This window comes from Pseudophryne corroboree (assembly GCF_028390025.1).
Source record: "Pseudophryne corroboree isolate aPseCor3 chromosome 3 unlocalized genomic scaffold, aPseCor3.hap2 SUPER_3_unloc_4, whole genome shotgun sequence".
In the NCBI taxonomy this organism is placed as follows: domain Eukaryota; kingdom Metazoa; phylum Chordata; class Amphibia; order Anura; family Myobatrachidae; genus Pseudophryne; species Pseudophryne corroboree.
In genome coordinates, this window is record NW_026967530.1 from 792,380 (window position 1) to 936,558 (window position 144,179).

The 144,179-nt window shown below is 45.1% G+C and overlaps 3 protein-coding genes across 4 annotated transcripts in view; 2 read left to right on the forward strand and 1 right to left on the reverse strand.

Annotated features, from left to right (window-relative positions):
- Positions 1-4,443: 4,443 nt before the first annotated feature.
- Positions 4,444-48,256, reverse strand: LOC134984207 (oocyte zinc finger protein XlCOF7.1-like). 2 transcript variants are annotated; one of them, XM_063949843.1, is made up of 7 exons: positions 48,113-48,256; positions 32,779-32,895; positions 29,999-30,190; positions 26,830-26,908; positions 26,614-26,711; positions 6,414-6,750; positions 4,444-5,699 (listed from the first exon to the last, which is right to left on the reverse strand). In XM_063949843.1, the coding sequence occupies exons 2-7, from the start codon at positions 32,860-32,862 to the stop codon at positions 4,822-4,824; spliced, it is 1,668 nt and encodes a 555-aa protein (XP_063805913.1). In that variant the 5' UTR covers positions 32,863-32,895; positions 48,113-48,256; the 3' UTR covers positions 4,444-4,821. The 2 variants fall into 2 exon arrangements, with proteins under 2 accessions (XP_063805913.1, XP_063805912.1); XM_063949842.1 differs by having other exon boundaries at positions 4,444-5,702; positions 48,113-48,255.
- LOC134984205 (zinc finger protein 665-like) lies at positions 48,208-81,773 on the forward strand. Its single transcript, XM_063949839.1, has 5 exons — positions 48,208-48,276; positions 61,648-61,726; positions 61,845-61,942; positions 71,714-72,689; positions 79,978-81,773. The coding sequence occupies exons 1-5, from the start codon at positions 48,208-48,210 to the stop codon at positions 81,465-81,467; spliced, it is 2,712 nt and encodes a 903-aa protein (XP_063805909.1). The 3' UTR covers positions 81,468-81,773.
- Positions 81,774-101,075: 19,302 nt separating this feature from the next.
- The window catches only part of LOC134984197 (gastrula zinc finger protein XlCGF26.1-like), a 69,853-nt gene continuing 26,749 nt past the window's right edge, over positions 101,076-144,179 (forward strand). The window contains exons 1-4 of the mRNA XM_063949830.1: positions 101,076-101,205; positions 139,056-139,134; positions 139,253-139,350; positions 139,541-139,652. Coding sequence (XP_063805900.1) covers positions 139,098-139,134; positions 139,253-139,350; positions 139,541-139,652 — 247 coding nt within the window. The 5' untranslated portion in view covers positions 101,076-101,205; positions 139,056-139,097. The remainder of the gene's footprint in view (positions 101,206-139,055; positions 139,135-139,252; positions 139,351-139,540; positions 139,653-144,179) is intronic.

A 144,179-nucleotide genomic window follows, 5' to 3' on the forward strand; every position in this document is an offset into this window, starting at 1 on the left:
TGATTTTAGGAACCCCAAAACTACATTGAGATCCCAAGGTGCCACTGGAGACACAAAAGGAGGCTGTATATGCAGCACCCCCTTGACAAACGTCTGAACTTCAGGAAGTGAAGCCAGTTCTTTCTGGAAGAAAACCGACAGGGCCAAAATTTGAACCTTAATGGACCCCAATTTTAGGCCCATAGACACTCCTGTTTGCAGGAAATGCAGGAATCGACCCAGTTGAAATTCCTCTGTAGGGGCCTTCCTGGCCTCGCACCACGCAACATATTTACGCCAAATACGGTGATAATGCCTTGCGGTTACATCCTTCCTGGCTTTGATCAGGGTAGGGATGACTTCATCCGGAATGCCTTTTTCCTTCAGGATCCGGCGTTCAACCGCCATGCCGTCAAACGCAGCCGCGGTAAGTCTTGGAACAGACAGGGTCCTTGCTGGAGCAGGTCCCTTCTTAGAGGTAGAGGCCACGGGTCCTCTGTGAGCATCTCTTGAAGTTCCGGGTACCAAGTCCTTCTTGGCCAATCCGGAGCCACGAGTATAGTTCTTACTCCTCTCCGTCTTATAATTCTCAGTACCTTGGGTATGAGAGGCAGAGGAGGGAACACATACAATGACTGGTACACCCACGGTGTTACCAGAGCGTCCACAGCTATTGCCTGAGGGTCCCTTGACCTGGCGCAATACCTGTCTAGTTTTTTGTTGAGGCGGGACGCCATCATGTCCACCTTTGGTTTTTCCCAACGGTTCACAATCATGTGGAAGACTTCTGGATGAAGTCCCCACTCTCCCGGGTGGAGGTCGTGCCTGCTGAGGAAGTCTGCTTCCCAGTTGTCTACTCCCGGAATGAACACTGCTGACAGTGCTATCACATGATTTTCCGCCCAGCGAAGAATCCTTGCAGCTTCTGCCATTGCCCTTCTGCTTCTTGTGCCGCCCTGTTTACGTGGGCGACTGCCGTGATGTTGTCTGACTGGATCAGCACCGGCTGACCTTGAAGCAGAGGTCTTGCTAGGCTTAGAGCATTGGAAATGGCCCTTAGCTCCAGGATATTTATGTGAAGTGATGTCTCCAGGCTTGACCACAAGCCCGGGAAATTCCTTCCCTGTGTGACTGCTCCCCAGCCTCGCAGGCTGGCATCCGTGGTCACCAGGACCCAGTCCTGAATGCCGAATCTGCGGCCCTCTAGAAGAGGAGCACTCTGTAACCACCACAGGAGAGACACCCTTGTCTTTGGTGACAGGGTTATCCGCTGATGCATCTGAAGATGCGATCCGGACCATTTGTCCAGCAGGTCCCACTGAAAAGTTCTTGCGTGGAATCTGCCGAATGGGATTGCTTCGTAGGAAGCCACCATTTTTCCCAGGACCCTTGTGCATTGATGCACTGAGACTTGGCCTGGTTTTAGGAGGTTTCTGACTAGCTCGGATAACTCCCTGGCTTTCTCCTCCGGGAGAAACACCTTTTTCTGGACTGTGTCCAGGATCATCCCTAGGAATAGAAGACGTGTCGTCGGGATCAGCTGCGATTTTGGAATATTGAGAATCCAACCGTGCTGCCGCAACACTACTTGAGATAGTGCTACCCCGACTACCAACTGTTCCCTGGATCTTGCCCTTATCAGGAGATCGTCCAAGTAAGGGATAACTAAAACTCCCTTCCTTCGAAGGAGTATCATCATTTCGGCCATTACTTTGGTAAATTTCCGGGGTGCCGTGGACAATCCAAACGGCAGCGTCTGAAACTGATAGTGACAGTTCTGTACCACAAACCTGAGGTACCCTTGGTGAGAAGGGTAAATTGGGACATGGAGGTAAGCATCCTTGATGTCCAGAGACACCATATAATCCCCTTCTTCCAGGTTCGCAATCACCGCTCTGAGTGACTCCATCTTGAACTTGAACCTCTGTATGTAAGTGTTCAAGGATTTTAGATTTAAAATAGGTCTCACCGAGCCGTCCAGCTTCGGTACCACAAACAGCGTGGAATAATACCCCGTTCCCTGTTGCAGGAGGGGTACCTTGATTATCACCTGCTGGGAATACAGCTTGTGAATGGCTTCCAATATCGCCTCCCTGTCGGAGGGAGACGTCGGTAAAGCAGACTTTAGGAAACGGCGAGGGGTAGACGTCTCGAATTCCAATTTGTACCCCTGAGATACCACCTGAAGGATCCAGGGGTTCACTTGTGAGTGAGCCCACTGCGCGCTGAAATTCTTGAGACGGGCCCCCACCGTGCCTGAGTCCGCTTGTAAAGCCCCAGCGTCATGCTGAGGACTTGGCAGAGGCGGGAGAGGGCTTCTGTTCCTGGGAACTGGCTGTTTGCTGCAGCCTTTTCCCTCTCCCTCTGCCACGGGGCAGAAAAGAGGAGCCCTTTGCCCGCTTGCCCTTATGGGGCCGAAAGGACTGCGCCTGATAATATGGCGTCTTCTTATGTTGAGAGGCTACCTGGGGTAAAAATGTGGATTTCCCAGCAGTTGCCGTGGCTACCAGGTCTGATAGACCTACCCCAAATAACTCCTCCCCTTTATAAGGCAATACTTCCATATGCCTTTTGGAATCCGCATCACCTGACCACTGCCGCGTCCATAACCCTCTTCTGGCAGAAATGGACAGCGCACTTACTCTTGATGCCAGTCGGCAGATATCCCTCTGTGCATTACGCATATATAGAAATGCATCTTTTAAATGCTCTATAGTCAGTAATATACTGTCCCTGTCTAGGGTATCAATATTGTACATCAGGGAATCTGACCAAGCCACCCCAGCACTGCACATCCAGGCGGAGGCGATTGCTGGTCGCAGTATAACTCCCGTATGAGTGTATATACATTTTAGGATATTCTCCAGCTTTCTGTCAGCAGGTTCCTTAAGGGCGGCCGTATCAGGAGACGGCAGTGCCACCTGTTTAGACAAGCGTGTGAGCGCTTTATCCACCCTAGGGGGTGTTTCCCAACGTGCCCTATCCTCTGGCGGGAAAGGGTATGATGCCAATAACCTTTTAGGAATTATCAGTTTTTTATCGGGGGAAACCCACGCTTCATCACACACTTCATTTAATTCCTCAGATGCAGAAAAACTACAGGCAGTTTTTTCTCACCAAACATAATACCCTTTTTAGTGGTACTTGTATTATCAGAAATATGTCAAACATTTTTCATTGCCTCAATCATGTAACGTGTGGCCCTACTGGAAGTCACATTCGTCTCTTCATCGTCGACACTGGAGTCAGTATCCGTGTCGGCGTCTGTGTCTGCCATCTGAGGTAACGGGCGTTTTAGAGCCCCTGATGGCCTTTGAGACGCCTGGACAGGCACAAGCTGAGTAGCCGGCTGCCTCATGTCATCAACCGTCTTTTGTAAAGAGCTGACACTGTCACGTAATTCCTTCCATAAGCCCATCCACTCAGGTGTCGACTCCCTAGGGGGTGACATCTACATTACAGGCAATTGTTCCGCCTCCACATCATTTTCCTCCTCAAACATGTCGACACAATCGTACCGACACACAGCACACACACAGGGAATGCTCTGATAGAGGACCCCACTAGCCCTTTGGGGAGACAGAGGGAGAGTATGCCAGCACACACCAGAGCGCTATATATAAACAGGGATAACCTTATAGAAGTGTTTTCCCCTTATAGCTGTTATGTTAATACTGCGCCTAATTAGTGCCCCCCTCTCTTGTTTTACCCTTTTCTGTAGTGCAGGACTGCAGGGGAGAGTCAGGGAGACGTCCTTCCAGCGGAGCTGTGAGGGAAAATGGCGCCCGTGTGCTGAGGAGATAGGCTCCGCCCCCTCTCGGCGGACTTTTCTCCCGCTTTTTGCTATATTCTGGCAGGGGTTAAAATACATCCATATAGCCCTGGGGGTTATATGTGATGTATTTTCGCCAGCCAAGGTGCTTTTATTGCTGCTCAGGGCGCCCCCCCCCCCAGCGCCCTGCACCTCAGTGACCGGAGTGTGAAGTGTGCCCGAGGAGCAATGGCGCACAGCTATAGTGCTGTGCGCTACCTTGGTGAAGACTGGATGTCTTCTGCCGCCGATTTTCCGGACCTCTTCTTGCTTCTGGCTCTGTAAGGGGGCCGGCGGCGCGGCTCTGGGACCGGACTCCGAGGCTGGGCCTGTGTTCGGTCCCTCTGGAGCTAATGGTGTCCAGTAGCCAAGAAGCCCAAGCTGGCTGCAAGCAGGCAGGTTCGCTTCTTCTCCCCTTAGTCCCTCGATGCAGTGAGCCTGTTGCCAGCAGGTCTCACTGAAAATAAAAAAAATAAAACTAAACTTTTTCTAAGAAACTCAGGAGAGCCTCCTCGAATGCACCCATCTTGGCCGGGCACAAAAATCTAACTGAGGCTTGGAGGAGGGTCATAGGGGGAGGAGCCAGTGCACACCAGGTAGTCCTAAAGCTTTACTTTTGTGCCCAGTCTCCTGCGGAGCCGCTATTCCCCATGGTCCTTACAGAGTTCCCAGCATCCACTAGGACGTCAGAGAAATTATGAATTTAACATAATACTTTGACATGACAGCCATCCGTCTTCTGTGCCTCTTGTCACCTTACCACCAATCTAATTTGGACAATATATAAATGGGAAGATCCATCAAGATGTCAATTACAGAAATGTCCTTAATGTTCTTCATCAAGTCCAAAGAGAAGGTGTGTGAAGTTCTCACTAACTCCGTAGGAGGCGGGAAAGACAGATACCCAACCAGAGAACGTGTAGCAAATCATTTCGCCACCCAGATCATGAATATGGCAACCTTTGTGGGTTCTCTGATGCTGAACAAGATACCTTTTAACTTTGAAACATTTCAGAACATGGAAATAGTTTCTAATTTGTGTGAGTTACCTGATGTTTAACCAGCACTGAATTATTTGTGAAGCATTTCCCGCACTCGGAACATGGAAATGGTTTCTGACCTGTGTGACTTCTTTGATGTGAAGCAAGATGATATTTAAATTTAAAACATTTCCCACACTCTTGACATAGAAATGGTTTCTCTCCTGTGTGAATTATATGATGTTTCACAAGATCTGATTTGTTTGCAAAACTTTTCCCACACTCAGAGCACGTAAATGGTTTCTCACCCGTGTGCGTTCTCTGATGTCTAATAAGATGTGATTTGTTTGTAAAACATTTTCCACACTCAGAGCACGGAAATGGTTTCTCACCTGTGTGACTTCTCTCGTGTCTGACTAGATCTGACTTGTTAACAAACCATTTCTCACACTCAGAACATGGAAATGGCTTCTCACCTGTGTGATTGCCTTGATGTTTAACAAGTACTGATTTGTTGGTAAAACAATTCCCACACTCAGAGCATGAAAATGGTTTCTCACCTGTGTGACTTCTCTGATGTTTAATAAGATGTGCTTTTTGTGTAAAACATTTCCCACACTCAGAACATGAAAATGGTTTCTCACCTGTATGAATTCTCTGATGTATAACAAAGACTGAGTGATGTGTAAAACATTTCCCACATTGTGAACAGAAAAAGATTTTACCACCGCTCTGAGCTGGGCTATGCGTAGTAATATCTGAATTATCAAGAGCGGATTCTGTATGATTAGAGGGAGCAGATGATATAGATCCATCACCCCACGGTGATATATTTAGAGTAATGTGGTTGTCTTCATGAGAGTCTTGTGTGATGTTATCTGGAGGCAAAGTGAGATAACCATCTGAGGTGTTCCTGCTTTTGCATTCATCTGCTGGAAATAAAATAAAATGTATGGATATAGACAATTCTTTTACATTGAAGGGTTAATTTTCATATTGAATTCACACAGTTCATCGATTCATTTCAATTTCCAAGTTGTGAAGATTTGACAACAATTATAAATCTGTGGGGAGGAGACTGGTCAGATCTCTGGGCTGGTAACACACAGTGACATGATGTGAGGGGAGAGCAGGAGTATAATAGGGGCTGATGGCTCCTGATGTATGAGATACACCAGAGAGTGTGGGGAGGAGACTGGTCAGATCTCTGGGCTGGTAACACAGTGACATGATGTGAGGGGGAGAGCAGGAGTATAATAGGGACAGATGGCTCCTGATGTATGAGATACACCAGAGAGTGTGGGGAGGAGACTGGTCAGATCTCTGGGCTGGTAACACAGTGACATGATGTGAGGGGGAGAGCAGGAGTATAATAGGGGCTGATAAATCCTGATGTATGAGATACACCAGAGAGTGTGGGGAGGAGACTGGTCAGATCTCTGGGCTGGTAACACACAGTGACATGATGTGAGGTGGAGGGCAGGAGTATAATAGGGGCTGATGGCTACTGACTCCCCCACTGGGCAGATACATCTCCCTCATTAGTCTGTACTGACAGAGGAGGGTGTAGGATAAGAGATTGCTGTAGTGACTGAGAAAGGAGAATGTGAGACTCTTTTCTGTAATAAGTGTTTATTACTCACCTGTGCTGATATCTGTAGGGATCTCCTCCTCCTTACACTGCGGATCACCCCTCACACACATCTCTTCTTCTTCCTCTGTATCTTCTGCCTTTACATCAGTCACATACGTCTCTACTTCTACCTCTGTATCTTCTGCCTTTATATCAGTCACATGCGTCTCTTCTTCTCCCTCTGTATCTTCTGCCTTTATATCAGTCACATCCGTCTCTTCTTCTCCCTTTATATCCGTCACATTCGTCTCTTCTTCTCCTTCTATATCTTCTGGTTTTATATCAGTCACATCCGTCTCTTCTTTTTCTCTTGTATCTTCTACCGCAATATTAGTGGGGTCTTCATCCTAAAAACCCCACAAAACATGATTACTTTAATCTTGTTCAGCCTCACACATCAAATAATAGATAGAAAATACTCAGGAAATTCACATTCTTTTTTTCTTCTTCTTTTTCTTTACCTATTCATAAAATAAAAAATCTATTTGATATATGACGTTATGTATCACACTTGATCGGTCATGCCACTTAGATTGATTACAAGTTTTGTTTAGAAACAAATAAAAAAATCAGTGCATGTGAAACACTTCAATTGGTTTAATTTTTTTTAATTTTTTTTTGACGTTACCCATTGGTTCTATGTCAACAAAAGAAGAAAAGAGGATTTTGGTACTTACCGATAAATCCATTTCTCTGAATCCTCTAGGGGACACTGGAGTCTTATACAGTAGGGGTGTGAAGCTTGCAACCGGAGGTGTGGCACAATCTAAAATTAGCATTGTCTGCACAGCCGGCTCCTCCCCCTTCACATCCCTCCTCCCTCAGTTTGGAAAACGTGACTGAGAGAATAGGACATGATACTATAGCACCTGGCGAGGAACCGTACCGTACAACCTACCAAACAGCATCCAAGAAACTCTTAACTGAAAAACTAACGCTGTTTGTACAAACTTTTTGAACAGGAAGTTTGAACGCAGCAGGTTGACAACACCGAGGCGGGCGTCCAGTGTCCCCTAGAGGATTCAGAGAAATGGATTTATCGGTAAGTACCAAAATCCTCTTTTCTCTTTCATCCACTAGGGGACACTGGAGTCCTATACAGTAGGGGACGTCCCAAAGTTATCCCCCAGGTAGGGAGTGCTGTCGGTGGCCTGCCTGCAAAACTAAACGTCCGAACTTAGAGTCTCCGGACGCAAAGGTATCAAACTTGTAAAATTTTGCAAACGTGTGGGCTGAGGACCACGTCGCCGCTCTTTAATGTTGAGTAGTGGAAGCACTTCTGGCAGCCGCCCATGAGGCACCCACCGATCGGGTGGTATGAGCCCCCGTCTGAACCGGAACCCGTTTGCCACAGGAAATATAAGCTTGCCGAATGGCAAGTCTAATCCATCTAGACAAAGATGCTGGCCAACCCTTCTTAGGCCCAGCATAAAGAACAAAGAAATGGTCCGACTTTCTGAAGAACAACGTAACTTGTACGTATACCCGTAAAGCTCGGACAACATCCAAGGACACGTCCCCATCTGCGAGACCCTGGAAAGATGGGACCACAATTGGCTGGTTTTCATGAAGCCCCAAAACAACCGTAGGAAGTAAATCTCTTGGACGGAGTTTTGCCCTATCCTCCTGAAAAATTAAAAAGGGACTCTTACATGATAAGGCTCCCAACTCAGAAACCTGCCTGGCCGAAGCCAAGGCAAGCAATAATTTGACCTTCTAATGAGAGATATTTCAGGTCTGTTCTTGGTAATGGCTCAAAATGTGGTGATCTCAAAAAGTCCAACACCAAATTTAAGTCCCATGGTGCAATAGGATGACGAAAAGGGGGTTGTATTCGCAGAACCCCCTGTAAAAAGTTTGAACCTCTGGCAAGGATGCTAACCGCTGTTGAAAGAGGAGAAAGCTGAAATTTGAACCTTTAGAAAGCCCAGCCTCAATCCTAGATCTAAACCAGCCTGAAGGAACAGTAGAAGTCTGGATGAGTGGAAGTTCGTCGAATTCCACCCACGTTCTTGACCCCAGTCCATGTACCTCTTCCAAATCCTGTAGTAGTGCATGGCTGTGACCGGTTTCCTAGCAGCAATCATTGTAGGAATGGCCGTTTTTGGTATCCCTCTGTTCCTTAAGATCCGGGTTTCAGTACCCATGCCGGTAAATGCAGCCCGTTCAAGTCTGGGTGTTGGAACGGTCCCTGAGATAGCAGGTCCTCTCTATGAGGTAACCGCCAAGGATCTTCCACTAGTAACCCTCGCAGGTCTGAGTACCAACTCCTGCAAGGCCAATCTGGTGCGATTAGAATCTCCTACACTCACCCTCGTTTCAACCGCTTCAGAACCCTGGGTATGAGGGGCAAAGGTGGGAAAATGTAAACCCTCCTGTAACACCAAGGAAGTGTTAATGCGTCCACTCCTGCTGCTGCTGGATCTCTTGTCCTGGACACGTCTGGGTAGCTGATGGTTTTGCCAAGACGCCATTAGGTCGACTTGAGGTAGACCCCATCTCCTCACCACCATGTCGAAAATCCGTGGATATAGGCACTACTCTCCCGGATGTATGTCCTGGCGACTGAGATAATCTGCTTCCCAGTTCTCCACACCTGGAATGAAAACACTGCCGAGAGGATGATGTTTCGCCTTTCTGCCCACAACAAGATCTTTGTGGCTTCCTATAATGCCATCCTGCTCCTTGTTCCTCCTTGATGGTTTATGTAAGATGTCGTTGTGACATTGTCCGACTGTATCTTTAAGTGTTGACCCATGACTAGATCTTCGGCTAAGAGAAGCGCATTGTAAACCGCTCTCAGCTCGAGAATGTTCCTCCAGGACAGCACCCCAGCGTCTGAGACTGGCGTCCGTTGTTAGGATCCTTCAATACCAAATGCAGAATCTCTTGCCTGCTGCGAGATTACTGTGCAACGACCACCAAATTAAGGAGGTTCGAATGCGTGGTGGAAGTCGGATTCTTCGATGTAGAAGCCAGTGCAAACCTGCTCCCTGAGCACTGAGGTTCATCTGGAATGGTCGGGAATGAAGTCTGCCATACTGGAGAGCTTCAAACGACGCCACCATCTTTCCAAGAAGTTGCACACAGAGGTGTAGAGAAACCGTCTGTGTCCTTAATACCTGAGCCTAACCTTGTGTAGGTCCTGGATCTTGGTCTCTGGTAGGAATACTCTCAATTGTACAGTGTCCAGAATAAGACCCAGGAACAGAAGTCATTGAATTGGCATGAGGTTGGACTTGAGGAAGTTTACAGTCCACCCATGTTGAATGAGAAATTGATGAGATGTCTGAGCATCCTTTTTCAGCTGTTCCCGAGATGAGGCTTTGATCAGTAGATCATCTAGGTACCCCCAACAGTCTCAATCCTGCAACCAATATTGACATGATCTTCGTAAAGATTCTTGGGGCTGATGATAGACCGAACGGCAAGGCTCTGAATTGGTAGTGATCCGTCACCAGTGCAAACCTTAAGTAAGCTTGGTGAGGAGTCCAAATTGGGATATGCAGGTATGCATCCTTTATGTCCATGGATACCATGAACTCGCCTTGTTCTAAACATGCAATGACCGACTGGATTGATTCCATCTTGAATTTCTAGACCCTTAGAAACTGGATTAAAGCTTTTAAATTGAGTATCGGTCTGACTGTCCCGTCTGGCTTTGGCACGACAAAAAGATTGGAATAGAAGCCCGTTCCTCTCTGAGAGGTGGGAACTGGAATAATTACCTCTGACCGTAGCAATTTTTGAATCGCTGTCAGTAGAGCTTTTGCAGTCTCGTTGTAAAAAACTGACTGTGAGGTCTCTGTTGGAAATCCATTTTGTACCCTTGGGGGATTATGTTGTTTATCCAAAGTTCTGGTGAGGTTTAAGCCCAGATGTCCCGAAAACCTTCCAGACGCGCGCCCACCAAGGGGGACCCCAGGTGAGCTGGGAGGCCGTCATGCCACGGTCTTGTCAGCAGGTTTATCCTGATTTCTGGTTGTTGCCTGTGAGCGGCCTCTACCTCTGCCTCCACGTGCTTGGCCTCGGAAGGACTGCGATCCAAATGAATTAAACGCTAGTCCCGAATAACCTTTCCTAACCTGTGGAGTGGTTCTCGTATAAGGAGTAGGTAGAAAGGTGGACTTCCCTTAGCTTGTGAAATCCACTTGTCCAACTCTGGACCGAAAAGCATTTCACCCACAAAGGGGATGGAAGCCATAAATCCTTTGAGGCTTGACACAAGTATGAAGCTGATTCACGAATGTGTTCCGCCAGTCGCCTCTATCTCTGTGAGTTGTTCCAAGTTAATTTCCTCCTCAATGGCCTGTACAATACGTCCAGACCATGCTCCCATGGCCTTGTTAACCCAAGCACAAACGATCGTAGGTCTCTGTGCTGCACCTGCTGCTACAAAATTCGACTTTAAGGCTGTGTCAACCTTACGATCGGAAGCATCCTTTAAAGTCGTTACATTAGGTATTGGTAAGATTGTCTTCTTCGACAACCTTCCTAGGGAAGCATCAACCACTGGAGGAGTCTCCCACTTATCCATTACACCCTCAGGTAATGGGTAAGTTACTTGAAACCTCTTTGGAAATTGAAATTGCTTCCAAGCCTCCTCCATCTGAGATTGGAGAGATACAGGATGGGAAACACTGCTGAATGGGTTTTTTTTTTGGGGGGGGGGGGATTCGAATAATTCGAAATCTTCTGTCTCCTTAACTTCTTCGCTTTAAAGTTTAGGATCTCTTTGACGCGTCAATTAAGGAATCAAGACCCGAGATTGCCGTGTCCTCTTCCAGAGAATCAGCGTCTAGGTTAGATTCAATAAACTCACCTTCTTCTGTATCAGTAATAAAGCCCTCCTCCTCCTCTGATTCTGGTACAACAGGAAGAGGTCTTTCAACAGCCTTGCGCACATTCGTTTCTGTTTGTGCGGGCGGTGTTAACCTGATGAGAAATTCTTCCATCGACTTTGAGAATCCCGCAGCCCATTCCGAGTGCTGCTTGCGAGATTCCGCCATCTCCTTGGAGATTCTATCTGCAAGGTTTTCTTCCCATGACCTAGACGGAGCACTGCTCCCAGGTGGGGCGTCCTTGGCTAAGCAGGAGTCGCACACCCCGGAGATGCCAACCCGCGTGCTCTTCTTGTTACACTTCGTGTAAACATAATAGGTCGTGGTTGGTGGTTTAGACATGCTGAATAAACCGCGTACCAGACTACTAATCAGCGCTTTCACCCTTTAAACTAGGTAGAGAAAGACTGTGATAGATGACGGAATTTAAGGTAAATTCGGAGTCACCTGGCTGGATTATTTTGTAATATATTAAAAAATAAATGAAAAATAAATCATAAATATAAACACCAGCCGTATTACAACCAATGCACACCCAACGGTAATTTAGCGGATATGTTGGGGTTGTCCGTTGCTTTCTTTAATTTTCTTCAGGATCTTTATCACAGAAATCCCTTGAAAATATAAATACGAGTTGTAATAATGAAAGTACAGGAGATCCATTTCAGCAGAAATCAATTACCAATCTTCACCAGTAGAGGGAGCTTCCATCTAAAGAAGAATTTCCTTCCCCTGAACTAACTGGCTGTCTCAGTGAGGGGAGGAGTATACCCCCCCTCTATCTAAGTTTGGCACCTGAAAATGCACTGTAAGATGGCCGCAACTGACATTTTTGCTTCCATTAGCTAGCCTCAGGCCGGGAGAAGCCCGTTCGTACCGCCCCTCAGCCTTGTCACACCGCTGAGGACTTTTCAGTGCTGTGCGGCGCGCAGTCTATGTAAGCCGCTTGCTCCCGTTCTTATGCGGCGCTGAACTTCTAATAGAGCAGAGCGCCTCGCTGCCCGTGGAGCGTCTTGCTCTCAGCAGAGCAGCACAGCTCCGTTCTGGCCGCCGCCCGCGCTTCCCGCTGCGGTGCTTCACATCCACCTTCTGGCCGCTCCGTAGAGCGGTTCTATGTGAGTAAGCGCTACTAACAACAGACTGATTAGGGTAATGGAAGGGGATTCTGCATCTGACTCCCTGCCCCCCCTTCCCCCATGCATACAGGCTCTGTGTACAACCAGTACTTACTGGCTGCTGTGGATCTCCTGGAGATGCAGGTCCCTTCAGAAGGGATCTTTGTCTCTCAAAATGTTTGTAGCTTTGTCCTCCTTTTCTTTAGGTGGACGCAGCCCTTGTGTAAGCCTCTGACTTCCTTATTTTAGTATTCTGCACTGCAAGCCGTGCGTGTGGCTGTAGTTATAAAAAACAGTGACAATGTCTTTTTAGTGACAAGACCTCGTTCTCTAAGGCCCTTATACAACCAGTACTAACTGTTGATGGATTTTCTGAGGAGAGATGCAGATCCCCTTTAGTAGGGATCATTGTCTCTCTAATGTTAAGACTTTGTCCCCCTTTTCATTAGGTTGACGCAGCCTCATTTTTTCCGTAATGGAGCAGGAGTTACCTCCTAGGCACAATTTTCCAAACTGAGGGAGGAGGGATGTGAAGGGGGAGGAGCCGGCTGTGCAGACAATGCTAATTTTAGATTGTGCCACACCTCCAGTTGCAAGCTTCACACCCCTACTGTATAGGACTCCAGTGTCCCCTAGTGGTTGAAAGAGAAAGTAGGTTTATCGCTTTGTTGTCAAACCATCTGACAATGAAGATATTTTCCTGGTTTACTCTAAAATCCAATTACCGTCTTCACTTTTTCTTCAAATCTTTTTAATCCATCTTGTTAAATTTTTTCATACTGTCCATTCGGGCTGTGCCTATGCAGTGGATCCCGTTTTCCTTCAGATGATTGACCAGTGGAACCAATGTAACATGTTGGTCTGCAAAATCTTGTGATGTCATCTTTAGGAAAACATCTCCCGAAACACCAACTTCCAAGTTACCATGGTTTGTATCTTCTGCTCCTTGCAAACATCAAAATTATAAAGACAGCCACTTTGTCCAGCTCTTGCCCACTTCCTGCACTCCAACTTGTTAGGTGTCCATGCCATGCAGACACGAAGATGAGATTTCCTCTGGAAAGGGACCCTTATTTAATCTTCCACATGACGTTCTTCTGGAGGTATGGACAAAAGCTGTTCTTATAGTCTCTGTACTCATGGAGTTCCTATATCTTCTCTTTCTTTACATCATCCGACAGTCATGTTGTCCTGAAAGTGAACCCGCGTCAGCAGTTTCATAAATCAATCTGGAGACATCACATTTCTGACTATGGATTGATTAGTCTCCATCTCCCAATAGACTCATACATTGGGCATCTGTTCTTACCTCATGTGCATGTGCAAACCCAGAACTTGTTCACTCTCTTTGGCAGTGGTGGTCACAGACAGTCCCTCTCTCTGTACAAGTTTGTTCTGCAGATTCCGGTATCATCTCATCAGTAACATTGTTTGAAGAACATGTACAGTGTCCAGTCAGTCCTATCTTCTCAGTGCATTCATCAAACTCAACAAATGGAGGTTGAAATAGTAGCTTTGTCCACCAATACACTCTGCTTCTTGTCGAGTGCTTTGTTGCTGTCGTTTTTTGCTCATACTGTTAACTGGTTGCATGTTTCCAGGTTATACGGTGTGGATGGTGTGGGCTGGTATGAATCTTGCTCTTAGATTTACAAAATCCTTTCCTCGTATTGTCCATCTCCTCTGGGCACAGTTCTCTAGCTGAGGTCTGGAGGAGGGGCATAGAGGGAGGAGCCAGTGCACACCCATACTAAAAGTTCTTTAGAGTGCCCATATCTCCTGCAGAGCCCGTCTATACCCCATGGTCTTTACGGAGTCCCCAGCATCCTCTACGGACTAGGAGAAATAGATTTACCGGTAGGTTTAAAATCTTATTATTTCCTCACGTTCTTACTGCAGGTAAAGCACTATACATACACAGGTGCACTTCGACTATGCTTTACAGGTTCCAGCTCAGCTCCCAGCATTTTCAGTCTCAGCCCAGTTCAGTGTCTTGCCCACCAGTTGCAGCCGGCCTCTGGCATTCCAGTCCGTCCTCCAGCGGCTGCGGCCCGGCCTCCGGCCTCCAGCGGCTGCGGCCTCCAGCGGTTGCGGTCCGGCCTCCAGCGGTTGCGGTCCGGCCTCCAGCGGCTGCGCTCCCAGTCAGGATTTGAGCACCACCGATATTAGCCTGATGTTCAGTGTTCAGTACCAACTGTATCAACCTAGTGTTCAGTGTTACAGTCTCCAGTGCTACCAGTCCCATTCCTAGTGCTACTGGCCTTGGTCCAGTTCTCAGTGCCACCGGTCCCAGTCCTGTCCCTAGAACCACCTGTTCAAGTCCGGTTCTCAGCATCACCGCTTCCAGTCTGGCTTCTAGTATCATTGATTTCCAGCCTAGGTGGTCATTCCGAGTTGATCGCTAGCTGTTGGTCGCACTTAAAAAAAAAGCACTTCTGCGTATGCGGCGCAATGCGCATGTGAGACGTACTATTACAACGAACAATGTAGTTTCACACAAGGTCTAGGGAAGCTTTTCAGTCGCTGTTATGCACACCAGTGCCTGCAGGAATGCACTGGTGTCTGAACTGTTATGCACACCAGTGCCTGCAGGAATGCACTGGTGTCTGAACCGTTATGCACACCAGTGCCTGCAGGAATGCACTGGTGTCTGAACGGAGAGGGATGCAAAACAAATGAACTCACAGACAGACTGGGGAATATGACATTACATACACAGAAGGAGATAGGGTAACAAAATAAACACAAAGTGAACAGAGAAGCCCAGAGGCTAAGAAACTGGGTGTCTCCCTAGTATTAGGAATGCTCAGATGGGAAAAGCAAGATGTTGTGTTTTAATACGTAGAGAACCCGAAATGCTGTTGCTAAGGGCAACAGCAAAACCCTAAAGGGTTACCAACGGGTGTGGCAGTAAACTCCTTGGTCAGAGATGGAATGATAGACACAAGGAGAGTCTCCACAATCCTAATTCTCACTTGCAGTGCACAGGTTCAGCTTACTGCCACTAAACTGACCCCTGACACCTAGCACAGTGAGACAGGATTAGACAGGCAAGTCTGAGAATACAGCCGCAACCTTGCTAAGTTCACAGAGTAGCAAAAGAACCCCAGCAAGTTAAACAACTGACTCCAGTCTTACTGCTAGGTCTGGATTGGCAGAGTGTAGTACCAAATCCCCAGGCCTATTTGCAGTAAGCAACAACAAATACAAAGCTACACAGTACTGGCTAACTTTCATGAACTGACTAACCAACAAAGATTCAGCAGCATCTGCTTACCCTGAGAAGAGGCCTTATAAAGCAGGTGCTGTCCACGCCCCACTCAGACCTCACAGACTGTGAGCACAAAAACCAGCACCGGATCCCCTGCCGTGCACAGAGCCTATAACCACTGCACAGCAAAAGACCCGAACCGGAGTATCAGCTGCGCTCAGGTTAGTCCGCTAGCACTTGTCTCCCGGTTGCCATGACGACGTGGCAGCACAGGGCAGGAGACCCTAACAGTCACACTGCTGGCCGCAGAGTGATTGACAGGAAGTGGGCGTTTCTGGGTGTCAACTGACAGTTTTAAGATACTGTGTTGCCGCAACGTTTCCAAAACAATCCAGACGAGGTCTTGATGTCCCGCAGGATCTTGTGAATAAACCAGAATGTTCTCCAGATAACCTGTATAATGGAAATCTCTTCAAAGATGTCCTGGAAAAACATCACTGACAAAGAATTGCTGCCTTGGCAGTCTAAAGACCACATGACATAACTAAATATTCATTATGGCCATAATTAGTTTTCCAATCATCTCAAAGCAAAACTGAATCAAGTTGTAGGCCCCTCTCAATTTCAGCTTGGTAAATATGCAAGCAGATAATAACACTCCAAAAAGTTCTGGAGTGAGCGGTAATGGATAGCGATTTTGGATGGTATTGGAGTTCCATAATCAATATTTCCATTTTACTTTTCCAGAAAAAAATAATAATCACGGAGCCCCAACAGGAGACATTTGTGATCTGCTCACTCCACAGGACAATTTATCGTCAATGTATTCCTCCAGAACCTTCAGTTCCAGAGAAAGAATAGATACTTCACAAAAACACCAAATATTTTTTGTAATCTAAGAAGTCAGGAAAAGTTTTATAGATCTCAGGTAATTTTCCTCTCTCTGGATCAAGACCACCACAGATGGCAACCCAAAGACATTGTTGGCTTCAGTCCTGGAAACTGTTTTTGCTGCCAATAAATGGTTGGACTGTATTTTTTTTAAATCAATGGTATGCCTAGTATTATTGGAAATCAATGTGAGTGACCTACATATACAGACAATTGTTCTCTGGTGTCCTCGAATAGTTTCAAAATATAAGTTTCTTGAAGAATAGGGACATAAGTAATGGGGGTTCCATCCACCGTTCCCAAAAAGTACAGATTCATTCTTAGGAATAAGATGTTTGTAGACCCTCCTCTGGACGTTGGGCTGTAAAGTTGCCCAATGGTCCTGAATTGTTTAAGCTATAGATTGAGACTGCCCTTGAGTTGGACAAGAAAAGATAAGCAAACGTAAAAAGATGGGATTTCTTAGGATGTGGATAGGTGACTACTAGAAGACCAGTTTATGATCTACGACTTCTCCTTTTTCATAAAGTTGGGGTTTTAAAATCCCCCCCCCCCCCGAGGGACATTGTGCATTGAAAATGTGTGGTGATGACACTTAATTCCAGACAACATTGCTTCTCTTGAGGAGATAGAGAACCCTGTATATTCCCGGTTAGCAAAGGTCTTCTCAGGAACAGTGGGAGAATCTATAGATTAACATAGTTCTTTTTTTTTATTTTATTAACATAGTATCTAAGGTTGAAAAAAGACAATTGTCCATCGGGTTCAACCTATTTGTGGTCTCCTATGCACGATTATTTTGTATAAAATTTTGAATGAAGTTTCTGACTGCCGTTCCGATTAACCCCTCTTTTTTATAATAACCATAGTGCGTGACTATGCCCCGTAACCCTGGATATCCTTATCCATTAGGAATTTATCTAACCCATTCTTAAAGGTGTTGACTGAGTTGGCCATTACAACTCCCTCAGGCAGGGAATTCCAAACACGTATCGTCCTTACCGTAAAAAAGCCTTTACGCCGTATTGTGTGGAATCTCTTCTCCTCTAACCTGAGCGAGTGTCCACGAGTGCTCTGTGTTGATCTAACCAAAAACAGGTCCAGCGTAAGATCTGTATAATGTCCCCTTATATATTTGTAAATGTTGATCATGTCCCCTCTTAATCTCCTCTTTTCCAGTGTAAACATGCCTAGCCTTGCAAGCCTTTCCTCGTATTCCAGCATCTCCATACCCTTAATTAGTTTGGTCGCCCGCCTTTGAACCTTTTCTAGCTCCAGGATATCCTTTTTGTAGTAAGGTGCCCAGAATTGTACACAGTATTCAAGGTGTAGCCTCACAAGTGATTTATATAATGGGAGTATAATACTCTCGTCCCTAGCATCAATACCCCGTTTTATGCATGCTAATATCTTATTAGCCTTCTTTGCTGCAGTCCTACTTTGGGTACTACTGCTTAGTTTGCTATCTATGAGGACACCTAAGTCCTTTTCCAGTACAGAATCCCCTAATTTTTCCCCATCTAGTAGGTAGGTGTTATTTTTGTTCTTGTTACCACAGTGCATTACCTTACACTTGTCTGTATTGAAGCGCATTCTCCATTTCGCTGCCCAAGCTTCTAATTTAACTAAGTCGTTCTGAAGAGACTCGGCATCCTCCTCTGTATTTATAGCCTTACACAATTTGGTATCGTCTGCAAAAATTGACACCATGCTCTCTAGACCTTCTGTTAGGTCGTTAATGAAAATATTGAACAATAGTGGTCCTAATACTGAGCCTTGCGGCACACCACTTAGCACTTCAGTCCAAGTTGAAAAAGATCCATTAACCACAACACGCTGCTTCCTATTATCTAAACAGTTTTTGACCCAAGTGCATATTGTGCTTCCTAGCCCTGATTCTTGTAGCTTGTAGATAAGTCTCATGTGTGGTACAGTATGGAACGCTTTGGCAAAGTCTAAAAAGATTACATCCACGTCTTTACCCTGATCTAGGTTTGCGCTTACTGTTTCATAAAAGCCAAGTAAGTTGGTTTGACAGGATCTGTCCTTCATAAACCCATGTTGATTCCTTTTAATGACCTTATTGACTTCAAGGAACTTCTGAATACTATCTCTTAGAATACCTTCCAATACTTTTCCCACTATAGATGTAAGACTAACTGGTCTATAATTACCTGGTTCAGCTTTACTTCCCTTTTTGAATATAGGCACTACTTCCGCTATACGCCAGTCTTTGGGAACCATACCTGATATTACTGAATCCTTAAAGATCAAAAATAGCGGTATTGCAAGTTTAGAGTGAAGCTCCATTAGAATCTTTGGGTGAATACCATCGGGACCTGGTGACTTATTAATCTTTAAATGTTTTAATCGGTCACAGACTACCTCCTCACATAAATAAGTACCTATCAGTGGGATATTCTCATTATTGAGATTATATGTTAGTCCCTGAATTAGGTCCTCTCTAGTAAATACTGTTGAAAAAAACTAATTTAGTGTGTCCGCTATGTCACTATCATTTTTGCTTAAGACTCCCAACTTGTCTTTTAAAGGGCCTATACTCTCCTTCTTTAATCTCTTGCTATTAATGTATTTAAATAATTTTTTGGGATTCGCTTTGCTTTCCTTTGCTACTAGTTTTTTCAGTTTCTACTTTAGCCGCTCTTATTCCTTTTTGCATATTTTGTTACATTCCTTATAGTGCTGAAATGACTCTGCTTCCCCGTCGGATTTGTATTTTTTAAATGCTCGCCTTTTCTTGCCCCTAAGTTCCTTAATCTTTTTGTTAAGCCACATCAGTTTATGCTTTTTATTACTTTTTTTGCTGCTCGTAGGAATAAATTTGAGTGTATTTTTAGTAGTGATGAGCGGGTTCGGTTTCTCCAAAACCGAACCCCCCCGAACTTCACCCTTTTTACATGGGTCCGAGCCATACTCGGATTCTCCCGTATGGCTCGGTTAACCCGAGCGCGCCCGAACGTCATCATCCCGCTGTCGGATTCTCGCGAGATTCGGATTCTATATAAGCAGCCGCGCGTCGCCGCCATTTTCACTCGTGCATTGGAAATGATAGGAAGAGGACGTGGCTGGCGTCCTCTCCGTTTATTGTAGAACTGAAGATAGTGGATTTTTGTTTTTTATTGCTTAATTGTGGGGAGGATTGGGGAGCAGCTGTTAGGAGTACAGTGCAGAGTTTTGCTGATAAGTGACCACCAGTTTTTATCCGTTCTCTGCCTGAAAAAAACACTCCATACCATATCTGTGCTCAGTGTGCTGCATAATATATTTGTGCTGAGTGCTCACATTGCTTAATTGTGGGGACTGGGGAGCAGCTATAGCAGGAGTACAGTGCAGAGTTTTGCTGACAGTGTCCACCAGTATACTATGTATAGCAGTACGGGAGGCCACTGCTGTACCTACCTCTGTGTCGTCACTCGTCATACATTAAGTATACTATCCATCTACATTGTATACCTGTGGTGCATTTTTTTAGACTAGTTTAGCAGTTTGCTGACAGTGTCCAGTGTCCACCAGTATACTATATATAGCAGTACGGTAGGCCACTGCTGTACCTACCTCTGTGTGGTCACTCGTCATCCACTAAGTATACTATCTATCTACATTGTATACCTGTTGTGCATTTTAGTTGTGCGCAGTATATATAGTAGTAGGCCATTGCTATTGATACTGGCATATAACTCCACACCTTAAAATATGGAGAACAAAAATGTGGAGGTTAAAAAAATAGGGAAAGATCAAGATCCACTTCGTGCTGAAGCTGCTGCCACTAGTCATGGCCGAGACGATGAAATGCCAGCAACGTCGTCTGCCAAGGCCGATGCCCAATGTCATAGTAAAGAGCATGTAAAATCCAAAACACAAAAGTTCAGTAAAATGACCCAAAAATCAAAATGAAAAGCGTCTGAGGAGAAGCGTAAACTTGCCAATATGCCATTTACGACACGGAATGGCAAGGAACAGCTGAGGCCCTGGCCTATGTTCATGGCTAGTGGTTCAGCTTCAAATGAGGATGGAAGCACTCATCCTCTCGCTAGAAAAAAGAAAAGACTTAAGCTGGGAAAAGCACAGCAAAGAACTGTGTGTTCTTCGAAATCACAAATCCCCAAGGAGAGTCCAATTGTGTCAGTTGCGATTCCTGACCTTCCCAACACTGGATGGGAAGAGCTTGCGCCTTCCACCATTTGCACGCCCCCTGCAAGTGCTGGAAGGAGCACCCGCAGTCCAGTTCCTGATAGTCAAATTGAAGATGTCAGTGTTGAAGTACACCAGTATGAGGATATGGGTGTTGCTGGCTCTGGGGAGGAAATTGACAAGGAGGATTCTGATGGTGAGGGAGACACCTGTTGTCCATGGGACGAATATGGCCATTGACATGCCTGGTCAAAATACAAAAAAAATCAGCTCTTCGGTGTGGAATTATTTTAACACAAATGCGGACAACAGGTGTCAAGCCGTGTGTTGCCTTTGTCAAGCTGTAATAAGTAGGGGTAAGGACGTTAACCACCTCGGAACATCCTCCCTTATACGTCACCTGCAGCGCATTCATAATAAGTCAGTGACAAGTTCAAAAACTTTGGGTGACAGCGGAAGCAGTCCACTGACCACTAAATCCCTTCCTCTTGTAACCAAGCTCCTGCAAACCACACCACCAACTCCATCAGTGTCAATTTCCTCCTTACCCAGGAAAGCCAATAGTCCTGCAGGCCATGTCACTGTCAAGTCTGACGAGTCCTCTCCTGCCTGGGATTCCTCCGATGCATCCTTGAGTGTAACGCCTACTGATGCTGGCGCTGCTGTTGTTGCTGCTGGGAGTCGATCGTCATCCCAGAGGGGAAGTCGGAAGACCACTTGTACTACTTCCAGTAAGCAATTGACTGTACAACAGTCCTTTGCGAGGAAGATTAAATATCACAGCAGTCATCCTGCTGCAAAGCGGATAACTGAGGCCTTGGCAGCCTGGGCGGTGAGAAACGTGGTTCCGGTATCCATCGTTAATTCAGAGCCAACTATAGACTTGATTGAGGTACTGTGTCCCCGGTACCAAATACCATCTAGGTTCCATTTCTCTAGGCAGGCGATACCGAAAATGTACACAGACCTCAGAAAAAGACTCACCAGTGTCCTAAAAAATGCAGTTGTACCCAATGTCCACTTAACCACGGACATGTGGACATGTGGAGCAGGGCAGACTCAGGACTATATGACTGACAGCCCACTGGGTAGATGTATTGCCTCCTGCTGCAAGAAAAGCAGCGGCGGCACCAATAGCAGCATCTCGCAAACGCCAACTCGTTCCTAGGCAGGCTACGCTTTGTATCACCGCTTTCCAGAATAGGCACACAGCTGAAAACCTCTTACGGCAACTGAGGAAGATCATCGCAGAATGGCTTACCCCAATTGGACTCTCCTGGGGATTTGTGGCATCGGACAACGCTAGCATTATTGTGCGTGCATTACATCTGGGCAAATTCCAGCATGTCCCATGTTTTGCACATACCTTGAATTTGGTGGTGCAGAATTATATAAAAAACGACAGGGGCGTGCAAGAGATGCTGTCGGTGGCCCGAAGAATTGCGGGCCACTTTCGGCATTCAGGCACCGCGTACAGAAGACTGGAGCACCACCAAACATTCCTGAACCTGCCCTGCCATTATCTGAAGCAAGAGGTGGTAACGAGGTGGAATTCAATCCTCTATATGCTTCAGAGGATGGAGGAGCAGCAAAAGGCCATTCAAGCCTATACATCTGGCCACGATATAGGCAAAGGAGGTGGAATGCACCTGACTCAAGCGCAGTGGAGAATGATTTCAACGTTGTGCAAGGTTCTGCAACACTTTGAACTTGCCACACGTGAAGTCAGTTCAGACACTGCCAGCCTGAGTCAGGTCATTCCCCTAATCAGACTTTTGCAGAAGAAGCTGGAGACATTGAAGGAGGAGCTAAAACAGAGCGATTCCGCTAGGCATGTGGGACTTGTGGATGGAGCCCTTAATTTGCTTAACCAGGATTCACGGGTGGTCAATCTGTTGAAATCAGAGCACTACATTTTGGCCACCGTGCTCGATCCTAGATTTAAAACCTACGTTGTATCTCTCTTTCCGGCAGACACAAGTCTGCAGAGGTTCAAAGACCTGCTGGTGAGAAAATTGTCAACTCAAGCGGAACGTGACCCGTCACCATCTCCTCCTTCACATTCTCCTGCAACTGGGGGTGCGAGGAAAAGGCTAAGAATTCCGAGCCCACCCACTGGCGATGATGCAGGGCAGTCTGGAGCAAGTGCTGACATCTGGTCCGGACTGAAGGACCTGCCAACGATTACGGACATGTCGTTTACTGTCACTGCATATGATTCTGTCACCATTGAAAGAATGGTGGAGGATTATATGAGTGACCGCATCCAAGTAGGCACGTCAGACAGTCCGTACATATACTGGCAGGAAAAAGAGGCAATTTGGAGGCCCTTGCACAAACTGGCTTTATTCTACCTAAGTTGCCCTCCCTCCAGTGTGTACTCCGAAAGAGTGTTTAGTGCAGGCGCTCACCTTGTCAGCAATCGGCGTACGAGGTTACTTCCAGAAAATGTGGAGAAGATGATGTTCATTAAAATGAATTATAATCAATTCCTCCGTGGAGACATTCACCAGCAGCAATTGCCTCCACAAAGTGCACAGGGATCCGAGATGGTGGATTCCAGTGGGGACGAATTAATAATCTGTGAGGAGGGGGATATACACAGTGAAAGGGGTGAGGAATCGGAGGATGATGATGAGGTGGACATCTTGCCACTGTAGAGCCAGTTTGTGCAAGGAGAGATTGATTGCTTCTTTTTTGGAGGGGGCCCAAACCAACCAGTCATTTCAGTCACAGTCGTGTGGCAGACCCTGTCGCTGAAATGATGGGTTGGTTAAAGTGTGCATGTCCTGTTTATACAACATAAGGGTGGGTGGGAGGGCATAAGGACAACTCCATCTTGCACCTCTTTTTTCTTTCATTTTTCTTTTCATCATGTGCTGTTTGGAGAGTATTTTTTTGAAGGGCCATCCTGCCTGACACTGCAGTGCCACTCCTAGATGGGCCAGGTGTTTGTGTCGGCCACTTGTGTCGCTTAGCTTAGCCATCCAGCGACATCGGTGCAAATTTTAGGACTAAAAATAATATTGTGAGGTGTTCAGAATAGACTGAAAATGAGTGGAAATTATGGTTATTGAGGTTAATAATACTATGGGATTAAAATGACCCCCAAATTCTATGATTTAAGCTGTTTTTTAGGGTTTTTTGACAAAGAACACCCGAATCCGACAAAAAAAATTTCGGTGAGGTTTTGCCAAAACGCGTCCGAATCCAAAACACGGCCGCGGAACCGAACCCAAAACCAAAACCCGAAAAATTTCCGATGCACATCACTAATTTTTAGCTAGCAGGAATTTTAGTACCTCCCATTTCTCCGTAGTATTTTTTCCTAAAAACAAACCTTCCAATTCAATATCCCTGAAAAATACCCTCATCTTATCAAATTTGCTTTGCTAAAGTTTAGAGTCCTAGTTGAGCCAGTATAGGGCTGTTTATGGAAACTGATATTGAATGTGACCATATTGTGGTCGCTGTTTCCTATGGGTTCCCCTACTATAATACCTGATACCAAATCCCCATTGTTTGTTAATACCAGGTCTAAGATTGCATTGTACCTAGTTGGTTCCTCAATTAGTTGGACTAAGTAGTTATCATTAAGTGTGTTTAAAAACATATTGCCCCTAGCAGTATCACATGAATCGTTTTTCCAGTTTATATCTGGATAGTTAAAATCTCCCATCACTACTATGTCTCCTACTCCTGCTGCTTTTTCAATTTGCTTTAGTAACAATTCCTCATCAGATGCGTTGATACCAGGCGGCCTATAGCATACACCCAATACTAACTTTTTTGTTCCTTTTCCCCCGCATGCAATTTCTACCCATAATGTCTCGACAGTGTCTACAGTCCCCTCCTGAATATCTTCCCATATATTAGGTTTTAAAAACGGCTTTACGTACAGACACACCCCTCCACCCTTTTTATTTAGTCTGTCTCTCCTAAACAGTGTATAGCCCTCTAGATTGACTGTCCAATTATGAGATTCGTCCCACCAAGTTTCAGTAATGCCTATAATATCATACTGTTTGCTTGCAGCAAGTATTTCTAGTTCACCCTTTTTACCAGTAATGCTTCTGGCGTTTACATACATACAACTAAGATAAGTATTTTCCCTTGCGTTAGGGACATCTTTCACCGTATGTAGCAAGGATGACCTGTAATCGTCATTGGTTAGTGCTTTGGTAAAATCTCTTTTAGTACCCATGTTCGTAACCTTACCACCTGCTCTTACCCTCCCCCCAACTTCTCCTCCATTTCGTTTACTACCGCCATCCCCACTATTCTCACTGCATGACCCGTAATTTCTAGCTAAACCCTCCCCCCCAGGCTCCTAGTTTAAAATCTCCTCCAACCTTCTAACCATCCTTCCCCCCAGCACCGCTGCCCCCTCCTCAGTCAGGTGCAATCCGTCACGACAAAAGAGATGGCGCCTGACTGAGAAGTCCGCCCAGTGTTCCAGGAACACAAACCCCTCTTTCCTGCACCAATCCCTAAGCCACACATTTACCTACCTAATCTCCCTCTGCCTCCCTGGACTAGCGCGTGGCACGGGTAATAATTCAGAGAATATTACCTTAGATGTCCTTGCCTTCAGTTTCTTTCCTAAGTCCCTATAGTCTTTCTTAAGGACATCCCACCTTCCGCTAACATTGTCATTGGTGCCAACGTGCACCAAGACCGCCAGGTCTTTCCCAGCCCCTCCCAACAATCTATCTACCCGGTCCGCTATGTGCCATACCCGAGCACCCGGGAGACAACAGACTGTACGGCGATCACGGTTCCGGTAGCAGATTGCCCTATCTGCCTTCCTGATGATAGAATCCCCCTACCACCACCATCTGACTAGGTACCTCACTATCTTTTATCCCAACCGCGCCAGAGGGACCGCTCCTCTGGATGCTAGAGGGAGCAGTCTCCTCCGGCACCATCATTTCTTCACTATCATCCTCCGATTCCTCGTCCAGTTGGGCAAATTTGTTTGGGTTTGATAGTTCGGAGATGTCGAGCCTCCCCCTCTTTTTCTTCCTTCTAACTGTGACCCAGCTGGCTACCTGATAATCATCCTCTTCTACCAGTGACCCCTCCCGCAACTCCTCCACCGTTCTGTCTAAACTTCGCTCTAGGTTTTGGTGAAATGAGGTGCTCCATAAACTCCTTGCGGAGAATACATTCAAGCCAGCTTATCCTTTACATAGTTATTCAGACATCGGAACTGGTGAACGCTTGGCTGCTCCATTCCGTGTCACTCATCCTAGTACAGAATTCAACTGACTAATCCAGAACCAACCAAGACCTGTCGTAGATTATACAAAAGGCCTTCAGTCGAAGAACCTTGTGGAGATCATGAAACACTCAGACAAAGGCTGGTAGAAACATGGTAAGAGTCTCCAACAAAAAATGTTCTCTCTACTCTACATATAATGAGATGTCCATGCCCCAATGCCTCTCCTATAGGGTCAAATGCTGCAGGCAAGCTAGTGTCGGAACATAAAAAGGTCAGACTGTCCAAGGCAAGGATTGTTCAGGAAATGCAGTAAAGGAGTTCCATAGTCAATACGAGGAGCAGTTTGTAAGCTGCACTGGTAATACAGTAGACTTGTCAATCACTAAATCCAGACTTTTTGTGCTGAGCTTTATTCAATAGGTGGACTCCTATGATGTCAGGTCATACATCCGCAGACTAGGTCTTGATCCGGAGGAGGCAGGGTTCCTGCAACAGCCAATAATAGCAATGGTAGCAGGCTACTGCAGCTTACAGCTGAAGTAGGCATGGCTCCACCGAAAATATCTAGTACTGGACCGCTTCCTGGGCGCCAGCAATGCACCACCCAAAGGGACCCCTTGTTACAATAATGATGATGTAGAGGTTTCAGAAAGTCAAGCAGCATATATAATAGTTTGTGTTTTAACAATAACTCATTTCATTAATGGATATTAAACATTAGTATCACATTGTGACAGTCACTTTGGTATATGGGTGAGACCCTAAATCCCACCTACCTGATCTTCCTGTGGGATCCTGTGATTCTCCTCTGTACAGTCCTGGGAATACAGAGGACGGGGACATCTCTCTGGGGTATCTCTGTTACTGGGCCCATCTGTAGGAGACACACAGTGACTGAGTACAGTGTATATATGTGATTATCAGGTGATGTGTGTATATAGGGGGCCCCATACCTGCTCTCCCCTGTACAATACATGACAGTCTCCTCTTACCCAGTGATGTGAGGGGCCGGTGATTCTCCATCATCACGTCCTTGTATAGACCCCTGTGTTCCTCTATATACTCCCCCTCCTGCATGGAGACATAGACAGTGACATCCTGACACCTTATAAGAACCTGACACACAATGATACAGTCATCACCCAGACACGTCCCCTGGTGTTACTGTATAATGCCCCATTCCCAGCAGTCACCTCTCCAGTCATCACCCAGATACATCCCCTGGTGTAACTGTATAATGTCCCATTCCCAGCAGTCACCTCTCCAGTCATCACCCAGACACATCCCCTGGTGTTATTGTATAATGCCCCATTCCCAGCAGTCACCTCTCCAGTCATCACCCAGACACATCCCCTGGTGTTACTGTATAATGCCCCATTCCCAGCAGTCACCTCTCCAGTTATCACCCAGACACGTCCCCTGGTATAACTATATAATGTCCCATTCCCAGCAGTCACCTATCTAGTCATCACCCAGACACATCCCCTGGTGTTACTGTATAATGCCCCATTCCCTGGAGTCACCTTTGCAATCATCACACAGACACATCCCCTGGTGTTACTGTTTAATGTCCCATTCCTAGCAGTCTCCTATCCAGTCATCACCCAGACACATCCCCTGGTGTTACTGTATAATGTCCATTCCCAGCAGTCACCTCTCCACTCATCACCAAGACACATCCCCTGGTGTTACTGTATAATGCCCCATTCCCAGCAGTCACCTCTCCAGTCATCACCCAGACACGTCCCCTGGTGTTACTGTATAATGTCCCATTCCCAGCAGTCACCTATCTAGACATCACCCAGACACATCCCCTGGTGTTACTGTATAATGCCCCATTCCCAGCAGTCACCTCTCCAGTCATCACCCAGACACATCCCCTGGTGTTACTGTATAATGCCCCATTCCCAGCAGTCACCTCTCCAGTCATCACCCAGACACGTCCCCTGGTGTTACTGTATAATGCCCCATTCCCAGCAGTCACCTCTCCAGTCATCACCCAGATACATCCCCTGGTGTAACTGTATAATGTCCCATTCCCAGCAGTCACCTCTCCAGTCATCACCCAGACACATCCCCTGGTGTTATTGTATAATGCCCCATTCCCAGCAGTCACCTCTCCAGTCATCACCCAGACACATCCCCTGGTGTTACTGTATAATGCCCCATTCCCAGCAGTCACCTCTCCAGTTATCACCCAGACACGTCCCCTGGTATAACTATATAATGTCCCATTCCCAGCAGTCACCTATCTAGTCATCACCCAGACACATCCCCTGGTGTTACTGTATAATGCCCCATTCCCTGGAGTCACCTTTGCAATCATCACACAGACACATCCCCTGGTGTTACTGTTTAATGTCCCATTCCTAGCAGTCTCCTATCCAGTCATCACCCAGACACATCCCCTGGTGTTACTGTATAATGTCCATTCCCAGCAGTCACCTCTCCACTCATCACCAAGACACATCCCCTGGTGTTACTGTATAATGTCCCATTCCCAGCAGTCACCTCTCCAGTCATCACCCAGACACATCCCCTGGTGTTACTGTATAATGCCCCATTCCCAGCAGTCACCTCTCCAGTCATCACCCAGACACGTCCCCTGGTGTTACTGTATAATGTCCCATTCCCAGCAGTCACCTATCTAGACATCACCCAGACACATCCCCTGGTGTTACTGTATAATGTCCCATTCCCAGCAGTCACCTCTCCAGTCATCACCCAGACACATCCACTGGTGTTACTATATAATGCCCCATTCCCAGCAGTCACCTCTCCAGTCATCACCCAGACACGTCCCCTGGTGTTACTGTATAATGTCCCATTCCCAGCAGTCACCTATCTAGTCATCACCCAGACACATCCCCTGGTGTTACTGTATAATGTCCCATTCCCAGCAGTCACCTCTCTAGTCATCACCCAGACACATCCCCTGGTGTTACTGTATAATGTCCCATTCCCTGGAGTCACCTTTGCAATCATCACACGGACACATCCCCTGGTGTTACTGTATAATGTCCAATTCCCAGCAGTCACCTCTCCAGTCATCACCCAGACACATCCCCTGGTGTTACTGCATAATGTCCCATTCCCGGCAGTCACCTCTCTAGTCATCACCCAGACACATCCTCTGGTGTTACTGTATAATGCCCCATTCCCAGCAGTCACCTCTCCAGTCATCACCCAGACACGTCCCCTAGTGTTACTGTATAATGCCCCATTCCCAGCAGTCACCTCTCCAGTCATCACCCAGACACATCCCCTGGTGTTACCGTATAATGTCCCATTCCCTGGAGTCACCCCTCCAGTCATCACCCAGACACGTCCCCTGGTGTTACTGTATAATGTCCCATTCCTAGCAGTCTCCTCTCCAGTCATCACCCAGACACATCCCCTGGTGTTACTGTATAATGCCACATTCCCAGCAGTCACCTCTCCAGTCGTTACCAAGACACGTCCCCTGGTGTTACTGAATAATGCCCCATTCCCAGCAGCCCCCTCTCCAGTCATCACCCAGACACATCCCCTGGTGTTACTGTATAATGCCCCATTCCCAGCAGTCACTCTCCAGTCATCACCCAGACAGTCTCCTGGTGTAACTGTATAATGCTCCTTTCCCAGCAGTCAAATCTCCAGTCATCATCCAGACACATCCCCTGGTGTTACTGTATAATGTCCCATTCCCAGCAGTCACCTCTCCAGTCATCATCCAGACACATCCCCTGGTGTTACTGTATAATGTCCCATTCCCAGCAGTCTCCCCTCTCCAGTTATAACCCTGACACGTCTTATGATGTTACTGTATAATGTGGCATTCCCGGCAGTCACCTCTCCAGTCATCACCCAGACACATCCCCCGGTGTTACTGTATAATGTCCCATTCCCAGCAGTCACCTCTCCAGTCATCACCCAGACACATCCCCCGGTGTTACTGTATAATGTCCCATTCCCAGCAGTCACCTCTCCAGTCATCACCCAGACACATCCCCTGATGTTAGTGTATAATGTCCCATTCCCGGCAGTCACCACTCCAGTCACCAACCAGACACATCCCCCGGTGATACTGTATAATGTCCCATTCCCAGCAGTCACCTCTCCAGTCATCACCCGGACACATTCCCCGGTGTTACTGTATAATGTCCCATTCCCAGCAGTCACCTCTCCAGTCAGCAGCTGAATGATCTTGTTGGTGAGTTCCAGGATCTTCTTGTCATTGTGTCTCTCATGTATCAGTGAGTGATGTGGAGCCACTGTGATGGGGCTCTGGTTCTTGCTCAGTCCTCCTGGCACACGGGGACGGCTGCTGGTTGTCTCAAAATCACTGGATGTCTTCATCACTACTTTGTAACCCTGTGTAAGGAGGGAGACACCATATATCACTGTGACACTCCCAGATCCCCTCACCTCCCCAGCCATATCCTGGTATTATTACTATAGATATAAGTGACGTCACTATGACACTCCCAGACACCCTCACCTCCCCAGTCATGTCCCTGCATTATTACTATAGATATAAGTGACGTCACTGTGATGCTCAAGATCCCCGTCACCTCTCCAGTCATGTCCCTGTATTATTACTATAGATATAAGTGACGTCACTGTGATGCTTCCCAGATCCCCTCACCTCTCCAGTCATGTCCCTGTATTATTACTATAGATATAAGTTATGTCACAGTGATACTCCCAGATGCCCTCACCTCCCCAGGCATGTCCCTGTATTATTACTATGGATATAAGTTACATCACTGTATACAGTCCCAGATCCCCTCAATTCCTGAGTCATATCCCTGTATTATTACTATAGATGTAAGTGATGTCACTGTGACACTACCAGACCCCTCGCCTCCCCAGTTATGTCCCTTTATTATCACTATAGATATACGTGATGTCAATGTGATTCTCCGAGATTCCCTCACCTTCCCAGTCATGTCCCTGTATTAATATAGATATAAGTGACATCACTGTATTCAGTCCCAGATACCCTTACCTCCCCAGTCATGTCCCTGTATTATTACTACAGAGATAAGTGATGTCACAGTGACGCTCCCAGATCCCCTCACCTCGCCAGTCATGTCCATGTATTATTACTATAGATATAAGTGATGTCACTGTGACACTCCGAGATTCGCTCACCTCCCCAGTCATGTCCCTGTATTATTAATTTAAATGTCACTGTGACGCTCCCAGATCACCCTCACCTCCCCAGTGTTGTACCTGTATTATTACTATAGATATAAGTGACGTCACTTTAAACTGTCCCAGATCCGCTCACCTCCCCAGTCATGTCCCTGTATTATTACTAAAGTTATAAGTGATGTCACTGTAACGCTTTCAGATCCCCTCACCTCCCCAGTCATGTCCCTGTATTATTACTATAGATAAGTGATGTCACTGTGGCACTCCGAGTTCCCATTACCTCCCCAGTCATGTCCTTGTATTATTACTATAGGTATCAGTGATGTCACTGTGACGCTCCCAGATCCCCTCACCTCCTTAGTCATGTCTCTGTATTATTACTATAGATAAGTGATGTCACTGTGACACTCCCAGATCCCCTCACCACCCCAGTCATGTCCTTGTATTATTACTATAGATATCAGTGATGTCACTATGACGCTCCCAGATCCCCTCACCTCCTTAGTCACGTCTCTGTATTATTACTATAGATATAAGTGATGTCACTGTGACACTACCAGATCCTCTCACCTACCTAGTCATGTCCCTTTATTATTACTATAGGCATAAGTTATGTCACTGTGATGCTCTCAGATCCCCTCATCTCTCCACTCATGTCCCTGTATGATTACTATAGATATAAGTGATGACACAGTGATGCTCCCAGATCCCCTCACTTCCCCAGTCATGTACCTGAATTATTAGAATATAAAAGTGATGTCACTGTGACACTCAGATCTCACCTCCTTAGTCAAGTCCCCGTATTATTACTATAGACATAAGTGATGTCACTGTGATGATCTTAGATCCCCTCACCTCCCAGTCATGTCCCTTTATTATTACAATAGATATAAGTGACGTCACTGTATACCGACCCAGATCCCCTCACCTCCCCAGTCATGTCTCTGTATTATTACTATAGATATGTGATGTCACTGTGACGCTCCCTGATCCCCTCACCTCCCCAGTCGTGTCCCTGTATTATTACTATAGATATGTGATGTCACAGTGACGCTCCCTGATCCCCTCACCTCCCCTAGTCATGTCCCTGTATTATTACTATAGATATAAGTGACGTCACGGTAATGCTCCAGATCCCCTCACCTCCCCAGTCATGTCCCAGTATTATTACTATAGATATAAGTGATGTCACTGTGACACTCTCAGATCACCTCACCTCCTTAGTCGTGTCTCTGTATTATTACTATAGATATAAATGACGTCACTATGATGCTCCCAGATCCCCTCACCTCCCCAGTCACGTCCCTGTATTATTACTATAGATATGTGATGTCACTGTAACACTACCTGACCCCCTAACCTCCCCAGTGATGTCCCTGTATTATTACTATAGATATAAGTGACATCACTGTATACAGTCCTAGATCCCCTCACATCCCCAGTCATGTCCCTTTATTATTACAATAGATATAAGTGATGTCACTGTGACGCTCCCAGATCCCCTCAGCTCCTTAGTCATGTCCCTGTATTATTATTACTATAGACATAAGTGGTGTCACTGTGATGCTGTTAGATCCTTTCACCTTCCCAGTCATGTCCCTGTATTATTACTATAGATATAAGTGAGGTCACTGTGACACTCCCAGATCCCCTCACCTCCCCAGTCATGTCCCTGTATTATTACTATAGATATAAGTGATGTCACTGTGACACTCCCAGATCCCATCACCTCCCCAGTCATGTCCCTGTATTATTACTATAGATATAAGTGATGTCACTGTGACACTACCAGATCCCCTCACCTCCCCAGTCAGCAGGTAAATGATCTCCAGGGTGATATTTATTATCATCTTGGTCTTGTGACTCCTGTCCTTGTCCATCCTCATGGAATCACTGAGAACACAGAACAGCTGGAGTGTCTAGGAATAAAAATTATAAATATTATACACATCACAAATAACACATGTAACACAAATATGTTCCACTGAGTGACCAGTAAATCTCCCTTCTCCCCAGTCATAGTAACCTAGTGTAAAAGGTGTATAATAATAACAGGGCACCACACGCTGCTCCTCCTGAATAATAATAATAATAACAACAACAACAACAACAACAGGGCACCACAGGATGCTCCCCCTGTATAATAATAAAAACAGGACAAGAGGCTACTCCCACTGTATAGTAACAGAACACCACAGGCTGCTCCTCCTTTATAATAATAATAACAACAACAACAACAACAACAACAGGATGCCACAGGCCACTCCCAATGTATAATAATAATAACAGGACGCCACGGGCTGCTCCCTTTGTATACGAATAATAACAGGACACCACAGGCTGCTTTCCCTGTATAAGAATAAGAATAATAATAACAACAGGACACCACAGGCTGCTCCCCCTTTATAATAATAACAACAACAACAACAACAACAGGACACCACAGGCCGCTCCCCCTGTAAAATAATAATAACAGGTCACCACAGGCAGCTCCTCCTGTATAATAATAATAATAATAATAAACAACAACAACAACAACAGGACACCATAGGCTGCTCCCCCTGTATAATAATAATAATAATAATAATAATAATAATAATAATAATAATAACAACAATAATAACAGGACACCACTGGCAGCTCCCCCTGTATTATAATAATAATAATAACAACAATAACAGGGCACCATAGGCTGCTCCTCCTGTATTATAATAATTATAATAATAATAACAACAGGACACCACAGGCTGCTCCACCTGTATAATAATAACAACAACAACAACAACAACAACAACAACAGGACACCACAGGCTGCTCCCCTTTCTAATAATAATAACAACCGGACACCACAGGCCGCTCCCCCTGTAAAATAATAACAACAGGACACCACAAGCAGCTCCCCCTGTGTAATAATAATAGGACAACACAGGTTGCAACCCCTGTATAATAATAATAACAGGACACCACAGGCTGTTCCCCTGTATAATAATAATAATAATAAAAACAACAACAGGACCCCACCAGGCTGCTCCCCCTGTATAATAATAACAACAACAACAACAACAGGACACCACAGGCTGCTCTCTTGTATAATAATAATAATAACAACAACAACAACAACAACAACAACAACAACAACAACAACAACAACAACAACAACAAACCACAGGCTGCTCTCCCTGTATACTAATAATAACAACAACAACAACAACAACAGGACCCCACAGGTTGCTCCCCCTGTATAATAATAATAATAATAATAATAATATTATTATTATTATTATTATTATCATCATCAACAACAACACACCAGAGGCTGCTCCTCCTGTATTATAATAATAATAATAATAATAATAATAATAATAATAATAATAATAATAACAACAACAACAACAACAACAACAACAACAACAGGACACCACAGGCGGCTCCCCCTGTATAATAATAATAACAACAAAAGGACAGCACAGGCTTATCCTCCTGTATAATAATAACAGGACACCACAGGCTGCTCCCCCTGTATAGTAATAACAGGACACCACAGGCGGCTCCCCCTGTATAATAATAATAACAACAAAAGGACAGCACAGGCTTATCCTCCTGTATAATAATAACAGGACACCACAGGCTGCTCCCCCTGTATAGTAATAACAGGACACCACAGGCTGCTCCCCATGTATAATAATAATAATAACAACAGGACACCACAGGCTGCTCCTCCTGTATAATAATAATAATAATAATAATAATAATAATAATAATAACAGGCCCCCACAGGCTGCTCCCCTGTATAATAATAATAATATTGCTAAAAACAACAGGACCCCACAGGCTGCTCCCCCTGTATAATAATAATAATAACAACAACAACAACAACAACAACAACAGGACACCACAGGCTGCTCCCCCTGTATAATAATAATAATAACAGGCCACCACAGGCTGCTCCCCCTGTATAATAATAATAATAACAGGTCACCACAGGCTGCTCCCCCTGTATAATAATAATAACAGGTCACCACAGGCTGCTCCCCCTGTATAATAATAACAGGACACCACAGGCTGCTCCCCCTGTATGATAATAATAGGCCACCAGAGGCTGCTCCCCCTGTATAATAATAATAACAGGTCACCACAGGCTGCTCCCCCTGTATAATAATAATAATAACAACAGGTCACCACAGGCTGCTCCCCCTGTATAATAATAATAATAATAATAATAATAACAGGTCACCACAGGCTGCTCCCCCTGTATAATAATAATAACAGGTCACAACAGGCTGCTCCCCCTGTATAATAATAATAACAGGACACCACAGGCTGCTCCCCCTGTATAATAATAATAGGCCACCACATGCTGCTCCCCCTGTATAATAATAATAACAGGTCACCACAGGCTGCTCCCCCTGTATAGTAATAATAACAGGACACCACAGGCTGCTCCCCCTGTATAATAATAATAATAATAATAACAGGACACCACAGGCTGCTCCCCCGTATAATAATAATAATAACAGGCCACCACAGGCTGCTCCCCCTGTATAATAATAATAACAGGTCACCACAGGCTGCTCCCCCTGTATAATAATAATAACAGGTCACCACAGGCTGCTCCCCCTGTATAGTAATAATAACAGGACACCACAGGCTGCTCCCCCTGTATAATAATAATAACAACAGGACACCACAGGTTGCTCCCCCGTATAATAATAATAATAATAACAGGTCACCACAGGCTGCTCCCCCTGTATAATAATAATAATAATAATAATAATAATAATAATAACAACAATAATAACAGGACACCACTGGCAGCTCCCCCTGTATTATAATAATAATAATAATAATAACAATAACAGGGCACCATAGGCTGCTCCCCTTGTATAATAATAATTATAATAATAATAACAACAGGACACCACAGGCTGCTCCACCGGTATAATAATAACAACAACAACAACAACAACAACAGGACACCACAGGCTGCTCCCCTTTATAATAATAATAACAACCGGACACCACAGGCCGCTCCCCCTGTAAAATAATAACAACAGGACACCACAAGCAGCTCCCCCTGTGTAATAATAATAGGACAACACAGGTTGCAACCCCTGTATAATAATAATAACAACAGGACCCCACCAGGCTGCTCCCCCTGTATAATAATAATAATAATAATAATAATATTATTATCATCATCATCATCAACACACCAGAGGCTGCTCCTCCTGTATTATAATAATAATAATAATAATAATAATAACAACAACAACAGGACACCACAGGCGGCTCCCCCTGTATAATAATAATAATAATAATAATAATAATAATAATAACAACAAAAGGACAACACAGGCTTATCCTCCTGTATAATAATAACAGGACACCACAGGCTGCTCCCCCTGTATAGTAATAACAGGACACCACAGGCTGCTCCCCATGTATAATAATAATAATAACAACAACAGGACACCACAGGCTGCTCCTCCTGTATAATAATAATAATAATATTGCTAAAAACAACAGGACCCCACAGGCTGCTCCCCCTGTATAATAATAATAATAACAACAACAACAACAACAAGACACCACAGGCTGCTCCCCCTGTATAATAATAATAACAGGCCACCACAGGCTGCTCCCCCTGTATAATAATAATAATAACAGGTCACCACAGGCTGCCCCCCCTGTATAATAATAATATTAACAGGTCACCACAGGCTGCTCCCCCTGTATAGTAATAATAACAGGACACCACAGGCTGCTCCCCCTGTATAATAATAATAACAACAGGACACCACAGGCTGCTCCCCCGTATAATAATAATAATAATAATAATAATAACAACAACAACAACAGGTCACCACAGGCTGCTCCCCCTGTATAATAATAATAACAGATCACCACAGGCTGCTCCCCCTGTATAATAATAATAACAGGTCACCACAGGCTGCTCCCCCTGTATAATAATAATAATAATAATAATAACAGGACACCACAGGCTGCTCCCCCTGTATAATAATAATAACAGGCCACCACAGGCTGCTCCCCCTGTATAATAATAATAACAGGTCACCACAGGCTGCTCCCCCTGTATAGTAATAATAACAGGACACCACAGGCTGCTCCCCCTGTATAATAATAATAACAGGACACCACAGGCTGCTCCCCCGTATAATAATAATAATAATAACAGGCCACCACAGGCTGCTCCCCCTGTATAATAATAATAACAGGTCACCACAGGCTGCTCCCCCTGTATAATAATAATAACAGGCCACCACAGGCTGCTCCCCCTGTATAATAATAATAATAACAGGACACCACAGGCTGCTCCCCCGTATAATAATAATAATAATAACAGGCCACCACAGGCTGCTCCCCCTGTATAATAATAATAACAACAGGTCACCACAGGCTGCTCCCCCTGTATAATAATAATAACAGGTCACCACAGGCTGCACCCCCTGTATAGTAATAATAACAGGACACCACAGGCTGCTCCCCCTGTATAATAATAATAACAACAGGACACCACAGGCTGCTCCCCCTGTATAATAATAATAATAATAACAGGTCACCATAGGCTGCTCCCCCTGTATAATAATAATAACAGGACACCACAGGCTGCTCCCCCTGTATAATAATAATAACAGGACACCACAGGCTGCTCCCCCTGTATAATAATAATAACAACAGGACACCACAGGCTGCTCCCCCGTATAATAATAATAATAATAATAATAATAATAACAGGTCACCACAGGCTGCTCCCCCTGTATAATAATAACAGGTCACCACAGGCTGCTCCCCCTGTATAATAATAATAACAGGACACCACAGGCTGCTCCCCCTGTATAATAATAATAATAATAATAATAACAGGCCACCACAGGCTGCTCCCCCTGTATAATAATAATAACAGGTCACCACAGGCTGCTCCCCCTGTATAGTAATAATAACAGGACACCACAGGCTGCTCCCCCTGTATAATAATAATAACAGGACACCACAGGCTGCTCCCCCTGTATAATAATAATAATAGGCCACCACAGGCTGCTCCCCCTGTATAATAATAATAATAATAACAACAACAGGTCACCACAGGCTGCTCCCCCTGTATAGTAATAATAACAGGACACCACAGGCTGCTCCCCCTGTATAATAATAATAACAACAGGAAACCACAGGCTGCTCCCCTGTATAATAATAATAACAGGACACCACAGGCTGCTCCCCCGTATAATAATAATAATAATAACAGGTCACCACAGGCTGCTCCCCCTGTATAATAATAATAACAGGTAACCACAGGCTGCTCCCCCTGTATAATAATAATAACAGGTCACCACAGGCTGCTCCCCCTGTATAGTAATAATAACAGGACACCACAGGCTGCTCCACCTGTATAATAATAATAATAACAGGACACCACAGGCTGCTCCCCCTGTATAATAATAATAATAATAATAATAATAACAACAGGTCACCACAGGCTGCTCCCCCTGTATTTTAATAATAACAGGCCACCACAGGCTGCTCCCCCTTTATAATAATAATAACAGGCCACCACAGGCTGCTCCCCCTGTATAATAATAATAACAGGCCACCACAGGCTGCTCCCCCTGTATAATAATAATAATAATAATAACAGGTCACCACAGGCTGCTCCCCCTGTATAATAATAATAATAATAATAATAATAATAATAATAATAACAGGTCACCACAGGCTGCACCCCCTGTATAGTAATAATAACAGGACACCACAGGCTGCTCCCCCTGTATAATAATAACAACAGGACAACACAGGCTGCTCCCCCTGTATAATAATAATAATAATAACAGGTCACCACAGGCTGCTCCCCCTGTATAATAATAATAACAGGACACCACAGGCTGCTCCCCCTGTATAATAATAACAGGACACCACAGGCTGCTCCCCCTGTATAATAATAATAACAGGCCACCACAGGCTGCTCCCCCTGTATAATAATAATAACAGGCCACCACAGGCTGCTCCCCCTGTATAATAATAATTACAGGTCACCACAGGCTGCTCCCCCTGTATAGTAATAATAATAGGACACCACAGGCTGCTCCCCCTGTATAATAATAACAGGACACCACAGGCTGCTCCCCCGTATAATAATAATAATAACAGGCCACCACAGGCTGCTCCCCCTGTATAATAATAATAACAGGTCACCACAGGCTGCTCCCCCTGTATAATAATAATAATAATAATAATAATAATAACAGGTCACCACAGGCTGCTCCCCCTGTATAGTAATAATAACAGGACACCACAGGCTGCTCCCCCTGTATAATAATAATAACAACAGGACACCACAGGCTGCTCCCCCTGTATAATAATAATAACAGGCCACCACAGGCTGCTCCCCCTGTATAATAATAATAATAATAATAACAGGTCACCACAGGCTGCTCCCCCTGTATAGTAATAATAACAGGACACCACAGGCTGCTCCCCCGTATAATAATAATAATAATAACAGGCCACCACAGGCTGCTCCCCCTGTATAATAATAATAACAGGTCACCACAGGCTGCTCCCCCTGTATAGTAATAATAACAGGACACCACAGGCTGCTCCCCCTGTATAATAATAATAACAGGACACCACAGGCTGCTCCCCCGTATAATAATAATAATAACAGGCCACCACAGGCTGCTCCCCCTGTATAATAATAATAACAGGACACCACAGGCTGCTCCCCCTGTATAATAATAATAACAGGACACCACAGGCTGCTCCCCCTGTATAATAATAATAACAGGTCACCACAGGCTGCTCCCCCTGTATAGTAATAATAACAGGACACCACAGGCTGCTCCCCCTGTATAATAATAATAACAGGACACCACAGGCTGCTCCCCCGTATAATAATAATAATAATAATAATAACAGGTCACCACAGGCTGCTCCCCCTGTATAGTAATAATAACAGGACACCACAGGCTGCTCCCCCTGTATAATAATAATAACAGGACACCACAGGCTGCTCCTCCTGTATAATAATAATAACAGGACACCACAGGCTGCTCCCCCGTATAATAATAATAATAATAATAACAACAGGTCACCACAGGCTGCTCCCCCTGTATAGTAATAATAACAGGACACCACAGGCTGCTCCCCCTGTATAATAATAATAACAGGACACCACAGGCTGCTCCCCCGTATAATTATAATAATAATAATAATAATAATAATAATAACAGGTCACCACATGCTGCTCCCCCTGTATAATAATAATAACAGGTCACCACAGGCTGCTCCCCCTGTATAGTAATAATAACAGGACACCACAGGCTGCTCCCCCTGTATAATAATAATAACAGGCCACCACAGGCTGCTCCCCCTGTATAATAATAATAACAACAGGTCACCACAGGCTGCTCCCCCTGTACAGTAATATTAACAGGACACCACAGGCTGCTCCCCCTGTATAATAATAATAACAGGACACCACAGGCTGCTCCCCCATATAATAATAATAATAATAATAATAATAATAATAATAATAACAGGTCACCACAGGCTGCTCCCCCTGTATAATAATAATAACAGGTCAGCACAGGCTGCTCCCCCTGTATAATAATAATAACAGGTCAGCACAGGCTGCTCCCCCTGTATAGTAATAATAACAGGACACCACAGGCTGCTCCCCCTGTATAATAATAATAACAGGACACCACAGGCTGCTCCCCCTGTATAATAATAACAGGACACCACAGGCTGCTCCCCCGTATAATAATAATAATAATAATAATAATAATAATAATAATAACAGGTCACCACAGGCTGCTCCCCCGTATAATAATAATAACAGGTCACCACAGGCTGCTCCCCCTGTATAATAATAATAACAGGTCACCACAGGCTGCTCCCCCTGTATAGTAATAATAACAGGACACCACAGGCTGCTCCACCAGTATAATAATAATAATAACAGGACACCACAGGCTGCTCCCCCTGTATAATAATAATAACAGGTCACCACAGGCTGCTCTCCCTGTATAGTAATAATAACAGGACACCACAGGCTGCTCCCCCTGTATAATAATAATAACAGGACACCACAGGCTGCTCCCCTGTATAATAATAATAATAATAACAGGTCACCACAGGCTGCTCCCCCTGTATAATAATAATAATAATAATAATAACAGGTCACCACAGGCTGCTCCCCCTGTATAATAATAATAACAGGTCAGCACAGGCTGCTCCCCCTGTATAATAATAATAACAGGTCACCACAGGCTGCTCCCTTTGTATAGTAATAATAACAGGACACCACAGGCTGCTCCCCCTGTATAATAATAATAACAGGACACCACAGGCTGCTCCCCCTGTATAGTAATAATAACAGGACACCACAGGCTGCTCCACCAGTATAATAATAATAATAATAACAGGACACCACAGGCTGCTCCCCCTGTATAATAATAATAACAGGTCACCACAGGCTGCTCCCCCTGTATAATAATAATAATAACAGGACACCACAGGCTGCTCCCCTGTATAATAATAATAATAATAACAGGTCACCACAGGCTGCTCCCCTGTATAATAATAATAATAACAGGTCACCACAGGCTGCTCCCCCTGTATAATAATAATAATAATAATAATAATAATAACAACAACAGGTCACCACAGGCTGCTCCCCCTGTATAATAATAATAACAGGTCAGCACAGGCTGCTCCCCCTGTATAATAATAATAACAGGTCACCACAGGCTGCTCCCCCTGTATAGTAATAATAACAGGACACCACAGGCTGCTCCCCCTGTATAATAATAATAACAGGACACCACAGGCTGCTCCCCCTGTATAATAATAATAACAGGTCACCACAGGCTGCTCCCCCTGTATAATAATAATAACAGGTCACCACAGGCTGCTCCCCCTGTATAGTAATAATAACAGGACACCACAGGCTGCTCCACCTGTATAATAATAATAACAGGACACCACAGGCTGCTCCCCCTGTATAATAATAATAACAGGACACCACAGGCTGCTCCCCCGTATAATAATAATAATAATAATAATAATAACAGGTCACCACAGGCTGCTCCCCCTGTATAAATAAGAATTTACTTACCGATAATTCTTTTTCTCGTAGTCCGTAGTGGATGCTGGGACTTCCGTAAGGACCATGGGGAATAGCGGCTCCGCAGGAGACTGGGCACAAAAGTAAAAGCTTTAGACTAGCTGGTGTGCACTGGCTCCTCCCCCTTTGACCCTCCTCCAAGCCTCAGTTAGGATACTGTGCCCGGACGAGCGTACATAATAAGGAAGGATTTTGAATCCCGGGTAAGACTCATACCAGCCACACCAATCACACCGTACAACCTGTGATCTGAACCCAGTTAACAGTATGATAAACATAGGAGCCTCTGAAAAGATGGCTCACAACAATAAACAACCCGATTTTTTTTTTTTTTTTGTAACAATAACTATATACAAGTATTGCAGACAATCCGCACTTGGGATGGGCGCCCAGCATCCACTACGGACTACGAGAAATAGAATTATCGGTAAGTAAATTCTTATTTTCTCTGACGTCCTAGTGGATGCTGGGACTTCCGTAAGGACCATGGGGATTATACCAAAGCTCCCAAACGGGCGGGAGAGTGCGGATGACTCTGCAGCACCGAATGAGAGAACTCCAGGTCCTCCTCAGCCAGGGTATCGAATTTGTAAAATTTAGCAAACGTGTTTGCCCCTGACCAAGTAGCTGCTCGGCAAAGTTGTAAAGCCGAGACCCCTCGGGCAGCCGCCCAAGATGAGCCTACTTTCCTTGTGGAATGGGCTTTTATAGATTTTGGCTGTGGCAGGCCTGCCACAGAATGTGCAAGCTGAATTGTACTACAAATCCAACGAGCAATCGTCTGCTTAGAAGCAGGAGCACCCAGCTTGTTGGGTGCATACAGGATAAACAGCGAGTCAGATTTTCTGACTCCAGCCGTCCTGGAAACATATATTTTCAGGGCCCTGACTACGTCCAGCAACTTGGAGTCCTCCAAGTCCCTAGTAGCCGCAGGCACCACAATAGGCTGGTTCATGTGAAACGCTGAAACCACCTTAGGGAGAAATTGAGGGAGAGTCCTCAGTTCTGCCCTGTCTGAATGAAAAATTAGGTAAGGGCTTTTATATGATAAAGCCGCCAATTCAGAGACACGCCTGGCTGAAGCCAGGGCTAACAGCATGACCACTTTCCATGTGAGATATTTCAATTCCACAGTGGTGAGTGGTTCAAACCAATGTGATTTTAGGAGACTCAACACTACATTGAGATCCCAAGGTGCCACTGGAGGCACAAAAGGAGGCTGTATATGCAGTACCCCTTTGACAAACGTCTGAACTTCAGGCACTGAAGCCAGTTCTTTTTGGAAGAAGATTGACAGGGCCGAAATTTGAACCTTAATGGACCCTAATTTTAGGCCCATAGACACTCCTGTTTGCAGGAAATGCAGGAAACGACCCAGTTGAAATTCCTCTGTAGGGGCCTTCTTGGCCTCACACCACGCAACATATTTCCGCCAAATGCGGTGATAATGTTTTGCGGTTACATCCTTTCTGGCCTTGACCAGGGTAGAGATGACTTCATCTGGAATGCCTTTTTCCTTCAGGATCCGGCGTTCAACCTCCATGCCGTCAAACGCAGCCGCAGTAAGTCTTGAAACAGACAAGGTCCCTGCTGGAGCAGGTCCTTTCTGAGAGGTAGAGGCCACGGGTCCTCCGTGAGCATCTCTTGCAGTTCCGGGTACCAAGTTCTTCTTGGCCAATCCGGAGCCACGAGTATAGTTCTTACTCCTCTCCTTCTTATGATTCTCAGTACTTTGGGTATGAGAGGCAGAGGAGGGAACACATACACCGACTGGTACACCCACGGTGTTACCAGAGCGTCCACCGCTATTGCCTGAGGGTCCCTTGACCTGGCGCAATATCTGTCCAGTTTTTTGTTGAGACGGGACGCCATCATGTCCACCTTTGGTTTTTCCCAACGGTTTACAATCACTTGGAAGACTTCTGGGTGAAGTCCCCACTCCCCCGGGTGGAGGTCGTGTCTGCTGAGGAAGTCTGCTTCCCAGTTGTCCACTCCCGGAATGAACACTGCTGACAGTGCTACCACATGATTTTCCGCCCAGCGGAGAATCCTTGCAGCTTCTGCCATTGCCCTCCTGCTTCTTGTGCCGCCCTGTCTGTTGACGTGGGCGACTGCCGTGATGTTGTCCGATTGGATCAATACCGACTGACCCTGAAGCAGAGGCCTTGCTTGACTTAGGGCATTGTAAATGGCCCTTAGTTCCAGGATATTTATGTGAAGAGACGTTTCCATGCTTGACCACAAGCCCTGGAAATTTCTTCCCTGTGTGACTGCTCCCCAGCCTCTCAGACTGGCATCCGTGGTCACCAGCATCCAATCCTGAATGCCGAATCTGCGGCCCTCTAGAAGATGAGAACTCTGTAACCACCACAGGAGAGACACCCTTGTCCTTGGAGATAGGGTTATCCGCTGATGCATCTGAAGATGCGATCCGGACCATTTGTCCAGCAGATCCCACTGAAAAGTTCTTGCATGGAATCTTCCGAATGGAATTGCTTCGTAAGAAGCCACCATTTTTCCCAGGACTCTCGTGCATTGATGCACTGACACTTGGCCTGGTTTTAGGAGGTTCCTGACTAGCTCGGATAACTCCCTGGCCTTCTCCTCCGGGAGAAACACCTTTTTCTGGACTGTGTCCAGAATCATCCCCAGGAACAGCAGACGTGTTGTTGGAATCAGCTGTGATTTTGGGATATTTAGAATCCACCCGTGCTGACGTAGCACTACCTGAGACAGTGCTACTCCGAACTCTAACTGTTCCCTGGATCTTGCCCTTATCAGGAGATCGTCCAAGTAAGGGATAATTAAGACGCCTTCTCTTCGAAGAAGAATCATCATTTCGGCCATTACCTTGGTAAAGACCCGGGGTGCCGTGGACAATCCAAACGGCAGCGTCTGAAACTGATAATGACAGTTTTGAACCACAAACCTGAGGTACCCCTGGTGAGAAGGGAAGATTGGGACATGGAGATAAGCATCTTTGATGTCCAGAGATACCATATAGTCCCCTTCTTCCAGGTTCGCTATCACTGCTCTGAGTGATTCCATCTTGAATTTGAACCTTTTTATGTAAGTGTTCAAGGATTTCAGATTTAAAATTGGTCTCACCGAGCCGTCCGGCTTCGGTACCACAAACAGCGTGGAATAATACCCCTTTCCCTGTTGTAGGAGGGGTACCTTGATTATCACCTGCTGGGAATACAGCTTGTGAATAGCTTCCAATACTGCCTCCCTGTCGGAGGGAGGCGTTGGAAGAGCAGACTTCAGGAATCGGCGAGGGGGAGACGTCTCGAATTCCAATTTGTACCCCTGTAATACTACCTGCAGGATCCAGGAGTCCACTTGCGAGTGAGCCCACTGCGCGTTGAAATTTTTGAGACGGGCCCCCACCGTGCCTGAGTCCGCTTGTAAAGCCCCAGCGTCATGCTGAAGACTTGGCAGAAGCGGGGGAGGGCTTCTGCTCCTGGGAAGAGGCTGCCTGGTGCAGTCTTTTTCCTCTTCCTCTGCCCCGGGGCAGAAATGAGTGGCCTTTTGCTCGCTTGTTCTTATAGGAACGAAAGGACTGAGTTTGAAAAGACGGTGTCTTTTTCTGCTGAGAGGTGACCTGGGGTAAAAAGGTGGACTTTCCAGCCGTTGCCGTGGCCACCAGGTCTGATAGACCGACCCCAAATAACTCCTCCCCTTTATACGGCAATACTTCCATATGTCGTTTGGAATCTGCATCACCTGACCACTGTCGCGTCCATAACGCCCTTCTGGCAGAAATGGACATCGCACTCACTCTTGATGCCAGGGTGCAAATATCCCTCTGTGCATCACGCATATATAGTAATGCATCCTTTAAATGCTCTATAGTTAATAAAATACTGTCCCTATCCAGGGTATCAATATTTTCAGTCAGGGAATCCGACCAAGCCACTCCAGCGCTGCACATCCAGGCTGAGGCGATTGCTGGTCGCAGTATAACACCAGTATGTGTGTATATACCTTTTAGGATATTTTCCAGCCTTCTATCAGCTGGTTCCTTGAGGGCGGCCGTATCAGTAGACGGTAACGCCACTTGTTTTGATAAGCGTGTGAGCGCCTTCTCTACCCTAGGGGGTGTTTCCCAACGTGCCCTAACCTCTGGCGGGAAAGGGTATAGTGCCAATAATTTGTTAGAAATCAGCAGTTTTTTTATCGGGGGAAACCCACGCTTTATCACACACCTCATTTAATTCCTCTGATTCAGGAAAAACTACTGGTAGTTTTTTCACACCCCACATAATACCCTTTTTTGTGGTACTTGTAGTGTCAGAAATGTTCAATGCCTCCTTCATTGCCGTGATCATGTAACGTGTGGCCCTACTGGACATTACGTTTGTCTCCTCACCGTCGACACTGGATTCAGTATCCGTGTCTGGGTCTGTGTCGACCATCTGAGGTAACGGGCGTTTTAGCGCCCCTGACGGTGTCTGAGACGCCTGAACAGGCACTAACTGATTTGCCGGCTGTCTCATGTCGTCAACAGTTTTTTGCAAAGTGCTGACATTGTCACGTAATTCTTTAAATACGACCATCCAGTCAGGTGTCGACTCCCTAGGGGGTGACATCACTAACACAGGCAATTGCTCTGCTTCCACATCATTTTCCTCATACATGTCGACACAATCGTACCGACACCCAGCACACACACAGGGAATGCTCTGATAGAGGACAGGACCCCACTAGCCCTTTGGGGAGACAGAGGGAGAGTTTGCCAGCACACACCAGAGCGCTATATATATGCAGGGATAACCTTATATAAGTGTTACTCCCTGTTATAGCTGCTGTATTATATATTAGCTGCCAATAGTGCCCCCCCTCTCTTGTTTTACCCTGATTCTTGTAGCAGGACTGCAGGGGAGAGTCAGGGAGCCGTCCTTCCAGCGGAGCTGTGAGGGAAAATGGCGCTCGTGTGCTGAGGAGATAGGCTCCGCCCCCTTCTCGGCGGCCTTTTCTCCCGCTTTTTTCAGGAAAACTGGCAGGGGTTAAATGCATCCATATAGCCTAGGAGCTATATGTGATGCATTTCTTTAGCCATATAAGGTTTTTATAGTGTTTTATTGCGTCTCAGGGCGCTCCCCCCCAGCGCCCTGCACCCTCAGTGACCGGAGTGTGAAGTGTGCTGAGAGCAATGGCGCACAGCTGCAGTGCTGTGCGCTACCTTATTTGAAGACAGGAACGTCTTCTGCCGCCGATTTTCCGGACCTCTTCTGCTCTTCTGGCTCTGTAAGGGGGCCGGCGGCGCGGCTCCGGGACCCATCCAGGCTGGGCCTGTGATCGTCCCTCTGGAGCTAATGTCCAGTAGCCAAGAAGCCCAATCCACTCTGCACGCAGGTGAGTTCGCTTCTTCTCCCCTTAGTCCCACGATGCAGTGAGCCTGTTGCCAGCAGGACTCACTGAAAATAAAAAACCTATTTAAACTTTTACTTCTAAGCAGCTCAGGAGAGCCACCTAGCCTGCACCCTTCTCGTTCGGGCACAACAATCTAACTGAGGCTTGGAGGAGGGTCATAGGGGGAGGAGCCAGTGCACACCAGGTAGTCTAAAGCTTTTACTTTTGTGCCCAGTCTCCTGCGGAGCCGCTATTCCCCATGGTCCTTACGGAAGTCCCAGCATCCACTAGGACGTCAGAGAAATAATAATAACAGGTCACCACAGGCTGCTCCCCCTGTATAATAATAATAACAGGTCACCACAGGCTGCTCCCCCTGTATAGTAATAATAACAGGACACCACAGGCTGCTCCCCCTGTTTAGTAATAATAACAGGGCACCACAGGCTGCTCCCCCTGTATAGTAATAATAACAGGACACCACAGGCTGCTCCCCCTGTTTGGTAATAATAACAGGGCACCACAGGCTGCTCCCCCTGTATAGTAATAATAACAGGACACCACAGGCTGCTCCCCCTGTTTGGTAATAATAACAGGGCACCACAGGCTGCTCTCCCTGTATAGTAAGACGCCATTACCTGATCTCTACGGACACCGAGGCATCCAGTGTCTGGAAATAGAATGAAATGCACAGACCGGAAGTAAGGTGGAACGCACACACCGGAAGTAGGGAATGATTGGCCGCCGGGCTACAGGAAGATATGATTCTCCCCCTAGTGACGGCCTGTCCCCGTGTGACAGGGTGAGTTTTTTTTTGTTTGATAGAGAGGTGTCCGGTATTATAGGACTCCGGGAGCATGGCCGCCGTCCCCTAATCTCCTCTGCTCCTGCTGCAGCTGCTGTCATGCCGGGACTACGGCAATATGGCGGCTGTGTGAGGTATGTGTGTATTCCTGCACTGTGTGTGTGTGTGTTCCGGGCACTATGGGTATATGGGGTGTGTGTGTTCCGGGCACTATGGGTATATGGGGTGTGTGTGTTCCGGGCACTATGGGTATATGGGGTGTGTGTGTTCCGGGCACTATGGGTATAGGGTGTGTGTGTGCCGGGCACTATGGGTATAGGGGGTGTGTGTGTTCCGGGCACTATGGGTATATGGGGTGTGTGTGTTCCGGGCACTATGGGTATAGGGTGTGTGTGTTCCGGGCACTATGGGTATAGGGTGTGTGTGTGCCGGGCACTATGGGTATAGGGGGTGTGTGTGTTCCGGGCACTATGGGTATAGGGTGTGTGTGGGCCGGGCACTATGGGTATATGGGGTGTGTGTGTGTTCCGGGCACTATGGGTATATGGGGTGTGTGTGTGTTCCGGGCACTATAGGTATATGGGGTGTGTGTGTTCCGGGCACTATGGGTATATGGGGTGTGTGTGTCCCGGGCACTATGGGTATAAGGTGTGTGTTCCGGGCACTATGGGTATAGGGGGTGTGTGTGTCCCGGGCACTATGGGTATAGGGGGTGTGTGTGTCCCGGGCACTATGGGTATAAGGTGTGTGTGTGTTCCGGGCACTATGGGTATATGGGGTGTGTGTGTTCCGGGCACTATGGGTATAGGGGGTGTGTGTGTCCCGGGCACTATGGGTATAGGGGGTGTGTGTGTTCCGGGCACTATGGGTATATGGGGTGTGTGTGTCCCGGGCACTATGGGTATAGGGTGTGTGTGTGTGTGCCGGGCACTATGGGTATAGGGTGTGTGTGTGCCGGGCACTATGGGTATATGGGATGTGTTTGTCCTGGGCACTATTGGTATATGGGGTGTGTGTGTTCCGGGCACTATGGGTATATGGGGTGTGTGTGTTCTGGGCACTATGGGTATAGGGTGTGTGTGTGCCGGGCACTATGGGTATATGGGGTGTGTGTGTTCCAGGCACTATGGGTATAGGGTGTGTGTGGGCCGGGCACTATGGGTATATGGGGTGTGTGTGTGTGTGTTCCGGGCACTATGGGTATATGGGGTGTGTGTGTTCCGGGCACTATGGGTATATGGGGTGTGTGTGTCCCGGGCACTATGGGTATAAGGTGTGTGTGTGTTCCGGGCACTATGGGTATATGGGGTGTGTGTGTTCCGGGCACTATGGGTATAGGGGGTGTGTGTGTCCCGGGCGCTATGGGTATAGGGGGTGTGTGTGTCCCGGGCACTATGGGTATATGGGTTGTGTGTGTGTTCCGGGCACTATGGGTATATGGGGTGTGTGTGTCCCGGGCACTATGGGTATAGGGTGTGTGTGTGCCGGGCACTATGGGTATAGGGTGTGTGTGTGCCGGGCACTATGGGTATATGGGGTGTGTGTCCCCCGGGCACTATGGGTATATGGGGTGTGTGTGTTCCGGGCACTATGGGTATATGGGGTGTGTGTGTGTTCCGGGCACTATGGGTATATGGGGTGTGTGTGTTCCGGGCACTATGGGTATAGGGTGTGTGTGTGTTCCGGGCACTATGGGTATAGGGGGTGTGTGTGTTCCGGGCACTATGGGTATATGGGGTGTGTGTGTTCCGGGCACTATGGGTATAGGGGGTGTGTGTGCCGGGCACTATGGGTATAAGGTGTGTGTGTTTCGGGCACTATGGGTATAGGGTGTGTGTGTGTGCCGGGCACTATGGGTATAAGTTGTGTGTGCCGGGCACTATGGGTATAAGGTGTGTGTGTGTTCCGGGCACTATGGGTATATGGGGTGTGTGTGTTCCGGGCACTTTGGGTATAGCGGGTGTGTGTGCCGGGCACTTTGGGTATAGGGGGTGTGTGTGTGCCGGGCACTTTGGGTATAGGGGATGTGTGCGTGCCGGGCACTATGGGTATAGGGGGTGTGTGTGTGCCGGGCACTATGGGTTTAAGGTGTGTGTGCCGGGCACTTTGGGTATAGGGGGTGTGTGTGTCGGGCGCTATGGGTATAGAGGATGTGTGTGCCGGGCACTATGGGTATAGGTTATGTGCCGAGCACTCTGTGTATAGGGTGTGTGTGTTACGGGCACTATGGGTATAGGGTGTGTGTGTGCCGGGCGCTATGGGTATAGGGTATGTGCCGGGCACTCTGTGTATAGGGTGAGTGTGAGCCGGGCACTATGGGTATAGGGGGTGTGTGCCTGGTACTATATGTATAGGGTGTGTGTGTGCCGGGAACTATGGGTATAGGGTGTGTGTGTGTTGGGCACTATGGGTATAGAGTGTGAGTGCCTGGCACTATGGGTATAGGGTGTGTGTGCCGGGCGCTGTGGGTATAGGGTTTGTGTGTGTGTGCTGGGCGCCGTGGGTTTAGGGTGTGTGTGTGTGTGTGTGTGTGTGTGCCGGGCGCTGTGGGTATAGGGGGTGTGTGTGTGTGCTGGGAGCTGTGGGTATACGAAGTTAATGTATGCGGAGTTCTATAGGTATAGGAATATTGTCTGGTGGTCACTCTTGATATGTGGGTGTACATATACTGGGCACTGTGTGTGAGTATGGGGGTGTGTAATGGGCACCTCTCCATCTCATCGTGCCCATCTCGAGCACACCTCACCTGTCTCCCTGTTTATCTTCCCTTTGCCACCAAACTACATATACGCACAACTTCCCATCTCCCTTCCTCTCCTCTTACTGCCTTCTCCATTCTCTGCCTTCCGTGCCACACTCTCAACTGAGGCTTGGAGAGTACCAGCCAATCAGCTCTTAACTGTCATGTTACAGGCTGTGTTTGAAAAATGACAGGAGCTGATTGGTTGGTACTTTCTATCCACTTTATCACTCTGCAAAGCTTAGTTCTCCTGCCTCATAGTCTCATCCTAGAGTGCTAAGTGCCAGCTAAGTGCTGGGGCCAAGGAGCCCAGCATCCCAGTACTGCTCTGGAGTTTCTGAATCCTGGAGGACCGATAACATAGATCCAGGCGCCCCAACAGTGAAAGAAGACAGCAGCCAAGTGCCACAACCTGGCATTTCAAGTGTTTCAGCTTTCACAGGCAGCTAGCCACTTCCGCAACCTAGAGCATGGTAACCTTTGTCAACCATGAGCAGTGGGGCAGGTTTTTCCTCCCAAAGAGGTTCCAAGACTTCAAAAATGGTGTCTTAGAGCTAATTGACATTCATCTGGCTCTCCTTCAGACACAGTCTCACCACCGAAGAAGGAGGCTTACTATCCTGTCATACAATGTCAAAACAGTTGGCTTACATCAACCACTCAGGAGTGTAAAATGGGTGCTTAAAATAAGGACACGGTAGGCAGACTTCCGGTGAATACACAATGTGTATTTACTGGCAGGAGACACTGAAGAAAAGCTTATTCAGGTTTAGGCCTGGAAATACAGGGGCATACAGAAAATAAAATGAACATGAAAGTTCCCAGCACTCCTCCTGCTTAGCAGTCAGTCTTCTGCAGTGGCTTGCGCTCACAATTGCCCATACTCTCCTAGCTTAGGCGTTGATTCCTGGCACTACAGTCACTTTTCCTACTAACTGGCCTCTAACAGGCATCAGTGCATGAACGACCAGTGAATGAGAGATTTAAACTCTACCTCTGCCAGTGATTTGCTGGCTCTGGGCCAGCTGGAAAACTCGGAATTCCATATTTCCACTTTGCGATGTGCAGCCCAGAAAACCCTGAGTTCCAAACTTCTACTGCAGCTGCAGAATGTGCCGGTCTTGACTTCCTCTCCCTCAGAGTGAGCTGATCCCACCAGAATGTGGACAGCTCAGGTGAGAGACCACCCCTCTAACCACGCAGCTCCATTGTGATGGCAGAAACAGTTGATATCTTTTGATTGGGGGGGAAGGCAAGTATCAGTGATATTAGCATTGTTCATCCCAGTAGTAGACAACTGGGAAGCTGATTTTGTAATCCGGAACACGTTCCATCCCAGTAAATGGTCCCTTCATTAAGAGAACTTCATCCAACTCGTGGACCGATGGGGTCTGCCACCACATTACACATGCACAAGGGATAAGAATGAAATCCTGGTGGATGCAATGATGGTCTCATGGAAGTTTCACTTACTGTAATTGTTTATGCCGATTACGCTACATCCTCCCATGCTGAAAAAGACAAATGGCCGGATGTAATGCATTGCGAAACAGCCGGTGCTCCAAAATTCCGGTCGAACTCGTACGGTTTTTTAAACCAGCAAACATTTACAAGGCAAAACCAGGTAGGTTTTACCTTGTAAATGATAGGTGCTTTAAAAAAGTACGAGTATGGCCGGAATCTCGGAGCTCCAGGCCGTATCGCACTGCATTACATCCATCCCAAAAACGGAGGGATTTCTAGTCATCTTGGTGGCTCCGCACTGGCCAAAGTGGTCATTATATGCCAATATCCTCAGCATGGTAGTATGTCATCCTTGGCGATTGCCCATCTGATCTGCTCAGTTTGGACAGAGTTATCTTGGTTTCCATGATCCTCTGAGCAGGCCTCTATGATCCTTTGAGCAGGGCCTCTGTGATCAGGTCATTCAGACCATGATAAGGACAGGAAACCATCATCAGCCTCAAATTTGAATTGCATTTGGAGGATTTAAATCTCCTGGTGTGAATGGAAGCAAGACCATACATCTTCCTTCAACTTGACTCGTTTGCTGTCATTCCTAAAAGTCAGCTTGGACACTGTGCTGAATCGATTTTCACTGAAGAGTCAGGTATTGGCGCTTTAAAAATTTTCCAACGGAAATTGGCCACCATCCCTGTAGATCAGACTTTTCTTCAAAATGTGTTCATGTCTAACCACCCTTTTTTCCTCCGGGTGTTCTGTGGGAACTCAATTTGGCCCTCATGCACTGCAAAAACCAAGTTTTGAACCTCTGTATGGATCCCAATTTTCTGTCCTGGAAAGTGGTGCTGACCATATCATCTAGATGAGTCTCTGAGTTGGCGACTGTTCGGATCTGTGCACCAGATCTGATTAATAGCTGAAAGTCATCTTCCGGTTTCACCTGATGACTTGTGGTCCTGCAGCAAAAGAATGCTCTGGGCCTTCTTAATGTTGTCAGAGCCTTGCAGGACAATGTGGAAAGATATGCTGTATACTGTAAAAAGGTCAGCCCCGTGCTGCTCCATGAGTGGTTTGCCAGCGACTAAACATTTGTAGGCCAGATGGATCATGGTGACTATCCAACATACAATTGTTTTCATAGTGGGGACCTATTCCAGATCACCTGATTGCCCTACCAGATTGGTGAGTGCATCTCTAGATGCACAAAATAGTACCTCGGTAGAGTAGATATACACGGCAATCACCTGGTCCTTCATCTTTACATTTACAAAGTTCTACAAATGTGATGTGTTTGTAGCCAGAGATGAGGGTGGGACGTGTCTGGGTGATGACCGGAGAGGTGACTGCTGGGAATGGAACATTATACAGTAACACCGGGGGACGTGTCTGGGTGATGACTGGAGAGGTGACTGCTGGGAATGGGGCATTATACAGTAACACCAGGGGACGTGTCTGGGTGATGACTGGAGAGGTGACTGCTGGGAATGGGATATTATACAGTAACATCAGAGGATGTGTCTGGGTGATGACTGGAGAGGTGACTGCTGGTAATGGGACATTATACAGTACCACCAGGGGATGTGTCTGGGCGATGACTGGAGAGGTGACTGCTGGGAATGTGACATTATACAGTAACACCGGGGGATGTGTCTGGGTGATGACTGGAGAGGTGACTGCTGGGAATGGGGCATTATACAGTAACACCAGGGAATGTGTCTGGGTGATGACTGGAGAGGTGACTGCTGGGAATGGGACATTATACAGTAACACCAGGGGACGTGTCTGGGTGATGACTGGAGAGGTGACTGCTGGGAATGGGGCATTATATAGTAACACCAGGGGATGTGTCTGGGTGATGACTGGAGAGGTGACTGCTGGGAATGGGACATTATACAGTAACACCAGGGGATGTGTCTGGGTGATGACTGGATAGGTGACTGCTGGGAATGGGACATTATACAGTAACACCAGGGGATGTGTCTGGGTGATGACTGGAGAGGTGACTGCTGGGAATGGGACATTATACAGTAACACCGGGGGATGTGTCTGGGCGATGACTGGAGAGGTGACTGCTGGTAATGGGACATTATACAGTACCACCAGGGGATGTGTCTGGGTGATGACTGGAGAGGTCACTGCTGGGAATGGGGCATTATACAGTAACACCAGGGGATGTGTCTGGGTGATGACTGGAGAGGTGACTGCTGGGAATGGGATATTATACAGTAACATCAGGGGATGTGTCTGGGTGATGACTGGAGAGGTGACTGCTGGGAATGGGACATTATACAGTAACACCGGGGGATGTGTCTGGGTGATGACTGGAGAGGTGACTGCTGGGAATGGGGCATTATACAGTACAAGGGGATGTGTCTGGGTGATGACTGGAGAGGTGACTGCTGGGAATGGGACATTATACAGTAACACCGGGGGACGTGTCAGGGTGATGACTGGAGAGGTGACTGCTGGGAATGTGACATTATACAGTAACACCGGGGGATGTGTCTGGGTGATGACTGGAGAGGTGACTGCTGGGAATGGGACATTATACGGTAACACCAGGGGATGTGTCTGGGTGATGACTGGAGAGGTGACTGCTGGGAATGGGACATTATACAGTAACACCAGGGGATGTGTCTGGGTGATGACTGGAGAGGTGACTGCTGGGAATGGGACATTATACAGTAACACCAGGGGATGTGTCTGGGTGATGACTGGAGAGGTGACTGCTGGGAATGGGACATTATACAGTAACACCAGGGGACGTGTCAGGGTGATGACTGGAGAGGTCACTGCTGGGAATGGTGCATTATACAGTAACACCGGGGGATGTGTCTGGGTGATGACTGGAGAGGTGACTGCTGGGAATGGGGCATTATACAGTAACACTGGGGGATGTGTCTGGGTGATGACTGGAGAGGTGACTGCTGGGAATGGGACATTATACAGTAACACCAGGGGATGTGTCTGGGTGATGACTGGAGAGGTCACTGCTGGGAATGGGGCATTATACAGTAACACCAGGGGATGTGTCTGGGTGATGACTGGAGAGGTGACTGCTGGGAATGGGATATTATACAGTAACATCAGGGGATGTGTCTGGGTGATGACTGGAGAGGTGACTGCTGGGAATGGGACATTATACAGTAACACCAGGGGACGTGTCAGGGTGATGACTGGAGAGGTCACTGCTGGGAATGGTGCATTATACAGTAACACCGGGGGATGTGTCTGGGTGATGACTGGAGAGGTGACTGCTGGGAATGGGGCATTATACAGTAACACCAGGGAATGTGTCTGGGTGATGACTGGAGAGGTGACTGCTGGGAATGGGACATTATACAGTAAGACCAGGGGACGTGTCTGGGTGATGACTGGAGAGGTGACTGCTGGGAATGGGGCATTATACAGTACCAGGGGATGTGTCTGGGTGATGACTGGAGAGGTGACTGCTGGGAATGGGGCATTATACAGTAACACCGGGGGACGTGTCAGGGTGATGACTGGAGAGGTGACTGCTGGGAATGGGACATTATACAGTAACACCAGGGGACGTGTCTGGGTGATGACTGGAGAGGTGACTGCTGGGAATGGGGCATTATACAGTACAAGGGGATGTGTCTGGGTGATGACTGGAGAGGTGACTGCTGGGAATGGGACATTATACAGTAACACCGGGGGACGTGTCAGGGTGATGACTGGAGAGGTGACTGCTGGGAATGTGACATTATACAGTAACACCGGGGGATGTGTCTGGGTGATGACTGGAGAGGTGACTGCTGTGAATGGGACATTATACGGTAACACCAGGGGATGTGTCTGGGTGATGACTGGAGAGGTGACTGCTGGGAATGGGACATTATACAGTAACACCAGGGGATGTGTCTGGGTGATGACTGGAGAGGTGACTGCTGGGAATGGGACATTATACAGTAACACCAGGGGATGTGTCTGGGTGATGACTGGAGAGGTGACTGCTGGGAATGGGACATTATACAGTAACACCAGGGGATGTGTCTGGGTGATGACTGGAGAGGTGACTGCTGGGAATGGGACATTATACAGTAACACCGGGGGATGTGTCTGGGTGATGACTGGAGAGGTGACTGCTGGGAATGGGGCATTATACAGTAACCCCAGGGGACGTGTCTGGGTGATGACCGGAGAGGTGACTGCTGGGAATGGGGCATTATACAGTAACACCAGGGAATGTGTCTGGGTGATGACTGGAGAGGTGACTGCTGGGAATGGGACATTATACAGTAACACCAGGGGACGTGTCTGGGTGATGACTGGAGAGGTGACTGCTGGGAATGAGGCATTATACAGTACCAGGGGATGTGTCTGGGTGATGACTGGAGAGGTGACTGCTGGGAATGGGGCATTATACAGTAACACCGGGGGACGTGTCAGGGTGATGACTGGAGAGGTGACTGCTGGGAATGGGACATTATACAGTAACACCAGGGGACGTGTCTGGGTGATGACTGGAGAGGTGACTGCTGGGAATGGGGCATTATACAGTACAAGGGGATGTGTCTGGGTGATGACTGGAGAGGTGACTGCTGGGAATGGGACATTATACAGTAACACCGGGGGATGTGTCTGGGTGATGACTGGAGATGTGACTGCTGGGACTGGGACATTATACAGTAACACCAGGGGATGTGTCTGGGTGATGACTGGAGAGGTGACTGCTGGGAATGGGACATTATACAGTAACACCAGGGGATGTGTCTGGGTGATGACTGGAGAGGTGACTGCTGGGAATGGGACATTATACAGTAACACCAGGGGATGTGTCTGGGTGATGACTGGAGAGGTGACTGCTGGGAATGGGACATTATACAGTAACACCAGGGGATGTGTCTGGGTGATGACTGGAGAGGTGACTGCTGGGAATGGGACATTATACAGTAACACCGGGGGATGTGTCTGGGCGATGACTGGAGAGGTGACTGCTGGTAATGGAACATTATACAGTACCACCAGGGGATGTGTCTGGGCGATGACTGGAGAGGTGACTGCTGGGAATGGGACATTATACAGTAACACCGGGGGATGTGTCTGGGCGATGACTGGAGAGGTGACTGCTGGGAATGGGGCATTATACAGTAACACCGGGGGATGTGTCTGGGTGATGACTGGAGAGGTGACTGCTGGGAATGGGACATTATACAGTAACACCAGGGGATGTGTCTGGGTGATGACTGGAGAGGTGACTGCTGGGAATGGGACATTATACAGTAACACCAGGGGATGTGTCTGGGTGATGACTGGAGAGGTGACTGCTGGGAATGGGACATTATACAGTAACACCAGGGGATGTGTCTGGGTGATGACTGGAGAGGTGACTGCTGGGAATGGGACATTATACAGTAACACCAGGGGATGTGTCTGGGTGATGACTGGAGAGGTGACTGCTGGGAATGGGGCATTATACAGTAACACCGGGGGATGTGTCTGGGCGATGACTGGAGAGGTGACTGCTGGTAATGGGACATTATACAGTACCACCAGGGGATGTGTCTGGGTGATGACTGGAGAGGTGACTGCTGGGAATGGGACATTATACAGTAACACCAGGGGATGTGTCTGGGTGATGACTGGAGAGGTGACTGCTGGGAATGGGACATTATACAATAACACCGGGGGATGTGTCTGGGCGATGACTGGAGAGGTGACTGCTGGTAATGGGACATTATACAGTACCACCAGGGGATGTGTCTGGGCGATGACTGGAGAGGTGACTGCTGGGAATGGGACATTATACAGTAACACCGGGGGATGTGTCTGGGTGATGACTGGAGAGGTGACTGCTGGGAATGGGACATTATACAGTAACACCAGGGGATGTGTCTGGGTGATGACTGGAGAGGTGACTGCTGGGAATGGGGCATTATGCAGTAACACCAGGGGATGTGTCTGGGTGATGACTGGAGAGGTGACTGCTGGGAATGGGGCATTATACAGTAACACCGGGGGACGTGTCTGGGTGATGACCGGAGAGGTGACTGCTGGGAATGGAACATTATACAGTAACACCGGGGGACGTGTCTGGGTGATGACTGGAGAGGTGACTGCTGGGAATGGGGCATTATACAGTAACACCAGGGGACGTGTCTGGGTGATGACTGGAGAGGTGACTGCTGGGAATGGGACATTATACAGTAACACCAGGGGATGTGTCTGGGTGATGACTGGAGAGGTGACTGCTGGGAATGGGGCATTATACAGTAACACCAGGGGATGTGTCTGGGTGATGACTGGAGAGGTGACTGCTGGGAATGGGGCATTATACAGTAACACCAGGGGATGTGTCTGGGTGATGACTGGAGAGGTGACTGCTGGGAATGGGACATTATACAGTAACACCGGGGGATGTGTCTGGGTGATGACTGGAGAGGTGACTGCTGGGAATGGGACATTATACAGTAACACCAGGGGATGTGTCTGGGTGATGACTGGAGAGGTGACTGCTGGGAATGGGACATTATACAGTAACACCAGGGGATGTGTCTGGGTGATGACTGGAGAGGTGACTGCTGGGAATGGGACATTATACAGTAACACCAGGGGATGTGTCTGGGTGATGACTGGAGAGGTGACTGCTGGGAATGGGACATTATACAGTAACACCAGGGGATGTGTCTGGGTGATGACTGGAGAGGTGACTGCTGGGAATGGGGCATTATACAGTAACACCGGGGGATGTGTCTGGGCGATGACTGGAGAGGTGACTGCTGGTAATGGGACATTATACAGTACCACCAGGGGATGTGTCTGGGTGATGACTGGAGAGGTGACTGCTGGGAATGGGACATTATACAGTAACACCGGGGGATGTGTCTGGGTAATGACTGGAAAGGTGACTGCTGGGAATGGGGCATTATACAGTAACACCGGGGGATGTGTCTGGGTGATGACTGGAGAGGTGACTGCTGGGAATGGGACATTATACAGTAACACCAGGGGACGTGTCTGGGTGATGACTGGAGAGGTGACTGCTGGGAATGGGACATTATACAGTAACACCAGGGGATGTGTCTGGGTGATGACTGGAGAGGTGACTGCTGGGAATGGGGCATTATACAGTAACACCGGGGGATGTGTCTGGGCGATGACTGGAGAGGTGACTGCTGGTAATGGGACATTATACAGTACCACCAGGGGATGTGTCTGGGTGATGACTGGAGAGGTGACTGCTGGGAATGGGACATTATACAGTAACACCGGGGGATGTGTCTGGGTAATGACTGGAAAGGTGACTGCTGGGAATGGGGCATTATACAGTAACACCGGGGGATGTGTCTGGGTGATGACTGGAGAGGTGACTGCTGGGAATGGGACATTATACAGTAACACCAGGGGACGTGTCTGGGTGATGACTGGAGAGGTGACTGCTGGGAATGGGGCATTATACAGTAACACCGGGGGATGTGTCTGGGTGATGACTGGAGAGGTGACTGCTGGGAATGGGACATTATACAGTAACACCAGGGGACGTGTCTGGGTGATGACTGGAGAGGTGACTGCTGGGAATGGGGCATTATACAGTAACACCGGGGGATGTGTCTGGGTGATGACTTGAGAGGTGACTGCTGGGAATGGGACATTATACAGTAACACCAGGGGATGTGTCTGGGTGATGACCGGAGAGGTGACTGCTGGGAATGGGGCATTATACAGTAACACCAGGGGACGTGTCTGGGTGATGACCGGAGAGGTGACTGCTGGGAATGGAACATTATACAGTAACACCGGGGGACGTGTCTGGGTGATGACTGGAGAGGTGACTGCTGGGAATGGGGCATTATACAGTAACACCAGGGGACGTGTCTGGGTGATGACCGGAGAGGTGACTGCTGGGAATGGGACATTATACAGTAACACCAGGGGACGTGTCTGGGTGATGACTGGAGAGGTGACTGCTGGGAATGGGGCATTATACAGTAACACCAGGGGATGTGTCTGGGTGATGACTGGAGAGGTGACTGCTGGGAATGGGGCATTATACAGTAACACCAGGGAATGTGTCTGGGTGATGACTGGAGAGGTGACTGCTGGGAATGGGACATTATACAGTAACACCGGGGGATGTGTCTGGGTGATGACTGGAGAGGTGACTGCTGGGAATGGGACATTATACAGTAACACCAGGGGACGTGTCTGGGTGATGACTGGAGAAGTGACTGCTGGGAATGGGGCATTATACAGTAACACCAGGGGACGTGTCTGGGTGATGACTGGAGAGGTGACTGCTGGGAATGGGGCATTATACAGTAACACCAGGGGATGTGTCTGGGTGATGACTGGAGAGGTGACTGCTGGGATTGGGTCATTATACGGTAACACCAGGGGATGTGTCTGGGTGATGACTGGAGAGATGACTGCTGGGAATGGGACATTATACAGTAACACCAGGGGATGTGTCTGGGTGATGCCTGGAGAGGTGACTGCCGGGAATGGGGCATTATACAGTAACACCAGGGTATGTGTCTGGGTGATGACTGGAGAGGTGACTGCCGGGAATGGGACATTATACAGTAACACCAGGGGACGTGTCTGGGTGATGACTGGAGAGGTGACTGCCGGGAATGGGACATTATACAGTAACACCAGGGGATGTGTCTGGGTGATGACTGGAGAGGTGACTGCTGGGAATGGGGCATTATACACCAGGGTATGTGTCTGGGTGATGACTGGAGAGGTGACTGCTGGGAATGAGGCATTATACAGTAACACCGGGGGACGTGTCTGGGTGATGACTGGAGAGGTGAATGCTGGGAATGGGACATTATACAGTAACACCAGGGTACGTGTCTGGGTGATGACTGGAGAGGTGACTGCTGGGAATGGGACATTATACAGTAACACCGGGGGATGTGTCTGGGTGATGACTGGAGAGGTGACTGCTGGGAATGGGACATTATTCAGTAACACCGGGGGACGTGTCTGGGTGATGACTGGAGAGGTGACTGCTGGGAATGGGGCATTATACAGTAACACCAGGGGATGTGTCTGGGTGATGACTGGAGAGGTGACTGCTGGGAATGGGGCATTATACAGTAACACCAGGGGATGTGTCTGGGTGATGACTGTATCACTGTGTGTGTCAGGTTCCTATAAGGTGTCATGATGTCACTGTCTATGTCTCCATGCAGGAGGGGGAGTATATAGAGGAACACAGGGGTCTGTACAAGGATGTGATGATGGAGAATCACCGGCCCCTCACATCACTGGGTAAGAGGAGACTGTCATGTATTGTACAGGGGAGAGCAGGTATGGGGGCCCCTATATACACACATCATCTGATAATCACATATATACACTGTACTCAGTCACTGTGTGTCTCCTACAGATGGACCCAGTAACAGAGATACCCCAGAGAGATGTCCCCGTCCTCTGTATTCCCAGGATTGTACAGAGGAGAATCACAGGATCCCACAGGAGGATCAGGTAGGTGGGATTCCTCTACCATGTGATCTGGAGGACACTGCTATACTCTTGGTAAGAGAGCCAGCACAAGGAGCAGAACTATGCTGTGTCCCACTGTACCCCTCCAATCTCAACCAAACCTCATTCTGCTATTTAGAGCATTGGAGTAAGCTGTGCATTATAGATTTATTGCCTAGCTAAGAACACACCCAGACACTAGTCAGGGAACATAGTTCTGCCGCTTGTCCTGTTTTGGTTCAGACTCCCCAAAAGATCACCAGGTCACTTCTCTCAATGTTTGAATTCTTGAGGTCATCACTCTCTCCTGGTAGCGAGGCTGCAGTGTGCTACTGCTCGGTGCGGGCCCTGTAACCGGAAAGAGGGACAGATAACGCTGCTACAGGAACGCTTGTGCTAGGAGTGGCAGACAGGACAGGTGTAGGCCCTTTTTTCTCCCAGTCCTACTTTGCTGAGAGCTACTCCACTATCCCACCTTTGCCGGTCTTCCCTGGGAAGGAGGCACGGAGGTGCCATGTCAGCTGAGAGGTACATAGCTGCAGATCAGGCTCAGTATTCTAAGTATTTCTTAAAGGGGTCTTGCTGGTATTGCTTGATTATTAGGACTCTGTGGATCACTGAGTCTGGGTTAGACATCATTTTCTCTTTTTCTATACCTTCCTTAACTTAGTATAAATTGTCCAGTTTTCGTTGCTCAATCCAGAGTTTCCCAAACTCCGTCATTACAGTCTATGTTTTAAGGATATCCATGCATCAGTCCAGATTGTTAAATCAAATTGACTTAGGCACTGATTAAATCACCTGTGCCCAAGCATGGAAAACCTTTAAACCTGGACAGTAGTGGTGGAGTTTTGGAAACTGGCTATATATAAAATGATAAACGTATGAGGTATGAGGCAGCACTCGAACAAAACCAACCGTGCGTAGCAAGTGCCAGAAATCGGCTCATAGGAACGCTCACCTCATCCACATAAGATAACGTATAAAACCAACACTCACATATAGAAGCTTGGAGAAGGCTTTATTATAGAATGGACATACAGGTGAAGTAGCCGCAGCAGATGTCCAACGGCCACTTCAGCAGCTCTCTGTTTTCTTCAGGGACCTTGAAGATCGTGCATACACGCCGACATATAGCCTAACGGGCGCCAAGCTATCATGCTATCAACAAGATAAACCACTGAGTAAACTCAGGCTGAGTCCGACATGAGCTCTTTGGTTGCTGGACCTCCAGCTGAGTGAGTGGGGTCTGTTGTCCTGAGCAATTGACAGGCAGCCCCATCACTAAAAAAACGTCTGACAACATCAACAACCAGCGGATTTTGTGTGTAAAATGCTAGGAGCTTGGGAGATAAAATTCCAGAACTAATTTCAATAGTGACAAGAGATTATATGGATATTGTGGCTATTACAGAATCTTGCTGCAATAAAAACATGACTGGGACATAGCTATACGAGGATACAATTTATTTAGAAAGGACAGAATAGGAAATATCAGAGGAGAGGTAGCAATGTTTCTGAAAAAAGCATAAATTCTTCTTTAATACATGACATAAAATCTGTGGCCCTTTGGGTGACCATTGAAACGGGGTAGAGGGACATTATTCATACTGGAGTGATCTAGAGACCACCATATGGGGGGGGGGGGGGTAGGTGTTAATGGACAGGAAACTTTTGCAGGACATCACTAAAATGGCTTTAAAAGGGGAGGTGATAGTCATGTGAGACTTTACCTGAAGTGACCTCGAAGGGGTCTTTTGCAAGTTCCACTAGAAGTGGGGACTTATAAATTTCTTGCAGGGGGCATCCCTAAAGCAATTGGTGAAGTTAGCCAAAACGCAAAGATGCAGTGCCCATCAAACAGTATGGTCTACTATAAGGACAGGAACCAACTCATGTTAAAAAAAAAAAAAGATGTTGGATTTTAGAAAGACAGATTTTGCACAGATGGCGAGATGTGTAAGCGATTCATTGTCAGAGTGGAGGAACTTGGAAGCAGTGCAGGAGAGGTGGGAAAAACTAAAAACAGAGCGGTATCAACTAGTGAGAAAGCAAAAATAGATGGCCTTTAGGAAATAATAAGCAGGTTCAAAATAATGAAGACAAGGAGGACTCTATTGTCAGTTGGAAAGAGGTTCAAAAGGTAATCAGATGTGCAAAGGGACAAGCTGAGGAAAAAATGGCCCAGTCAGTAGGTAAAAGGGGAAAATATTTTTCCGTTATCTAAGTGAAAGGAGAAAAGCAGACAGAGAGATAATAAGACTTAACACAGAAAGTGAGTGTCTCGTCAAAGGAGACAAGGCAATAGCAGATCATCTAAATATTTTTGCTCCGTATTCACTACAGAAATAGAGGGAAAGGAGCCACAGTTAAGTTGTAAGAACATTCAGAAAAATGAGTTAGATACAAGTACATTTACAGAAGTGAGGGTCTTAACAGAAGTCTCAAAACGGAAAGTAGATATATTAATGGGGCCAGATGAGATACATCCAATGATTCTAAGAGCTTAAAGGAGTCCTGGTAACTGCATTAACATAATTATTCAACCAGTCAGTAGCTTCAGGAGTGATTCCAGAGGACTGAAAAATAGCGACTGCAGTCCCACTGCACAAAAGTGGAAGCAAGGAAGAGGCAAGCAACTACTGACCAGTGAGCCTTACATCAGTAGTAGGGAAATTGATGGAAACACTATTAAAAGTAAAAATTGTGGAGTATCTCAAATCCAGCAATTTACAGGATCCCAAACAGCATGGATTCACTGGGGGGAGAATATGCCAAACAAATCTTTTATTTACTTTTTTGACTAGGTGACTAAAACAATAGATGAAGGTGGAGCCGTGGATATAGCTTATCTAGACTTTAGTAAGGCTTTTGACACTGTTCCACATCGCAGACTGCTAAATAATCTCAAAAGTGTGGGTTTGGATTCTAAGATGGTTGAATGGATAAGAACTTGGTTGCAGGATAGAAAACAGAGAGTTGTAGTAAATTGAGTGCACTCACAGGAGGAAATGTTACCAGTGGAGTACCCCAGGGATCTGTACTTGGACCAGTGCTTTTTAATATCTTTATTGGTGACATTGCAAATGGCATTAAAGGGAAAGTATGCCTTTTGCAGATGATTCAAAAGTATGCAACAGCGTAGACACACCAGGTGGGGTAAAACAAATGATTGAGGATCTAGGTAGACTAGAGGAATGGTCCAGAGTGTGGCAAATACAGTTTAATGCCAAAAAATGCAAAATCATGCACTTGGGTCTTATTTTTTTTTTTAACACACTCCACCCAAATCTAACTCTCTCTGCACATGTTACACCGGCCCCCCTGCACTACACATGGTTTAGCCCATTAGAGAAAGAATTTGTTTTTGCGATCAACCGTGAATTAGGCCCTATACTGGAAACTACTGAGGAGGAAAGGCATCTAGGAGTCACTATCTCAGGTGACATAAAGGCTAAATATAGTATTAATGGTCTATACTGGAAACTACTGAGGAGGAAAGGGATCTAGGAGTCACTATTTCAGGTGACATCAAGGATAAATATAGAACTAATGGTACTATACTGGAAACTACTGAGGAGGAAAGGGATCTAGGAGTCACTATCTCAGGTGACATAAAGGCTAAATATAGTATTAATGGTCTATACTGGAAACTACTGAGGAGGAAAGGGATCTAGGAGTCACTATCTCAGGTGACATAAAGGATAAATATAGAACTAATGGTACTATACTGGAAACTACTGAGGAGGAAAGGGATCTAGGAGTCACTATCTCAGGTGACATAAAGGATAAATATAGTATTAATGGCACTATACTGGGAACTACTGAGGAGGAAAGGGATCTAGGAGTCACTATTTCAGGTGACATAAATGATAAATATAGTATTAATGGCACTATACTGGAAACTACTAAGGAGGAAAGGGATCTAGGAGTCACTATCTCAGGTGACATAAAGGATAAAATAAGAATTTACTCACCGGTAATTCTATTTCTCGTAGTCCGTAGTGGATGCTGGGCACTCCGAAAGGACCATGGGGAATAGCGGGCTCCGAAGGAGGCTGGGCACTCTAGAAAGATTTATGACTACCTGGTGTGCACTGGCTCCTCCCACTATGACCCTCCTCCAAGCCTCAGTTAGGACACTGTGCCCGGACGAGCGTACACAATAAGGAAGGATTTTGAATCCCGGGTAAGACTCATACCAGCCACACCAATCACACCGTATAACTCGTGATATTATACCCAGTTAACAGTATGAAACAATTGAGCCTCTCAACAGATGGCTCAACAATAACCCGATTTAGTTAACAATAACTATGTACAAGTATTGCAGATAAACCGCACTTGGGATGGGCGCCCAGCATCCACTACGGACTACGAGAAATAGAATTACCGGTGAGTAAATTCTTATTTTCTCTGACGTCCTAGTGGATGCTGGGAACTCCGAAAGGACCATGGGGATTATACCAAAGCTCCCAAACGGGCGTGAGAGTGCGGATGACTCTGCAGCACCGAATGAGAGAACTCCAGGTCCTCCTTAGCCAGGGTATCAAATTTGTAGAATTTTGCAAACGTGTTTGCCCCTGACCAAGTAGCAGCTCGGCAAAGTTGTAAAGCCGAGACCCCTCGGGCAGCCGCCCAAAATGAGCCCACCTTCCTTGTGGAATGGGCATTGACAGATTTTAGCTGTGGCAGGCCTGCCACAGAATGTGCAAGCTGAATTGTACTACAAATCCAACGAGCAATAGTCTGCTTAGAAGCAGGAGCACCCAGCTTGTTGGGTGCATATAAAATAAACAGCGAGTCAGATTTTCTGACTCCTGCTGTCCTGGAAACATATATTTTCAGGGCCCTGACAACGTCTAGCAACTTGGAGTCCTCCAAATCCTTAGTAGCCGCAGGCACCACAATAGGCTGGTTCAGGTGAAACGCTGACACCACCTTAGGGAGAACTGGGGACGAGTCCTCAATTCCGCCCTATCCATATGGAAAATCAGATAAGGGCTTTTACATGATAAAGCCGCCAATTCTGATACTCGCCTGGCCGAAGCCAAGGCCAATAACATGACCACTTTCCACGTGAGATATTTCAGATCCACAGTCTTTAGTGGCTCAAACCAATGTGATTTTAAGAAAACTCAACACCACGTTGAGATCCCAAGGTGCCACAGGGGGCACAAACGGGGGCTGAATATGCAGCACTCCTTTTACAAATGTCTGAACTTCAGGTACTGAAGCCAGTTCTTTTTGAAAGAAAATCGACAGAGCCGAGATCTGTACCTTAATGGAACCTAATTTTAGGCCCATATTCACTCCTGCTTGCAGGAAATGCAGAAATCGACCTAGTTGAAATTCCTCTGTTGGGGCCTTTTCGGCCTCACACCATGCAACATATTTCCGCCATATGCGGAGATAATGATTTGCTGTAACCTCTTTCCTGGCTTTAATAAGCGTAGGAATGACTTCTTCCGGAATGCCCTTTTCCTTTAGGATCCGGCGTTCAACCGCCATGCCGTCAAACGCAGCCGCGGTAAGTCTTGGAACAGACAGGGCCCTTGCTGTAGCAGGTCTTGTCTGAGCGGCAGAGGCCACGGGTCCTCTGAGATCATCTCTTGAAGTTCCGGGTACCACGCTCGTCTTGGCCAATCCGGAACCCCGAGAATTGTGTTTTACTCCTCGCCTTCTTATTATTCTCAATACCTTTGGTATGAGAGGCAGAGGAGGGAACACATAAACTGACTGATACACCCACGGTGTCACTAGAGCGTCCACAGCTATCGCCTGAGGGTCTCTTGACCTGGCGCAATACCTCTCTAGTTTTTTGTTCAGGCGGGACGCCTTCATGTCCACCTGTGGACAATCCCACTGATTTACAATCATTTGGAAGACTTCTTGATGAAGTCCCCACTCTCCCGGGTGGAGGTCGTGCCTGCTGAGAGTCTGCTTCCCAGTTGTCCACTCCCGGAATGAACACTGCTGACAGTGCTAGTAGATGATTTTCCGCCCATCGGAGAATTCTTGTGGCTTCTGCCATTGCCATCCTGCTTCTTGTGCCGCCCTGTCGATTCACATGGGCGACTGCCGTGATGTTATCTGACTGGATCAGCACCGGCTGGTGTAGGAGCAGGGATTTGCTTGACTTAGGGCATTGTACATGGCCCTTAGTTCCAGAATATTTATGTGAAGGGAAGTCTCCTGACTTGACTATAGTCCTTGGAAGTTTCTTCCCCTTGTGACTGCCCCCCAGCCTCGAAGGCTGGCATCCGTGGTCACCAGGACCCAGTCCTGTATGCCGAATCTGCGGCTCTCTAGAAGATGAGCACTGTGCAGCCACCACAGAAGAGACACCCTGGTTCTTGGAGACAGGGTTATTAAACGATGCATCTGAATATGCGATCCGGACCACTTGTCCAACAGGTCCCACTGAAAGATTCTGGCATGGAACCTGCCGAATGGAATTGCCTCGTAAGAAGCTACCATCTTTCCCAGGACCCGCGTGCAGTGATGCACCGATACCTGTTTTGGTTTCAGGAGGTCTCTGACTAGAGAAGACAACTCCCTGGCTTTCTCCTCCGGGAGAAACACTTTTTTCTGGACTGTGTCCAGAATCATACCCAGGAACAGTATACGTGTAGTCGGAACCAGCTGTGACTTTGGGATATTCAGAATCCAGCCGTGCTGGCGCAGCACTTCCTGAGATAGTGCTACTCCCACCAACAACTGTTCCTTGGACCGTGCCTTTATTAGGAGATCGTCCAAGTACGGGATAATTAAAACTCCCTTTTTTCGAAGGAGTATCATCATTTCGGCCATTACCTTGGTAAACACCCTCGGTGCCATGTACAGTCCAAACGGTGTGAGCGCCTTATCCACTCTAGGGGATATCTCCCAGCGTAACTTATCCTCCTGGCGGAAAGGGTACGCCATCAGTAACTTTTTAGAAATTACCAGTTTCTTAACGGGGGAACCCACGCTTTTCACACACTTCATTTATTCATCTGATGGGGGAACAAAACACTGCCTGTTTTTTCTCCCCAAACCTAAAACCCATTTTTAGAGGTGCTTGGGTTAATGTCAGAAATGTATAACACATTTTTTATTGCCGGGATCAAGTCACGGATGTTCCTAGTGGATTGTGTATATGTCTCAACCTTGTCGACACTGGAGTCAGACTCCGTGTCGACATCTGTGTCTGCCATCTGAGAGAGCGGGCGTTTTTGAGCCCCTGATGGCCTTTGAGACGCCTGGGCAGGCGCGGGCTGAGAAGCCGGCTGTCCCACAGCTGTTACGTCATCCACCTTATATGTAAGGAGTTGACACTGTCGGTTAATACCTTTCACCTATCCATCCACTCTGGTGTCGGCCCCACAGGAGGCGACATCACATATATCGGCCTCTGCTCCGTCACCATATAAGCCTCCTCATTCAACATGTCGACACAGCCGTACCGACACACCGCAGACACACAGGGAATGCTCTAAACGAGGACAGGACCCACAAAAGCCCCTTTGGGGGGACAGAGTGAGAGTATGCCAGCACACACCAGAGCGCTATATAATGCAGGGACTAACTGAGTTATGTCCCCTATAGCTGCTGTTTCTATATAATGTATACTGCGCCTAAATTTAGTGCCCCCCCTCTCTTTTTTAACCCTTTTCTGTAGTGTAGACTGCAGGGGAGAGCTAGGGAGCTTCCTTCCAGCGGAGCTGTGAGGGAAAAATGGCGCCAGTGTGCTGAGGGAGATAGCTCTGCCCCTTTTCCGCGGCCTATTCTCCCGCTTTTTTATGGAATCTGGCAGGGGTATTTACCTCATATATAGCCCCTGGGGCTATATATTGAGGTATTTTTGCCAGCCAAGGTGTTTTTATTGCTGCCTCAGGGCGCCCCCCCCAGCGCCCTGCACCCTCAGTGACCGGAGTGTGAAGTGTGTGTGAGGAGCAATGGCGCACAGCTGCAGTGCTGTGCGCTACCTTGGTGAAGACTGATGTCTTCATGCCGCCGATTTTCCGGACCATCTTCTTGCTTCTGGCTCTGTAAGGGGGACGGCGGTGCGGCTCCGGGACCGAACATCAAGGCTGGGCCTGCGGTCGATCCCTCTGGAGCTAATGGTGTCCAGTAGCCTAAGAAGCCCAATCCGGCTGCAAGCAGGCTAGTTCGCTTCTTCTCCCCTTAGTCCCTCGCTGCAGTGAGCCTGTTGCCAGCAGGTCTCACTGAAAATAAAAAACCTAAGTCTATCTTTCTTTCTAAGAGCTCAGGAGAGCCCCTAGTGTGCATCCAACCTCGGCCGGGCACAAGATCTAACTGAGGCTTGGAGGAGGGTCGTAGTGGGAGGAGCCAGTGCACACCAGGTAGTCATAAATCTTTCTAGAGTGCCCAGCCTCCTTCGGAGCCCGCTATTCCCCATGGTCCTTTCGGAGTTCCCAGCATCCACTAGGACGTCAGAGAAATATAGTATAATGGCACTATACTGGGGACTACTGAGGAGGAAAGGGATCTAGGAGTCACTATTTCAGGTGACATAAAGGATAAATATAGTATTAATGGCACTATACTGGAAACTACTGAGGAGGAAAGGGATCTAGGAGTCACTATTTCAGGTGACATAAAGGATAAATATAGTATTAATGGCACTATACTGGGTACTACTGAGGAGGAAAGGGATCTAGGAGTCACTATTTCAGGTGACATAAAGGATAAATATAGTATTAATGGCACTATACTGGAAACTACTGAGGAGGAAAGGGATCTAGGCGTCACTATCTCAGGTGACATAAAGGATAAATATAGTATTAATGGCACTATACTGGAAACTACTGAGGAGGAAAGGGATCTAGGAGTCACTATTTCAGGTGACAAAGGATAAATATAGTATTAATGGCGCTATACTGGAACTACTGAGGAGGAAAGGGATCCAGGAGTCACTAGGGGAAATTTGAGGGATAAATGACCACAGAAAGAGTAGTGGACAAGTGGAATAGCCTCCCATCAGAGGTGGTAGAGTCTAAGACAGTAGAGCAATTTAAACATGCATGGGGCAGACATAAGGATATCCTTACACAGAAATAAGGATCAAATAAGGTTGGAGGTTAGCAAAATGTAAAAAGGCATGTTCTCTGTTACTAGAAACAAGACACTGTCCTTCCGACGGGTTCACTACGGCTGGCCGGCGGTCGGGCTCCCGGCGACCAGCATACCGGCGCCGGGAGCCCGACCGCCGGCTTACCGACAGTGTGGCGAGCACGAATGAGCCCCTTGCGGGCTCGCCTTCCCTCGCCACGCTACGTGCGCCACACTATTTTATTCTCCCTCTATGGGGGTCGTGGACCCCCACGAGGGAAAATAAGTGTCGGTATGCCGGATGTCGGGCTCCCGGCGCCTGTATACTGAGCGCCGACAGCCCGACCGCCGGCATACAGAAGACCACCCCCTTCCGACAGCCCTACACCTTTTTAATGACATCAAGTCTGATTCAAGGCAGATAGGCTTCAAAGCTCTTAAGTAGGCAGGGTCCAGACTCCATTTGGGACCATTGCACTTAAGCTATCTTCTCTTCCTGGATGATGAGCTGCCTTGCCTTAGTGGAGCAATTGTGAGCAATTCTAACCCAGAGTATAGCAGTGTCCCCCAGATTGTTAGTGTTCCCTAAGGAACGTGGCTGGGAAACACTGCTGTACAGCAACTGCCTGTTTTATATACTGATAATATAATGTTTAGTCTAAATTAATAAAATCAGACATTTTTGATAAATTATTTTATTTTTTTGTGGGTATTTAGAGTGAAGGCCATATTTACATTAAAGCAGAAGATATAGAGGGAGAAGAAGAAATGTATGTGACTGATATGGAGGCAGAAGATATAGAGGGAGAAGAAGAGACGTATGTGACTGAAATAAAGGCAGAAGATATAGAGGGAGAAGAAGAAACGTATGTGACTGATATAAAGGCAGAAGATACAGAGGGAGAAGAAGAGACGTATGTGACTGATATAAAGGCAGAAGATATAGAGGGAGAAGAAGAAATGTATGTGACTGATATGGAGGCAGAAGATATAGAGGGAGAAGAAGAGACGTATATGACTGATATAAAGGCAGAAGATATAGAGGGAGAAGAAGAGACGTATGTGACTGATATAAAGGCAGAAGATACAGAGGGAGAAGAAGAAATGTATGTGACTGATATGGAGGCAGAAGATATAGAGGGAGAAGAAGAGACGTATGTGACTGATATAAAGGCAGAAGATATAGAGGGAGAAGAAGAGACGTATGTGACTGATATAAAGGCAGAAGATATAGAGGGAGAAGAAGAGACGTATGTGACTGATATAAAGGCAGAAGATATAGAGGGAGAAGAAGAGACGTATGTGACTGATATAAAGGCAGAAGATATAGAGGGAGAAGAAGAGACGTATGTGACTGATATGAAGGCAGAAGATCAAGAGGGAGAAGAAGAGACGTATGTGACTGATATGAAGGCAGAAGATATAGAGGGAGAAGAAGAGACGTATGTGACTGATATAAAGGCCGAAGATATAGAAGGAGAAGAAGAGACGTATGTGACTGATATAAAGGCCGAAGATATAGAGGGAGAAGAAGAGACGTATGTGACTGATATAAAGGCAGAAGATATAGAGGGAGAAGAAGAGATGTGTGTAACTGATATAAAGGCAGAAGATACAGAGGGAGAAGAAGAGACGTATGTGAGGGGTGATCAGCAGTGTAAGGAGGAGGACTTCCCTACAGATATCAGCACAGGTGAGTAATAAACACTTATTACAGGACAGAGCAACTGATTCTGATTTGGAAGTAAAGCTAGAAAAGAAAGTAAGTTTGTATGTGGAACAAACCATGTTGCACTGCAGGGGGACCAAATACACTTATATTTTCTTCTTCGGGTTCCATAGGTTCCACACGGGGGGGAAACAAAGGGGTGTAGGTGGTGGTAAAGGACCGGGCACCAAACAGTTAAGCTTTTAGGTATCCCAAGATGCTCGGAACGGCAATTTCCGTTGCATGTTTCTGCCTTTGTATGAGCTGTAAAATATATCCTTCAAATAAATGAAGAGCCTGCTCCTGAATCTAAACCTTCTCAGCTATTTAAGAGCCAAAAGGTAGTCACAAATGAATTTCCTCAGTCTGAACATCTTATGGAACTAAGACGTATAGCCTGGAATAATCCTGTTAAAAAGTTTCTGCTCCCCAAGTGACTAACTTCTTTCTATCTAGTTCCAGCTTCTGACTGTGCCAAGGGGAGACCCACCCCCCCAATGGTGGATTCCCACGTAGCCCATTTAGTTAACTCCTTCTCCCTATTCTGCTTCTTCCTTAAAGGGGACTATGGATAGGAGGATTGAAGCTTGTCTCATGTCAGTCTATTCCCTTGCAGGTGCTGTGACTAGACCTACAGTGGCTGCGGCCTGGGTGATCAAGGCCATCGAACACTGGGAAGATGCTTTTGAGGATGGACTCTCAATGGAGACTGTGTCTCACATCGCTCATATCAGGGAGGCTGCCTCTTACCTAGGGAAGCTTTATATGCTGATCTACTGGCTTCCAAGTCATCTGCTACCTCTGTGGTTGCCCGCCGCATCCTCTGGCTCCACTTGCGAGCATCCTCTAGCTCCGTTTGTGGAAGACAGATGTGGATTCCATGAAAGCTTTGGAATTCTTACCATTCACCAGAGATATCCTGTTTGGAGCGGAATTGGACAAAACTGTCACTGCACTGGCAGCTGCCAAGGCGGCTTTTCTGCCCTCTGACTCTGTTCCACGGGATCGGAACTCCTTTTGTCGACATGGTCAGTCCTTCCCCAGACAAGCGACTCCCTCAAAGTCTACCAAACCCAAATAGGCCTGGGTTGAAAGACATCCACCTACCAAGCTGTCACGATCCAGGTAATTTCTTATCAGTATTTACCTTCCAAATGCCTCCTGAGACTGTCCCAGCGTTCCAAGCCTGGATTCCATCTGCACTGTCTGTGTGCAGGACGCTGCATCTCATTGTCTCTAATCTCCTTACTGTGATTCTGGCAGCATCAGGGTTAAAGCTCACATGCAAGTTACAAACAGTCTTTCCCTCCAAGTTCAAACATGGGCGCAGCCATGTTTGTTTTTATCACATGTTACTTTTCAGCCAATCAGCTGCACTCTGGTTTCTACCTAATTACCCAGCAGCTGCACTCTAGACTCTGCTTAATCAGCCAGCCAATCCCTGTTTCCCAGCTGGTATAAATATCTTGTTCCTGGGGTGGAAAGAGGTCAGTGCTTCAATTGTCTTCAGTGATCCCAGTGTGCAGTCCTCCCATGGACTTTCTCTGCAGTACAGCCTGACTCTGCAGTGTCTCATCATTGCATCCTGTGACTGGCAGTTACCGACACCAGCTTCCAGCAGTGCTCTGCCCTGCCAGTAACCATCGGTGTTTCGCCATCGATCCCCAGTAACCATCGGTGTTCCGCCATCGATCTCAAGTATCCATCGGTGTTCCGCCATCGATCCCAAGTCACCATCGGTGTTCCGCCATCGACCCCAAGTCTCCATCGGTGTTCCGCCATCGATCCCCAGTAACCATCAGTGTTCCGTCATCGATCCCACGTCTCCATCGGTGTTCCGCCATCGATCCCAAGTCTCCATCGGTGTTCCGCCATCGATCCCAAGTCACCATCGGTGTTCCGCCATCGATCCCAAGTCTCCATCGGTGTTCCGCCATCGATCCCAAGTCTCCATCGGTGTTCCGCCATCGATTCCAAGTCACCATCGGTGTTCCGCCATCGATCCCAAGTCACCATCGGTGTTCCGCCATCGATCCCAAGTCTCCATCGGTGTTCCGCCATCGATCCCAAGTCTCCATCGGTGTTCCGCCATCGATCTCCAGTAACCATCGGTGTTCTGCCATCGATTCCAAGTCACCATCGGTGTTCCGTCATCGATCCCAAGTATTTCTCTGAACTGTGATTCCTGTTACCTGTACCAAGTCATCAGTATTCCTCTGAACTGTGTTTAATAAACCTTTGAACTTTCCTTCGTTGTCTTGGTCACGCCTTCGGGCATTTGTTCTAAAGGTTCCCTGCATGTCTAAGAACCCTGTACTGCCTCCCAGGTACACATATACCTCAGCCCCTACAACTGAGGCTTCCCCCTGGTCAGCACCAGCCCTCAGTTTGTGACAGTAAGCACTGACCCAATGGATCCGGCCGGAGACCAGGTCCAAGCGACCAGGCCGATGCAAGAACTTGCAGCCTGCCTTGAACGTCAGGAGACTGCACAGGGCCATGTGATCCGCTGTCTCCAGGACCTCTCCTCTCGGCTGGATGGAATACAAGTAACCCTCCGTGGTTCAGGGGCGTCCAGTGTGCCGACTGCAGTACCTTTGGTGGTATCCCCACCCACCATTCCTGATTCTGCTCCTTGTCTCCATTTACCGACACCTGCCAAGTTTGATGGTTCCCCAAAAGCCTGTCGGGGTTTCCTAAAGCAGTGTGAGATATATTTCGAGTTACAACCTGGCAGTTTCCCAACTGACCGCACCAAGGTTGCTTACATCGTCTCCCTCCTCAGTGGCTCCGCCCTCGATTGGGTATCACCTCTATGGGAGAAGTCTGATGCCCTGCTCTCTTCATATGCAGACTTCGTGGCAACCTTCAGGTGCATCTTTAACAAACCAGGTCGTGTGACCTGTGCCTCCTCTGATATCCTCAGGCTACATCAGGGGACACGAACAGTCGGTAAATATCTGGTACAGTACCAGATCCTAGCGTCCGAACTTTCCTGGAATGATGACGCTCTTTACTCAGCCCAAGATGGGGCGTCTGTGTCTACAGCCCAAGATGGGGCGTCTGTGTCTACAGCCCAAGAAGGGGCGTCTGTGTCTACAACCCCAGGAGGGGTATCCAATGTTCAAGCTCTAGTAGGGGCATATGAGTCTTCTCAAAAAGGAGTTTTTGATCTGTCAGCCCCAGGAGGGGAGCTGGAGAAAACAACCCTGAGAGAGGTGTCTGATTCGTCAACCCCAGGAGGGGTCACCAAAGTTTCAGCCCCAAGGGAAGTATCCAGAGCCAAGTTCCCAGATGGAAATTTTTGTGCTACAGATGCAGTTATGAACTCCTGTTTGCCGTCTTCAGAGAGCACCACCCTGTTGGCATCCAGCATGGACCAGGTCCAGGATGGTCTAACTGAACACTCGGATACCACTCATTCCGGTTCTAACCGGATTCTGACTCCTTCAGTTCCAGCTGATTCAACTATCTCCAGACTCAATCCGGTTCCATCCGTAGGTCCAAAGACTCCTTCAGTTCCAGCTGATTCGAATATCAATCCAAAGACTCCTCCGGTCCCAGCCGGTTCAAGCTTTTCTGGACCCAATTCCTGTTACCTGTACCAAGTCATCAGTATTCCTCTGAACTGTGTTTAATAAACCTTTGAACTTTCCTTCGTTGTCTTGGTCACGCCTTCGGGCATTTGTTCTAAAGGTTCCCTGCATGTCTAAGAACCCTGTACTGCCTCCCAGGTACACATATACCTCAGCCCCTACAACTGAGGCTTCCCCCTGGTCAGCACCAGCCCTCAGTTGTGACACAAGCCTGACAACAAGCCCTCAGCCTGACTGGACAGGCCTACCCGTGCATAGGCTCTCCTTAGGATCCCAGCAAGCCCTCCAAGAGGTTATTCAATTCCTCTGGCAGTAAGGAATGATAGTACCTGTTGCTTGGTCGCAACTTGGTGCCGGTGTCTGTTCCACCCTGTTTTTGTGTCAGAAACCCAATAGGTCTCATTGACCTACCCTCAATCTGAAATCTCAACAGGTTTGTCAGAGTACCCATGATTCATATGGAAACCCACTGCTCTATTGTCCTGGTTATGGTGCGGGGGGGGACTTTATGGTGTCCCTGGACATTCAGAATGCATTTCTGCATGTCCCCTATAGCACCCACTCATCAACAATTGCTGCAGTTTGCTATAATTCAACAATATTACCAGTTTCAGGCCCTGCCGTTTGGGCTGTCTACTGCGTCCTGGGTCTAATAATGGCAGTTATGGCGGCACAGCTACGTCATCAGGGGGTCAGACTACTCCCTTATCTGGATGACCTGCTCCTTCTGGCACACTCCCCAGAATTCCTACAGTGTTATCTCCAACTAACTATTGCCTTCCTACAGCAACATGGTTGGCTCATCAATTGGAAAAAAGTCATTCCTCACGCCTTCACAATGAATGCTACATATGGGAGCTCTCCTCGAGTCTTGGGTGCAGAGGCTTTTCCTGCATGCAGACAAAAATTCAGCACTACAGCACCACACTGCTGCACAGTCATTGGGTGTCCATCCACTCTGCCATGCAGGTCCTGGGGTCCATGGTCTCCACCTTTGACATGATGGAGTAGGCCCAGTTCCATTCCAGGCACCTGCAACACTTGATCCTGTCCCGGTGGAATGGGAAACCCCATCTGATCAGGTCACAGAGATGTTTATTTCCCACGAAGGTCTGACTGTCCCTCAACCTGAAGCTCCGGGCAGACCACCTCAACCAGGAGCAACCCTTCTGGATTGGTTACTTCTCACCATGGATGCCAGCCTCTGCAGATGGGGCACAGTGACAGGACAGCACTCCCTTCAGGGCTGTTGGATTCCTGCAGAAATCTGCCAATCAATGTTCTGTAGCTGTGAGCGGTATACAGATCCCTCACTCTGCCAGAGAATCTGCTCCTGGGCAAACCGGTCCAGATTGAGTCCTACACTGCCACTGCAGTGGTCTACCTCAACCATCAGGGCGGCACTCGCAGTTGGTTGGCGATGCAGGAGGTAGCTTACATTCTCTGGTGGGCCGAATGTCATCTTCAGGCCATCTCAGCAGTCTTCATCCCAGGGATACTCAATTGGAAGGCAGACTTCCTCAGCCGGCAGGATGTGCACGCCGGCGAGTGGTCTCTACACCCGGAGGTCTTCCACCTCATGGTGCACAAGTGGGGCCAACCGGACCTGGACCTCATGGCCTCCCGACACAACTGCAAGGTTCCTGAATATGGTCCAGGATGAGAGATCCCAAAGCAACCTTCGTAGATACCTTGACCATACGGTGGGACTTTGATCTGCTGTAGGTCTTTCCTTCAGTCTTCCTTCTGCCATGAGTTCTGTGGAAGTTCAAGAAGGTAGGAGACACTGTCCTGGTATCTCCGGCATGGCCCAGGCATCATTGGTTCTCCAATCTTCAGAGTCTTTCCATAGACGCTCCCTATACACTTCTATGTTCGAACCTGCTGTCTCAGGGTCCCTGTCTCCACCCAGACCTAGCCTACCTGTCTTTGATGGCATGGCTCTTGAGTCATCCATCCTAATATCCAAAGGTTTCTCTCCCTCTTTGGTTTGAACCATGCTCAGAGTGCAGTGACACACTGCCCGACACTACGACCCTCTGGTGTTAGTTTCCCGGATCCTTGCCTTCAAGCTGGGTTGGATCTTGGATTATGTCTGGCCTCCTTCAAACTGCACATCTCAATCTGGTTCACACGCAGGGTTGCTTCACTGCCAGATGTTCGCACTTTCCTCCAAGGTGTGCTCCATGTTCATCCTCCCTATGTCCCTCCAGTGGCTCCTTGGGATTTGTCAGTGGTTCTCAACGCACTTCAGAAGCCTCCGTTTGAACCCCTGGAATCAGTGGATCTCAAGTCGCTGACAGCAAAGACTCTATTCCTTCTGGCTATTGCATCTGCCTGTCTATTGTCAGATTTGGGGGCACTCTCCTGTCACTCCCTCTTTCTGATATTTCATCAAGACAGGTCGGTTCTGCATACCCGGCTTGGTTATCTTCCTAAAATAGTGTCCTGTTTCCAGATTATCGTGGTATCAGCCTTCTTATCCCTGGATCTCTCAGCAGGGGAATCCTCCCTTGACGTGGTGCGTACTCTCCAGATCTACGTGGATTGTACCAGTTCAATCAGGAAATCTGATTCCCTCTTTGTCCTCTGTGGATTCCACAAGAGGGGCTGGCCAGCTGACAAGCAGACTCTGGCCAGATGGATTTGCATGACTATCTCACAGACCTTCCTGTGCTGGCTACAGGCTTTGCTCATTCTACTCACTTTGTGGGTCCTTTGCAGGCAGCACACCGCGGTGCGTCCACCGAACAATTGTGCAAGGCAGCCACGTGGTCTTCTGTCCACACCTTATTCGGATTTTATGCCTTTGATACATTTGTTTCCTAGGATGCTTCATTTGGACACTGGATTCTCCTATCCACTCAGGAGCATGCATCCCCTCACTCGAACAACTGCTTTGGGGCATCTCCATTGTCTCCCCTGTGGAACCTGAAGAAGAAAAGGAAAGTTATGGTTGACTTACCTTCATTAACTCTCTTTCTTCGAGGTCCATAAGGTCCACAGGGTGTCCACCCTGATGCTCCTGGCTAGTATGGGTTTCTTTTCTTCGTCACCAGTTCCCTTTTGTCTGTGAGTGCGTTGTTGTGTGTTCCAGTTCTTCCTTCTCTCCTATCCTGCTGCCCCTAGGTGCTCCGCCCCTCCTGAAGGACACTTACACCCTTTACACCCACATGTTTCCTATTTGGTCTGTTATATTTTAAGCCAATATTCTTCCCTGTTTTTTTGTTTTGTTGTAATTTTATTATTGTATTTATAAATTGAAATGTAAGAACAGCACATTAAAGGAGCAGACCGACACCGTGATACAGAAGTAGACAAATCGGTCACAAGATGTGACACAAAGTAGCAACTGGGAAATCGTTTTTATAAAAATAAATGCTTCAGGGTATTTTACAAAGTAAAGAAAAAAGGGGAAGGGGAAGGATTTGCCTGAAATTATAATGCTCAAAAAGAAGAGAACCCGAACCAGAAAATAAAAAAGATCTGAGAGGCCACTAGGTAGTGAAGATGTACCAATTGCCCCAACCCCTAAACCTAACCCTAGCTCTGGAGAAATTGGGGTGATTTGGAGGTAAACTATAATCTTCTCCATCCTATCCAAGGTTTATTGACTGAAATTACTACAACTAACCAATGTTATTTCACTAATAAATTCACACATTTATTTCCAACAGATGGACACAAAAGCATTACTACCTTCAAGGGACATCTCGTTTGTTCTACAGACTTTAAAATAGAAGATGACATCACACAAGAGTCTCCCGGAGAAAGTCTCAATACCTTAAACACACATCCAGCATCTCACAGTGCGGCTATGTTTTCCGACAGGGAATTCTCTCCTGGTAACTCCGATACTGAACATAGTGCAGCTACTATCGGTAATACAGACCTTCCTTGTTCTGAGTGTGGGAAATGTTTTACACATAAACTAGCTCTTGTTAGACACGAGAGAAGTCACACAGGTGAAAAACTATTCCCATGCTCTGAGTGTGGGAAATGTTTTACACAGAAATCAGTTCTTGTTGCACATCAAAGATCTCACACAGGTGAGAAACCATTTCCATGTTCTGAGTGTGGGAAATGTTTTACACAGAAATCATCTCTTGTTAGACATGAGAAAAGTCACACAGGTGAGAACCCTTTTCCGTGTTCTGAGTGTGGGAAATGTTTTACGCATAAACTAGCTCTTGTTAGTCATGAGAGAAGTCACACAGGTGAGAAGCCATTTTCATGTTCTGAATGTGGGAAATGTTTTACACATAAACTCTCTCTTGTAAGTCACAAGAGAAGTCACACAGGAGAAACACCATTTCTGTGTTCTGATTGTGGGAAATGTTTTACACTGAAATCACATCTTGTTACACATCAGAGAACTCACACAGGTGAGAAACCATTTCCATGCTCTGAATGCGGGAAATGTTTTACTCGCAAATCACATCTTGTAAGACATCAGAGAACCCACACTGGTGAGAAGCCGTTCCCATGCTCTGGATGTGAGAAATGGTTTACACAGGAAGCAGCCCTTGTTGAACATCAGCGAACTCACACAGGTGAGAAACCATATACATGTTCTGAGTGTGGGAAATGTTTTACCCAGAAATCTGTTCTTGTTAGACATCAGATAACTCACACAGGTGAGAAGCCATTTCCATGTTCTGAGTGTGGGAAATGTTTTACACACAAACTAGGCCTTCTTGTCCACCAGAGAACTCACACAGGTGAGAAACCATATCAGTGTTCGTCTTGTGGGAAATATTTTACACACAAATCTCGTCTTATTTCACATTGTAGAATTCATACAGGTGTGAAGCCATTTTCATGTTCTGACTGTGGGAAATGTGTTACACAAAAATCAGCTCTTGTTAGACATGAGAGAAGTCACACAAGTGAGAAACCATTTCCATGCTCTGAGTGTGGGAAATGTTTTACAAATAAATCCGGTCTCTACGAACATCAGAGAACTCACACGGGTGAGAAACCATTTTCGTGTTCTAGGTGTGGGAAATGTTTTACACATAAATTGGGTCTTGTTGTACATGAGAGAACTCACACAGGCGAGAAGCCGTATCCATGTTCTGAGTGTGGGAAATGTTTTACACAGAAATGTGCTCTTGTTACACATCAGAGATGTCACATAAGAGAAAAGCCATTATCTGACCTGTAACCTATCCCTGATTGCACAAGAAGACAGCTGCTATCTGTCCAGGAAGGCTGAACAGCAGGAACCTTAGGGCTAGTTGTAAATGGACAGGCATACCCTGCTGGATTGATGTAAATAACGTCTTGTTGTCGACCGCAAGCCAATTTCTTTTTACCGACGATGTAAGTGACGTTGTGGTTTTCAGATTTTCCTTTTTATTGTTTTCATAGAATCTGTTTGCATAACTAATACTCTGTATGTCTAATTGTTTAAATCTTTCTGTGCTGTAAACATTGTAAATATTTTTTTTCAGAAGAAATCTTTAATTTAGCCTGGCGTTTGCTGTTCTTACACTGATATGGAGGGGTATTCAACTGAAGTCGGAAACTGCCGTCTCGTCGGAAAGACGTCAGTTTCTGATTTTTTTAGGTCGAAAGGGGTTCCGACCTATTCAATTCAATGCACGTGGAGTGGCGGATTAGCCACGGATCCACGTGTTTTGTCGGATTCCGCGGCTAAATCCGACAGGTTTTGGCCCCGGTTCCGACAGTGTCAATCTGACTTTGGCATTGTCGTGAATGACCAAATCCTGTCAAATTTGGGCGCTTTTTGTATACTCAGATGTCGGAAAGCTTAGCCATCCAGCGACCTTGGTGCACCTATTTTTTTCTTTACATCATGTGCTGTTTGGGGACTATTTTTTTAATTTGCCATCCTGTCTGACACTGCAGTGCCACTCCTAGATAGGCCAGGTGTTTGTGTCGGCCACTTGGGTCGCTTAGCTTAGTCACACAGCTACCTCATTGCGCCTCTTTTTTTCTTTGCATCATGTGCTGTTTGGGGACTATTTTTTTGAAGTGCCATCCTGTCTGACACTGCAGTGCCACTCCTAGATGGGCCATGTGTTTGTGTCGGCCACTTGGGTCGCTTAGCTAAGTCACACAGCTACCTCATTGAACCTCTTTTTTCTTTGCATCATGTGCTGTTTGGGGACTATTTTTTAAATCTGCCATCCTGTCTGACACTGCAGTGCCACTCCTAGATGGGCCAGGTGTTTGTGTCGGCCACTTGGGTCGCTTAGCTTAGTCACACAGCTACCTCATTGCGCCCCTTTTTTTCTTTGCATCATGTGCTGTTTAGGTACTATTTTTTTGAAGTGCCATCCTGTCTGACACTGCAGTGCCACTCCTAGATGGGCCATGTGTTTGTGTCGGCCACTTGGGTCGCTTAGCTAAGTCACACAGCTACCTCATTGCACCTCTTTTTTCTTTGCATCATGTGCTGTTTGGGGACTATTTTTTAAATCTGCCATCCTGTCTGACACTGCAGTGCCACTCCTAGATGGGCCAGGTGTTTGTGTCGGCCACTTGGGTCGCTTAGCTTAGTCACACAGCGACCTCTGTGCAAATTTTAGGATTAAAAATAATATTGTGAGGTGTTCAGAATAGACTGAAAATGAGTGGAAATTATGGTTATTGAGGTTAATAATACTATGGGATCAAAATGACCCCCAAATTCTATGATTTAAGCTGTTTTTAAGGGTTTTTTGTAAAAAACACCCGAATCCGACAAAAAAATTTCAGGGAGGTTTTGCCAAAACGTGTCCGAATCCAAAACACGGCCGCGGAACCGAATCCAAAACCAAAACACAAAACCCGAAAAATGTCCGGTGCACATCACTAATATTAGTACCATGGGGATGTACCAAAGCTCCCAGTACGTGAGAGAGAGCGCAGAGGCTCCTGCAAGACTGCTTGACCAAACTTGAGGTCATCAGAGGCCAAAGTATCGAACTTGTAAATCTTGGCAAACGTGTTCGACCCAGACCAAGTAGCTGCTCGGCAGAGTTGTACAGCCAAGACACCCCAGGCAACCGCCCAGGAAGAGCCCACTTTACGAATAGGGCCTATGCAGATTTCGGACACAGCAATCCTGCCGTGGAATAAGCATGCTGGATAGTGAACCTGATCCAGCGTGAAATCGACTGCTTAGAAGCAGGACACCCAATCTTCTTGGGATCATAGAGGACAAACAGAGAGCCACTTTTCCTATGATGAGCTGTCCTCTTCACATAAATCTTCAAAGTCCTCATTACATCCAAGGCCTTTGAAGCAATTGAGGAGTCAGTAGCCATTGGCACCACAATAGGCTGGTTGATATGGAAAGCCGATACAACCTTAGGCAGGAACTGTGGATGAGTCCTAAGTTCCACCCTTTCTTCATGGAAGATCAGATAGGGGCTTTTACAAGATAAAGCCCCCAATTCCGACACGCGCCGCGCAGAAGCCAAGGCCAACAAGGTGACCGCCTTCCATGTGAGAAACTTGAGATCAGCCTCCTCCAGAGGCTCAAACCAAGCAGAACTCAGGAACTGCAACACCACATCAAGATCCCATGGTGCTGTTGGCGCCACAAAGGGAGGCTGGATGTGCAGAACCCCTTTCAAAAAGGTCTGAACCTCAGGAAGGACAGCCAATTGTTTTTGGAAGAAGATGGACAAAGCAGAGATCTGGACCTTGATGGAGCCCAGTCTCAGTCCCATATCCACCCATGCTTGCAGGAAAAGGAGAAAACGTCCAAGTTGAAACTCTACTGCAGGAAACTTCTTGGACTCACACCAAGAAACATATTTTTTCCAAATGCGATGATAATGTTTAGATGTTGCCCCCTTCCTAGCCTGTATCAGGGTAGGAATGACCTCACTTGGGATACCTTTCAGAGCTAAGATCTGGCGTTCAACCACCATGCCGTCAAACGTAGCCGTGGTAAGTCTTGATAGGCGAACGGCCCCTGCAGTAGCAGATCCTCCCGAAGAGGTAACGGCCTTGGATCCTCCAGCAGAAGATCCAGTAGATCCGCGTACCAAATCCTCCTTGGCCAGTCCGGCGCAATGAGGATTGCCAGAACCTTTGTTCTTCTTATCAGTTGAAGAACTTTTGGAATCAGAGGAAGTGGAGGGACAACATACACTGACGTGAACACCCACTGTGTTACCAGTGCATCCACCGCCACTGCCTGAGGGTCCCTTGACCTGCAACAGACACGATAACCTCCCGACTCAACTAGAAGCTGGGGAGGTACTATGTGAGGAACCCCCACCAACCGGTTACCTCCTCGAACACCTCCGGGTGGAGGCCCCACTCTCCCGGATGGAGATCGTGGCGACTGAGGAATCTGCTTCCCAGTTGTCTACTCCCGGAATGAAGATTGTCGACATCACCACTGCATGCCTTTCCACCCAGAGGAGGATTCTTGACACCTCTGATATTGCAGCCCTGCTCTTTGTTCCGCCTTGTCGGTTTATGTAGGCCACCGTGGTCACGTTGTCCGACTCCACCTGAACAGCTCGATCCTGTAGAAGGTGTCCTGCTTGCAGAAGGGCATTGTATATGGCTCTTAGCTCCAGGATTTTTATTGGGAGAAGGGATTCTTTATCCGACCACCTTCCCTGAAAGGTTTCCCCCAGAGTGACTGCTCCCCAACCTCTTTGACTTGCATCTTTGGTTAAAAGGATCCAGTTCTGAATTCCGAACCTTCGGCCTTCCAGAAGGTGCGGAAGTTGTAGCCACCAGAGGAGTGAAATCCTGGCTTTCGGAGACGGGCATATTCTCTTGTGCATATGTAGGTGAGAGCCTGACCACTGGTCCAATAGGTCCAGCTGAAAAGGTCAAGCATAAATCCTGCCGTACTGCAGAGCCTCGTAGGCGGCAACCATATTCCCCAGAAGGCGGATGCATTGATGAACTGATACCCGGGTAGGCTTTAAGACATCCCGGACCATTGTTCCAATCACCAATGCTTTCTCCACCGGGAGAAAAACCCTCTGCACTTCTGTGTCAAGGATAATTCCCAGGAAAGACAGCCTCCTTGTCGGCTCCAGATGAGACTTTGGAAGGTTCAGGATCCATCTGTGCTTCCTGGGCAGCTGTGTCGTGAGCGCGATGGATCGCAACAACCTCTCTCTGGATGACGCCTTGATCAGGAGATCGTCCAGATACAGAATTATGTTCACCCCCTGCCGGGGAGGAGAACCATCATCTCCGCCATCACCTTGGTGAAGATCCTTGGTGCTGTGGAGAGGCCAAACGGCAGCGCCTGGAACTGATAGTGATCGTCCAACAGTGCAAACCTGAGATAAGCCTGATGCGGCGACCAAATGGGTATGTGGAGGTAAGCATCCTTGATGTCCAGCGACACCAGGAACTCCCCCTCCGTTAGACCTGAGATGACAGCTCTCAGGGATTACATCTTGAATTTGAACTCCCTGAGATAAGGGTTCAAAGACTTTAAGTTTAGAATAGGTCGTACCGAACCATCCGGTTTTAGTACCACGAAAAGGTTTGAATAATAACTTTTGTTTCACTGCTGAGGTGGAACTGGGACAATGACCTCTGACACCATCAATTTTCTGATGGGTTCCAGAAGAATTGTTCTGTCCGCCAGCAGAGCTGGCTAGCCTGACTTGGAGAAACGGTGAGGTAGGGGATCCTGAAACTCCAGTCTGTACCCCCTGGACACTATATGCAGGACCCAGGGGTCCAGACCAGACGACACCCAGACATGGCTGAACTGCCGGAGTCTTGCCCCCACCTGACCTTCCTCCAGGCCTAGCGCTTCCCCAAAAAGAGCCTGACCTGTATAGGGTAGGCCTTCCACACTCTTCCTGGATTCCGCATCCGCAGACCATTGGCGCAGCCAGAGACCCCTGCGAGCCGAGACGGACATGGAGGAAATCCCCACAGCCATGGAACCCAGGTCCTTCATGGAATCTACCAGGAATCCTGCAGAATCCTGAATATGGCGTAAAAATAATCGTCACCTTTATCCAGCGTAGACGACTCCTCCTGCAGAGTGATTGACCACCTGGCAATAGCTTTTGCAATCCAAGCACAGGCTATAGTAGGCCGTAATATAGCCCTGTAAGCTGTGTAAATGGATTTAAGCGTAGCATCCACCTTGCAATCTGCCGGGTCCTTCAACGTGGTAGATCCCAGGACTGGGAACACCACCTGTTTAGACAGCCTGGAGACAGAGGCATCGAATATCGGCAGGGACTAGCATCTCCTTCTATCTCCCTCTGGGAAGGGAAAAGCAACCAAGACCCTCTTTGGGATCTGAAATTTCTTTTCCGGAGTTTCCCAGGCTTTTTCAAAGATAGCGTTTAATTCTTTGGATGCCGTCTCCATCTGCTCAGGAGCTGTGTCAGAAATATGTAAAATATCCCTCACAGCTTCAATCATCAACTGCACCCCCTGTCTGCAGTGTCAGAGTCGGTGTCCGTGTCATCCTGCATAAGCAATGCAAGAGCACGTTTGTGAGAATGTACCGCAGGGGACCCCGAGGAGGCAGTATCAGACCATACAGCCATAGAGGATTGCAGGACCTGGGTAGCATGCTCAGTCCTAGCAACCCTATCAGAAATCTGAGAAATAGTCCCCCTCAGAGAGACTAACCATTCTGGCACTCTAGCTGGGATCTGCACTACAACAGTGCAATCTTGATTACATGGTATGGAGTCTTCCTGGGAAGATAAATCCTCTGCAGCATATGAGACAGTGTCCCTAGACATGTTGTCACACACACCACACACCCCACATACACACAGGGTACAGGGCAGACAGAGTTTCCCCCCCAAGAATGGCAGAGACACAGAGATTGGAGCCAACCCACACACAGCGCTATTATAGGTATAGGGAGACCCCACACCAGCGTTGACTGAGTCCCTTAATAGGTGACACGGCCCTTCACAGACACCCCTCCCTTCTACACTCCCCTGGTACCGTACAGATTGCTGGAGGTGCTCTGGAGTGACCTGGACATCCGCTGGCAGGGAGCTGCAGGCAGGAAAATGGTGCTGAACGCTGCTGGGTCCGCTCTGAGGAGAAGCTCCGCCCCCGCAATGGCGCCGGCTTCCGGTCTTCTTTAGATTATACTGACCCAGAGGATTTTTGCTGCTGGCTGAGATCCGCAGACCCCGACAGGCTGGACAGGTCAGTTAGGGTCTGAAGCAGGCACAGGGCGCCCCTCCAAGCGCCGCACTTTAGTACCGCTGAGCCGTTCTTACCCGCAAGCCGCCTTCTTCACACTGACCACCCGCTTGTGAGGGGGGGGGGCAGGAACTTACTTGCCAACTTCAGCTCTGAAAGGGGGTGGCAGCTGGCTGCCGGGGCGAGCGGTGCCCTATGACGGGTCGCCATCTTTCCCTCTGGAGCTCAATGTCCAGTCAGCGGAGGCAGTGACTCAGCCCCCGCAGGGTGGACACTGCCCTCCCCCCTCAGTCCCTCTATGCAGGCAGGCTGTCGCCAGTAGCCTCCTGTAAAGAAATAAACTCTTTTACCATGGAAGCTCAGGAGAGCTCCCCTAGCCGTGACTGGCTTCTCCGGGCACATTTTCTAGCCTGAGTCTGGTAGGAGGGGCATAGAGGGAGGAGCCAGCCCACACTATTAAACTTTTAAAGTGCCAATGGCTCCTGGTGGACCCGTCTATACCCCATGGTACTAATATGGACCCCAGCATCCTCTAGGACAGTGTTTCCCAACCGTGGTCCTCAAGGCACACTAACAGTCCTGGTTTTAGTGATATCCAGGCTTGAACACAGGTGACTTATTTAGTACCTCAGTTATTTTGATTTAACCATCTGTGCAGAAGCCTGGATATCACTAAAACCTGTACTGTTAGTGTGCCTTGAGGACCGCGGTTGGGAATGCCTGCTCTAGGACATAAGAGAAACCCATAATATCCGGATTAAGACGGATACGACAGGCTAGAGGTTCGATTATTAAAGCGAATATAAGAGGCGGAAGGGGACGTCCTTGGCGTGTGCCATTGGTAATCGGAAAAGAGTCTGAAAGAATTTCGCTCGTTAGGACCGAAGTAGATGGGTTATGATAAAGTGCTGTGATGGCTTGGAGGAATTTACCTTGAAAACAAAAGCCATGGAGAGTTTGAGAAAAGCCCAAGAGAACCTGTCAAAGGCTTTCTCCGCATCCAGGGCCAGCAGCAGAGAGGGGAAGGGACAAATCCGACTTGGTCAGGTTGTATGAGAGACTGGAGAAGTGAATTCAGGCGTAAGACAAGAATTTTTGCAAAAAGTTTTAAGCCGGTATTTAGGAGGGAGATAGGGCGGTAGTTGGAGACTAGTTGGTGATCTTTACCCGGTTTGGGTATACCCGTAATTAACGCTTTAGTAGTTTCATTATGGAAGACCAAGTCTGACCTGTAAGAACTTTGTTAAAGGTAGATGTCAGATGAGGAATCAGCGGGCACTCGAACGTTTTGTAGTAAGAAAAGGGAAGGCCGTCCAGACCCGGGGCCTTAGACGGTTTTTGTAATTTAAGGGCGGCAGATACCTCCTTGTCCGACATAGGTTGAGATAACGCCGCAGATGAGGAATAGTGCAACTGCGGCAGAGAGCGCGAGGACAAATGTTCTGAGATGTGCGTGTGTGGATCCGAGAGGGTGGTTTTAGTGTCTGGAGAGTTATATAGGCGAGTATAATATTCCTTAAACATAGAGTTGATGTCAGAAGGGTTGTAATGAGTAAGTTCCATTAGAGTCCTTAATCGAAACTATGGATGAAAGGGCTTTGCGTGCTTTTAATCTATTTACCAGAAGAGTGTGCGTTTTATTGCTCTTTTCGTAAAAACGCTGCTTGAGCCACCGGAGGGATTTCTCTATTTTTTCTGTTAACAGTTCATTGAGAGCCGCTCTAGGGGGTCAATTTACTAAGGTGGGAGATTTTTTTTTTTTTAGAACTGGTGATGTTGCCCATGGCAACCAATCAGATTCTACTTATCATTTATCTAGCTGCTTCTAGCAGATAATAGATGTAATCTGATTGGTTGCTATGGGCAACATCACCAGTTCTAAAAATCTCCCACCTTAGTAAATTTACCCCTAGCTGTGATAAGCTGTTTATAGTTCATATCTGTAGGATTACGCTTGTGAAGAGAGTCTAGAGTGTGAACCTGATCAGTGAGGGTTCCGAGGAGCGATTTCTGTTCCCTATTGCGATGAGACGCGTAGCTAATGACATGACCTCTGAGGACAGTCTTTATGGGTTTCCCAGACTAGGGGAGAACATCCCGACTCTGGGTTATTAAGAGAAAAGTAATCCGTAAGTAGTGTTCATTCTAGCACCCTGCACCTTTTAAATCCTGTGCCGTTCCTCTTTCCTGCCTGCGGTGTCGCTCTCTGCTCTGCTGCTTCTCAGCACACTCAGGTCTGTATAACAGCACTGAGTAACAGATCAGAGGGGGAATACTGTGGCTTTTTTTCTATCAATCCATCAGTACCCCTACTCTCACCCTTCTTCCGCTCTTCTGATGAGGATGGGCAGCAGATGGGTGTAACTGTATATTGGATTGCACTATTTCTCTATTTTTCACACAATAGCCTGAAATAACTTACAGTAAAAAATTAAATTGAGGCCTACGAGAATAATTTAATAGAGGTGCACCTATTGTCTCAGTTTATCAAATGTTTTTCAGACATATCACACTGGCATAACGGTGAAAGATAAGGTGACCTTTGTCCCTCACCGCATACCATATGTGATCAAGTCCGGGTATATGGTCTTGCATGTGATGATTTGCGGTTTTATATGTTTTCTTATTTAAATTGAATAAGGAGGGAAATGTCTGCGGGAAAAAAAAATGACATTCCATAATATTTACGGGTGATGATATGTTTCATGGCAATACACTATATGTGAGGGGTACAAGTTTCTCCATAAGAAATTGTGAGGCCGCGTGTGGTCTGATTTAGAAACATTTTGGAGAGAAATCAAGCTTTGCAACAATCTGCCATTTGTCAACTCCTTTATACAACATATTATTTATTATTTCAAAAAAGAGTGCTCCAAAGAATGTGCTGAGAAGCACCACAGCAGAGAGCAACACCCCAGGCAGGAAAGAGGAACTGCACAGGATTTTGAAAGGTGCAGGGTGCTAGAATGAACACTACGTAAGTATGTCACTAATATTAGCCTTGAAGGATGGGATCTTAAGAAGGGTTTCATTCAAGCGCCAAGAGGGGCGGGCATTTGGCACGTCTAGGAGATCAAATGTGGACATGACTGAGGGGTGATCCGACCAAACATTAGGGATGATAGATGAAGATAGAATGTGTTTAGAGGCCGGAGGATCGCAAAACAGGTAGTCGATTCTGGAGTAAGAACGATGGGGAGTGGAAAAAAAAGTGTAGTCGAAAATAAGATTTTACTCACCGGTAAATCTATTTCTCGTAGTCCGTAGTGGATGCTGGGACTCCGTAAGGACCATGGGGAATAGCGGCTCCGCAGGAGACTGGGCACAACTAAAGAAAGAATTAGGACTACCTGGTGTGCACTGGCTCCTCCCACTATGACCCTCCTCCAGACCTCAGTTAGGATACTGTGCCCGGAAGAGCTGACACAATAAGGGAGGATTTTGAATCCCGGGTAAGACTCATACCAGCCACACCAATCACACCGTATAACTCGTGATACTATACCCAGTTAACAGTATGAAACAGAACTGAGCCTCTCAACAGATGGCTCAACAATAACCCTTTAGTTAGGCAATAACTATATACAAGTATTGCGGACAGTCCGCACTTGGGATGGGCGCCCAGCATCCACTACGGACTACGAGATATAGATTTACCGGTGAGTAAAATCTTATTTTCTCTGACGTCCTAAGTGGATGCTGGGACTCCGTAAGGACCATGGGGATTATACCAAAGCTCCCAAACGGGCGGGAGAGTGCGGATGACTCTGCAGCACCGAATGAGAGAACTCCAGGTCCTCCTCAGCCAGGGTATCAAATTTGTAGAATTTTGCAAAAGTGTTAGACTTTGACCAAGTAGCAGCTCGGCAAAGTTGTAAAGCCGAGACCCCTCGGGCAGCCGCCCAAGAAGAGCCCACCTTCCTGGTGGAATGGGCTTTCACAGATTTAGGATGCGGCAGTCCAGCCGTAGAATGCGCAAGCTGAATTGTGCTACAGATCCAGCGAGCAATAGTCTGCTTCGAAGCAGGAGCACCCAGCTTGTTGGGTGCATACAGGATCAATAGCGAGTCAGTTTTCCTGACTCCAGCCGTCCTGGAAACATATATTTTCAAGGCCCTGACTACGTCCAGTAACTTGGAATCCTCCAAGTCCCTAGTAGCCGCAGGTACCACAATAGGTTGGTTCACATGAAAAGCTGATATCACCTTAGGGAGAAACTGGGGACGAGTCCTCAATTCTGCCCTATCCATATGGAAGATCAGATAAGGGCTTTTACAAGACAAAGCCGCCAATTCTGACACCCGCCTGACCGAAGCCAAGGCCAATAGCATAACCACTTTCCACGTGAGATATTTTAAATCCACGGTTTTGAGTGGCTCAAACCAATGTGACTTTAGGAACTCCAACACCACGTTGAGATCCCAAGGTGCCACTGGAGGCACAAAAGGGGGCTGAATATGCAGCACTCCCTTAACAAATGTTTGAACTTCAGGCAGTGAAGCCAGTTCTTTCTGGAAGAAAATCGACAGAGCCGAAATCTGTACCTTAATGGAACCCAATTTTAGGCCCATAGTCACTCCTGACTGTAGGAAGTGCAGAAAACGGCCTAGCTGAAATTTCTCCGTTGGGGCCTTCCTGGCCTCACACCACGCAACATATTTCCGCCATATGCGGTGATAATGGTTCGCGGTCACTTCTTTCCTAGATTTAATCAGCGTAGGGATGACTTCCTCCGGAATGCCCTTTTCCTTTAGGATCCGGCGTTCATCCGCCATGCCGTCAAACGCAGCCGCGGTAAGTCTTGGAACAGACAGGGCCCCTGCATCAGCAGGTCCTGTCTGATCGGCAGAGGCCATGGGTCCTCTGAGATCATTTCTTGAAGTTCCGGGTACCAAGCTCTTCTTGGCCAATCCGGAACAATGAGTATAGTTCTTACTCCTCTTTTTCTTATTATCCTCAGTACCTTGGGTATGAGAGGAAGAGGAGGGAACACATAAACCGACTGGTACTACCACGGTGTCACTAGAGCGTCCACAGCTATTGCTTGAGGGTCTCTTGACCTGGCGCAATATCTTTCTAGCTTCTTGTTGAGGCGGGACGCCATCATGTCGTCCTGTGGCCGTTCCCAACGGTTTACAATCATTTGGAAGACTTCTGGATGAAGTCCCCACTCTCCCGGGTGGAGGTCGTGCCTGCTGAGGAAGTCTGCTTCCCAGTTGTCCACTCCCGGAATGAATACTGCTGACAGTGCTAGCACGTGATTCTCCGCCCATCGGAGAATCCTTGTGGCTTCTGCCATCGCCGTCCTGCTTCTTGTGCCGCCCTGACGGTTCACGTGGGCGACTGCCGTGATGTTGTCTGACTGGATCAGCACCGGCTGGTTTTGAAGCAGGGGTCTTGCCTGACTTAGGGCATTGTAAATGGCCCTCAGTTCCAGAATATTTATGTGCAGGGAAGTTTCCTGGCTTGACCATAGTCCTTGGAAGTTTCTTCCCTGTGTGACTGCTCCCCAGCCTCGAAGGCTGGCATCCGTGGTCACCAGGACCCAGTCCTGTATGCCGAATCTGCGTCCCTCTTGAAGATGAGCACTCTGCAGCCACCACAGCAGAGACACCCTGGTCCTTGGAGACAGGGTTATCAGCCGATGCATCTGAAGATGCGATCCGGACCACTTGTCCAACAGGTCCCACTGAAAAGTTCTTGCATGGAAACTGCCGAATGTGATTGCTTCATAGGAAGCTACCATTTTTCCCAGGACTCGCGTGCAATGATGCACCGATACCTGTTTTGGTTTTAGGAGGCCTCTGACTAGAGATGACAGCTCCTTGGCTTTCTCCTCCGGGAGAAACATTTTTTTCTTGTCTGTGTCCAGAACCATCCCTAGGAACAGTAGACGTGTCGTAGGGATCAGCTGCGATTTTGGAATATTCAGAATCCAACCGTGCTGTTGTAGCACCTCCTGAGATAGTGCTACCCCGACCAACAACTGCTCCCTTGATCTCGCCTTTATCAGGAGATCGTCCAAGTACGGAATAATTAAAACTCCCTTTTTTCGAAGGAGTATCATCATTTCGGCCATTACCTTGGTAAAAACCCTCGGTGCCGTGGACAGGCCGAACGGTAACGTCTGGAATTGATAATGACAATCCTGTACCACAAATCTGAGGTACTCCTGGTGAGGATGGTAAATAGGGACATGCAGGTAAGCATCCTTGATGTCCAGTGATACCATGTAATCCCCCTCGTCCAGGCTTGCAATAACCGCCCTGAGCGATTCCATCTTGAACTTGAATTTTTTTATGTATGTGTTCAAGGATTTCAAATTTAAAATGGGTCTCACCGAACCGTCCGGTTTCGGTTCCACAAACATTGTGGAATAGTAACCCCGTCCTTGTTGGAGGGGCACCTTGACTATCACCTGCTGGGAATACAGCTTGTGAATTGCCTCTAGCACAGCCTCCCTGCCTGAGGGAGTTGTTGGCAAGGCAGACTTGAGGAAACGGCGGGGGGGGGGACGTCTCGAATTCCAGCTTGTACCCCTGAGATACCACCTGAAGGATCCAGGGATCTACTCGTGAGCGAGCCCACTAATTGCTGAAGTTTTTGAGACGGGCCCCCACCGTACCTGGCTCCACCTGTTGAGCCCCAGCGTCATGCGGCGGACTTGGAGGAAGCGGGGGAGGACTTTTGCTCCTGGGAACTGGCTGTATGCTGCAGCTTTTTCCCCCTACCTCTGCCTCTGGGCAGAAAGGACGCGCCTTTTCCCCGCTTGCCCTTTTGGGGACGAAAGGACTGTACCTGATAATACGGTGCTTTCTTTGGCTGTGAGGGAACATGGGGTAAAAATGTAGACTTCCCAGCTGTTGCTGTGGAAACGAGGTCCGAGAGACCATCCCCGAACAACTCCTCACCCTTATAAGGCAAAACTTCCATGTGCCTTTTAGAGTCTGCATCACCTGTCCACTGCCGAGTCCACAACCCTCTCCTGGCAGAAATGGACATTGCACTTATTTTAGATGCCAGCCGGCAAATATCCCTCTGTGCATCTCTCATGTATAAGACTGCGTCTTTAATATGCTCTACGGTTAGCAATATAGTGTCCCTGTCTAGGGTATCAATATTTTCTGACAGGGAATCTGACCACGCAGCTGCAGCACTGCACATCCATGCAGAAGCAATAGCTGGTCTCAGTATAATACCTGTGTGTGTATATACAGACTTCAGGATAGCCTCCTGCTTTCTATCAGCAGGTTCCTTTAGGGCGGCCGTATCCGGAGACGGTAGTGCCACCTTCTTTGATAAGCGTGTAAGCGCTTTATCCACCCTAGGGGGTGTTTCCCAACGTGACCTATCCTCTGGCGGGAAAGGGTACGTCATTAGTAACCTTTTAGAGATTACCAGTTTCTTATCGGGGGAAGCCCACGCTTCTTCACACACTTCATTTAATTCTTCCGATGGGGGAAAAACCACTGGTAGCTTTTTCTCCCCAAACATAATACCCTTTTTTGTGGTACCCTGGGTAACATCAGAAATGTGCAACACATTTTTCATTGCCTCAATCATGTAACGAGTGGCCCTATTGGACATTACATTTGTCTCATCATCGTCGACACTGGTATCAGTATCCGTGTCGACATCTGTGTCTGACATCTGAAGTAGCGGGCGTTTTAGAGCCCCTGATGGCCTTTGAGACGCCTGGGCAGGCACGAGCTGAGAAGCCGGCTGTCCCATATTTGTGTCGTCAAATTTTTTATGTAAGGAGTCGACACTGTCACGTAATTCCTTCCACAAGTCCATCCACTCAGGTGTCGGCCCCGCAGAGGGTGACATCACATTTATCGGCATCTGCTCCGCCTCCACATAAGCCTCCTCAGCAAACATGTCGACACAGCCGTACCGACACACCGCACACACACAGGGAATGCTCTGACTGAGGACAAGACCCCACAAAGCCCTTTGGGGAGACAGAGAGAGAGTATGCCAGCACACACCAGAGCGCTATATAACACAGGGATCCCACTATAAATGAGTGTTTTTTCTCCTTATAGCTGCTTATATTATATATACTGCGCCTAAATTTAGTGCCCCCCCTCTCTTTTTTACCCTTTTGTAGCTTGACACTGCAGGGGAGAGCCAGGGAGCGTCCTTCCAGCGGAGCTGTGAGGGAAAAAATGGCGCCAGTGTGCTGAGGGAGATAGCCCCGCCCCTTTTTCGGCGGACTTCTCCCGCTTTTTCTGGAATTCTGGCAGGGGTATTTTTACACCTATATAGCCTTCCTGACTATATATGGTGTAGATTTGCCAGCCAAGATGTATTATATTGCCCTCAGGGCGCCCCCCCCAGCGCCCTGCACCCTCAGTGACCGGAGTGTGAGGTGTGCATGAGGAGCAATGGCGCACAGCTGCAGTGCTGTGCGCTACCTTGTTGAAGACAGAAGTCTTCTGCCGCCGATTTTCCGGAACACTTCTTGCTTCTGGCTCTGTAAGGGGGCCGGCGGCGCGGCTCCGGGACCGAACGATCGAGGTCGGGTCCTGTGTTCGATCCCTCTGGAGCTAATGGTGTCCAGTAGCCTAAGAAGCCCAAGCTATCTCCAGTCAGGTAGGTTCGCTTCTTCTCCCCTTAGTCCCTCGCTGCAGTGAGTCTGTTGCCAGCAGATCTCACTGTAAAATAAAAAACCTAAATATACTTTATTTCTAGAAGCTCAGGAGAGCCCCTAGTGTGCATCCAGCTCAGCCGGGCACAAGATTCTAACTGAGGTCTGGAGGAGGGTCATAGTGGGAGGAGCCAGTGCACACCAGGTAGTCCTAAAGCTTTCTTTAGTTGTGCCCAGTCTCCTGCGGAGCCACTATTCCCCATGGTCCTTACGGAGTCCCAGCATCCACTTAGGACGTCAGAGAAAAGAAAAGCATCTTTAATCTGTTTAGAGAAAGCAGTGGATACAGGACAGGTACGGGAAGTCTTCTGGGGAGCGGATCTGTCCAGGAGGGGATCCAATACTGCGTTAAAGTCACCTCCCAAGAATACATATCCCGATCTATATTTTTGGAGAGCGGTGAAGAAGGACCTAAAGAAGCGCTGTTGGCCCGTGTTGGGTGCATAGATATTAGCTATAGTCACCTCCAAGTGCCCCAGCCTGCCAACCAAAATAATATACCTCCCATCCACATCAGTATGAACCGAGGTTTGAACGAAGGGGAGTTTGTTACTGGTCAAGATATCGACTCCATTAAGCTTGGATTTGCATGAGGAGTACAACACAGTAGAAAAATGTTTGGAAGACAGAGTCCCTGAAGTGTGTTTCCTGAAGAAGAACTATGTCTGCTCATAAGGTGCGAATCGTACGGAACAGGTGAGAGCGTTTCTGGGGTGTGTTAAGGCCTCGGACATTCATAGAGGCAATAGTAAACGGCATGTTTCTGATGGAGGGAGGAGTAAGGGGGAAAAACAGAAAGACGAGATACAGATGGGTCCACGTTTATCTTGACTAGTTTTCTGCGCCTAGGTACAACATGACTTATTAGCATAAACCCTTCATCTATTGTTCTCAGCTGCAATACAATACAGAGAACAATACAGCAGGGGATCAAGTTATTACAGCAGGGGATTAAGTCCGATTGGCCAGTCTCCGTTAATCCTATTAAAGGTCAAGATAAATGTGGACCCATCTGTAGACTAAAGAAGCTGACTCACTCAATGCAGAGAGTTAAAGAGAGAGGGAAAGGGGGTAGAGTACTCAACCTTGGTTGAGCAAGATACAGGAGATTAGTGGGAAAAAGAATAATTTACTCAACACAGAGAAGGGGCAGGTACTCGACAATTAGGACGTAGGTGTCCAAATGGGCAAGGGAAACGATATCTATGTCGCCACAAGGAAATAAGTGTAAAGATGTGGGGGGAAGGGGTGAAAGCAGTTACGTGAGTAATTTCACATGTGGGGGAGAGAGCAGGAGGAAAAATGGTGTGCTAAATAAATTGGGCACAAATATACAGAAGACAACAGAGGGGATGGGCTACCCTGGGTGAGTGAGGTGGAGAGAGGGGGGGGGGGGGGGGGGGGAATAAAAAATAAAGGCATATTAAACACTGGGAATGTCTATGAGTCATGCCGAGCGTAGGAATACAAACATATCGGGAAAAGCATGGCCGACAAGCACAGAGGGTCCGCACCATGGACTGCATTGCCACCAGTTGGGGCCACTTAGCATAAATCTGGAATTAACACATTTTCGCAGTAAGGTAGAGTTTACATATAATAAACAGTTATGAATATACCAGGGGATGGTAATCAGGGGCGGCATCCGTGAAAAAAACGTACGAAGATTTTTTTTTTAAAAAGGGAGGGGGGTGGGGTGGCAAAAGTATGTCCTTCCCAATGAAGAAGTGAGTTGTTAAGCTGAGTGATCAGCATCAGGGGGGGTCCAGATTCTTCTATATGCGACAACAAGTCTTTGCTTTCACGGAGATCTCTTATGACAGTTTTTCCCTGAAGGTCTACGATCAGCTTGACGGGTAATCCCCACCGATGTCAGATGTTTCTATCCCGTAGGGCCTTGGTGAGGTCACGGAGTTCCCTCCGTTTAGCAATGGAGAGAGGGGTCAGATCTTGGAAAAACTGGAGTTTCGTTAAATTGAAAAGAACATGAGGTTTGGCCGCGAGTAGAAAACAGGATCCTTTCTTTATCGTTAAACTTGAGAAAACATAGGACCACATCTCTGGGTGGGGTTGCCATCCCAAGGCTTAGGACGAAAGGCACGGTGGGCCCTTTTTCCAGTGGAAGCTCTGTGCCCCCCCCAGATCAGCTATCAGAAAAAGCGAATAGGGTATGGAGGTAGGGTTCTAGATTATCCGCGTTGACGGATTCTGTAATGATGCGGAGATTACATCTTCGCTCACGGTTTTTAAGATTCTCATTTTTAGTTCAGACAATTCCGAGACCATCTGGCCCAGGTCGCGGCCCATGTCATTTAAAGCTTTCTGGAAGTTGTCCTGACGGGCTTCCATTTTGGTGGCTCTAGAGGCGAGAGAGGAGATATCCGTCTTAATGGAGGCCACTGCTGTATCCAATTTGGACTCCAGAGACTCCTTATGAATGGAGAGCTAAAATGTCTTCTTTAGTGGAAAGAGCAGAGGGTGATTTGGCAGAGTTATCCATAGGAACGTGAGGAGGGGAGGGGTGACCCCTCTGTTGGGTATTTTTGGTGCCCCTAGTAAAAAGTGTTGAGAGATATCAGCACCCCCTTGTTTAGGAGCCTTGGTTGAGGATTTTTGCATGTGGACCAAACCGGTGTAAAATATTTTTAGATTATGTATGAACCTTCAGGGGGAATAGGAAGTTCAGTGAAGTAAGGAATTGGGAGGACGAGGAATAAGAACACCCAGGGGAGACCACTCTGTCCGACTTCAGGTGAGTATTAGGGTGGCAACAGAATTAAGCATGGTGTAGAAAGGTATCAATGGGACAAAGATACACACAAGAAAAAATGGGGTAGAGAGTCTCTTGAAGGACCAACGGGCACTATGTGGGTATAGTGCAATCCCGGGGTTCAGAGGAGCACTGATAGCCGAGGCCGTAGTGGAATAAACAGAGTGGAGGGGGATCCTGAAAAGTGCACCCAGGCAGACAGGGAGGACTCTCTACCTCAGTAGGGTGGTATAGTAAGTTTGAGGGGCTGAGACGGCCTGACCCTACAGCGCCCCCAGCAGCCAGGGGGTATGGATGGCAGAGAGCAAGGGTTGGTGTCCACTAACCTGGATATGCAGGGAGCAGGTAGGTGAGTCAGGCCTGCTTCACAATAAGCACGTCGGGTACGCCAGGTCGAAAGTCTGGACACTTCTGCAGCTGGAGCCAGTCGCCAACTGTGGCACCAGAGCTTCAGGTCTCCAGCGGCACCTCCAGATGGGGGATCACAGGGTCTTTTCCAAGGATGCCTTGGGCAGCCCTCAGCAACGATTCAGCCAGGGGACCTCTGACCTGGGCCAGCCAACAGAGAGAGTCCCGGGAGTCAGAACACGAGATGGGGGGAAGCCCCTAATAGCAGATGTCGTCAGGTAGGCTCAGCGGTACAGGAGAGAGAGGAGCGGGAGGGCGCTGACAGAGCCTCCTGTCCCCCCACAGTGGCCACGGTCAGATGCATCAGGAACCGGGAGGGTTTCTCCCGCAACTATCAGAAGGCTCCAAGACTAAACGGGGACACAGCGGCAGGGGTTCAGTGTGTGGTCGGTCTCCGGCCAGTGCTTCACTTCCGGTTCTCATACACCAATGGTGGCCGCAGCTTCCTGGCACCTAGCAAGGCTGTGCAGAGGACCGGACAGCAGGATAGACCCCCCTCCAAGTGGGACACCAGCGGGAGGCAGCATGGCAATCTGGTGGGGCACCGTGGAGCGATCTCCCCGTTGTAATGGAGGCAGCTTCGCGGTCATGGTGGGCCATCACTGGAGGGTGTGGTGTCACATCAGAACCAGGCCGTGGGCTGGCAAAGTGACTCCGGAGCTTGCGGGAGCCAGCCAAAAGAGATCAGGGTGTTCCTCCTTTATATTAAGGACCATGTATAAACATTGAGGCTGGGGAGCCCCCCAGTAAGTGTGTAGAAAGTGGTCCCGATGCAGGAGTAGAAGTGCACCATCGCTACTCTCCATGCCAGCCAGGCCACCATCTTGTGGCTGGCTGACTCTAATCTTGAATTTCACCTGCTTTTAAGCAGCCACAGAACATCAATAATTCATGAGTATCTAGAAGCCTGATTCATGTTTGTAAGTAAAGCAAAAAAGTAAGCAACAGGGCAAAACCATGTGCACTGCAGGGGGAGGGGGGCAGATGTAACATGTGCAGAGAAAGTTAGATTTGGGGGGGTTCCAACTGGAATCTAAATTGCAGTGTAGAAATAAAGCAGGCAGTATTTACCCTGCACAGAAACAATATAAATGGAATTTCTCCCATTGCATGTCACCACGGTGTGTTCCAGACACGATGTTACTAGGTTTTTATGCTTTACTTTCTGAGTCAGGCCCTATTTATCTGATATTTATCTGTCTATATATCTACCATACTATCCCTATACACCAGGACACGCATAGATCACACAGGTTCTGTGGTTGAGTAAATCCAGGTGAAATGCAGGCTTGAAATAAAGTAGACGCAGAACCTATATAATGTATGAGTGTCCTATTATACAGGGATAATACCACACAGCCTATAGCATAATAATAATGTCACTGTCCCCATAGTAGCAGCAGTCACACCCCAACCTCATTATACTGTATGTGCTCCGTACTCACTGACACCTGCACTGCCCCCCTCACTGCTACACTCTCTGCTCTTATTGGCTCTCACAGTCATGTGATCCTGCCCTCTATGCTCTGATTGGCTCTCACAGTCAGTGATCATGCCCTCTCTGCTCTGATTGGCTCTCACAGTCATGTGATCATGCCCTCTCTGCTCTGATTGGCTCTCACAGTCATGTGATCATGCCCTCTCTGCTCTGATTGGCTCTCACAGTCATGTGATCCTGCACTCTCTGTTCTGATTGGCTCACAGTCATGTGATCCACACAGAGCAGAGTCATGTGACACAGCCACAGCCAGCACTAGGCTTACAAAATATGTTTCAGCCATTTTAAAGAAGCCTGAGACTGTTCCTTGAGGAATGAGCCCTACACAAAATGGCTGCCTTGGAGAGGCTAAATGTGTCATGACAGGGAAGCTCTAGTGGTCACATGATGTGTACTACACTACCCAGCATGCTTTGTTTCTTCATCTCATTCTCTGATATCACACGGTGAGTATGTGTCCTGCAGCGTAATAATCCCTGATGTTATATTATATTATACTGTATATTATATCCCTGTTATACCTCATACACTGTAATATATACACACACACAGCAATGTCATCACTGATCTGTATTATACTGTATATTATATCCCTGTTATACCTCATACACTGTAATATACACACACAGCAATGTCATCACTGATCTGTATTATACTGTATATTATATCCCTGTTATATCTCATACACTGTAATATACACACACACACACACACAGCAATGTCATCACTGATCTGTATTATACTGTATATTATATCCCTGTTATACCTCATACACTGTAATATACACACACAGCAATGTCATCACTGATCTGTATTATACTGTATATTATATCCCTGTTATACCTCATACACTGTAATATACACACACACACAGCAATGTCATCACTGATCTGTATTATACTGTATATTATATCCCTGTTATACCTCATGCACTGTAATATACACACACAGCAATGTCATCACTGATCTGTATTATACTGTATATTATATCCCTGTTATACCTCATACACTGTAATATACACACACAGCAATGTCATCACTGATCTGTATTATACTGTATATTATATCCCTGTTATACCTCATACACTGTAATATACACACACAGCAATGTCATCACTGATCTGTATTATACTGTATATTATATCCCTGTTATACCTCATACACTGTAATATACACACACACAGCAATGTCATCACTGATCTGTATTATACTGTATATTATATCCCTGTTATACCTCATACACTGTAATATACACACACAGCAATGTCATCACTGATCTGTATTATACTGTATATTATATCTCTGTTATACCTCATACACTGTAATATACACACACACACACAGCAATGTCATCACTGATCTGTATTATACTGTATATTATATCCCTGTTATACCTCATACACTGTAATATACACACACAGCAATGTCATCACTGATCTGTATTATACTGTATATTATATCCCTGTTATACCTCATACACTGTAATATACACACACACAGCAATGTCATCACTGATCTGTATTATACTGTATATTATATCCCTGTTATACCTCATACACTGTAATATATACACAGCAATGTCATCACTGATCTGTATTATACTGTATATTATAACCCTGTTATACCTCATACACTGTAATATACACACACAGCAATGTCATCACTGATCTGTATTATACTGTATATTATATCCCTGTTATACCTCATACACTGTAATATATACACACACACAGCAATGTCATCACTGATCTGTATTATACTGTATATTATATCCCTGTTATACCTCATACACTGTAATATACACACACACAGCAATGTCATCACTGATCTGTATTATACTGTATATTATATCCCTGTTATACCTCATACACTGTAATATACACACACAGCAATGTCATCACTGATCTGTATTATACTGTATATTATATCCCTGTTATACCTCATACACTGTAATATACACACACAGCAATGTCATCACTGATCTGTATTATACTGTATATTATATCCCTGTTATACCTCATACACTGTAATATACACACACAGCAATGTCATCACTGATCTGTATTATACTGTATATTATATCCCTGTTATACCTCATACACTGTAATATACACACACACACAGCAATGTCATCACTGATCTGTATTATACTGTATATTATATCCCTGTTATACCTCATACACTGTAATATACACACACAGCAATGTCATCACTGATCTGTATTATACTGTATATTATATCCCTGTTATACCTCATACACTGTAATATACACACACAGCAATGTCATCACTGATCTGTATTATACTGTATATTATATCCCTGTTATACCTCATACACTGTAATATACACACACAGCAATGTCATCACTGATCTGTATTATACTGTATATTATATCCCTGTTATACCTCATACACTGTAATATACACACACACAGCAATGTCATCACTGATCTGTATTATACTGTATATTATATCCCTGTTATACCTCATACACTGTAATATACACACACAGCAATGTCATCACAGATCTGTATTATACTGTATATTATATCCCTGTTATACCTCATACACTGTAATATACACACACACAGCAATGTCATCACTGATCTGTATTATACTGTATATTATATCCCTGTTATACCTCATACACTGTAATATATACACACACAGCAATGTCATCACTGATCTGTATTATACTGTATATTATATCCCTGTTATACCTCATACACTGTAATATATACACACACAGCAATGTCATCACTGATCTGTATTATACTGTATATTATATCCCTGTTATACCTCATACACTGTAATATACACACAGCAATGTCATCACTGATCTGTATTATACTGTATATTATATCCCTGTTATACCTCATACACTGTAATATACACACACACAGCAATGTCATCACTGATCTGTATTATACTGTATATTATATACCTGTTATACCTCATACACTGTAATCTATACACACACAGCAATATCATCACTGATCTGTATTATACTGTATATTATATCCCTGTTATACCTCATACACTGTAATATACACACACACAGCAATGTCATCACTGATCTGTATTATACTGTATATTATATCCCTGTTATACCTCATACACTGTAATACACATACACAGCAATGTCATCACTGATCTGTATTATACTGTATATTATATCCCTGTTATACCTCATACACTGTAATATACACACACACAGCAATGTCATCACTGATCTGTATTATACTGTATATTATATCCCTGTTATACTTCATACACTGTAATATACACACACACAGCAATGTCATCACTGATCTGTATTATACTGTATATTATATCCCTGTTATACCTCATACACTGTAATATACACACACACACAGCAATGTCATCACTGATCTGTATTATACTGTATATTATATCCCTGTTATACCTCATACACTGTAATATACACACACACAGCAATGTCATCACCTGATCTGTATTATACTGTATATTATATCCCTGTTATACCTCATACACTGTAATATACACACACACAGCAATGTCATCACTGATCTGTATTATACTGTATATTATATCCCTGTTATACCTCATACACTGTAATATACACACACAGCAATGTCATCACTGATCTGTATTATACTGTATATTATATCCCTGTTATACCTCATACACTGTAATATACACACACAGCAATGTCATCACTGATCTGTATTATACTGTATATTATATTCCTGTTATACCTCATACACTGTAATATACACACACACACAGCAATGTCATCACTGATCTGTATTATACTGTATATTATATCCCTGTTATACCTCATACACTGTAATATACACACACAGCAATGTCATCACTGATCTGTATTATACTGTATATTATATCCCTGTTATACCTCATACACTGTAATATACACACACACACACACACACACACACACACACACACACACACACACACACACACACAGCAATGTCATCACTGATCTGTATTATACTGTATATTATATCCCTGTTATACCTCATACACTGTAATATATACACACACAGCAATGTCATCACTGATCTGTATTATACTGTATATTATATCCCTGTTATACCTCATACACTGTAATATACACATACACACAGCAATGTCATCACTGATCTGTATTATACTGTATATTATGTCCTTGTTATACCTCATACACTGTAATATACACACAGCAATGTCATCACTGATCTGTATTATACTGTATATTATATCCCTGTTATACCTCATACACTGTAATATACACACACACACACAGCAATGTCATCACTGATCTGTATTATACTGTATATTATATCCCTGTTATACCTCATACACTGTAATATACACACACACACAGCAATGTCATCACTGATCTGTATTATACTGTATATTATATCCCTGTTATATCTCATACACTGTAATATACACACACACAGCAATGTCATCACTGATCTGTATTATACTGTATATTATATCCCTGTTATACCTCATACACTGTAATATACACACACAGCAATGTCATCACTGATCTGTATTATACTGTATATTATATTCCTGTTATACCTCATACACTGTAATATACACACACACAGCAATGTCATCACTGATCTGTATTATACTGTATATTATATCCCTGTTATACCTCATACACTGTAATATACACACACACACACACACACACACACAGCAATGTCATCACTGATCTGTATTATACTGTATATTATATCTCTGTTATACCTCATACACTGTAATATACACACACACACACACACACACACACACACACACACACACACACAGCAATGTCATCACTGACCTGTATTATACTGTATATTATATCCCTGTTATACCTCATACACTGTAATATACACACACAGCAATGTCATCACTGATCTGTATTATACTGTATGTTATATCCCTGTTATACCTCATACACTGTAATATACACACACACACACAGCAATGTCATCACTGATCTGTATTATACTGTATATTATATCCCTGTTATACCTCATACACTGTAATATACACACACACAGCAATGTCATCACTGATCTGTATTATACTGTATATTATATCCCTGTTATACCTCATACACTGTAATATACACACACACAGCAATGTCATCACTGATCTGTATTATACTGTATATTATATCCCTGTTATATCTCATACACTGTAATATACACACACACAGCAATGTCATCACTGATCTGTATTATACTGTATATTATATCCCTGTTATACATCATACACTGTAATATATACACACAGCAATGTCATCACTGATCTGTATTATACTGTATATTATATCCCTGTTATACCTCATACACTGTAATATACACACACACAGCAATGTCATCACTGATCTGTATTATACTGTATATTATATCCCTGTTATACCTCATACACTGTAATATACACATACACACAGCAATGTCATCACTGATCTGTATTATACTGTATATTATATCCCTGTTATACCTCATACACTGTAATATACACACACACAGCAATGTCATCACTGATCTGTATTATACTGTATATTATATCCCTGTTATACCTCATACACTGTAATATACACACACAGCAATGTCATCACTGATCTGTATTATACTGTATATTATATCCCTGTTATACCTCATACGCTGTAATATATACACACACACACAGCAATGTCATCACTGATCTGTATTATACTGTATATTATATCCCTGTTATACCTCATAAACTGTAATATACACACACACAGCAATGTCATCACTGATCTGTATTATACTGTATATTATATCCCTGTTATACCTCATACACTGTAATATACACACACACAGCAATGACATCACTGATCTGTATTATACTGTATATTATATTCCTGTTATACCTCATACACTGTAATATACACACACACACACAGCAATGTCATCACTGATCTGTATTATACTGTATATTATATCTCTGTTATACCTCATACACTGTAATATACACACACACACACACACACACACACACACACACACACACACACACACAGCAATGTCATCACTGACCTGTATTATACTGTATATTATATCCATGTTATACCTCATACACTGTAATATACACACACAGCAATGTCATCACTGATCTGTATTATACTGTATGTTATATCCCTGTTATACCTCATACACTGTAATATACACACACACACACAGCAATGTCATCACTGATCTGTATTATACTGTATATTATATCCCTGTTATACCTCATACACTGTAATACACACACACACACAGCAATGTCATCACTGATCTGTATTATACTATATATTATATCCCTGTTATACCTCATACATTGTAATATACACACACACACACACAGCAATGTCATCACTGATCTGTATTATACTGTATATTATATCCCTGTTATATCTCATATACTGTAATATATACACACACACACACAGCAATGTCATCACTGATCTGTATTATACTGTATATTATATCCCTGTTATACCTCATACACTGTAATATACACACAGCAATGTCATCACTGATCTGTATTATACTGTATATTATATCCCTGTTATACCTCATACACTGTAATATACACACACACAGCAATGTCATCACTGATCTGTATTATACTGTATATTATATCCCTGTTATACCTCATACACTGTAATATACACACACACACACACACACACACACACACACACACAGCAATGTCATCACTGATCTGTATTATACTGTATATTATATCCCTGTTATACCTCATACACTGTAATATATACACACACAGCAATGTCATCACTGATCTGTATAATACTGTATATTATATCCCTGTTATACCTCATACACTGTAATATACACACACACAGCAATGTCATCACTGATCTGTATTATACTGTATATTATATCCCTGTTATACCTCATACACTGTAATATACACACACACAGCAATGTCATCACTGATCTGTATTATACTGTGTATTATATCCCTGTTATACCTCATACACTGTAATATACACACACACACACAGCAATGTCATCACTGATCTGTATTATACTGTATATTATATCCCTGTTATACCTCATACACTGTAATATACACACACACAGCAATGTCATCACTGATCTGTATTATACTGTATATTATATCCCTGTTATACCTCATACACTGTAATATACACACACACAGCAATGTCATCACTGATCTGTATTATACTGTATATTATATCCCTGTTATACCTCATACACTGTAATATACACACACAGCAATGTCATCACTGATCTGTATTATACTGTATATTATATCCCTGTTATACCTCATACACTGTAATATACACACACACAGCAATGTCATCACTGATCTGTATTATACTGTATATTATATCCCTGTTATACCTCATACACTGTAATATACACACACACAGCAATGTCATCACTGATCTGTAATATACTGTATATTATATCCCTGTTATACCTCATACACTGTAATATACACACACACACAGCAATGTCATCACTGATCTGTATTATACTGTATATTATATCCCTGTTATACCTCATACACTGTAATATACACACACAGCAATGTCATCACTGATCTGTATTATACTGTATATTATATCCCTGTTATACCTCATACACTGTAATATACACACACAGCAATGTCATCACTGATCTGTATTATACTGTATATTATATCCCTGTTATACCTCATACACTGTAATATACACACACACACACACACAGCAATGTCATCACTGATCTGTATTATACTGTATATTATATCCCTGTTATACCTCATACACTGTAATATACACACACAGCAATGTCATCACTGACCTGTATTATACTGTATATTATATCCCTGTTATACCTCATACACTGTAATATACACACACACAGCAATGTCATCACTGATCTGTATTATACTGTATATTATATCCCTGTTATACCTCATACACTGTAATACACACACACACACACACACACACACACACACACAGCAATGTCATCACTGATCTGTATTATACTGTATATTATATCCCTGTTATACCTCATACACTGTAATATACACACACACACAGCAATGTCATCACTGATCTGTATTATACTGTATATTATATCCCTGTTATACCTCATACACTGTAATATACACACACACACACAGCAATGTCATCACTGATCTGTATTATACTGTATATTATATCCCTGTTATACCTCATGCACTGTAATATACACACACACACACAGCAATGTCATCACTGATCTGTATTATACTGTATATTATATCCCTGTTATACCTCATACACTGTAATATACACACACAGCAATGTCATCACTGATCTGTATTATACTGTATATTATATCCCTGTTATACCTCATACACTGTAATATACACACACAGCAATGTCATCACTGATCTGTATTATACTGTATATTATATCCCTGTTATACCTCATACACTGTAATATACACACAGCAATGTCATCACTGATCTGTATTATACTGTATATTATATCCCTGTTATACCTCATACACTGTAATATACACACACACAGCAATGTCATCACTGATCTGTATTATACTGTATATTATATCCCTGTTATACCTCATACACTGTAATATACACACACAGCAATGTCATCACTGATCTGTATTATACTGTATATTATATCCCTGTTATACCTCATACACTGTAATATACACACACACACAGCAATGTCATCACTGATCTGTATTATACTGTATATTATATCCCTGTTATACCTCATACACTGTAATATACACACACACAGCAATGTCATCACTGATCTGTATTATACTGTATATTATATCCCTGTTATACCTCATACACTGTAATATACACACACACAGCAATGTCATCACTGATCTGTATTATACTGTATATTATATCCCTGTTATACCTCATACACTGTAATATACACACACACACAGCAATGTCATCACTGATCTGTATTATACTGTATATTATATCCCTGTTATACCTCATACACTGTAATATACACACACACACACACACACACACACACACACACAGCAATGTCATCACTGACCTGTATTATACTGTATATTATATCCCTGTTATACCTCATACACTGTAATACACACACAGCAATGTCATCACTGATCTGTATTATACTGTATATTATATCCCTGTTATACCTCATACACTGTAATATACACACACACAGCAATGTCATCACTGATCTGTATTATACTGTATATTATATCCCTGTTATACCTCATACACTGTAATATACACACACACAGCAATGTCATCACTGATCTGTATTATACTGTATATTATATCCCTGTTATACCTCATACACTGTAATATACACACACAGCAATGTCATCACTGATCTGTATTATACTGTATATTATATCCCTGTTATACCTCATACACTGTAATACACACACACACACACACACACACACACACACACACACACACACACACACACCACACACACACACACACACACACACACACACACACACACAGCAATGTCATCACTGATCTGTATTATACTGTATATTATATCCCTGTTATACCTCATACACTGTAATATACACACACACAGCAATGTCATCACTGATCTGTATTATACTGTATATGTTATCCCTGTTATACCTCATACACTGTAATACACACACAGCAATGTCATCACTGATCTGTATTATACTGTATATTATATCCCTGTTATACCTCATACACTGTAATATACACACACACAGCAATGTCATCACTGATCTGTATTATACTGTATATTATATCCCTGTTATACCTCATACACTGTAATATACACACACACACACAGCAATGTCATCACTGATCTGTATTATACTGTATATTATATCCATGTTATACCTCATACACTGTAATATATACACACAGCAATGTCATCACTGATCTGTATTATACTGTATATTATATCCCTGTTATACCTCATACACTGTAATATACACACACACAGCAATGTCATCACTGATCTGTATTATACTGTATATTATATCCCTGTTATACCTCATACACTGTAATATACACACACACAGCAATGTCATCACTGATCTGTATTATACTGTATATTATATCCCTGTTATACCTCATACACTGTAATATACACACACACAGCAATGTCATCACTGATCTGTATTATACTGTATATTATATCCCTGTTATACCTCATACACTGTAATATACACACACACAGCAATGTCATCACTGACCTGTATTATACTGTATATTATATCCCTGTTATACCTCATACACTGTAATATACACACACACAGCAATGTCATCACTGATCTGTATTATACTGTATATTATATCCCTGTTATACCTCATACACTGTAATATACACACACACAGCAATGTCATCACTGATCTGTATTATACTGTATATTATATCCCTGTTATACCTCATACACTGTAATACACACACACACACAGCAATGTCATCACTGATCTGTATTATACTGTATATTATATCCCTGTTATACCTCATACACTGTAATATACACACACACAGCAATGTCATCACTGATCTGTATTATACTGTATGTTATATCCCTGTTATACCTCATTCACTGTAATACACACACAGCAATGTCATCACTGATCTGTATTATACTGTATATTATATCCCTGTTATACCTCATACACTGTAATATACACACACACACACACAGCAATGTCATCACTGATCTGTATTATACTGTATATTATATCCCTGTTATACCTCATACACTGTAATATACACACACACACACACACAGCAATGTCATCACTGATCTGTATTATACTGTATGTTATATCCCTGTTATACCTCATACACTGTAATACACACACAGCAATGTCATCACTGATCTGTATTATACTGTATATTATATCCCTGTTATACCTCATACACTGTAATATACACACACACAGCAATGTCATCACTGATCTGTATTATACTGTATATTATATCCCTGTTATACCTCATACACTGTAATATATACACACACACAGCAATGTCATCACTGATCTGTATTATATTGTATATTATATCCCTGTTATACCTCATACACTGTAATATACACACACACAGCAATGTCATCACTGATCTGTATTATACTGTATATTATATCCCTGTTATACCTCATACACTGTAATATACACACACACAGCAATGCCATCACTGATCTGTATTATACTGTATATTATATCCCTGTTATACCTCATACACTGTAATATACACACACAGCAATGTCATCACTGATCTGTATTATACTGTATATTATATCCATGTTATACCTCATACACTGTAATATATACACACAGCAATGTCATCATTGATCTGTATTATACTGTATATTATATCCCTGTTATACCTCATACACTGTAATATACACACACACAGCAATGTCATCACTGATCTGTATTATACTGTATATTATATCCCTGTTATACCTCATACACTGTAATATACACACACACAGCAATGTCATCACTGATCTGTATTATACTGTATATTATATCCCTGTTATACCTCATACACTGTAATATACACACACACACAGCAATGTCATCACTGATCTGTATTATACTGTATATTATATCCCTGTTATACCTCATACACTGTAATATATACACACAGCAATGTCATCACTGATCTGTATTATACTGTATATTATATCCCTGTTATACCTCATACACTGTAATATACACACACAGCAATGTCATCACTGATCTGTATTATACTGTATATTATATCCCTGTTATACCTCATACACTGTAATATACACACACACAGCAATGTCATCACTGATCTGTATTATACTGTATATTATATCCCTGTTATACCTCATACACTGTAATATACACACACACAGCAATGTCATCACTGGACTGTATTATACTGTATATTATATCCCTGTTATACCTCATACACTGTAATACACACACACACAGCAATGTCATCACTGATCTGTATTATACTGTATATTATATCCCTGTTATACCTCATACACTGTAATATACACACACACAGCAATGTCATCACTGATCTGTATTATACTGTATATTATATCCCTGTTATACCTCATACACTGTAATATACACACACACAGCAATGTCATCACTGATCTGTATTATACTGTATATTATATCCCTGTTATACCTCATACACTGTAATATACATACACACACACAGCAATGTCATCACTGATCTGTATTATACTGTATATTATATCCCTGTTATACCTCATACACTGTAATATACACACACACAGCAATGTCATCACTGATCTGTATTATACTGTATATTATATCCCTGTTATACCTCATACACTGTAATATACACACACACACAGCAATGTCATCACTGATCTGTATTATACTGTATATTATATCCCTGTTATACCTCATACACTGTAATATATACACACACACACACAGCAATGTCATCACTGATCTGTATTATACTGTATATTATATCCCTGTTATACCTCATACACTGTAATATATACACACACACACAGCAATGTCATCACTGATCTATATTATACTGTATATTATATCCCTGTTATACCTCATACACTGTAATATACACACACAGCAATGTCATCACTGATCTGTATTATACTGTATATTATATCCCTGTTATACCTCATACACTGTAATATACACACAGCAATGTCATCACTGATCTGTATTATACTGTATATTATATCCCTGTTATATCTCATACACTGTAATATACACACACACAGCAATGTCGTCACTGATCTGTATTATATTGTATATTATATCCCTGTTATACCTCATACACTGTAATATACACACACAGCAATGTCATCACTGATCTGTATTATACTGTATATTATATCCCTGTTATACCTCATACACTGTAATATATACACACACACACACAGCAATGTCATCACTGATCTATATTATACTGTATATTATATCCCTGTTATACCTCATACACTGTAATATACACACACAGCAATGTCATCACTGATCTGTATTATACTGTATATTATATCCCTGTTATACCTCATACACTGTAATATACACACACACACAGCAATGTCATCACTGATCTGTATTATACTGTATATTATATCCCTGTTATACCTCATACACTGTAATATACACACAGCAATGTCATCACTGATCTGTATTATACTGTATATTATATCCCTGTTATATCTCATACACTGTAATATATACACACACACAGCAATGTCATCACTGATCTGTATTATACTGTATATTATATCCCTGTTATACCTCATACACTGTAATATACACACACACACAGCAATGTCATCACTGATCTGTATTATACTGTATATTATATCCCTGTTATACCTCATACACTGTAATATACACACACACAGCAATGTCATCACTGATCTGTATTATACTGTATATTATATCCCTGTTATACCTCATACACTGTAATATACACACACACAGCAATGTCATCACTGATCTGTATTATACTGTATATTATATCCCTGTTATACCTCATACACTGTAATATACACACACACAGCAATGTCATCACTGATCTGTATTATACTGTATATTATATCCCTGTTATACCTCATACACTGTAATATACACACACAGCAATGTCATCACTGATCTGTATTTTACTGTATATTATATCCCTGTTATACCTCATACACTGTAATATACACACACAGCAATGTCATCACTGCTCTGTATTATACTGTATATTATATCCCTGTTATACCTCATACACTGTAATATACACACACACAGCAATGTCATCACTGATCTGTATTATACTGTATATTATATCCCTGTTATACCTCATACACTGTAATACACACACACACACACACACACACACACACACACACACACACACACACACACAGAGCAATGTCATCACTGATCTGTATTATACTGTATATTATATCCCTGTTATACCTCATACACTGTAATATACACACACACAGCAATGTCATCACTGATCTGTATTATACTGTATGTTATATCCCTGTTATACCTCATACACTGTAATATACACACACAGCAATGTCATCACTGATCTGTATTATACTGTATATTATATCCCTGTTATACCTCATACACTGTAATATACACACACACAGCAATGTCATCACTGATCTGTATTATACTGTATATTATATCCCTGTTATACCTCATACACTGAAATATACACACACACAGCAATGTCATCACTGATCCGTATTATACTGTATGTTATATCCCTGTTATACCTCATACACTGTAATACACACACAGCAATGTCATCACTGATCTGTATTATACTGTATATTATATCCCTGTTATACCTCATACACTGTAATATACACACACAGCAATGTCATCACTGATCTGTATTATACTGTATATTATATCCCTGTTATACCTCATACACTGTAATATACACACACACAGCAATGTCATCACTGATCTGTATTATACTGTATATTATATCCCTGTTATACCTCATACACTGTAATATACACACACACAGCAATGTCATCACTGATCTGTATTATACTGTATATTATATCCCTGTTATACCTCATACACTGTAATTCACACACACACAGCAATGTCATCACTGATCTGTATTATACTGTATATTATATCCCTGTTATACCTCATACACTGTAATATATACACACACACAGCAATGTCATCACTGATCTGTATCATACTGTATATTATATCCCTGTTATACCTCATACACTGTAATATATACACACACACAGCAATGTCATCACTGATCTGTATTATACTGTATATTATATCCCTGTTATACCTCATACACTGTAATATACACACACACAGCAATGTCATCACTGATCTGTATTATACTGTATATTATATCCCTGTTATACCTCATACACTGTAATATATACACACACACAGCAATGTCATCACTGATCTGTATTATATTGTATATTATATCCCTGTTATACCTCATACACTGTAATATACACACACACAGCAATGTCATCACTGATCTGTATTATACTGTATATTATATCCCTGTTATACCTCATACACTGTAATATACACACACACAGCAATGTCATCACTGATCTGTATTATACTGTATATTATATCCCTGTTATACCTCATACACTGTAATATACACACACACAGCAATGTCATCACTGATCTGTATTATACTGTATATTATATCCCTGTTATACCTCATACACTGTAATATACACACACACAGCAATGTCATCACTGATCTGTATTATACTGTATATTATATCCCTGTTATACCTCATACACTGTAATATACACACACACAGCAATGTCATCACTGATCTGTATTATACTGTATATTATATCCCTGTTATACCTCATACACTGTAATATACACACACAAACAGCAATGTCATCACTGATCTGTATTATACTGTATATTATATCCCTGTTATACCTCATACACTGTAATATATACACACACAGCAATGTCATCACTGATCTGTATTATACTGTATATTATATCCCTGTTATACCTCATACATTGTAATATACACACACAGCAATGTTATCACTGATCTGTATTATACTGTATATTATATCCCTATTATACCTCATACACTGTAGTATACACACACACAGCAATGTAATCACTGATCTGTATTATACTGTATATTATATCCCTGTTATACCTTATACACTGTAATATACACACACAAACAGCAATGTCATCACTGATCTGTATTATACTGTATATTATATCCCTGTTATACCTCATACACTGTAATATACACACACACAGCAATGTCATCACTGATCTGTATTATACTGTATATTATATCCCTGTTATACCTCATACACTGTAATATACACACACACACACACACACACACACACACACACACACACAGCAATGTCATCACTGATCTGTATTATACTGTATATTATATCCCTGTTATACCTCATACACTGTAATATACACACACACACAGCAATGTCATCACTGATCTGTATCATACTGTATATTATATCCCTGTTATACCTCATACACTGTAATATACACACACAGCAATGTCATCACTGATCTGTATTATACTGTATATTATATCCCTGTTATACCTCATACACTGTAATATATACACACACACACACACACACACACACACACACACACACACAGCAATGTCATCACTGATCTGTATTATACTGTATATTATATCCCTGTTATACCTCACACTGTAATATACACACACACAGCAATGTCATCACTGATCTGTATTATGCTGTATATTATATCCCTGTTATACCTCATACACTGTAATATACACACACACAGCAGTGTCATCACTGATCTGTATTATACTGTATATTATATCCCTGTTATACCTCATACGCTGTAATATACACACACACACACACACACAGCAATGTCATCACTGATCTGTATTATACTGTATATTATATCCCTGTTATACCTCATACACTGTAATATATACACACACACAGCAATGTCATCACTGATCTGTATTATACTGTATATTATATCCCTGTTATACCTCATACACTGTAATATACACACACACACACACGTCATCACTGACCTGTATTATACTGTATATTATATCCCTGTTATACCTCATACACTGTAATATACACACACACACACACACACACACACACACAGCAATGTCATCACTGATCTGTATTATACTGTATATTATATCCCTGTTATACCTCATACACTGTAATATATACACACACACAGCAATGTCATCACTGATCTGTATTATACTGTATATTATATCCCTGTTATACCTCATACACTGTAATATACACACACACAGCAATGTCATCACTGATCTGTATTATACTGTATATTATATCCCTGTTATACCTTGATAAAGCTAAATATTTATCGTATATAAAACACTTTAAGAGGTCTAAGAACACTGTACGCTATCTACGTAAGAAGTACCGTAATGGTACGCAAGTTGCGTAAACGATCGCTCAACCGTAGTCGAGACGCTCAAGCGTCATGTTCGCTTACGGCCCAGAGATCACAGGCAGGCACGCTATTGGCCGCCGACTAACGTAATGATTCGCTATAGCGTAGCGGACGCTCGGGACCACGAGGAGATCACCAGCGGTGCAGACGCTTATAACGTTAAACCTTTATATCTATACCTTTAACAGCGAAATATACAGTAAACCATAGTGTGGTGACAGAGTGTAAGTGTAACCTGATTAACTACAAAGCTGCTTGAGCGTCACCGACGCTCAGGGAATACTTAACACTATAAGAAATACACAGATACCTGGGCTTAGGGTCCAAAACCTATTATATGTATTATGACTATTATACTTGCAAAAGAATCACAGTACAAAGCATACACTACAATATAACATAGACTAACTAACCAGATAACTACACAGGAAATACAATACAATTAAGGGAAAAATACGGGAGAAATAGAAGAGAGAGAGAGAGAGAGAGAGAGAAATGGCTCACAATAACATCAAGACAATATGATTGCGGAGAAACACTTACGCACAAGGGGAAACGATCGCATGCGCCTCGATATCCAGCTCCCGATTATCAGCAATGAGAACCGTTGAAGAGAGAGAGAACTGGATACGGTCGGCCTGCCTATTTATGCCCCACACACAATACAATTCAATGGTCCCTACAATCTCATTGTTCATTGGACACAGGAATTCGGCTTCGCATTATAACAAAAGGTCATAGGTTGATTCATACAGGTGGGCTGTGACTATTTCCAACAGCTCAGGTGGGAGGGAAACTGGGTTTCCCGCCGCCTGGGTAATAAAGTGCAAATAAAGTAAATGTTCATAAACTTCTTATGTCCATAACTATTCGCACGAGCGATTAATCTGCTCCAAACCAACACCGGAATATTGCTAATTAAATGTTCTTCCGATGGATACTAAACACCACTGTATTACTCCTGTCTGACCCTTCGTATCAAACAAAGAGGGATTTCTCTGTTCATGAACATTCTATATTAACCAAACTTGCAGAATCTATCAAAGGGACCATGATCTACAAAATACATTATATAGTGAAAATATGTAATGATTGAGTCGCACGCTACGATCGCATAAACTCTACCGTAAATACGCATACCATGCGCCTGCGGGTGCCCGCGACTGTGAGTATGCGCACGTACGGGAGAGCGTACGCATGCGCAGCACGGACCTGTGTGAGGTGCAAATATGGTAGTATGCATAGAGATATTTTTCTGACTTTGACAGTCCACCCTTTGGCAGTCAACAATAACTGCCACTTCCTGAAAACATTTCAAAAGGAGAAAAATATATGTTAGGATTTAATACATTTACATGGTTGGGTAAGGGAGGAGAGGAGATGGTAGGAAAAGGGTATGACCTAGTGAGATAGCAGAAGCATGTGTGTATGAATCCGTGCTTTGGGGTCATGTATCATCGTGCCGTACGTGTTTTAAATCAAGCTTCGAGGTATTGCGAAGTATACATGTGAATTCCTTCTTATCCCGTGGTACGGGTCTGTGGATGGGCTGTCAAACTTTACCGAGCTCTTTTTGGCTTTGGTTGTAACAAAATGGGGGAGCACATTTTAGTTGATGATACATGAATGGGGGAGATATGTGATTGCTGATATCTGTGCCTGTATTCCCTATCGACTATGTGTGTCATTACCTGAGGGTTGTAGAGATGAAGATAAAGAACACTTATGGAAAATGCAGTGGTATTCTATGTCAGGTTAATGTACATCTGTCGGTTGAAGTTTTGTTCGGTATCAGTTGAAAGTCGTCTTCTTTGCGCTGTTTTGCCCATTAGGTGCGAGCAAAAAGCTTTGTCAATGCCATTAGATTTACAAAAAAAAATGTTGGGCTAGCGTAAGTTTAAGAATTCTAGGGAAACTGGGGATCCATGGCAAAGTTCATCAAATGTCCGTATCTACAGTGGTCAAAACTTCTTCTTTGGTCAATCCGTTGTCTGTATAGCGTCTCGTCAACTTCCTTGTCCAAGTGGGTCTTGTTACCTTGGAGAAAACGGAAAAACAGGTGAAAGAAACGGACCGTAGAAATCGCATTTTCATCACATCATTGTTTCTACATTTGGGTCATAAATCAAGTCCAGGTTAATTACAGTTTCCTCACTCCTTAAACTCATTACCCTTGTACGATGATTGCACTTCATTAAAGCCTGACCGCATCTAAATATCAATCCAATCGATATGACAACACTTAAGATACATAGGAGAAACTTCCCAACATCCATTATGACTCCTTGAGCCCAGTCTCCTAAGCCAGAAAACCAATTTCGCGGGTTCAACCATGACACCCAACCAGTCAGCTCATTACCTACAGCAGCAAGAGTGAGATTGTGTCTCCTGCGAAATTCCCACTTCAATTGGAGAATATCGTCCATCTTTTGGTCTATGACCTCGACCGGATCCTCGGTGCTATTCGTAATATATGTGCAACATTTCACGCCGTATTGTGTTGCCAGTGTGACACAATATCCGCCTGTCACTGCTGTGAGGTAATTGAGAACCATTCTATGCTGTACCAGTTCTGTTTTGTAAGCCTGAAGTTCTCTTCCAGTATACCTAAACGTGTCATCATACATTTCAGTGATATTATCTAACAAATTTGCGAGCGCCGATATGTATTTATAATTCAGCACTCCTCTAGCGGTGCGGGTGAAATCTAACGCGATTAAGAATTGAATCCCGGTGGATTCACTTATCAGATCAGAGGCCGGATGCTCTGTCTTCTCTATCAGGTGCCTTTTAACAACGTGCTCGTAATGGGTGTGAGTATAAGGAGCTTGGGCACCACGGTGTATGTCTTTCATTTTGTCATGTGATACAGTCATTACTTCAGGCAGTACTTTTCCAATATAACACAATCCTTCAGAGTTTGGGGCAAGCCACTTGTACGCCTTTCTCCCGCATATGAATATGCATCATCGGGGAGAACATATGGGACGGAGTAGGACATAACCATATTACACACCTTCCATGTGAAATCTCCTAACCCTAATTCTTCCATCTGCTTAGTACACGTATCAGGTTGTACGATATGTGCACAGTATCCTGGTGATACTTCTCCAACTCTCGTAATTCTATTTCCTAAGGTGTACCTATACCGGAAAGATTTTCCTCTACTGGCTATGTGGCGTAGAAGCTCTGTATCTGTAGGCATTCTATCTGCTCTATGCGAAAAGGTCATGGTGTGGTTACTCCATGACACTTCCCAATTTCCCGGTTTTCGGGGATTGGAGATGTTGAAACATAATAGGGACCTATCCACATGGTATTGGTGGAGCTTCAAACTAGGAGGGCTGGAGATATTAAACCTCCGGTCCACCGGTCTCCCACCATTCAACTCAAGTACCTCCTCTATCGTTAAAGGAAATGGTACTAGCCCTGATTTGCTATGACCCTGAGGTACTTGAGAGCATACCCAACAATCTGTTTTGTTTAACACATTACCCACTAAGGAGTGATAGTCACTCAATGGATGCCGGTCCATATGGATATTAAAACTGGATTGGCATTTCTTAATGCACCCATCCTCAATGACATTGTTACAGAGCCTACAGATACAGTTTTCTTCAGCTAACAATCCTTCACAATTCCTTCTATGGTCAATGCTATCGGATCGTTTTCTGATACTCGCCTTTGCTTGTTGATTATGTTGTTCTCGGAAAACTACGCCTCCATCTTTATCATCAAAACCCATTCCAGAACCTCTCTCAACCTCCATGGTACTCTCACCGGAACAGACTGCTCTGGTCAACATCATGGTTAACAGGAGAATCAGGATCACAGTCTCTTGGGGCAAGTCCATCTTATAGGAGGAAACGGAGAAGAATGAGAAGGGGGAAAAAGAAATTTTAGGGAGAGGGGATGGGAAGTGGAGAAAAACAATAAAAGGGAGTGGGGAGTCGACAACAGCTCTTGGTCTTGAGATTTTCACGGCTCAGGTGCCGCCTCAGTCCTCCTGGAACAGACACTCCAGTGATACAACCTCTACCGTCTGTTCCTTATCACGGGACTTCTCTGGATCAGCAACCTTCTTGCAGTGGGATGAATGAACCCAAGTCTCTCTCTCAGCAACCTTCAATGCTGTAGTGCTAGTCAATAAGACCTGGTATGGTCCTTCCCATCTGTCAATAAGGCAACCTGAGCGTAGAAAATTCCGTATCATCACATAATCCCCAGGTTCAATGTCATGACAATTACTATCTGGTAAATCAGGAATCACCAACTTCAGATTATCATTTTGATTCCTTAACTGTTTACTCATGTTAATCAAGTACTTTACAGTCACTTCATTGTTACATTTCAAATCATCCTGAGGGTTAATCATAACATGCGGTTGTCGACCAAACAAGATTTCAAAGGGAGACAGATTAAGAGGGGACCTGGGAGTGGTTCTGATGCTGTACAGTACAATGGGTAAAGCTTCTGGCCATGTCAATCCTGTCTCTGCCATCACTTTACTCAGTTTATTTTTAATAGTGCTGTTCACTCTTTCGACCTTCGCACTCGCCTGTGGACGGTACGGAGTGTGCAGCTTGCTATCAATTCCCATCAATTTACACATTCCTTGAAAGAAAAGTGGATATAGAATAGAAGCGCTCAACACTCACTGACCCTGTGATCTAAAATTAAATAACAACCAAGGTGTCCTTGGGGATTTTTTGAATGTAAAAATATATTTATTATAATACAGTAAAAATTGTACAATAAACCAAATCTATATCTTATCATAAAACCCTTTATCCTCACTGCAGTTCTATTGCCAAGAGCTATTCTACATTCACATCAAATTGCATCAAATTGCAGATGTCAGCTAGATAACTAGCAGCAATATAGTGGTAACAATTGTTGCAATCAGATCTTCAGGCTATCTATTCAACAATGTTGAGTGTATATTCAGACACAATTGTTACGATGTAAAGAAAAGTCACGGGTCACGTGACGAAACGCGTCAGGACTCCTCCCCCGTTTGCCTCACTGACCGATCATTGTCTCTGACACTCTCCGGACGGCTCTGCTACATTTCCCACGGGATTAATCAGCACGATAGCCAGGACAGGACACAGCCGAATTTCCTCTCCGCACAGTGCCAGTGGTTACCAGCAGTCTCTCTCCCCCACATATCCTACGGACGGTGCCAGTCCAGGGAGATCGAGGCGTTCCACCAAGGTACTCTCTCTGCAGCGGGTTCCCTCCAACAGCAGTCACACACCTGTTCTTCCCCACAGACTGCAACGGGCGGTGCACGCCCAGGGACAGCAGGTTTAACAGTGGGACCCCGGCTAGCACGGCCAGTGCTTCAAAATTCTGCAGCTTCATTTGAGTTTTCTGGCTTTACCCGAGGACGCTCGGGACCAGCCAGCCTACCGGAGAGGTAATCAATTATTTCACCAACACCTGTCATCGGCTCCTGGAACTCTGAGACGTTACATTACATAGCTCTTGAATTCAGAGCGAGTGAGTGCATTCTACATCCATTAATTCTTTTCTTTACATCGTAACAATTGTGTCTGAATATACACTCAACATTGTTGAATAGATAGCCTGAAGATCTGATTGCAACAATTGTTACCACTATATTGCTGCTAGTTATCTAGCTGACATCTGCAATTTGATGCAATTTGATGTGAATGTAGAATAGCTCTTGGCAATAGAACTGCAGTGAGGATAAAGGGTTTTATGATAAGATATAGATTTGGTTTATTGTACAATTTTTACTGTATTATAATAAATATATTTTTACATTCAAAAAATCCCCAAGGACACCTTGGTTGTTATTTAATTTTAGATCACAGGGTCAGTGAGTGTTGAGCGCTTCTATTCTATATCCACTTTTCTTTAGTTTATCAATCTAGGAGTAACTCACTACTCCTTATAGAAGCGCACACACCTCTGACACTTGGGATCTTATTTTCAAGTTATAAGCTATTTCGCTTAATTTATTAGAGGAATAGAGACACATCGGCGCAGCAAAATTTCTCTTCTACATTCCTTGAAAGACATCACCTGTAAAATGGGTACCCCTATCACTTTCGATTATTCTAGGGATACCATATCTACATACAAATTCCTGCACAATTTTCTTAGCAGTAAACATAGCGGTATTTGTAGCCGCAGGAAATGCTTCGACCCAATTTGAGAAAACATCTATACAGACAAGTACATATTTCAAATTCCGACAAGGGGGTAATTGTATAAAGTCAATTTGTATTACCTGGAAAGGGCCGCCAGCAGGTGGGATATGGGATGGTTCTGTAGGTATTGCCTTTCCAATATTCTTTCTCAAACAGGTAAGGCATGACATTGCTCTTTTACTCGCATGAGAGGAGAATCCTGGGGCGCACCAATATGCTCTTACCAATTTGCACATCCCTTCCTTGCCTAGATGAGTCAGCCCGTGAGCTGCTTCAGCCAGACATGGAAGATATGCTCTGGGGGCCACTGGTTTACCATGTCCATCCGTCCAGAGTCCTAAGGACTCCTGGCCATATCCCTTTGCCCTCCAGACTGCCTTTTCCTGTGTGGAACACAAATTTTGCATCTCACACAACTTCTGTGTGTTGATGGTATTAAATACCATCAGTTGTGTTGTGTCTGTCTGTCTGGGGGTAGCAGCTGCTAACTTAGCAGCTTCGTCTGCTCGGCTGTTACCAAGTGATACTGGGTCCTGGCTATATGTATGTGCTTTACATTTGATAACAGCCACTCTGTCGGGTTCCTGTATCGCTGTTAGAAGCCTTTTTATGTGAGCTGCATGCGCTACCGGTGTACCAGCTGCCGTCATGAAATTTCTGAGGCGCCATAGGGCTCCGAAATCATGAACTACCCCGAAGGCGTATCTAGAATCGGTGTAGATATTGGCTGACTTACCCTTAGCCAATTCACATGCTCTGGTTAGGGCGACCAGTTCAGCAACCTGGGCTGAGTGAGGTGGGCCTAGCGGTTCCGCTTCTATGGTGTCTTGGTCATCTACGACTGCGTATCCAGTACACAAGTCTCCCGAGTCTGACTGTCTATGACAACTACCGTCCGTGTAGAACGTGAGTTCTGCATCTTCCAGTGGGTTGTCACTGATGTCAGGCCTTGCGGTAAAATTTTGGGTCAAATATTCCATACAATCATGTGTATCTTCCTTTGTATTAAATCCTCCTTCCCCATCACTCTCACCTTCCACCCTTTGTGCCTGACCAGGCACACCTGGGAGATATGTTGCAGGATTTAATGCACTGCATCTCCTTATGGTGATGTTTACGGGGGCCATTAGGGCCAATTCCCATCTTGTAAACCTCGCTGATGATACGTGTCTGGTTTGGGCAGAATTCAATAAGGCTGACACTGCATGTGGCGTATGGATTGTGAGGTTGTGGCCTAGCACGACATCTTCGCTTTTTGTCACTAGCAATGCTATCGCCGCAACGCTACGCAAGCATGTGGGGAGGGATCGCGCTACCGTATCTAGCTGAGCGCTGTAGTATGCAACTGGCCTGCTGGCATCACCGTGCTTTTGGGTTAGTACGCCTGCCGCGCAACCAGCACTTTCTGTTCCGTATAGTTCAAAGGGTTTCCCATAGTCTGGCATACCTAGTGCTGGTGCCTGCGTTAGGCACTGTTTAAGTCTCTCAAATGCTGTTTCGGACTCGTCTGTATGCTAAATCCTATCAGGTTTGTTTGAGGAGACCATTTCCTGCAAAGGTAACGCTAAAATGGAAAACCCTGGGATCCAATTACGGCAATACCCACACATTCCTAAAAATGTTCTGATTTGTTGCTGGGTTTGTGGCAGAGTCATGTCTCTAATTGCTTGGATTCTATCAGCGGTCAGGTGTCTCAGTCCTTGTGTTAAACAGTGTCCCAAATATTTTACCTTAGTTTGGCATAATTGCAACTTGTCTTTGGAAACCTTGTGTCCTGTGTCTGAAAGATGAAACAGGAGCTGTTTCGTATCCTTCAGGGATGCTTCCAATGAATCAGAACACAGTAGTAGATCGTCCACGTACTGTATTAATACTGATCCACTCACTGGTTGGAAAGACTGTAAACAATCATGCAAAGCCTGAGAAAATATACTTGGGCTATCTATGAATCCTTGTGGTAATCGAGTCCATGTGTATTGGACTCCTCTGTATGTGAATGCGAATAAATATTGGCTGTCAGGGTGCAGAGGTACCGAAAAGAAAGCAGAGCAGAGGTCAATAACAGTGAAAAATTTCGCAGTGGGAGGGATTTGCATTAGGATGACAGCTGGATTTGGCACTACGGGGAACTGACTCTCAACTATTTTGTTAATCCCCCTTAGATCCTGCACTAGTCTGTAACCCCTCCCCCCACTCTTTTTCACAGGGAAGATGGGACTATTAGCAGTGCTGGACGTTCTTACCAGAATGCCCTGTTGTAGCAAGCGCTCTATTACTGGGTAAACTCCTAACTCCACCTCTGGCTTCAGAGGGTACTGTGGGATTTTTTGGAGCTATCCTACCATCTTTTACTTGTACAACTACCGGAGCTACGTTTGCCATTAATCCAGTGTCCTGTCCATCTTTAGTCCAAAGTGACTCTGGTATCTGAGATGTCATTTCTTCTACTTGGGAGGGAGTCCTATTTGTCATAGTGGTATGTGACATTAATTTTGACGGGGAGTCTAACATGTCTCGTACTTCCTGAGCGTGATTCTCAGGTATGTCCAAGAATACACCTTCAGGAGTACAATAAATGACACACCTCATTTTACACAGTAAGTCTCTTCCCAGGAGATTGGTCGGTGCCGATGCAGCCAGCAAAAAGGAATGCTTGGTATGTAAAGGCCCTATTGTAATCTCGGCTGGTTTGCTAACAGGGTAGTGCTGGACTACTCCTGTTACTCCCATGGCTGGAATTGTCCTACCAGTGGTTCTCATGCCCACTGTCGAATTTATCACTGATTTGGCCGCCCCTGTGTCTACAAGAAAGTTTAATGATTTACCAGCTACATTAATTGCAATTTCGGGTTCACTTCCAAGGCTTGCAATCAATTTTACTGGCTGCAGATTACAGGTATGGCCACACCCCTATTGGGTATGGTGACCTCCCTGAATCCCGCTGGCAGCAACTACTTGTGAGGGAGATAGCTGGGAACTACCAGAGGCATGCCAGTCTCTGTTCGGGGGATATCTTTTTGTTTCCCCTGTATGTGGCTCATAACTCCGTCTCTGTGGACCCTGATCCCAATGTCGTGTGTCGTGTCGTTGTCTAGGGGGTTGGTAAGACTTTTGTCGATTTCTTGATCTACAGTCTCGTGCAAAGTGTCCCTGTTTGTGACAAAAATAACATGTTACCACAGTTGACTTACCCACAGGGTTTGGTGATATTACCACAGGCTGCTTTGTGGTCAGGGCCTGTATACTTACTGACATTAACTTATCACCTTGTGACTCCCTGTGTCTGGTGATGTTTCGGTCGTGATCAATAGCAGCCTCTCTCAAAGTGGCCACTGACAGACCTCGCCAACATGGTTGCGTGGTCTGTACCCTTGCCTTTAATGCTTCCTTTAAACCATCCATTAGTACAGATACTGCTACTTCTTGATGGTTTGCATTGGTCTTAATGTCCTCTATACCAGTGTACTTTGCCATTTCTAATAGTGCCCGGTGAAAATATTCTGCTGCCGTTTCTGACTCCTTTTGTTTAATGGAGAATATTTTGTTCCATTTAACAACGGCTGGGAAATACTCCTTTAACTGTAAATTTATCCTTTTTACGTTATCTTTGTTGTACACATCTGTAAGAGGTACATCCTGATCTAATCCACAGTCAACTAAGAATTGAGCTGCGTCGACATTGGAGGGTAAACAAGCTCTTAGCAATATCTGCCAATCTTTATTATTGGGCTCTAAAGTGTTTCCTAGGTCCCTGATGTATTTTTGGCTAGCAACTAAATCTTTTCTAGGGTCAGGGAATTCAGACACTATGGTCCTCAATTCCATTCGGGTAAACGGGCAATACATGGCAATGTTCCTAACGGGTGTGGCTCCTGACGTGTCTGTTTTCCAATTGGGAACTACTATTACCTTAACAGGATTTACTCTAACAACCTCATTCTGTGTAGATTCTACAGCCTGTGGTGAAATTGTTTCAGCATAATGTATGGTGCCGTACTTACCCGTTGACACGACCTCACCTATCCCTCCGCTAGGGGCCTTTGTTACTAATCTCGGGGGTGGAGCAGTTCCTACTGTGGTTTCCGATATGGTGGCCGCTAGAGAGAGCGCTGAAATTGTTGCCGAATCGTCTTCTTGATCACACTCCTGAGGAAAGTTCAAAACAGGGTACAACTTGCACGGGTTAATACTTGCATGGGTTAATGGTTCAACATTATCTTTAACATTTACATGGTTACTAAGTGATTGTGTGTTACACCTTAGTGCGTCTTTCTCCGCAATCAACTTCTCTCCCGCTATATATGGTGGCGGCGGGGCCGTGGCTATCAGTTTCCTGACCGACCCAGATCCCGCCGCCTGAGCCAAACCTCTCTGTATCTCACCTTCCTGTTGCCACAACTGCAAATAATCATAATGCTTGATTCGTCTCTTTGCTGATTTTATGAGACATATCCTCCTCCTTAAATTTTGTAACACTTCTGGGCTGAAGCTACCTATTCTTGGGAATTTCTCCCCGTCATGTACCGTCATTCTCTCCCATTCATCACATAAAACCTCTGTGTGACTTCCATATTTCTCACACATTACGTATCTGGCCGATCCTACTGGTCGGTTTACAGAGTCAGCCCGAACCGAGGTTGATCGCCCCCTTCCTGAACAACTGGCCCCCATAATCTGCAGGTGTTGCTTGCTCTACCTCTGATCTCTATATCAGGGTCTTCAGCGAACCCTTGCAGAAAACCAAAATATTCACGATAGGCAGACGGTGAAGTTTACCGAGCACCCCACTCGCTCGCCCACGCCGACCAATGCGACCTGATCACACCGATATGGTGCTGGCGCACTCGACCCAGGGCACCTATTACCCTTTGTTTACTTGAAAAATGCGAGTGTGATCCGAAGAGCACTACCCTTTCCAGTAAAGGTGGGGTTGTCAGATAGTTCCTGAGTGACCAGCGAACTTCCCTTTTTGAAAAAAATAAAAAATTACACAAATCACGTTAGAATGTACAAATAGCGTTTGTGACCCCTTTACTCTAATGGTACTAGGTCAGATTACTAACTACTGTACACAATTACGTGCGGTCCAATCGTTCAGCACACAAGCAACTAAGCTTATGTACGGAAAGACCAATGGAATCGAAAATTGCGGCTGCGAATTCCTTCAGCGAGAGCTTGTATGGCCTATATGGGTGTTGCACCAACCCTTTTCGGTGTTGTGCCTGTGGACTGTATAGCGGACTTCCTTGTTTACTGTACCTGGACCTGCTGGTCTACTATGACCTCCTGGTCTTGTTCTATACGACCTCCTGGTCTGACCTCCTGGTCTTGTTTTATACGACCTCCTGGTCCGCTATACTCTAATGCTCAAATTGTATGTTTAACTAAGGATGCCTCCCTAGCCACCGTGCATGTCACTTACACGTATGTTCCTCACGAGTACTCGGTGATTTCTTTTGGTTCAACCTCCAAGTTATATAAACTTATGTAATACAAAAACACTCACTCATCACATGTACACTTTTGTTTCTATTTCTATTTCTGCGCAGAAATTTTTCTTTAGACCAGATGTGTTACCAATTAGGAGCAGGATCTGTTAATTTAAATTTCGGACACCCAAAAATAGACTTGCGTTATTTCTCGCCTCGCGTTATTTACCGCTTTGCGTTATTTATCGCTTTGCGTTATTTATCGCTTTGCGTTAAAAATCAACTTATCGTGACTTGAGCTACGTGGGCGTAACCGGACGCTCCGTTGCGTAATATACGCTGCGTGCGTCGGCCTTTGGATTGCGTACGCAAGTCTTTGTTAGGGACACGTGCACGCAAAGCAAAGATCCACCGTAACACAATTTATACTTTTATCAATGTAGATGATCCTTGATCATCTACCACACACCACACTGACTTCGCCTTATCTCCCAGGCAAAACTGTGTGTTTGTCTATATTTTAACTTTATTACCTCTATTCTTAAATTATGAAATAACAGCAAATCTCTTTTAGCACTTTTATCAACTATAAAACTGGCAAACAGGAGAGTGATATACGAAAATACACAAATGAAAAAGGAATGCAGATATATATGTGTGCGTGTGTACGCAAGATAGAAAAATAAACAGTTTTAAAAGACACTAGCGTTTTGCTCTTACCTCCGGTTCCCGGATTCCTTCAGCACCCTTTACCTAAGCGAAGCAGACGCTTATCCCGTCAGCACTACGAGGGATACAACCTCCCGCCCTTTGCTGAGGGATAATGTCTGCTGATCTACCTAGTGCAGATATGTGAAGGACTGGACGAGCCCCCAATTGATAAAGCTAAATATTTATCGTATATAAAACACTTTAAGAGGTCTAAGAACACTGTACGCTATCTACGTAAGAAGTACCGTAATGGTACGCAAGTTGCGTAAACGATCGCTCAACCGTAGTCGAGACGCTCAAGCGTCACGTTCGCTTACGGCCCAGAGATCACAGGCAGGCACGCTATTGGCCGCCGACTAACGTAATGATTCGCTATAGCGTAGCGGACGCTCGGGACCACGAGGAGATCACCAGCGGTGCAGACGCTTATAACGTTAAACCTTTATATCTATACCTTTAACAACGAAATATACAGTAAACCTTAGTGTGGTGACAGAGTGTAAGTGCAACCTGGTGTAACCTGATTAACTACAAAGCTGCTTGAGCGTCACCGACGCTCAGGGAATACTTAACACTATAAGAAATACACAGATACCTGGGCTTAGGGTCCAAAACCTATTATATGTATTATGACTATTATACTTGCAAAAGAATCGCAGTACAAAGCATACACTACAGTATAACATAGACTAACTAACCAGATAACTACACAGGAAATACAATACAATACAATTAAGGGAAAAATACGGGAGAAATAGAAGAGAGAGAGAGAGAGAGAGAAATGGCTCACAATAACATCAAGACAATATGATTGCGGAGAAACACTTACGCACAAGGGGAAACGATCGCATGCGCCTCGATATCCAGCTCCCGATTATCAGCAATGAGAACCGTTGAAGAGAGAGAGAACTGGATACGGTCGGCCTGCCTATTTATGCCCCACACACAATACAATTCAATGGTCCCTACAATCTCATTGTTCATTGGACACAGGAATTCGGCTTCGCATTATAACAAAAGGTCATAGGTTGATTCATACAGGTGGGCTGTGACTATTTCCAACAGCTCAGGTGGGAGGGAAACTGGGTTTCCCGCCGCCTGGGTAATAAAGTGCAAATAAAGTAAATGTTCATAAACTTCTTATGTCCATAACTATTCGCACGAGCGATTAATCTGCTCCAAACCAACACCGGAATATTGCTAATTAAATGTTCTTCCGATGGATACTAAACACCACTGTATTACTCCTGTCTGACCCTTCGTATCAAACAAAGAGGGATTTCTCTGTTCATGAACATTCTATATTAACCAAACTTGCAGAATCTATCAAAGGGACCATGGCCCTCATTCCGAGTCGTTCGCTCGGTATTTTTCATCGCATCGCAGTGAAATTCCGCTTAGTGCGCATGCGCAATATTCGCACTGCGACTGCGCCAAGTATCTTTGCTATGAAGAAAGTATTTTTACTCACGGCTTTCTCATCGCTCCGGCGAACGTAATGTGATTGACAGGAAATGGGTGTTACTGGGCGGAAACACGGCGTTTTATGGGCGTGTGGCTGAAAACGCTACCGTTTCCGGAAAAAACGCAGGAGTGGCCGGAGAAACGGGGGAGTGGTTGGGCGAACGCTGGGTGTGTTTGTGACGTCAAACCAGGAACGACAAGCACTGAACTGATCGCACAGGCAGAGTAAGTCTGGAGCTACTCAGAAACTGCTAAGTAGTTTCTGCTCGCAATATTGCGAATACATCGGTCGCAATTTTAAGATGCTAAGATTCACTCCCAGTAGGCGGCGGCTTAGCGTGTGTAACTCTGCTAAATTCGCCTTGCGACCGATCAACTCGGAATGAGGGCCCATAATCTACAAAATACATTATATAGTGAAAATATGTAATGATTGAGTCGCACGCTACGATCGCATAAACTCTACCGTAAATACGCATACCATGCGCCTGCGGGTGCCCGCGACTGTTAGTATGCGCACGTACGGGAGAGCGTACGCATGCGCAGCACGGACCTGTGTGAGGTGCAAATATGGTAGTGTGCATAGAGATATTTTTCTGACTTTGACAACCTCATACACTGTAATATACACACACACACACACACACACACACACACACACACACACACACAGCAATGTCATCACTGATCTGTATTATACTGTATATTATATCCCTGTTATACCTCATACACTGTAATATACACACACACACACAGCAATGTCATCACTGATCTGTATTATACTGTATATTATATCCCTGTTATACCTCATACACTGTAATATATACACACACAGCAATGTCATCACTGATCTGTATTATACTGTATATTATATCCCTGTTATACCTCATACACTGTAATATACACACACACAGCAATGTCATCACTGATCTGTATTGTACTGTATATTATATCCCTGTTATACCTCATACACTGTAATATACACACACACACAGCAATGTCATCACTGATCTGTATTATACTGTATATTATATCCCTGTTATACCTCATACACTGTAATATACACACACACAGCAATGTCATCACTGATCTGTATTATACTGTATATTATATCCCTGTTATACCTCATACACTGTAATATACACACACACACACACACACACACACAGCAATGTCATCACTGATCTGTATTATACTGTATATTATATCCCTGTTATACCTCATACACTGTAATATACACACACACACACAGCAATGTCATCACTGATCTGTATTATACTGTATATTATATCCCTGTTATACCTCATACACTGTAATACACACACACACAGCAATGTCATCACTGATCTGTATTATACTGTATATTATATCCCTGTTATACCTCATACACTGTAATATACACACACAGCAATGTCATCACTGATCTGTATTATACTGTATATTATATCCCTGTTATACCTCATACACTGTAATATACACACACAGCAATGTCATCACTGATCTGTATTATACTGTATATTATATCCCTGTTATACCTCATACACTGTAATATATACACACAGCAATGTCATCACTGATCTGTATTATACTGTATATTATATCCCTGTTATACCTCATACACTGTAATATATACACAGCAATGTCATCACTGATCTGTATTATACTGTATATTATATCCCTGTTATACCTCATACACTGTAATACATACACACACAGCAATGTCATCACTGATCTGTATTATACTGTATATTATATCCCTGTTATACCTCATACACTGTAATATACACACACAGCAATGTCATCACTGATCTGTATTATACTGTATATTATATCCCTGTTATACCTCATACACTGTAATACACACACACACACACACACACACACACACACACAGAGCAATGTCATCACTGATCTGTATTATACTATATATTATATCCCTGTTATACCTCATACACTGTAATATACACACACACACACAGCAATGTCATCACTGATCTGTATTATACTGTATATTATATCCCTGTTATACCTCATACACTGTAATATACACACACACAGCAATGTCATCACTGATCTGTATTATACTGTATATTATATCCCTGTTATACCTCATACACTGTAATATACACACACACACAGCAATGTCATCACTGATCTGTATTATACTGTATATTATATCCCTGTTATACCTCATACACTGTAATACACACACACAGCAATGTCATCACTGATCTGTATTATACTGTATATTATATCCCTGTTATACCTCATACACTGTAATATACACACACACAGCAATGTCATCACTGATCTGTATTATACTGTATATTATATCCCTGTTATACCTCATACACTGTAATATACACACACACAGCAATGTCATCACTGATCTGTATTATACTGTATATTATATCCCTGTTATACCTCATACACTGTAATATACACACACAGCAATGTCATCACTGATCTGTATTATACTGTATATTATATCCCTGTTATACCTCATACACTGTAATATACACACACACACACAGCAATGTCATCACTGACCTGTATTATACTGTATATTATATCCCTGTTATACCTCATACACTGTAATATACACACACAGCAATGTCATCACTGATCTGTATTATACTGTATATTATATCCCTGTTATACCTCATACACTGTAATATACACACACACACAGCAATGTCATCACTGATCTGTATTATACTGTATATTATATCCCTGTTATACCTCATACACTGTAATATACACACACACACAGCAATGTCATCACTGATCTGTATTATACTGTATATTATATCCCTGTTATACCTCATACACTGTAATATACACACACAGCAATGTCATCACTGATCTGTATTATACTGTATATTATATCCCTGTTATACCTCATACACTGTAATATACACACACACACACACACACACACAGCAATGTCATCACTGACCTGTATTATACTGTATATTATATCCCTGTTATACCTCATACACTGTAATATACACACACACACAGCAATGTCATCACTGATCTGTATTATACTGTATATTATATCCCTGTTATACCTCATACACTGTAATATACACACACACACAGCAATGTCATCACTGATCTGTATTATACTGTATATTATATCCCTGTTATACCTCATACACTGTAATATACACACACACACACACACACACACAGCAATGTCATCACTGACCTGTATTATACTGTATATTATATCCCTGTTATACCTCATACACTGTAATATACACACACACACAGCAATGTCATCACTGATCTGTATTATACTGTATATTATATCCCTGTTATACCTCATACACTGTAATATACACACACACACAGCAATGTCATCACTGATCTGTATTATACTGTATATTATATCCCTGTTATACCTCATACACTGTAATATACACACACACAGCAATGTCATCACTGATCTGTATTATACTGTATATTATATCCCTGTTATACCTCATACACTGTAATATACACACACACAGCAATGTCATCACTGATCTGTAATATACTGTATATTATATCCCTGTTATACCTCATACACTGTAATATACACACACACACAGCAATGTCATCACTGATCTGTATTATACTGTATATTATATCCCTGTTATACCTCATACACTGTAATATACACACACAGCAATGTCATCACTGATCTGTATTATACTGTATATTATATCCCTGTTATACCTCATACACTGTAATATACACACACACACACACACACACACACACACAGCAATGTCATCACTGATCTGTATTATACTGTATATTATATCCCTGTTATACCTCATACACTGTAATATACACACACACAGCAATGTCATCACTGATCTGTATTATACTGTATATTATATCCCTGTTATACCTCATACACTGTAATATACACACACAGCAATGTCATCACTGATCTGTATTATACTGTATATTATATCCCTGTTATACCTCATACACTGTAATATACACACACACACACAGCAATGTCATCACTGATCTGTATTATACTGTATATTATATCCCTGTTATACCTCATACATTGTAATATACACACACAGCAATGTCATCACTGATCTGTATTATACTGTATATTATATCCCTGTTATACCTCATACACTGTAATATACACACACACAGCAATGTCATCACTGATCTGTATTATACTGTATATTATATCCCTGTTATACCTCATACACTGTAATATACACACACACAGCAATGTCATCACTGATCTGTATTATACTGTATATTATATCCCTGTTATACCTCATACACTGTAATACACACACACAGCAATGTCATCACTGATCTGTATTATACTGTATATTATATCCCTGTTATACCTCATACACTGTAATACACACACACAGCAATGTCATCACTGATCTGTATTATACTGTATATTATATCCCTGTTATACCTCATACACTGTAATATACACACACACAGCTATGTCATCACTGATCTGTATTATACTGTATATTATATCCCTGTTATACCTCATACACTGTAATATATACACACACAGCAATGTCATCACTGATCTGTATTATACTGTATATTATATCCCTGTTATACCTCATACACTGTAATATACACACACAAACAGCAATGTCATCACTGATCTGTATTATACTGTATATTATATCCCTGTTATACTTCATACACTGTAATACACATACACACAGCAATGTCATCACTGATCTGTATTAGACTGTATAATATATCCCTGTTATACCTCATACACTGTAATATACACACAGCAATGTCATCACTGATCTGTATTATACTGTATATTATATCCCTGTTATACCTCATACACTGTAATATACACACACACAGCAATGTCATCACTGATCTGTATTATACTGTATATTATATCCCTGTTATACCTCATACACTGTAATATACACACACACAGCAATGTCATCACTGATCTGTATTATACTGTATATTATATCCCTGTTATACCTCATACACTGTAATATACACACACACAGCAATGTCATCACTGATCTGTATTATACTGTATATTATATCCCTGTTATACCTCATACACTGTAATATATACACACACAGCAATGTCATCACTGATCTGTATTATACTGTATATTATATCCCTGTTATACCTCATACACTGTAATATACACACACACAGCAATGTCATCACTGATCTGTATTATACTGTATATTATATCCCTGTTATACCTCATACACTGTAATATATACACACACAGCAATGTCATCACTGATCTGTATTATACTGTATATTATATCCCTGTTATACCTCATACACTGTAATATATACACACACAGCAATGTCATCACTGATCTGTATTATACTGTATATTATATCCCTGTTATACCTCATACACTGTAATATACACACACACACAGCAATGTCATCACTGATCTGTATTATACTGTATAATATATCCCTGTTATACCTTATACACTGTAATATACACACAGCAATGTCATCACTGATCTGTATTATACTGTATATTATATCCCTGTTATACCTCATACACTGTAATATACACACACAGCAATGTCATCACTGATCTGTATTATACTGTATATTATATCCCTGTTTTACCTCATACACTGTAATATACACACACAGCAATGTCATCACTGATCTGTATTATACTGTATGTTATATCCCCGTTATACCTCATACACTGTAATATACACACACACAGCAATGTCATCACTGATCTGTATTATACTGTATATTATATCCCTGTTATACCTCATACACTGTAATATACACACACACACACACACACACACACACACACACACACACACACAGCAATGTCATCACTGATCTGTATTATACTGTATATTATATCCCTGTTATACCTCATACACTGTAATATACACACACACAGCAATGTCATCACTGATCTGTATTATACTGTATATTATATCCCTGTTGTGCTGGGAATGGGACATTATACAGTAACACCAGGGGATGTGTCTGGGTGATGACTGGAGAGGTGTCTGCTGGGAATGGGGCATTATACAGTAACACCGGGGGACATGTCTGGGTGATGACTGGAGAGGTGACTGCTGGGAATGGGACATTATACAGTAACACCAGGGGATGTGTCTGGGTGATTACTATAGAGGTGACTGCCGGGAATGGGACACTATACAGTAACACCGGGGGATGTGTCTGGGTGATGACCGGAGAGGTGACTGCCGGGAATGGGGCATTATACAGTAACACCAGGGGATGTGTCTGGGTGATGACTGGAGAGGTGACTGCTGGGAATGGGACATTACACAGTAACACTAGGGGATGTGTCTTGGTGATGACTGGAGAGGTGACTGCTGGGAATGGGACATTATACAGTAACACCAGGGGACGTGTCTGGGTGATGACTGGAGAGGTGACTGCTGGGAATGGGGCATTATACAGTAACACCTGGGGACGTGTCTGGGTGGTGACTGGAGAGGTGACTGCTGGGAATGGGGCATTATACAGTAACACCGGGTGATGTGTCTGGGTGATGACTGGAGAGGTGACTGCCAGGAATGGGGCATTATACAGTAACACCTGGGGATGTGTCTGGGTGATGACTGGAGAGGTGACTGCCGGTAATGGGGCATTATACAGTAACACCGGGGAACGTGTCTGGGTGATGACTGGAGAGGTGACTGCTGGGAATGGGGCATTATACAGTAACATTAGCGGATGTGTCTGGGTGATGACTGGAGAGGTGACTGCTGGGAATGGGGCATTATACAGTATCACCGGGTGATGTGTCTGGGTGATGACTGGAGAAGTGACTGCTGGGAATGGGACATTATACAGTAACACCAGGGTATGTGTCTGGGTGATGTTTGTAGAGGTGACTGCTGGGAATGGGACATTATACAGTAACACCAGGGGACATGTCTGGGTGATGACTGGAGAGGTGACTGCTGGGAATGGGGCATTATACAGTAACACCGGGTGATGTGTCTGGGTGATGACTGGAGAGATGACTGCTGGGAATGGGACATTATACAGTAACACCAGGGTATGTGTCTGGGTGATGTCTGGAGAGGTGACTGCTGGGAATGGGACATTATACAGTAACACCAGGGGATGTGTCTGGGTGATGTCTGTAGAGGTGACTGCTGGGAATGGGACATTATACAGTAACACCAGGGGACATGTCTGGGTGATGACTGGAGAGGTGACTGCTGGGAATGGGACATTATACAGTAACACCGGGGGACGTGTCTGGGTGATTACTGGAGAGGTGACTGCTGGGAATGGGACATTATACAGTAACACCAGGGGATGTGTCTGGGTGATGACTGGAGAGGTGACTGCTGGGAATGGGACATTATACAGTAACACCAGGGGATGTGTCTGGGTGATGACTGTATCACTGTGTGTGTCAGGTTCCTATAAGGTGTCAGGATGTCACTGTCTATGTCTCCATGCAGGAGGAGGAGTATATAGAGGAACACAGGGATCTGTACAAGGACATGATGATGGAGAATCACCGGCCCCTCACATCACTGGGTAAGAGGAGACTGTCATGTATTGTACAAGGGAGAGCAGGTATGGGGTCCCCTATATACACACATCATCTGATAATCACATATATACACTGTACTCAGTCACTGTGTGTCTCCTACAGATGGGCCCAGTAACAGAGATACCCCAGAGAGATGTCCCCGTCCTCTGTATTCCCAGGATTGTACAGAGGAGAATCCCAGGACCCCACAGGAGGATCAGGTAGGTGGGATTTAGGGTCTCACCCATATACCAAAGTGACTGTCACTATATGATCTGTAGAGGAGCTGTGTGTATTATACACTGATATTATACTGTTTCACCTCCATTTAATCTGACTGTATGTAAATGTCATTATAGTGTTTGTTTGTTTGTTTGTTTGTTTGTTTGTTTGTTTGTTTGGTTCATTTAGGTAGAAGGTTTGTCTGACGTAAAGACAGAAGATATAGAAGGAGAAGAAGAGACGTATGTGAGGGGTGATCAGAAGTGTAAGGAGGAGGAGATCCCTACAGATATCAGCACAGGTGAGTAATAAACACTTATTACAGTTAATAGTAATTTATTCTCCTTGTTCTGTCACTACAAAAATATCTTATCCTACACCCTCCTCTGTCAGTACAGACTAATGATGGGAATGTTTCTGCTCATTGCTGTAGGTAGGAGCCATCAGCCCCTATTATACTCCTGCTATCCCCCTCACATCATGTCACTGTGTGCTACCAGTCCAGAGATCTGACCAGTCTCCTCCCCACACTCTCTGGTGTATCTCATACATCAGGAGCCATCAGCCCCTATTATGCTCCTGCTCTCCCCCTCACATCATGTCACTGTGTGTTACCAGCCCAGATCTCTGACCAGTCTCCTCCCCACACTCTCTGGTGTATCTCATACATCAGGAGACATCAGCATCTATTATACTCCTGCTCTCCTCCTCACATCATGTCACTGTGTTACCAGCCCAGAGGTCTGACCAGTCTCCTCCCCACACTATCTGGTGTGTCTCATACATCAGGAGCCATCAGCCCATATTATACTCCTGCTCTCTCCCTCAGATCATGTCACTGTGTGTTACCAGCCCAGAGATCTGACCAGTCTCCTCCCCACACTCTCTGGTGTATCTCATACATCAAGAACCATCAGCCCCTATTATACTCCTGCTCTACCCTCACATCATGTCACTGTGTGTTACCAGCCCAGAGATCTGACCAGTCTCCTCCCACACTCTCTGGTGTATCTCATACATCAGGAGTCATCAGCCCCTATTATACTCCTGCTCTACCCTCACATCATGGCACTGTGTGTTACCAGCCCAGAGATCTGACCAGTCTCCTCCCCACACTCTCTGGTGTATCTCATACATCAGGAGCCATCAGCCCATATTATACTCCTGCTCTCCCCTCACATCATGTCACTGTGTGTTACCAGCCCAGAGATCTGACCAGTCTCCTCCCCACACTCTCTGGTGTGTATCATACATCAGGAACCATCAGCCCCTATTATACTCCTGCTCTCCCCCTCACATCATGTCACTGTGTGTTACCAGCCCAGAGATGTGACCAGTCTCCTCCCCACACTCTCTGGTGTGTCTCATACATCAGGAGCCATCAGCCCATATTATACTCCTGCTCTCTCCCTCAGATCATGTCACTGTGTGTTACCATCCCAGAGATCTGACCAGTCTCCTCCCCACACTCTCTGGTGTATCTCATACATCAAGAACCATCAGCCCCTATTATACTCCTGCTCTACCCTCACATCATGTCACTGTGTGTTACCAGCCCAGAGATCTGACCAGTCTCCTCCCCACACTCTCTGGTGTATCTCATACATCAGGAACCATCAGCCCCTATTATACTCCTGCTCTCCCCCTCACATCATGTCACTGTGTGTTACCAGCCCAGAGATCTGACCAGTCTCCTCCCACACTCTCTGGTGTATCTCATACATCAGGAGTCATCAGCCCCTATTATACTCCTGCTCTACCCTCACATCATGGCACTGTGTGTTACCAGCCCAGAGATCTGACCAGTCTCCTCCCCACACTCTCTGGTGTATCTCATACATCAGGAGCCATCAGCCCCTATTATACTCCTGCTCTCCCCTCACATCACATCACTGTGTGTTACCAGCCCAGAGATCTGACCAGTCTCCTCCCCACACTCTCTAGTGTATCTCATACATCAGGAGCCATCAGCCCCTATTATACTCCTGCTCTCCCGCTCACATCATGTCACTGTGTGTTACCAGCCCAGAGATCTGACCAGTCTCCTCCCCACACTCTCTGGTGTATCTCATACATCAGGAACCATCAGCCCCTATTATACTCCTGCTCTCCCCCTCACATCATGTCACTCTGTGTTACCAGCCCAGAGATGTGACCAGTCTCCTCCCCACACTCTCTGGTGTATCTCATACATCAGGAGCCATCAGCCCCTATTATACTCCTGCTCTCCCCCTCACATCATGTCACTGTGTGTTACCAGCCCAGAGATCTGACCAGTCTCCTCCCACACTCTCTGGTGTATCTCATACATCAGGAGCCATCAGCCCCTATTATACTCCTGCTCTACCCTCACATCATGTCACTGTGTGTTACCAGCCCAGAGATCTGACCAGTCTCCTCCCCACACTCTCTGGTGTTTCTCTTACATCAGGAGCCATCAGCCCCTAATATACTCCTGCTCTACCCTCACATCATGTCACTGTGTGTTACCAGCCCAGAGATCTGACCAGTCTCCTCCCACACTCTCTGGTGTATCTCATACATCAGGAGCCATCAGCCCCTATTATACTCCTGCTCTACCCTCACATCATGTCACTGTGTGTTACCAGTTCAGAGATATGACCAGTCTCCTCCCCACACTCTCTGGTGTATCTCATACATCAGGAGTCATCAGCCCCTATTATACTCCTGCTCTACCCTCACATCATGTCACTGTGTGTTACCAGCCCAGAGATCTGACCAGTCTCTTCCCCAGACTCTCTGGTGTATCTCATACATCAGGAGCCATCAGCTCCTATTATACTCCTGCTCTCCCCCTCACATCATGTCACTGTGTGTTACCAGCCCAGAGATCTGACCAGTCTCCTCCCCACACTCTCTAGTGTATCTCATACATCAAGAACCATCAGCCCCTATTATACTCCTGCTCTACCCTCACATCATGGCACTGTGTGTTACCAGCCCAGAGATCTGACTAGTCTCCTCCCCACACTCTCTGGTGTATCTCATACATCAGGAGCCATCAGCCCCTATTATACTCCTGCTCTCCCCTCACATCATGTCACTGTGTGTTACCAGCCCAGAGATCTGACCAGTCTCCTCCCCACACTCTCTGGTGTATCTCATACATCAGGAACCATCAGCCCCTATTATACTCCTGCTCTCCCCCTCACATCATGTCACTGTGTGTTACCAGCCCAGAGATCTGACCAGTCTCCTCCCACACTCTCTGGTGTATCTCATACATCAGGAGTCATCAGCCCCTATTATACTCCTGCTCTACCCTCACATCATGGCACTGTGTGTTACCAGCCCAGAGATCTGACCAGTCTCCTCCCCACACTCTCTGGTGTATCTCATACATCAGGAGCCATCAGCCCCTATTATACTCCTGCTCTCCCCTCACATCATGTCACTGTGTGTTACCAGCCCAGAGATCTGACCAGTCTCCTCCCCACACTCTCTGGTGTGTATCATACATCAAGAACCATCAGCCCCTATTATACTCCTGCTTTCCCCCTCACATCATGTCACTGTGTGTTACCAGCCCAGAGATGTGACCAGTCTCCTCCCCACACTCTCTGGTGTGTCTCATACATCAGGAGCCATCAGCCCCTATTATACTCCTGCTCTCCCCCTCACATCATGTCACTGTGTGTTACCAGCCCAGAGATCTGACCAGTCTCCTCCCACACTCTGGTGTATCTCATACATCAGGAGCCATCAGCCCCTATTATACTCCTGCTCTACCCTCACATCATGTCACTGTGTGTTACCAGCCCAGAGATCTGACCAGTCTCCTCCCCACACTCTCTGGTGTTTCTCTTACATCAGGAGCCATCAGCCCCTAATATACTCCTGCTCTACCCTCACATCATGTCACTGTGTGTTACCAGCCCAGAGATCTGACCAGTCTCCTCCCACACTCTCTGGTGTATCTCATACATCAGGAGCCATCAGCCCCTATTATACTCCTGCTCTACCCTCACATCATGTCACTGTGTGTTACCAGCCCAGAGATCTGACCAGTCTCTTCCCCACACTCTCTGGTGTATCTCATACATCAGGAGCCATCAGCTCCTATTATACTCCTGCTCTCCCCCTCACATCATGTCACTGTGTGTTACCAGCCCAGAGATCTGACCAGTCTCCTCCCACACACTCTGGTGTATCTCATACATCAGGAGTCATCAGCCCCTATTATACTCCTGCTCTACCCTCACATCATGGCACTGTGTGTTACCAGCCCAGAGATCTGACCAGTCTCCTCCCCACACTCTCTGGTGTATCTCATACATCAGGAGCCATCAGCCCATATTATACTCCTGCTCTCCCCTCACATCATGTCACTGTGTGTTACCAGCCCAGAGATCTGACCAGTCTCCTCCCCACACTCTCTGGTGTGTATCATACATCAGGAACCATCAGCCCCTATTATACTCCTGCTCTCCCCCTCACATCATGTCACTGTGTGTTACCAGCCCAGAGATGTGACCAGTCTCCTCCCCACACTCTCTGGTGTGTCTCATACATCAGGAGCCATCAGCCCATATTATACTCCTGCTCTCTCCCTCAGATCATGTCACTGTGTGTTACCATCCCAGAGATCTGACCAGTCTCCTCCCCACACTCTCTGGTGTATCTCATACATCAAGAACCATCAGCCCCTATTATACTCCTGCTCTACCCTCACATCATGTCACTGTGTGTTACCAGCCCAGAGATCTGACCAGTCTCCTCCCCACACTCTCTGGTGTATCTCATACATCAGGAACCATCAGCCCCTATTATACTCCTGCTCTCCCCCTCACATCATGTCACTGTGTGT

Coding starts and splice junctions, on each gene's coding strand:
- LOC134984207 (XM_063949842.1), bottom strand. CDS start 32,862: ATGAGGATGGACAAGGACAGGAGTCACAAGACCAAGATGATAATAAAT. Junction 26,712..26,829: donor CCGGCCCCTCACATCACTGG/GTAAGAGGAGAC, acceptor TGTCTCCTACAG/ATGGGCCCAGTAACAGAGAT. Junction 5,703..6,413: donor CCCTACAGATATCAGCACAG/GTGAGTAATAAA, acceptor TTTTATTTCCAG/CAGATGAATGCAAAAGCAGG.
- LOC134984205 (XM_063949839.1), top strand. CDS start 48,208: ATGATTGGCCGCCGGGCTACAGGAAGATATGATTCTCCCCCTAGTGAC. Junction 48,277..61,647: donor GCCTGTCCCCGTGTGACAGG/GTGAGTTTTTTT, acceptor GTCTCCATGCAG/GAGGGGGAGTATATAGAGGA. Junction 61,727..61,844: donor CCGGCCCCTCACATCACTGG/GTAAGAGGAGAC, acceptor TGTCTCCTACAG/ATGGACCCAGTAACAGAGAT.